General features: G+C 31.8%; 18 protein-coding genes across 25 annotated transcripts in view; 9 read left to right on the top strand and 9 right to left on the bottom strand.

Moving 5' to 3' along the window:
* The window catches only part of LOC109803662 (small ribosomal subunit protein uS19x), a 1,390-nt gene extending 1,363 nt beyond the window's left edge, over positions 1-27 (bottom strand). The window contains exon 1 of the mRNA XM_020365337.3: positions 1-27. This exon is cut by the window's left edge and continues 114 nt beyond it. The gene's annotated coding sequence lies outside the window, so the exon portion shown is untranslated.
* Positions 28-362: 335 nt separating this feature from the next.
* On the top strand, positions 363-4,104 carry XCT (XAP5 family protein). The gene is made up of 12 exons (XM_020365248.3): positions 363-597; positions 685-750; positions 847-911; positions 986-1,101; positions 1,269-1,347; positions 1,445-1,521; positions 1,724-1,785; positions 1,885-2,016; positions 2,141-2,194; positions 3,205-3,270; positions 3,438-3,512; positions 3,763-4,104. The coding sequence occupies exons 1-12, from the start codon at positions 427-429 to the stop codon at positions 3,811-3,813; spliced, it is 1,014 nt and encodes a 337-aa protein (XP_020220837.1). The 5' UTR covers positions 363-426; the 3' UTR covers positions 3,814-4,104.
* Positions 4,105-18,404: 14,300 nt separating this feature from the next.
* LOC109804208 (nudix hydrolase 17, mitochondrial) lies at positions 18,405-19,860 on the bottom strand. The gene is made up of 5 exons (XM_020366000.3): positions 19,620-19,860; positions 19,321-19,426; positions 19,128-19,211; positions 18,893-19,021; positions 18,405-18,786 (listed from the first exon to the last, which is right to left on the bottom strand). The coding sequence occupies exons 1-5, from the start codon at positions 19,691-19,693 to the stop codon at positions 18,661-18,663; spliced, it is 519 nt and encodes a 172-aa protein (XP_020221589.1). The 5' UTR covers positions 19,694-19,860; the 3' UTR covers positions 18,405-18,660.
* Positions 19,861-34,175: 14,315 nt separating this feature from the next.
* On the bottom strand, positions 34,176-37,582 carry LOC109803631 (Rubisco methyltransferase family protein). The gene is made up of 5 exons (XM_020365299.3): positions 37,174-37,582; positions 36,875-37,041; positions 35,663-35,962; positions 35,278-35,541; positions 34,176-34,826 (listed from the first exon to the last, which is right to left on the bottom strand). Exons 1-5 carry the CDS (start codon positions 37,487-37,489, stop codon positions 34,449-34,451), a joined length of 1,425 nt encoding a protein of 474 aa, XP_020220888.1. The 5' UTR covers positions 37,490-37,582; the 3' UTR covers positions 34,176-34,448.
* Positions 37,583-39,786: 2,204 nt separating this feature from the next.
* LOC109803340 (EF hand calcium-binding protein family) lies at positions 39,787-40,661 on the bottom strand. The gene has a single exon (XM_020364865.3). The coding sequence runs from the start codon at positions 40,544-40,546 to the stop codon at positions 39,977-39,979; it is 570 nt and encodes a 189-aa protein (XP_020220454.1). The 5' UTR covers positions 40,547-40,661; the 3' UTR covers positions 39,787-39,976.
* Positions 40,662-44,084: 3,423 nt separating this feature from the next.
* Positions 44,085-50,100, top strand: UFD1 (ubiquitin fusion degradation 1). Of its 3 annotated transcripts, none has more exons than XM_020365720.3 (10): positions 44,085-44,228; positions 44,714-44,762; positions 45,152-45,229; positions 46,500-46,524; positions 46,620-46,652; positions 46,757-46,878; positions 46,980-47,110; positions 48,800-49,023; positions 49,477-49,727; positions 49,813-50,100. In XM_020365720.3, the coding sequence occupies exons 2-10, from the start codon at positions 44,760-44,762 to the stop codon at positions 49,900-49,902; spliced, it is 957 nt and encodes a 318-aa protein (XP_020221309.1). In that variant the 5' UTR covers positions 44,085-44,228; positions 44,714-44,759; the 3' UTR covers positions 49,903-50,100. The 3 variants fall into 3 exon arrangements, with proteins under 3 accessions (XP_020221309.1, XP_020221311.1, XP_020221310.1); XM_020365722.3 differs by lacking the exon at positions 44,085-44,228 and adding an exon at positions 44,255-44,375; XM_020365721.3 differs by lacking the exon at positions 44,085-44,228 and adding an exon at positions 44,277-44,440.
* Positions 50,101-52,820: 2,720 nt separating this feature from the next.
* LOC109804379 (Ankyrin repeat family protein) lies at positions 52,821-56,439 on the top strand. The gene is made up of 3 exons (XM_020366193.3): positions 52,821-53,403; positions 54,144-54,553; positions 55,292-56,439. Exons 1-3 carry the CDS (start codon positions 53,100-53,102, stop codon positions 56,168-56,170), a joined length of 1,593 nt encoding a protein of 530 aa, XP_020221782.1. The 5' UTR covers positions 52,821-53,099; the 3' UTR covers positions 56,171-56,439.
* A 445-nt stretch (positions 56,440-56,884) lies between these two features.
* Positions 56,885-66,492, bottom strand: LOC109803457 (protein VAC14 homolog). 2 transcript variants are annotated; one of them, XM_020365040.3, is made up of 20 exons: positions 66,007-66,492; positions 65,810-65,923; positions 65,632-65,697; positions 65,096-65,185; positions 64,889-65,008; positions 64,704-64,732; positions 64,289-64,431; positions 64,103-64,197; positions 63,615-63,701; positions 63,326-63,433; positions 63,084-63,193; positions 62,881-62,962; positions 62,737-62,802; positions 61,789-61,904; positions 61,549-61,669; positions 59,749-59,910; positions 59,471-59,599; positions 58,302-58,370; positions 57,708-58,001; positions 56,885-57,332 (listed from the first exon to the last, which is right to left on the bottom strand). In XM_020365040.3, the coding sequence occupies exons 1-20, from the start codon at positions 66,094-66,096 to the stop codon at positions 57,237-57,239; spliced, it is 2,187 nt and encodes a 728-aa protein (XP_020220629.1). In that variant the 5' UTR covers positions 66,097-66,492; the 3' UTR covers positions 56,885-57,236. The 2 variants fall into 2 exon arrangements, with proteins under 2 accessions (XP_020220629.1, XP_020220630.1); XM_020365041.3 differs by having other exon boundaries at positions 63,102-63,193; positions 66,007-66,490.
* A 4,742-nt stretch (positions 66,493-71,234) lies between these two features.
* Positions 71,235-80,628, bottom strand: NUP155 (nucleoporin 155). 2 transcript variants are annotated; one of them, XM_020364756.3, is made up of 13 exons: positions 80,241-80,628; positions 79,364-79,533; positions 78,567-78,693; positions 76,648-76,910; positions 74,850-76,497; positions 74,547-74,759; positions 74,158-74,405; positions 73,633-74,047; positions 73,259-73,449; positions 72,647-73,004; positions 72,251-72,469; positions 71,753-72,078; positions 71,235-71,517 (listed from the first exon to the last, which is right to left on the bottom strand). In XM_020364756.3, the coding sequence occupies exons 1-13, from the start codon at positions 80,397-80,399 to the stop codon at positions 71,400-71,402; spliced, it is 4,455 nt and encodes a 1,484-aa protein (XP_020220345.2). In that variant the 5' UTR covers positions 80,400-80,628; the 3' UTR covers positions 71,235-71,399. The 2 variants fall into 2 exon arrangements, with proteins under 2 accessions (XP_020220345.2, XP_082925108.1); XM_083068982.1 differs by lacking the exons at positions 78,567-78,693; positions 79,364-79,533; positions 80,241-80,628 and adding an exon at positions 77,412-78,546.
* Positions 80,629-85,156: 4,528 nt separating this feature from the next.
* On the top strand, positions 85,157-88,611 carry LOC109804391 (E3 ubiquitin protein ligase RIE1). Its single transcript, XM_020366208.3, has 5 exons — positions 85,157-85,818; positions 86,746-86,865; positions 87,459-87,591; positions 87,679-87,837; positions 88,074-88,611. The coding sequence occupies exons 1-5, from the start codon at positions 85,358-85,360 to the stop codon at positions 88,233-88,235; spliced, it is 1,035 nt and encodes a 344-aa protein (XP_020221797.1). The 5' UTR covers positions 85,157-85,357; the 3' UTR covers positions 88,236-88,611.
* A 1,862-nt stretch (positions 88,612-90,473) lies between these two features.
* On the top strand, positions 90,474-92,333 carry LOC109803614 (uncharacterized). The gene is made up of 2 exons (XM_020365261.3): positions 90,474-91,211; positions 91,926-92,333. Exons 1-2 carry the CDS (start codon positions 90,558-90,560, stop codon positions 92,082-92,084), a joined length of 813 nt encoding a protein of 270 aa, XP_020220850.1. The 5' UTR covers positions 90,474-90,557; the 3' UTR covers positions 92,085-92,333.
* A 3,969-nt stretch (positions 92,334-96,302) lies between these two features.
* LOC109803465 (microtubule-associated protein 70-2) lies at positions 96,303-101,280 on the top strand. Its single transcript, XM_020365054.3, has 11 exons — positions 96,303-96,906; positions 96,988-97,073; positions 97,669-97,734; positions 97,820-97,990; positions 98,108-98,278; positions 98,368-98,523; positions 98,632-98,778; positions 98,913-98,984; positions 99,069-99,599; positions 99,690-99,883; positions 100,741-101,280. Exons 1-11 carry the CDS (start codon positions 96,690-96,692, stop codon positions 100,778-100,780), a joined length of 1,851 nt encoding a protein of 616 aa, XP_020220643.1. The 5' UTR covers positions 96,303-96,689; the 3' UTR covers positions 100,781-101,280.
* Positions 101,281-105,026: 3,746 nt separating this feature from the next.
* On the bottom strand, positions 105,027-106,857 carry LOC109803571 (Mitochondrial transcription termination factor family protein). The gene has a single exon (XM_020365202.3). The coding sequence runs from the start codon at positions 106,755-106,757 to the stop codon at positions 105,276-105,278; it is 1,482 nt and encodes a 493-aa protein (XP_020220791.1). The 5' UTR covers positions 106,758-106,857; the 3' UTR covers positions 105,027-105,275.
* Positions 106,858-107,045: 188 nt separating this feature from the next.
* LOC109803952 (phragmoplastin DRP1C) lies at positions 107,046-113,931 on the top strand. Its single transcript, XM_020365657.3, has 16 exons — positions 107,046-107,436; positions 107,521-107,584; positions 107,963-108,070; positions 108,376-108,477; positions 108,925-108,975; positions 109,073-109,134; positions 109,667-109,757; positions 109,869-109,933; positions 110,081-110,275; positions 110,420-110,539; positions 110,626-110,696; positions 110,889-111,114; positions 111,665-111,715; positions 112,046-112,301; positions 112,852-112,991; positions 113,533-113,931. The coding sequence occupies exons 1-16, from the start codon at positions 107,305-107,307 to the stop codon at positions 113,656-113,658; spliced, it is 1,860 nt and encodes a 619-aa protein (XP_020221246.1). The 5' UTR covers positions 107,046-107,304; the 3' UTR covers positions 113,659-113,931.
* A 1,113-nt stretch (positions 113,932-115,044) lies between these two features.
* On the bottom strand, positions 115,045-117,786 carry FKF1 (flavin-binding, kelch repeat, f box 1). Its single transcript, XM_020366249.3, has 2 exons — positions 117,395-117,786; positions 115,045-116,933 (listed from the first exon to the last, which is right to left on the bottom strand). The coding sequence occupies exons 1-2, from the start codon at positions 117,658-117,660 to the stop codon at positions 115,328-115,330; spliced, it is 1,872 nt and encodes a 623-aa protein (XP_020221838.1). The 5' UTR covers positions 117,661-117,786; the 3' UTR covers positions 115,045-115,327.
* Positions 117,787-120,261: 2,475 nt separating this feature from the next.
* PFD6 (prefoldin 6) lies at positions 120,262-124,075 on the top strand. Its single transcript, XM_020365573.3, has 5 exons — positions 120,262-120,417; positions 120,509-120,579; positions 120,703-120,827; positions 122,552-122,612; positions 123,615-124,075. Exons 1-5 carry the CDS (start codon positions 120,342-120,344, stop codon positions 123,669-123,671), a joined length of 390 nt encoding a protein of 129 aa, XP_020221162.1. The 5' UTR covers positions 120,262-120,341; the 3' UTR covers positions 123,672-124,075.
* Positions 124,076-130,710: 6,635 nt separating this feature from the next.
* Positions 130,711-132,500, bottom strand: LOC109804162 (Nucleotide excision repair, TFIIH, subunit TTDA). 4 transcript variants are annotated; one of them, XM_020365949.3, is made up of 3 exons: positions 132,371-132,500; positions 131,375-131,423; positions 130,711-131,002 (listed from the first exon to the last, which is right to left on the bottom strand). In XM_020365949.3, exons 1-3 carry the CDS (start codon positions 132,465-132,467, stop codon positions 130,825-130,827), a joined length of 324 nt encoding a protein of 107 aa, XP_020221538.2. In that variant the 5' UTR covers positions 132,468-132,500; the 3' UTR covers positions 130,711-130,824. The 4 variants fall into 4 exon arrangements, with proteins under 4 accessions (XP_020221538.2, XP_020221537.1, XP_020221539.1 ...); XM_020365948.3 differs by lacking the exon at positions 132,371-132,500 and adding an exon at positions 132,203-132,357; XM_020365950.3 differs by lacking the exon at positions 132,371-132,500 and adding an exon at positions 131,938-132,041.
* Positions 132,501-136,478: 3,978 nt separating this feature from the next.
* LOC109803337 (two-component response regulator ORR21) lies at positions 136,479-139,775 on the top strand. Its single transcript, XM_020364860.2, has 6 exons — positions 136,479-136,922; positions 137,017-137,163; positions 137,244-137,621; positions 137,732-137,808; positions 138,191-139,003; positions 139,189-139,775. Exons 1-5 carry the CDS (start codon positions 136,802-136,804, stop codon positions 138,962-138,964), a joined length of 1,497 nt encoding a protein of 498 aa, XP_020220449.1. The 5' UTR covers positions 136,479-136,801; the 3' UTR covers positions 138,965-139,003; positions 139,189-139,775.
* Positions 139,776-141,473: the final 1,698 nt, after the last annotated feature.

The following is a 141,473-nucleotide window of genomic DNA, read 5'->3' as shown; positions in this document are numbered from 1 at the left end:
AGTTCCTGGACTGGGCTTCAATATTACTTACTATCTTCCGCCAAAAGCCCATTAAATTATACTTTTTAACAAAACAATAAATATAAATGTTTAAATAATTTTTTAATGCAGAAAATGTATTGTTATGTCCTTTTATTTTGGTCATTGTAAATATTTGGTTTATTTTTAGTCCATCAAATTATAAATTATTCCGAAAACACACACATTAAGATAGTTGCAACCACTTTACCAAAGAAATAAGTTAAAACTTTTAATAAAATATTTTGAAATTGTGTGTTGGGCTTTGGGTTTTATATTGGGCCGAATGTTAAATGGAAGCCCATACGAAGAGTGAACGAGCCATACATACATACGAACATGAAACGATCATCACCATTCGCCACAAAACTCTGTTTTTTGCCTCATTTGTTTTGCGGAGAGGAAAAGATGTCGGGCATGGGAGACGGGTACGTGGGCACCGCCCAAGACGCCGTTCGTATACGGCGGTTGGAGAAGCAGAGAGAGGCGGAGCGCCGCAAAATCCAAGAGCTCAAAACCAAGTCCGCCTCCGCCAAGGGCCAACCCGGCCTCCTCCAATTCGGTTCCAGCACTTCCGAGGTTTTCTAACTTCTCTTCTATCCAATTCTAGGGTTTGTTCCTCCTTTTCAATTTTCCATTCAACTAATCTATCTATCCACGTTTCAGATTCTAGAGACCGCCTTTAAGAAGGAAACTGTGGGATTGGTCACTAGAGAGCAGTATGTTGAGAAGGTACGGTATAGTTGCTACCCTCTAATCTCTTCTCTCACTAATCCCTAACCACACTATTGTAACATGATATGGCTTCTTTGTATGTGTTGATTGCAGAGGGTTAACATTCAGAGCAAAATAGAGGAGGAAGAGAAAGAGAAACTTCAGAAGCAACAGCAAGAGTACCTCTCCTATCCTGTTACCTTTCTCTTTGTTTTTCTTCATAATCTATTACTTATTCTCCCTATCCAAACAGGGAGGAGGAGCTTCAGTTAGAAAAGCGTAAAAAGAGGAAGATCAAGGGCAATTCTCGATTGTCCTTCGCTGAGGATATTGACAATGATGAACCCCAAGAGGAGGAACCATATCATAGTAAGTCACTTCACTTTCCTTCTCTTATTGCTGTTTCAAATTACACTTTTTCTCCACTTATCAATGTGTGGCATGACATGTTGCTAAACTGTTTTACCAGAGAAATGCGAATTTTTGTTGATCGATGATTTATCAAAGAACATTAAACTTTGCTATGCTTCTTGTAGATATTCTGGAAGCAAATAGACTACGGCGTGGCAAGCTTGGTAAAGATCCTACGGTTGAAACTAGCTTTCTACCTGACAGGTGTGTGTGACACCTCTCCTTTTTTCTTTTCTCTTATTCTTTATATTGGTTGTTGCCCTAACGTTCGGGCATAGGAGTGCTGAGGATTCCTGTTCAGTGAGCGAGAGGCTGAGGAGCAAGCTGAGCGTGAAAGGCTGCGGAAACAATGGCTTCGTGAGCAGGAGCAAATTCGAAGTGAGAATGCTTTCCATTGTCTTTTAAACACCCTTTCAAAGAACGATAATAAAGGGTTAAGAAGTATAGCTAATGCAATATGATTACATTGGTGGGGAAATTTGTGCGTATTTGTCTCTTGGGCATATAGCTTAGCTGATGCAGAAAACAGTTATAGACGTATAAAAGTTTATGCTTAATTAAGTTGTGTTTTTGGCATCAGATGAGCCTCTTGAAATCACATACAGCTACTGGGATGGAACTGGCCACAGGCGTGTGATCCAGGCAAGTAAAGGCTAAGTTACTGAGAATACATTTACAGATTTACTATATGATATTATGTCTTGGTGTCTGAACTCTGAACCAGTTTATAACATGATTCAGGTACGCAAAGGTGACAGTATTGGAGAGTTTCTCCGAGCAGTTCAGCAGCAACTTGCGCCTGAATTCCGAGAGATTCGAACAACTTCAGTAGAAAATTTGTTATATGTGAAAGAAGATCTTATCATTCCTCATGTATGAACTTTTAATTTGTTTTAATTTCTATCTTGTTTGTGTGTGTAAGCTATGTTAACATTATTTTAACCAAAGGATATATGCTAACTAACTTTTTTTACCTGTTTCTATTTTTGTATTACAGCAACATAGCTTCTATGAGCTAATCGTGAACAAAGCTAGAGGCAAAAGTGGACCAGTATGTTTCTTTTATGAATTTTTCATTGTTAAATAATATAATCAGTTTCTTAGTGGTCAGGGGCAGGGCATAGCTAGGATTTAGATCCCTCCATAATTTTCTGCAAATGATACACACATGTACTTTATTTTTCAAAAAAAAAAAAAAATGTTACCGCTGTCCGAATTAACGGTTTTTTTTTTTTTTTTGGCTCGTGTAAGAAAATTCCCCAGTTTTTCTTGTGTAAATGGTTTCTTTGATTGACAAAAAAGGACAGTAGTATTATAGTTTTAACATTCTGCTTATAGAATATTAGAACAAGGAAGAATGCATTCAAAACTATGTGGATAGTTGGAAAAAGGATATGAGAAAATAAGCCAAAATGATAAAAGAGTGAAAAAATAATGTAATAAGATGGAGAATATACAACTTCTGAGCCAAGATTCTCAATTGCTTACTTAAATAATAAACTAAGTAGTTTTGTTTTCTTAGTGATTTTAGTTCCAATTTTTAAATTGTGTTGTTCTCTGTGTTGCCTTGTTATTCTTACCGATGGCTAATTAAATATGCTAGGTTTAAGTTGTCTCTTTTTTCCCTGGCACAAATTTATTTCCCTTTTTTCAAACATTATAGAGATACTAAGAAAAAAAAATTTGAATAAAAATTCTTCATTTTGGATCATTTGTGAAGAACTCATATGTGATTGTTTAGATAATTAGATAAGATTAAGAACATTCAGTTTTTATGACTCGTTGGAATTCCTCCTCGTTGAGGAAAATCCCTAATAGAAGGAAAAAGTGAATTTGAGAATTTTAGTTTTTTTCTTGTGATAACTGCGGGTTTTGGCTAATAACTTATAATGCTTCAATGTTGCTAGTGTTCATATGGTTGCTGCTTCAGAATTGCGTATCATCCGAAGTATCTATGTCCTAAATAACATTTGCATGCCGTCATAAACTTGAAAGTGTTTCATTGATTATCTTGTGACTATTTCGGTGCTAATGTTACTTATTGTTTTTCTATATGAACAGCTTTTTCATTTTGATGTGCATGAGGATGTACGAACAATTGCTGATGCTACTATAGAGAAGGATGAGGTAGATTTTCTTCCTATTTATTACTCTGCTAGTCTGCTACTGTTATTAAATTTAAATTTACAAGATAATGTAAACAAGTATGTGCATGTTTGTCTTTTGGTGTTCTAGTAAACTTGTCTTCTCTTTGGTTAATTATCTTACTTTGGTGATATTGTCTCAACCAACAGTCTCATGCTGGGAAGGTTGTAGAAAGGCACTGGTATGAAAAGAACAAGCATATATTTCCTGCTTCAAGATGGGAGGTACTCTCTCTCTCTCTCTCTCTCTCTCTCATCTCATGTGTGCAAAGTGCATGAGTTGGTCTTGCTTCCTCCTCAAACCTCTTGGCTGAGTATTTGCCGCGAAATTTAATAAATCTCTATTAAGATAGGATATTCTGTACTGATCATTTATTATATAATAGTCTTTCAGATTAGAGTGTATATGATGTGAATTGCTGTTTTTTGCCTAGCTTCTGATTCTAGTTGCCATTTTTTTCACCATCTGTTACAGATATATGATCCAACGAAGAAATGGGAACGTTATACTATCCACGGGGATTGATTTGAGGCTGCCAAGTAATATGCATTTCGTTCGCTGCCTTGATCATCAGCTGAGCCTTCACGTACCATTTTGTTGATTAATGCTATAATTAGTCATTTCAGTGTTGGGATTGACTAGGTTTTGTTTCTGATTTATTGTAGAAAACTTGGATAATTAGTCATATATCTGTATCACAGAGGACAATTAGGCACAGCTGTCTTGTCAAATAAGTCAACTTTTAACTTATTTGACCAGCTTATAAATTTGTTTAAGCAAATTAATAGGTTTGGTAAAAAAGTTTGTTTTATTATATTTGATTAAACTATTAATTATTAATATGCTAACTTGAAATTTATACTAGCTGAATGAGGAGCTGAAAATGTTTAATAAAATTAGTTGTTGAAATAGTTGATAAATATAAAACAAATATATTTATAATTTTTTAGATTTAGGATAAATTTGTTTTAAGTCTCTTAAATTTAAAATTGTGGTTAAATTTTGTTTTAATTCTTCAAATCACCAATAATATGTAAAAGTGACAAATTAAAATAATTATGTACTATCAGTTGAATTTAATATGATGTTTTCAGTAGGGTATTTTATTTGATAATATTTGATAAATTTTTTAACAAAATTTTAGTATTAGAATTAAAATTAGATTTTTTTTAATTATAGGGATTAAAAAAGTTAAATTTAAATTTGAGGACTAAAAATAAATTTACTGTAAATCTAAGAGCACTTCCAATGGAGGGTGCTTATGGTGTTGCTTAAGAATAAGCAACGGAACTTCCAAGAAACTCCCATTGGAATAGTCCTACGTGGCAACTCAGTTGCTTAAATTTTTTTCACAGTCGCTTCTACTAGCAACGGTGCTTAGCACTGAAAAACTTGAAAGAGAGAAATTTGATTGGTCCTCTTGTATCTAGGTGGAATATGAACAGAAATTTTGAAAATAAAAAAATAATAAAACATCCTTCACCTCTTCGACCTCCGTCCGGGGAGGGTTGTTGACGTCGGCCGCCTCAGCACGGCTGGGCCCCTCCGCGTGCGACCAACTCTGCCTAGCCGTCCCCTCCGCACGCGACCCCTCCTCACGGCCTACCCCTCCGCGCGCGACCAGACCACTCCGTCCCGCACGCGGCTCCTCTCAACCAGACCCGTTGGCCTGCGAGCAAACCCCTCCGCCCGCGAATCCCCTCTGCCCGCGCGCGTGCGAACCCCTCAAGCCGCGAAACTCGCCGGCGCGCGAACCCCTCCGCCCGCGAAACCCCTCCGGCCGCGAACCCTCAGGCCGCGAACCACTATGGTCGCAACCCCTCCGCCCACTAGTGAAGAGAGTGAGTAAAGAGTGAGAGGATCGTGAGTGGATCGTAAGTGATAAGTGAGACAGTGGAGCGTGAGTGAAGAGTGAATTGAGAGATGTTGAGAGTGCATCAGAAAAAAAATAAATAAATAAAAAAGGATGTGGTATCAAAAATTTATAATAAAATATAGTGTAAGATGTTAAAAAATGTAGTATGAGTTGTAAAAAAGTAGAGTTGCTTATAAGCAATTCTCATTGGGGCAAAAATTGTAAAAATGTAGTATGAGTTGCTTATGAGTGACGTGGCACAGTGGGACCCATTTAAAGTGGTTGGGAGTTTTTTATAAGCAACTCCCATTGTAGAGTCTCTAAGAGACTAAAAACATATTTAACATTAAATATAATATTTTTAAACAACTTTTTATAAACTTTGCCTTTTGTTTAAGCTTAAATATAATGATAGTTTTTATTTTTTGTTGAATTTTAAATTGTTAACTGATTAAATATTTTATTAAGTTAAATAATAAGATTGTATTAAAATAGTAAGGGGGTTAACATAAAAATAAATATTAAAAGGGATAAAAAAAAGTGTATGAAAAAATATTTTATTCATTTCTTTTGTAGCCTTTTAAATTTGCTTTTCATAGACCGTGACATTTTGATGTTCTATAATTTATAGTGAATATATATGATTCATGGAACTGGTTGCATATGTTAAAAAGTGTTTTTTACTCGTGAACTCTATTGAACTTGTGGATTATCTAACACGTGGTTATTTTATATTAATAAGTAATTTTGAGTTTGAATTTTAAATATATAATTATGTAAATTATTTGAAATGAGAGCTTTATCACCTGCTACGGTTTTATAAGACCCAAACAAAATTGTTTCCTATAAAATTAGTTGTGATCACTTAAAAAAAAGTCTACGTTAGTGTGACCAAAAAGAAGAGGGAAATAGAATATATGAAATATATGAATTTAAAATTAATTGGAAGACTTTTAGAAGAAATTTTATCTTAGAAAAGAGAAACCACAAAAAATAGGGTTGAAATTTCTTTTCTAATATTAGGCTTTTGTTTTGGTGAACCGAAATTTCTGACTCTATTAAGGATTTTCTTTTGGAACAAAATTAGTACAACTTTTGTGCGATAAATCATTCTTGTTAGTAATTTCTACTCCATATTTCTCCAATATATATAAGTTTCGTAATCATGAAATTATTGGTTATATTTTCTGGTGATGACTGTTGGGTCACACGAGGTACTTTAATATTTAGAACACTATATAGTATATACAAAGAAAGATGTAAAGAAAACAAGATATTGATTCATGCAATAATAATTTTCCAATAGATCCATAACTCCACCGCACCCTATATTTAAAGTGTTTTCAAATACTATGCAACTTTTTGTGTACCAAATATTCGCAAAAGTCAACAACTTAATATAAAGTACTTCTCATACAATGAATTAAGTATTCACTTTGTTTGGCTTGAAAGAACAGTAAACGTAGTCAGTCACCTTTCTGCAACTAAAAAATTGACTTGACACATTTACACAATCAGCATCCCAAACATGTTGTTGCCTATTGGATTCATAAACCAACAGGCAACTGATCTCCATGAAAGCACTTTGACTCGTTCGGACAATGGGAGATGATTGAAAGATGCAGTTGTTCTGAGCAATCCATATCACAGAAAACCAAATGCATTGTCAACAAATTGTAAGCAGATTTAAAAGTGTATTGACCTGATGATGAAACCCATTTATCACTTCCATGATTTACAATTGAAACATTATGCAAAACATTCAATAAATCATCTTCTCCTTACTTGTACTTGTCCATATTGGAACGACACTTGTATTATTATTCGGTACATAGTTATAAAGAAAACTGGCAAATGAGGTTGTGGAGGAGGCTAAGAGGGGAAGAAAGGAATTGGTGTGTTTTAAAGTGGATTTTGAGAAAGCTTACAATTCAATTAGTTGGTAGTATTTATTTTATATTATGGAGAAGATGGGATTTGATCGAAAGTGGAGGAATTGGATTAAAGAATGTGTGTCTACGGTCAAGGTTTCTGTTTTAGTTAATGGAAGCCCAACATCTGAGATTGGTATGGCAAGAGGACTAAGACAGGGGATCCTTTATCTCCTTTTTTATTCCTCATTGTTGCTGAAGGATTAAGCTTAATGTTTCGAGAGGTTGTGAGTAGATGTTTGTTTAAAAGATAAACTGGTGCAGGTAAAAGACCAACCATTTCACATCTTTAGAATGTTGATGATACTTTGATAGTGAAGAGAAGGGTTGGAGGAATATACAGGCCATTACGTCGATTCCGCAGTTGTTTGAGTTTATCTTTGGACTGAAGGTAAACTTTCATAAAAGTGGGTGTAAATGTGGAAGACAAATGGTAGAGTGAGGCTGCAAATTTTTTAATTTGTAATATTGGGTCCTTTTCATTTAAATATCTTGGGATGCCGGTTGGGGAAACTTCAAAAAGGAAGGAGATGTGGAAGCTGTGATTGAAATGGTAAAAGATAGACTTTGTTCATGGGAAAGTAAGCATATTACATTAGCAGGAAGATTTGTTTTGATTAAATCAATGTTGTCATGCCTCCGATCTATTTTATTTCCTTCTTCAAGGCTCTAAAAGGTATAATTTCCACTCTTAAATCTTTTTTCTTTTTTTTTAATTATGGGGAGGGTGGGGTTGAGAATCATCAAATTCACTGGGTGTGTTGGGAGGTGTGTTGAAGGAAAGAGAAAAGAGGTTTGGGAATGAAGGATATATGGGCTTTTAATTATGCTTTGTTGGGAAAATGTAAGCGACAAATCTTGAGAGAAAATCACTCCATGTGGTATAAAGTTATCAAAGCCAAATATCAAAAAGAAGATGGAAGTTGGGAGTTAAGAGGGAGAAGGGTGTCTACATGGTGGACTGATATAAATTCATTACATGATGTTTCTCCTCTCAATCAAGATTGGTGGGTTGGTAATATTAAAAGAAATGTGGGTAATGGAAATAACCCAATGTTCTAGAAAGATCTTTGGACAGAGAATGTGACTTTGGGGAACATTTTCATAGATTATATATAGTTCCACTTGATAAATATGTGAAGGTGGCTGCCTTAAAAGTATGGAAGTCAATAGCGTAGTGGTGGGAATGGAAACAGAGGATAATTGAGTGTGGAAAGGGAAGAAGAATGATATATAATCAATGAGATCAGCATACCAAGCCATGATGTGGTTTCAGGGTAGTGAACCGAGGGAGCTTTTTAGAAAAATGTGGCTGAGACATATTTCCCGAAGGTATAATTGTTTGTTTGAAAATTGGCTCAAGACCGTGTGCCTTCTCTGCAGAATTTAATAAAGAGGGAGGTAGTTGTTCAATCAGATGACATATGTAAAAGGTGCAGTCTAGTGTGGAGGACACTCATCTATTTTTTGTCTGTGATTTCACTTCACAAATTTGGTCCTTGGTTTTGAGATGGTGGAGAATTCAATCAGTGAGGGTGAATTTTGTACAAGGACGCTTTTTCTAGTTCTCGGGGTTACTTGATTGTAGTGGATCTTCAAAACGGTGTTGGATGGTATTATGGTTTGCCACAATTTGGTCAATTTGGTTATCCCGCAATTTATTGATCATTGCAGTAATAATGAAGATGTGGAACAAGTAGATGAAGATATCAAGCTTAGATCTTGGCAATGGTGTGTGGCAAAGTAAAGTTTGTCATATTCACTCTGAGGGTGGTTTATGAATTCACGCTCTTGCATTGGTATATTGTTGTTCCGGCCACGGGGTGCACTAGGGTTTTTCCTAGGTCAAGCCGCAAAGCCAGAGCATTCAAAAAGTGTAATTTGTCTCCTCAACTCTAGGGTTTTGGGTTTTATGGTATCTCGTTCATGGGCCACTTGGGCCCCGAGGATCAAGGGATTTCCTTAGCTGTTAATATTTGGAGAATATCTTGTCATTAAAGATGGGATTTTATCCCTGATATTGGATCAGTGTCTATGTGGGAGAGTTAGATCGGATTTTGGCCGAGTTACCCCTGCAGAGCAGACAAGTCGGATTCTGACCGAGTGCACCCAAGTAAATGGATTGGATCGGATTCTGACCGGGACGGTACACTTGCCTTCCAGCCCTGAGCCTGAAAGGCGAAAGGGCTTAAGTAACCACTCCTACGAATCGTATCGGAGATAGGCCGAGACCGTACACGTGCCACGTGGCGGTGCCTGTTACTAAAGTTAATAATGGGGAATTGGTGGATCCTCCCGAGGACGATTAAAATTGTTGGCTGTTTGTAGTATTTTTTCTTTCTTGAACTATGTAGTATTGGCCACTTTTTGTTGTTACGAGCTATGCAAATTCGAGTTTCCAACTAATGATCATGCTCCTCCTTTTTTAGCGGTTTGGGCTTGTGTAAAAATCTTCCAAGTTAAATTATTCGTCCTAATGCCGAGTAAGAAAAATATTCTAAGTTTGAAATGACATGTGAATCATGTCTTGCCCAAATTTCGAGTACCTAGAAGTGAATAAATAATTTTGTTGTTAAAAAGTCTTGAATTAAGTGGTCAGCTAAATAACGACTAAAACATTGAGTCGAAACTTCTAAGTCATTGAATGAGATTTTAACAAAGTGAAATGCCCAACTTCCAATTCGAAACAGTGCGGGAAATCTCTCTGAATTTAGACAACCCTTAAACTAACGATCGACCAAATGTCGACCCAAGCCTTGAGTAACAAAAATTTTAAGTTAAAATTGAAATATTTGGAATCCAACCGGTAAAATTCCGATCCATATGAGGAACCAGAAGTTTTAGGTATCAAACATTGGGGATCTAAGCGGTAAAAATCCGATCCGTAAGAGAAACTAGAAGTTTCTAATTTAAAATTAAATCATTTGAAACCAATCGGCACAATTCCGTCATCAGGGACATGGAAACAATTCCCAAAAGTTAGAATGAAATCGTGTAGAGGAGGCGTTCATGACATTCATAAAGAAAATGTGTTCGTAGAGTAATTGGTGACTTTTTGGTCGCCAGAATTCCGATCAATCAAGAGCTTGTCTTTGAGTTATTTATACTCGCCTAGTCGGAATTTTACCGATCAGTGACAAGTTCTTCGATTTAGTTATACTTGCGCCAGTCGAATTTTTACCGACCAGTGACAAGTTCTTCGATTTTTTATACTTGCGCCAGTCAGATTTTTACCGATCAGTGACAAGTTCTTCGATTTTTTATACTTGCGCCAGTCGGATTTTTACCGATCAGTGACAAGTTCTTCGATTTTTTATACTTGCGCCAGTCGGATTTTTACCGATCAGTGACAAGTTCTTCGATTTTTTATACTTGCGCCAGTCGAATTTTTACCGAGCAGTGACAAGTTCTTCGATTTTTTATACTTGCGCCGTCGGATTTTTACCGATCAGTGACAAGTTCTTCGATTTTTTATACTTGCGCCCGTCGGATTTTTCCCGATCAGTGACAAGTTCTTCGATTTTTTATACTTGCGCCCGTCGGATTTTTACCGATCAATGACAAGTTCTTCGATTTTTTATACTTGCGCCAATCGGATTTTTACCGATCAGTGACAAGTTCTTCGATTTTTTATACTTGCGCCAGTCGGATTTTTACCGATCAGTGACAAGTTCTTCGATTTTTTATACTTGCGCCAGTCGGATTTTTACCGATCAGTGACAAGTTCTTCGATTTTTTATACTTGCGCCCGTCGGCTTTTTACCGATCAGTGACGAGTTTGTCTGCGAGTCAAAATCAATTCTAAAATAATCATTTTTATTATTTGATGGTACCTCATTAAAAAACCTTTGTAGCATAAAACCCTCGCAGCAGACTCCCATGCTTCCTCCACGAATTAACATCTGGGCACGAAAGTCCATTAGATGTTGACTAGGATCCTGTTTCCCGTCAAACGGTTCCACCTGCTGATACGAAGCTGTTCTTTGACAAACCGGACCTTAGATTGACGATCCGAACGGTCAGAATGAAGAACCTCACTTCCCGAACCTATAGTCCAAAAATCAGCCCGATCCAACGGTGAATGACTTCACACCGATTAAAACACAGTACCAGTCCTGTTTTGCGCTAGAACACTTTCACCTACTGATACGAAGTTTTTTTCTCCCAAACCAGGCCTCCGGTTAATAATCCGAACGGTCATAATGAAGAACCACACTTCTGGAACCTACAGTCCAAAAATCAGCGCGATCCAACGGTGAACGACTTCACACCGATTAAAACACAGTACCAGTCCTGTTTTGCGCTAGAACACTTTCACCTACTGATACGAAGCTTTTTTCTCCCAAACCAGGCCTCCGGTTAATAATCCGAACGGTCAGAATGAAGAACCACACTTCTGGAACCTACAGTCCAAAAATCAGCGCGATCCAACGGTGAACGACTTCACACCGATTAAAATACAGTACCAGTCCTGTTTTTGTGCGGGAAACTTCCTCTCCTTCTCTCTCTCAGGGTCGCTCTCCTCTCTCAAGCCATTGATCAACGCCATCATCTCCTCCATGGTAGGGTGTTGTGGGTCGTGGCTGGATGTGCCGCCTCTCGCCATAGTAGAGTGTAGGTTTTTTCTTGTGACTTGGGGCGTAGGAAGAGTTTTACCGTAGCCCCACGGTGGGCGCCAAAATGTTCCGGCCACGGGGTGCGCTAGGGTTTTTCCTAGGTCAAGCCGCAAAGCCAGAGCATTCAAAAAGTGTAATCTGCCTCCTCAACTCTAGGGTCTTGGGTTTTATGGTACCTCGTTCATGGGCCACTTGGGCCCCGAGGATCAAGGGATTTCCTTAGCTGTTAATATTTGGAGAATATCTTGTCATTAAAGATGGGATTTTATCCCTGATATTGGATCAGTGTCTATGTGGGAGAGTTAGATCGGATTTTGGCCGAGTTATCCCTGCAGAGCAGACAAGCCGGATTCTGACCGAGTGCACCCAAGTAAATGGATTGGATCGGATTCTGACCGGGACGGTACAATTGTAAATAAGGTGTGGTGGTTGAGGTTTGGGAAGAGTTACAGATGAAAATGAAAGGAACAGAGCACAAAAGGTTTGTGGACTCCGACTACATACTATTGAAACGAATTTTGCATTTTATCAAGTATGTGGTGGGCAGTTTAATTACAAGCAAGTTGTGTAGCAGTGGAGAATTTTTTTCAAGCACAAGAAAGCAATAAGATAAAGCAATGTTTTTTTTTTTTTCATGAATATTAAACAGTGGTAACAATCAACACATTGTTGGATCTTGATCACATGTATTTGTTGTCTTGGGTGAGTATTGAGTGGATTTGATCATTAGGTGGGGTACTCTCTCTGAAACTTTCGGTGGGTACCCAAATGGATTTTCATCAATATTACCGAATAAAAGAAAATAAATAATTTTTTTTGTGGACGCAGATAATTATAATATCTAGATGTAATTCAATCCAAACAAACACACACCCATAAAATCAATAGTTGAGTTGTAATTTGACCCCGTTCACTTCTTAACACCGTCCTCCCTATTGACGTCAATATTCGACAATGAAGAATGAACGTCACGTAGAACGATGCAATTACTTATCATCTAGAAATAAAATAATAATAATAATATCACGTTTGTTAAAGAAAAAAATAAAAGAGTTGGACTTTGTATTTGGGCATTGACCTGGTAGCTAGGCCAGAAACAATGTTTGTTTGACTTTGTTTATGAAATTGAGATTGCTACGGAAATCCCTTGTATTGCCTTTGCCTCAGCTGCTTCCAATGGGTTCCACTCACTCTTCCAATGGGCAACCTTTAATATTCTTTCTATCTTTGAATTTGGACTCAATTAATATATATATATATATATATATATATATATATATATATATATATAATTTTATTAAATGCTTATATTGTGAATCATTTTTTTATTTAATTTACTTTCATGCTATTGTCAAATCATAAATAAATAAAAAGTCATTGTTTCGTATTAACTTTTACGTGTATTTTTTCTTTTCATTAAAATACTAACTTTTAATTTTAAATAATATTTTAGCTTCCATTACACAAGATAAAAATTATTTTTATATAATTAAAATTTATAATAAATAAATATTTTTAAAAATATAAATTATATTTTGGATTTATGGTATAAATTGATATATAAGATTATTTTTAAATCAAAACGAATAAACAGGTTAAAAACATCACGCATGTACATAATGAAAAAATGTATGATATTTGTAATGATTGAAAAAAAAATAAAGGTGTGTCAAATGGTTGTCCAAATTGTGGTCCGAATCGTTAAAATATTAATATTTTTTAATAAATTTATTATAAAATAATATTTTAATTTAAATTATTATTTTAATCGTTCGGAAAGAATTTCGGGATGCTGAATCACATTCCACGGCTAATTTATCTCAAAGATGATATGGTTCCGAAAATTCCAAATCCACCACAATCCAATTGCCAAACTTGTTGCATTTGGATGATTAACCAAGTTTTTGAGCCACAATAGACAACTCATAACAGAAAAAAAAGATGATGAAATATTAGTTATTTGCATGCAAATTTATTTTGAATAAGGACAACCACACAACATATAATATAGATTTTATCCATGTGAACATTTCATGCAAGCTCCACTTAAAACTAAATTACTTCATAGTTAAATCTCATTAACTGAAAGGGCATTATGCAGACATTGGCAAAGAAAGAATTTCGTCTTCTCCAGTATAGACAAACCTCCAAAGACGTTTCCATTATGAAGTTTTTGCAACCTATCATTCCACACATAATGATTTGAATCTTATTGTTGCAGTATAATTATACAATATATGGATCACTCATCCAGTTAAATGTGTCAATTCCTGTCGGATTCATAAGTATATGCATTTGTAAAATGCAACCCACTAGCTCATAAGGAAGTAATGTGTATAAATTATTCAAGTTCCAAGAATCCTTATGCCAGCATTTAACAACTTTGATCTCAAAATCTTTAATGTATACATAAAGAACCAACTCACATAACGGCCTACTCCCAACCAATTTTCATACCAAAAAGAGGAACTTCTTGAATCATGACAATGAACAATCATTGCTCACACATAGGATTATCCATGTTGTTCTATCCCAACTAGCACCATGTTATATAAAATATTAACTATTAAAAAATTGTTAAAATAAAACTTATTCAAAAAAAATCTCATACTTTTAAAGTGAATATATGACACAACATGCATCAGGCCTTATTATAAAATGCAATTATCCAAACTAGTCTATCAATCTCAAGCAAGGTTATGCACTAGTAAAATATATTGGGTCATGTCACCCTTAAAAGCTATCAACCAAGATATATGGTAATACTTTATAATATACATGTCATGTTTTAATTTAGATATAGAAAAGGAGAGAAGAAGAAATAGTAATTTCAATTTATTTATAAAAACAACATGCATAGAACAATGTATAAAATATTTTAACGTACAAATTCCAGTCCTTTATCTAGGCCTAGGCCCGCCCAGGTCGACCCTGTTACCACTTGCATGCATGACGAGAGAATTTTTCATCAGTTACCCTTGTGTGTATTTGGATTTATAAAGTTTGATTAGATACCACAATATATCTGAATATATACCATGTTTGGAAACACTATAGCAACGAAAAAGAAAGAAGAAAATCGCGTCTACTTTTTGATAGACAAGAAGCTACCCTTAAGAGTGCGTAGCTTCCATGTGAACGTAGGAATCCATGCACGTTGCTAACCTGTAAACAAACATGCAATAATTTACTTGTTGAGTTAATTAATTTAAGGATTTTGACGTGAATATATACCCAAATTGTGAATCATGGATTAGTTTCTTTAGTTCCAAGTCCACAAACAAAGACTGGCATGCAATGCATGCACAACCTAAAGCTAATAATATTAGTTTTTACGTCAAATTCAAAATACATGTCAGGATGAGACCAAGTAAACCTCCTGGTTTTTACGTAATTCGTAATGCAAAAGAAGCTTATTTTTCAAATTACGAGGCCAAGTAAATTACGTATGTATTAGAAAGATAACTAGGCTCGAATTCAAGAGATTAAAACGATATTTAAAACAAAATACATTTAAGTTTAAAACAATATTAATTAGGCCAAGTAATAAGTAATAACGTATTAGCTCCCTGTATTATTATTATTATTATTTTTAATCAGCTCTGTATTATTATTTTTATTTAATCTTGTAAGAGGTTTTTCTTTATATCACTTACATAATCCCTCGACTTTGAATAATTTGAAAATTTTAGAATCGGTCTGGTTTTACCTTTTTTCTATTTTTATTTTCAAATAAAATAGAAAATGAGTACAAAAATGTGTTTTCTTTTAATTTTTTAAAATATTTTCTTTAAAAATATTTTCAAAAGAAGTCAAAATTTGAAAATGAAAAAATGTCATTTTTACTATTTTTTGTACCTTTGAAAACACGGTGGCATGTGATAATAATTATTAAAAAATTTACAAACTTACTTCTAAGCTTTTATTCTTGCACACATAATTTAATAGACTTTATTTTTTTATACATATAATTCAATAGATTTGTCTTATATTTTCTTTTGTGTGTATAAAAGTTTTATTTGGTGTTTGCATATATATTATATATATTAATATATTGATATTATAAGATTTATTAGATATGATTATTCTATATAATTTTAATTACATGTGTTTTTTATATTATTTATTTATTTTAATTAAATATTATTATTAAATATGATTAATATTGAGTGTGATTAAGTTTTGGGTTGCTATATTTGAAGATAAGTATTATCATATATATATATATATATATATATATATATATATATATATATATATATATATATATATATATGTCATATTTTATTTTGATGTACAATTATTATTTATTAGATAATAAATTATTCATTTAATACAAAAAAAAATAAGGAATATTTGTACATGTTTAGAGTGAAATTCACCTATTATGAAATAAGAGTATTTAAATGAGAATAGAGTGAAATTCACCTATTATGAAATAAGAGTATTTAAATGAGAATAAATATAAGATAGAGTGGAAAGAATGAAATAATTACAAAATAAAATATTATTCTAATTTATATATAGAGAAAAAAATTTATGGTAAATCTTATACCAAAAATATTTTATGAATTTTTATTGAAAATAGTCAAACTAAACATGTTTTCTAAATTTTAGAATTATAAAATAAAAATTATTTTCTAAAATAAAAAATATTTACTGAAACCAAATACACCCTTAGTTTCTTTGTGTTTTTACTTAATTAATTTGAAAGTATTAACTTTTCCTTAAATTTAGTGGCCGGATAAAATTTAATTGATGAACTTTAAAATATAAAAAACAAAAGTACTGTAGAAAAGCAATATGTATTTCAAAAGAAAGAAAAAGTTAAAGCAGATGAAGCGTCTGAAAGTATGTTTGGATTAATGATAAATTTACCGTAATTCTTTTTCCACTAAATGAATTGAAATTTGAAAAAGATGTGCGCAGCAAGTTTCGTGTTTCATCACAAAGCAATGGACGGGATTTCAAATAGTTAATTTACGTCACTATATATTAATTCACCTAGACATTACATAGAATCGATGAAAAGTTTCCCAAAATAAAGACATTGCATATAAAGTGAACAAGCAGATAGAGTGGAATAATTAGTTGCACTTATTATTATTTTGTAATTTTTTTAATAAAGATGTTTAATTCTTTTTCATCGGATTAATTACTCTTATAAAAGTAAAGTATTGAATGAATTTGTTGATGATTTTTGGTTTAGTATTATCTATATCTATTTTATTATAAAGAAGATAAATTTTGGTAACTATTCTTTTAATTTTTACTTTTTTATTGAAAATTAAATTATACTTCTGATTTCCTATTTTTGTACATCTATGATTGTTCCTCCTTATTTTAAAATAATAAAATAAATACATTTAATTTAAATGACGTGATATTTATTAACATATTATTTAAATTTAAAAAAATACAAATTATGTTTAATAAGAAATTGAATATTAATAACCTGTTAAAATAAATGTTAAATCATGCTTAAATGGTGATAGACTAACATTAAAATTTAACTATAAAAGAATGCATGTTAAATTGATAGTAACTAACAAGATCAAAATTCTATATATTTTTTAAATAAGTATAATTACTCAACAAATAAATATAAGATTGTAAAAGATAATTAAAAATAACATATATCAAAGAATTCTTAATATATAAAAAAATATTATTAGTAAAATTAATATTTATATATTACTTTTGGTATTTTTAATTTTAAAATATTGAAAATAATGAGTTATATAATTTTTATGATTTTAAAGTTTTATTTAAACTATTAAATATATATTTTTAATTTGGTGTAGTGATCTATAAATGAGAGTATCCATACCGTACAATTCACTTTCCTAGTAAAGTAGTCATTAGGCAATGCTTTGTTAATATTCGTCTTTCCTAGAGTGGGCGCTAGCTGAATCTTTATTTTATTTTATTTTATTTTCACGTGTATGTGAAATTATTTTCACGTTCATCTTAATCCATGCCCGACAATTTAAGAGCCAAAAAAGGCATCACGCACGTGTGCTGAACTTGACCAGTTGCCTATTCCAGAATTTCTACATATTTCTTGTATGGTTATTCAAATGCCCATTATATTTATTTGGAAATCTTGTGCAAATTAAGAAATACAAGTACACTTTTCTTATCACCATTCAACACTCACTTTCTTGTGTAATTTCCAGGATTGATTTGGTTGTTATAGCGCTCAAATTTCTTGCAATATTAGATCCATGTAACTAGAAAGAACAAAAAAAAAAAAAGGAAGGTTCATGATCTCTTTCTTGCACCTCGTCCATCACTATCTTATACAAGTGATTGTCATCATATAATATAATTGGAATTGTGGCAACCGAGAATTCGCCACATTGTTTGGATTGGTGAAGCCTTTAAATACATTGTCATTTTCCCTCTACAAAACCAACTGCCAACTGCGTGTATGCTATTACATTATCAAGTTGTATTTCGAACGAAGAAGAACCCAAGGTTTTGTCAAAGATATTGAGAACAAAATAAGATCCGACAACAAAAGAGATGATGAACAACTCAAGACAAAGATGTAAAAAACAAAAGGACGAAATTACACTTTTGATTACAAATAACGTGACGTTGATATGATAAAAAAAATGATTTAAAATGATAAAACTGAATTCATGAGAATTACACTTAAACTACTACTACTAAATTCAGTACTTAAATGAATGATGTGCTAAAAAGAGATAAATACAAATAATGATATTGTATAAAATTGTTGAATGAATTATTGTACGTATATCTCATTTGAAACAAAATTATTTCACTTATTAGAAGTCTAGCCGTATGTTCTATAAGTGTGTAAAATTTAAGTTGCATAAAATTTGCAACTCCATCTTTCTCTACAATTATGTTCCTCACCCTAAATCAATTAACAAATCTCAACTAACAAAGATAAAAGAATATTGACATTCCAGCCACCCTAGATTAAATTGTTTAAAAACTAAGAATTAGCCATTGCTATATCGTTTTTTCGTAGTTGTGAAGACATGATTCTTTGAACCAATATATCTAATGCTTCCTTCATCCACCAATGCTGACAAACTTCTCTAGCTTCAGCAACAGTCATCTACAAAAATTGATCACAAAGAAAATTAGAAAAATAAATTGAAAATACTTATTTTTAAATGAATTAACGCGTGCAAAATATATATATGAGTAGAGCAAAAACATACCCATATTCTTTTCCTATGATTTTTCTCGGGCCACATATCAAGTTGTTCCTTGACCAACATGGGGAACATGTGTCCTTCATAGTATATGCCATATCTTTTGCTTATGAAATTCCATTGCCCCAATTCACGCTGCAAATGAATAACAAAATTATATTTAAGTTTCTATATAATTACCAAATGGAAAACATTAGAGTGAAGTACGTAATATAATTCAGAATTTAGACAAAATATATACCTCAATGATTCCCAATACTCCTGCTTCTTCAAGAGACTCCCTGCATGCTGCTTCTTCCACAGATTCATCAAGTTCCCATCCACCCTGGGTCCAGATAAATTGAATGTTAATTAATGTTGTACGAAATTAAAGGAGCTAGGTATACTAATGAACATTGAGCATATAGTAAAATTAATTCATAAGAAAAGTATACCTTAGGGAACATCAATCCTTGACCTTTCTGTGAACTAACCACTAGTACTTCCAATTCGTCGCTTGTATTACCATCTTTATCTTCTTTATATCTATAAGGTATGCACCTGCGCAATAGACATTATAATTAATATCCGAAACAAACAAAATGAATGATAGGGTAAAGAAACAAAAAGCGAGAGACATTAAAAAGGGACCTACCAAATATTCCTATTGAAAAATAATTAAGCCACGTGAAACATAAAATGAAGATTTGGCAGACACAATAGAAATTAAGAAAACGACGAAACGTTAACTCACCCAACAACTTGGCGGCCACCCATGTTGTTGTATCTTTGGAACTCCCTTCCTGAGCGAGACACCAAGCAAGCCATGTCTTTCAAATTAAGATTAAGAATGAATTGAAGGAATTGAGAACTGAATGAACAAATAATCAAGAATGAAAAGAGGGTTTTAGAGAGGGAATTGAAATTAATTAAGTTAATTGGGTGGATATTATGAGTATGATTGATCTGTATGATTGGTTGGGTGGGAGAGAGAGTGAGAAGAGGAAGCTATATATAGAAGAACGTTGAGAATTTTGTGTGTTGTGAGCAAACATATGAAACGCGTAATTGTCTCCTTCCTCGAGCCAGACGTATAGGATGCATAATAATATAATAATGAGAAGGTGTTAATGGACTAAATATATAGCATAAAATATAAAAATGAAAAGTGGTTAAAGACTGAGGATTGGCCAACAAATTGTTTACATTTGGCGTGGCATTGAGTCAACATTTATGACTGGGCGTTGCTATGGTGAGTTAGCACTTAGCAAGCAAAAAAGAATATAAGTTTTATTTTCTATTATTACAAAAGAAACACTGTCTCTACATTATAGTCGACACGGCCTGATAGAAACATGATCTACAAGTTGACTTTGGAAAAACACGTTTCTCCCATCGCATATGTTGTTGTATGTTTGCCTTCTGACTTTACTTTCACGATTGCTTGCACCCGCCACCCAGGTAGATACGATCATAAGATAGATGTAATCATCATCTTCATGGAGCCACTCACTGCGTTCTTTTTTTTTTTTTTAATATAATATTCTTTTTTTACATAAATGGGCTTCGAAAACAGAAAAGGAAGTCCAAAACAAAAACAACTGCCCTCTCGAAAAATTTTAATTATGTCCGTCCAATAATATTGTAATTTCTTAATACACCAGTGAAAGAAAAAAATTAATGACGAAGATTTTATTTCAGGTGTAATTGACATGATATAGAAAGTTTGCAATGAAAAAGTTGTAAATATGACAATTTTTTAATGATTAGTGTTAACTCATGTCATAAATTAATGTATTAGAGACTAACATTGTGTTAATCATCTCAATCTTTATATGGTGAATGTAATAATACCTTACATAAAAAGAATTTTATCAGGCATATGAAACAATACTTTACATAAAAAAAAATGTTTTCAAATTTTAAAAAATGCAATTCGTGTTTCTCAACCCTAAACTTTTTTCTAGTTTCTCATTTCCCTTTTTTTCATTTTCGTCATTCTTTTCCTTGTACATTTAGGTAAATTATTTATCTCTTTTGCTTTCATTTCTTTTACATTTTGTTTTTGTTGCTATTGATAAAGTTTTGATAGTGTAATGATTTGAAAGCAAACAATGTGATGGAAATAACAAACGTGATAGTGACAAACATGATAGTAGAAAATAATGCAAAAATGTTGTTATGGAAATAAAAAATGCGAGGAAAAGATGATGCCGATAAAATACAAAGTGAAAGAGTGCAATAAAAGAAAAATTGTTAACCTTATAAAATAATAAAACTTCTTATGTAGATTATTTTTATAACAAATATTAAAAAAAATTAAGTTTTTTTATGTCAATTATTTTTATAATCGACATAAAATATCAATATTTTCTATGCATGGTAACTTATATGAATAAAGATTATCATAAATTTAGCCTTTGTATTTTATATAAGCCATGGTAGCTCATGAATAAAAAAAATGCTACACCATCAAATTGATATAAGAAAATGGGGTGGGGGGACTAGTAAATTATATATAAATAAATAAATAAATAGTAAGGATTGCTTAAAATTTTACCAATGGAATAGAAGTGTATTGAGTTATTTATGAGTTACTTGATTGTAACATGATAATGTGGATCCAATAAAATAAAATAAGATATAAATTTTTTTTACAGGAAATAAGGTACATGATTAACCAACTTATAATGTGAAAAAATTTTCATACTTAAGAATTATGATTCAATATTGAATCTTGAAAATTGTGATTTCTAATAATGATTTTAAGTGGTTTGGTTGACCATAAGAAAATGTTTAGTATGCATAACATTTTTCTATTCCTAGGAATTTGAAACTATAAATATTAGTTTCTTAAGTTTGTTTTATCATTTAAAAAATAACATTTCCAAAAAAAAAACACGATTTCTTATAAAATATTTATTTTATACCGGATTCTCAACAAATTGTTTTCATGAGGGAGGTGAGAATTAAATATGCCCGAGTTAAAAGGAATATTTATTACTCCCAAGAAACATTCTATAAAAAAAATTTAATACAATAAAAAAAATTACTCCCAATAAACATTATAAATATTCTAAAAAATATTTATTATCAATCAAACAAATTTAATCATGTATAAGTATTCTAAACCCTAGACCCTACACTTATAATTTTCAAAAATCATGATTCCTTCCTAACACATGAAAATTTTCCTTCCACAAACACTCCTTAAATAAAAAATATATTATTCTTAAGTAATATTTATAAAAATTTTCAAAAATATTTATAATCAAACAAACAAATTTTCATAATTTATAGGATTCATGATTTATAGCATAAAAAAATTGTACCAGATGTCTTTTAAATGTTTTTGGCAATATTATAGATGTTACATGGTAAACAATTATTTTAAAATAAATAAAGGCAATGTGAACAATTTTTTTAATTTGAAAATGTTAGTTTTTCATCTCTTCATAAGAACAATTTTGTGAAAAACCACTCTTGTAAATATTTTCGAGAAGTAATGTTTTTTAATAATATTATTTTTAAATAATAAACCAAATATAAAAAATTAACATTATTAATTTTAAATTCTTGGAAAAGTAAAAAAATTCCGTTTACTAAATATCCCCCAAGAGACATTTTTTCTTTGGTGATTTTTAGTTGGTTTAGTCTTTTCATGTAACATGCTCATCATTATGTTTATATAAAATGATTAATTCGTTTATATTTTTTCTTATCTAGATTGTAAATATTATCTATTAAAGATAATCTTATTATAGTTAAGTAAGACTACTATAAATAATAAAAATCACCAATTAAATATTTAACTCGATTATATACACAAAATTTGAATTCAAAATTACTAGTCTAGCTAAAACAAACTCTTACCAACCAATTTACATCCTCACTGACTATAAGTCTAGCGTTTTGACTATAACTTGTTTATTCAAGCACAATCATTAGGATTTAAACATATAAGTTGTTTAAATCTCAATCATATGCATAAAAAAATGAAACTCGATAGACATACACTATTATTATAGAACACAATTTACAATTAACATTTTTTTAAAATCATATTAGTAATTTTTTATAACTAAAAATTAAATAATACATCATTAAAAAATTTGAATAAAAAAAATAGTTTGTCTAAAATATACCACTTTATCAATTTGAGTAAGTAGTAAGCATCGGTATATCGACAAATACATTTTAAACATATATGCAGATAAGATTCGCTTAATCATGGACTTAATTTTTTTTTTTTAATACTTGTAGTCTGTTTCTACTTTTAATAGATATGTTAGAAATTTTATTTTTAATAATTATTGTGAGATACATATATTATTTGTAGTATTTATATTAGTTATTTACATTTATTTGAGTTCAATAAAAGTGATCTAATTTTAGTGAGTCTTTAGACTGTCAACAAGAAAAAAAATTGATATGTGTCCAAATAAGTAGAAACTAGATTTGGCCCGTTAGGGGTTAATGAGAACTTTAATAGGTTTAAAATCGTAAAAATAGTCATGGTCTTTAATATGCCAAATCAGAAATACACGTCTTTTTATCTCTCTATCAGACGAGTAACATCAAGTCCTATTAAAGAATCTAGTGATTTGGCTGAGAAAGATCATCAGACCAAAAGACTACTCTGTTGTAACTTTTGATCAATATCAATGGATACAGATATGTGTTACTATCCTTAACTTGGTAAATTCTTAATATTGATTAATGAAAAAATTTTATTTGCCTTAAGAAATTTATCCCAACAATATAACATTAAATTAAAGTTCCAAACACATCTTAAGTATAATTTTTTGTTTTTTCATTTCATGTTCAATTTGATTAAACCAAAAATAAAATAAAATAATGCCCGCGCATATATGTATTGATTCAATTCAAACTAAAATGGAGGTCAATAGAATCAAATATTTAATTTCATCTTCAGCTTGATTGGATTCAACATGCACATTCACATTCACACACATGCTGACGCCTGACATGCCATTCATACACATGCATAAAACAAGGGAATCAGCAGAGTTGGAAAACCATTTAAAAAAGAAGAAAAAGAAGAAGAAGAGATGATTTCTTTCACAAATTCTCCAGGCATACATAATAAGGGGGAAAGCTATGACGTAAAAGAGGAACTAGAGTTTGAATAGTGCTTGATGTGACGTTCAATTTTTTTATTTTCAGAAATTTAAAATTTCAATAATTTAAATTTAAAAAAAATTGATTCCTTTCAAAATTTAATTTTAAGAATTTGAATTTTCCGTTATAGTAAAATTTTAGAAGAAAAAAAATTAAGTATACAAACTTATAACTCATCAAGATTAAAGTACGAAATTTATTTGTTAAAAAAAAATAATTTCAAAAAAATCAGACATCACATATTTTTTATGCTGTGTTGAAATAAAAAAAAATATTTTTTTTTCAACAAGGAGTATCTCCAAGTTAGAATTTAAAAATTAATCACTCGAAATACTAAAATTTATTTAATAACACGGATTCATAATTAATCGAACTTCTAAATTCTAATTATATATTCGAGAAAAAAAATAAGATTATATATATCAACCATGTCACACCATATTAATAATTTAGTTTATTTCTACAGGATTATCGCGATCATATCCAATATATTATTGTATTTATGTTACTTAATTGTACTCGTACGAGATTAATATGCTATATTTTCTATTTTCTGATATGATATTATGGATGATTAATAATTATTAATGAACAGATCTTAGCAACTGTAGTTGTTAAATTCATGATATCCACCTAATGTGCCATAGATCTCAACCAGCCTACAATTATTGTATGAGGATTCTTATTTATATTTCTTTTTTATTATTATTTTAATTAATATTTTATTCTATGTAATATATATATATATATTATATTTAATTTAAATTTATAATAAATTATGTAAATAAATACTATATTTGAATATGTAAATTATATTTAAATTTAATATTTTTAAATACATAAATTATATTTATATTTATAATAAATAATCTAGATTGTAAAAAAATATTTTTATTTATTGATAATTTATTTTAAAATATTAATATTTATCTCATAAATAATTATGATAAATACAAATCAAATTAAATAAGAAGTTAAAAAAAATCTGCAAACCTCACATTTCAAAAAATGTCTCTTAAAATATTATTATACAAGATAAATGTTCGTATCTTGTGTTGTAATGAATAAAAAAATTATTTATTGATAAAAATTGAATTAGATAAAAATTTTACAAATTCTCTTGTTAAAAAAATTCTTAAAAACATTTTTATGTAAAATAAAAATTTATATTTAATACATAAAAATTAATTTTGTCGATTAAATTATAATGACTTTATTTTTTATACTTAAATTACTCTTATCTTATATTCATGATCTTGCCTACACACTCTTCCTGCATCCTTTTTCTTCTTTCTCTTCAAAGTCATTTTGTAACGTAAAATTTATATCAAAGAAATATTTTTGAATTGTAAATTTTTATTCTAGCAAAAAATAAATAAATAAATATATATATATATATATATATATATATAAATAAATAGATAGATAGATAGATAGATAGAGAGGAAGAAAGAAAGAGAGTAATGTTGATTTTTGTTATGGGTATTTTTGTCCAAAAAAAAATTAATTTTTCCTTGATGAATAATTGTACTAACTTTAAATTTATTATTGTTATTATTATTAGATAAATTGAGTCATGTTTTGTGTGTCAGAAGTTGGCACTCTTAAAGCAAAATCTACGATAAATTCATAAAATATGTGGTTCATCCTTGAAGTACTTTTAAATGTTGGTGAAATCATATGGTCCATGAGTGGCGAATTATTTATCCACCATTAGATTTAATAATATTTTAATTAGTGGTTCGGATCATGTACTAGCTAACTTTTGTTGATTATAAAATTATTAGATAAGAAATATGAACTTTTTTGGAAATGTCTTTTTTAATCCCAATAAATATAACTTTTTTAGGTAATTGTAAAAAAGAAAAATATGATTTTTATCCTACATCTATAACTTTTATGTATTTTTGAAAATTTGCCTTGACCTATTCTTATTTGAGGGAATAATATAATTTGTGTTGAAAGTTTAAGATGAAGAAGATTTTCAGCATTTGATGAACAAGATGTGTAATACAAGCAACAAAAGAGCGTGAAGAAGACATCATAGATAATGTATCAATTATGTAATTTTCTTTGATATGGGATGTGTGAAATTTCATCGTATATGAATATTAGTGTGTAGGTTTCATTTTGAGGGATTAATCATAAAAGGGTTGATTAGTAATTTAAAATATTTTAAATAAAAATAAATAACAAAAAAATAGTATATTTTCTTCTCCAAGATGCACCATTTGTAAAATTTCTCCACCTTAGCAACCGTCCACTCTTAATTATTGTTGTTACCTTTTCCTCATTGTGCTTTCCTTTCATATTCTTCGCCAGCACTCTTAATTTTTCTTTTCTTTTCCTTTCGTCATTTGATTCTTCGGCATCACACTCTTCCTGCATTATTTTTTTTAAGGATTGGTCGCAAAAAAAAAAAAAAAAAAAACTGTAATCTCGTTATCGTTCAGACAATAACAATTTGGCCGATGATAAACACATCTCCACTCCCATATAAACACACCCCCTTTTTTTAAAAAAATATATAAAATGTCTAAATTACCCTTTAAAAAAAATGAAATTCCTAAATTTACACCTCTCTTCCCCACACTCCATTTTCCTGCACCCCATACTCCACACCCCTCTTCTTCCCAAAGCCTATTTCCGCTCAATGTCATTAAGCAATATACTTTTACAGTCATTCTGAATAGAAAAAAAGGACTAGCCCCACCATAACCAGCATAAGAAAGGTTCTTTTACGGTCATTAGCATTCCGGAAAGTACTTTCCGGAATAGTAAAATTATTGTTCATATAATTCCGGAAAGAACTTTCCGTAATAGTAACTTTAATATTATGGAAAGTACTTTCCGGAATTATGTAACAAAACATTTCCGGAAAACACTTTACGGAATAAGAATTTAATATTATGGAAAATATTTTCCGGAACATTTTTATATAATTCCAGAAAGAACTTTCCATAACAGTAAGAAGAAGAAGAAGAGGAGTGCCAGAAAGAGAAAGAAGAGGGGTGTGCGAGGTGCGGAAAAAAAAAAAAGAAGAGCAGGAGTGCCAAAAAGAGAAAGAAGAGGGGTGTGCGAGGTGCGGGAAAAAAAAAAGAAGAAGAGGAGTGCCAGAAAGAGAAAGAAGAGGGGTGCGCAATGTCAGCAGGTGGTCTTATAAGAGAAAGACTCTTACTTGTTCTATGGAAAGACACACTAGTACAAAAATGACTTTTAAAATTGGAGTTTTAAAATCAGTCATAAGGTAACCATTTTAAAACTGACGCGGTGGCCTGAACTGCAAGCAGCACGGCCCTAGAACGACCCGTTCTGCGAGCAGAACGGCTTAGAACGGCCTGTTCTGCAAGCAGAACGGCCTGTACTGCTTTCAGTACGGCCCGTACTACAAGCAGCACGACCTGTACTGCTTGCAGAACGGGTCGTTCTGCAAGCAGAACGGGCGTTCTGCAATCAGAACGGGCCGTTCTTCTTGCAGAACGGCCCGTTCTGGTGCCGGTGCGGGAAAGGGAGGTGTAAATTTAGGAATTTCATTTCTTTTTGAAAGAATAATTTAGACATTATATATATTTTTTTTTAAAAAGGAGGTGTGTTTATACGAGAGTGGAGGTGTGTTTATCATCTCCCTAACAATTTTGAGCCAACCCAACCAAAATAAAATAGGCCGCGAAGATTGATCCATATTCAACCCATTATGGGCAAATGAACAAGCCCAACATTTACCAAAAAGAAGTACGAGCCTCTACAAACAACAAAAAAAAACCAAAAATGCTAATAAATGCATAGACCAAAAGTGAGAAAACCAAAAATGCTATGGAACAAAAACAATATACTATCATTTGTGTACACAGAGGCCCGCTAAGTTTGGCACCGCCCATGTTTAACAAATGAATTTTGTTCGGCTGGTCAACTTAATCACAGTCAGAGACAATGTCACAACTTAAACCCTGATTGTTGACCAAAAAAAACACCCACACACACATTGATGTACTTTTTTACATGAATATATAAATTTCTCTTAAAATAACTTTATCTTTCAAATACGTAAAACTAACTATGTTTTTTTTTTAAGAATTAAAACCATCTATTCTTAAAATTTGAGAATCAGTTTAAAACTATCTCATTAGATATATTTTTCTTATATAAATTATATCAATCTTTATTTTGATCTGTTAGGCAAAACCATTTGCTTATGAATAATTTTTGGTCTAGGTTAAATTAATTTTTTGTAACACCAAGTTTTATGCTAGTCCAACCGGACAAAATATACTGTTAAAAAGTTTATCAATTTCATAAAATATAAATAAAATAATAATAATTTCTATGTATATTAAGAGTACAAAATGTTTACCAATCAGAAATTATATTAAGATAACTTTTAACATAATTATGTCAACAAAATCATCATACAAGACCATTTCTTATATTTTGTCAAAGTTCAGTAGCAAGTGTAGGTGATTAGATTATGCAGGTCAACTGCTTTTATATTTTACCCTTTTGTTTATATTTTCTTCAAAGTTCTTTCAGTTGACTGGTCTCCCAAATGAACCTATTACACGTTTATGAATCGTTGACAAATGCGATTGCAATTAAAATAATGACAACATAAATCACAAAGAAATTTGGGAATCATACCGGTGCTAATTTGGCAGCCTAAGATTTACTAGTTGCTTGCACCAAGGAACAGAAAATAGGACCAACTGTTTGAAAAATCTTTAAAAGATTTGACCCAAAATTGGATGTGGAAAATAGAAAAGAAATGGCAAAGTGGGCGTGAATAGACCATAAAATATAGTTGATTGAGTGGAGGTGGTTAGTTTCTATTGGTTTGGGTGTCTTCCCTTAGTTGTCGTTTTAGGCGATGATGGCCACGGGTGGAGGGTGGTAGAAGTTTGATTTTGGAGCATTTTTGTGTCGTGGAAACCATTTCTGTTTTTAGAGTAGAGACAACGTGTAAATAGGAAACACATATGTGAAATTTTATGACTTTTCATTGTCACATAAATATTATATGGATTCATGCATATCATTTCCTTTCTAAACTTGACGTGTTTCCTCCACGTGTTTCATCAACTTCCCATCTCAATCTTCATCATTCATGTTTTATTTTATTTAACTACCAAAACCTAATATAGAACCAGGACCATGATCAATTATATTCTCATTACTAAATACACGGACCTTGAAAGTTACTAGAAACTATTATTTTAAAATTATTTAAGAAAATTACTATTCTAAAGAAAAAAAAAAGTGTACCGATTATTTTTTTTAATTTTTTGACCAGGAGTGTACCAATTAATTGATACTGATAATTTTATATAAAAAAAATCAACAATTATATATATATATATATATAAAATAAAAAAAAATCGACATGTGGGTTTTTATTTTTCTTAACACTTAAATGTGCCATCACAGATTTTTTAACGAGTCTTGTAATTTGGCATTTGGAGTTGAAATAATATTGTATTGATCAACATAAATTTATTTATCATGGTTGTCATATCTTATTTTTGCTGTTTTTTTTTTCATAAATAGGAATGAACAAAATTTAACTTGTTCACGAATCCGATTTCTTATTAATTTAGTCGAATTCAAGTCTTAAAATTAAATTCAATATAAGTTTTAGGATGAAATTGAGTTATGTTTCGAATGTTCTTAACCAATTATTCTTTACTTTATAATATATAAACTCTTAAAATAACTGTATATTAATAATAATATAAATTAATAGATAATATTTTGTAGATTTGTATATCATTATATTGTATTTATAAGAATATTATTTATTTTAAGTATATATTATAAAAAAATATCTTAATTAAATTTTTTTATATTTTTATTTCATTATTTAACAATAAAAATGTTAATATTAATATATTGAGTTAAACATCGAATTAATCTGATCTTATCCCACATGATTTGGATTTTGATCCGATTGAATTTAAATCCACCATTTTCTTAAGTCGGGTAAGTACAAGAATAAACTAATTTATTGCATTTTCATTCCTTACTCATCTCTATTTATTGGTAGTTAATAGGAAAGAAAACAATAAAAAAGCCAATGCGTCAGATTAATTAGTAATTTAAACTAATTAATAGCCGGTGTAATAATGGACGGATATTTTTGTGTATTTATTATTCCACTATAAACCTTTTAAATATGTTTAATGATAAAAATACATTTGTGTGTAAAAAAGTTTGTAATAAATTAAGTCAATTTTTATTTTAAAATAATCATCCAATTAGTTTAAGTAATAATATTACTTAAGTATAATATTTATTTATAAGTGATCATTCAAATATATTTTAACCAATATTTGTTAGTGACTTACATTCTTTAATATAGATGTCCAATATTAAAATCTTCATTTTAATTATAAAATAAATTATATTAAAAAAAATACTTATCTTAAATATAATGTTAAATAAATCAATATCATGATTATAAAAAAAAATCAAATATATTTTATTAGTTAATATATCTAATCTTACTCATTAATTCATATAATAATCATGAATTAAATATGCTGATATGATTTGTAGACTCAACAAAAATGTTAAATATTAAAAAAATTGAATTAAATATGATTAACAATGCATCACTTTTTTAAGATAGTATCAAATATATTTTATATACTTAAATTTTGTTGAGAGAAAAGAAATTTCATAAAAAGAAAATACATAACTTTCTATTTGAGAGAGTGAAATTATTGGCTACTAAGTATTTCATTTTCAAGAGTGAAAATTCAAAAGATTGAATATTTGAGAACTTGAAAGGTACTTATTTTAAAAAAAAATGGAGAAAAAAATAACAACCCTTCTTTTATATCACGTTAATTTTGCACAAATTCTACTATTTAAAAGGGTGAACACACCGATTGATTGGAATTTGGATTGTCCTCTAAAGTGTCACTTGCAATTTTGAGGATAAAGTATACATACTTTAACCATTTTTAGCAAAAAGCAATTTTCAGAATAAAGTATACATACTTTAACCATTTATAACAAAAAAAATATCCAATAGTTAAAACTAGTTTAACTTTTTAAAATTATATCTGTCCAATAAAAATATACCACATATTAACATCATTATTGTTACTCTTATCATTTTCATATGATAATATTGAAAATGATAATGTTGTAACAAAAATATTATGTATTATCATAATTATTTATTTCAATTATTATTATTATTGTTGTTATTATGTAATAAAAATAATAGTAATGATAATATTTTTTTATAATAATAATAATAATGATGATAATAATAAGAAGAAGGAAAAATAATAATTGTAAAAATAATATATTTTTATTTATTAAAATAATAAATTTAAAGTGACAAGTTGAATTAGGAATAATTAGAATAAGTATTCCTATTCCTTTGAAGTACTATTTGCACATGAGGAACCGTATTCAATCAATTGATGCTCAACAACAAAGTTTTTGTAAATTTTAATAATCTTAAAAAATTGAAATATTTATTTTTAATTTGTTTATGTAGCATTACCATAAAATAAGATTCGCTAATAAATACCGTAAATTGGACATTTGGCGTTGAATCATTTGCATAGTTAAAAAGGAATTTATTAGTCACAATTGCCTGTTTGATTTGTTTTTCGGTTCTTAATAGCAAAGATAGCAACAAATCAATGGGTCAAAATTGCAATTTATTGATATTAATTAATATATATATGGGTAGGAAATCATATAATAATATATTTATAGGGGCGTGGATTGAATGTCTGCTTCAAATCCTTCCAAATGGAGAAGGTGGGAGCCCTGTAATAAATAAAAAAAAGATTTTTTTGTTTCCTTATTTCATTAAATTATGATATTTGTTTCGTGGTTGCAGGGTATATATATCCTTGAACAGCCAAAATTTGATTAGAGTGATAGAAGGGTGTGTTTGGTTTGAGAATTGAGAGTTTGCAGAAGAAGATGGAGAACAGCCCCACCCCTCCCACCAGCACCTACATGGGTTTTGCAGTTCACAACCAAGTGATAAAAATAAAGCAAGAAATGGAGAAAACAAAGCACCCTTCACTCAACCTTCACATGAGGCGTGTCCTTCTCAGAGATGTCAACCGTCTTCGCTCTCGCTCGCCCCTTGGATCCGCAGAGAGAGCTATCCTTAGATGCTAGATATATAGCACACAGTCATGTACATACATCATAAATAGGAACTATACTATCTTTCTTTTCAATTTTCTGTTTCTACTTTCTACCTCTGTATGTTTGTGGACTTTCTTGTACATGTTTTTGAGCCTAAAGTTTAGAACCTCGTTTATCTGAAGTCTATTTCCTCCTTTTTATAGTAACTCTTAATTTATCCTTGTGCATGTTTTGTTTGTTGGTCCAGAGGAGGACATATAGCACGAGATTGTCCTAAAACGAATCCTGCGACTTCACAAATATCTTTTATTTCGGGGGATTCGTTGTCCCCTGTTATAAAACAGAATTTTAAGCCTCTGCCTGAGTTTTGGATTCTGTAAGTTGTGTGCATCTTAATGCCACGGTTGTGCTGAAAAAATATGGACGGGGCTTGACGTATTTTCTTTCCAAACGCTTCCTTAAGACAAAGATTAAAATCTAACACGGAACGTCACGCCACTTCAGCTAACCCATTCTTATGCCACGTCAAATACATGATGAGACTCTTTTGCACCACATCTTATTCGAGCTCTGTCCGGTTATTATTAGTCACTAGTTGGGTCTCTTAATTATTTTTAAAAATAATAAATAATAAAGTGGGTAATGAATAATTATGAAAGAGTGTAAGAAGATTATTGATTTGTTAGAATTTTTTAAAAATAAAGTAAATAGTTATAAAAAAAAAAAAAGTTTGAGAAGATTATCAGTTGTGTAAGAAAAAATATCAAAAATCCTTAATTTTTAAATTTTTTTAAATTTTTTTTAAAGTAATTAAAAAAGTTTAATGATCCAACTGAAAGTTAAAAAAATTATAAAAAAAAAATATCACCTTGATAAATTATATATATGCAAAACTGTGAAAGTGAGCGGTAAGTTTTCTATTTGCTTCTGACTTTCTGTCCTATTCAAGTTTACCCGATAAATATAAATCTGAACGCAATGGGCCCATGGGGGCGGGTAATAGTAAATCCGTTTTCGTCCCGCTGAATAAAAATTGGCCTCATATCCACCCCATATCCGTGCGGGTATCCATTAAGCGGGTATCCATGAATTTCTTGAATATCCACGGATATCCATGGATATTTATAAAATTTTTAAGAAATTAAAAAAATTATATTAAAAATAATTTTAAGTTTATATTTTAATGTCATTGAAATATTAAAAATAAAAATTTAATGTTAATTTTGAACTTTTATTTAATGTTAATTTTGTTGAAATAATAATAAAAATTCAAGATAATCAATAATTTAAAATCCATCAATCTCACAAGTAAGTTAAAGTCTCATCCCAAAACTACAATAATTAAATCTCATAATTCCTAATGAAAGTAAATAACTTAAAATACATAAATCTTATTGGTCCAATCAAAGCTAGAAAATTAATCAAATTACTTCTAACATAATTTTATAACATGCTTAACATATGTCGTTAACTTCATCAACCTCACTTTTGTAAGAAAAAAAGATGAGAAAGTGTAGTTTTAGGGTTATGTCGTACAAGGATAATTAGGATATTTAAGAAATAATATTAAACGGGTACTCGCGGGTATGAATATCATCATACCCGCCCCCGCCCCATTTATAAACGGGTAAAAATTTATCCGTCCCTATTATCCGCGGGTACCCAATTAGCCTACCCATTTATTATCCGTAGCGGATTTTATCCACAGATACCCGCGGGTGCGGGTATTTTTGCCATCCCTAATCTGAACCACAGAATATCCGAGTTTGTATATAATATATAGAGAGTATATTATAAATAATATTCAATGATTAAAAAATACGACATGTAGAAGTTAAAATTATGAAGTATTTCATCGATTGTTACTAGTTAGAATATTCAATGATTATTAAACATATTACAGTATCATACCAATATCACGTGTTTCTTATTTACACTTCTTAGAACAGAGAAGATTGTCAAGCCACACAATGCGAAGGTTATTCATCTACCTTTTTAGTCTTCATTTAACTAGTGGGAAACTAACTAGTCACACCAAATATCAATACCTGAGTGCAATAGAAACAAAAGAGTAAAATATAATGACCATTTGAACAAAAAAAAAATACTAGTTCAATAAAAGATGGCCAAAACGACGGAAACAAAGAGGTAAATTCAACAAAAATTACAATCAGTAAAGGATGATAAATAAAGAAAAAGGAGAATAAAATAGGCGAGGGAATAATGAGAAGGGAAAAGAAATTCAATTTTAGAAAGAAAGGGGAAGGCAACAAGATACTCAGTGACAATTTGTTGTCGAAGCAAATAAATAATTGTTCACCATAACTTAGCCTTCGGCAGTTGCTGTTTCCTTTGACGACAGAAGCTTTACCCTCCTTGAAAGATTTTTCATTACGTCTATTATCACAGATTTCTTTTGGATTCTGTACTGAATGGCTAACTCGGTTGAACCTGATGCACCCTGCTTCAACAATGACTCATCATCCATTATTTTGGTGGGAAAGTGGCCCAGTGCAATGACACACAAAGCAATTAGGGTGCGGAATACAGCTATGTCATTTGCAACACCAAGAGGAGCCTCAGCATCTAAAGACTGGAGTGTGTTGAGGTCATACTTCTGCACAGTTTCCATATTACTTGAGAGGAGTACTCTCAATGCAGCCAACAAGCGGCCTTCTACTATTTCTTGACCACCTAAGCTCACCTGTTACCAGAAAACAAACAAATGAAGTAATGAACTTGTGCTATAGGGGGGATGACTAATAATAGCATGTCTGAGTTACCGTTCCATTCTCCTTAACGTACTTTTATCTAAGTAAGCTCTTTGAATCTTTTGCTATAATACAAAGTATGATAATTGATCTTTTGCTGTTTGAACCCAAACGTACTTTTGAAAGCTCTCTGACAGTAACCCAAACAAGCTATAATACCATAAGGTTCTTGTGCTAAAATCTTTCAATTACCATGCAAATTATTAATTATTCCGGATGATCTTATGCTTTGGCCAGTTATATTACTCGATGGCATTTATTAACAGGGGGAAAACCGGAAGACAAAAAATAATGGATGTGATGTTGATAAATCAACAGTGAAAACATTAAAACTGCCTATACGAGATAGAAATGCACAAAACTAACATGCAATAGTAGTTTTACCTTTAGATCTGGAGTTTCTCCAGCTAGATTCAGCTGAGATAAGATCAGTTCCTGCCATGGAGCAGGTGTCGAGAAGTTTGGTGAAGAAACTCCAGCTGCCATGCTTGCAGCATCCAAAAGAGCACCATCATATTTGAGCTCAACACAATCATAAGGATTTGAGTGCATCACAAATCCATAATCAAGAAGAAAAAGATCATTGCTTAAACAGCCATAGCAAAGTAACAAAGGATCATCTTCTTTGATTGATGTCTCAGCCACAACCTGAGGCAAAGAAAAAATAACAACAGCAACAATAAATTCAGATTTAATATGTTTCTTAAAAGCAGGAAATGAAGGATTTGGTGGGGGTTGGGGGTATATACGAAAGAGTATGAATACATGCCTTCACTTGCATCTTCATGCTACTGGTATCTTGTTCCTGAACAATTCTAGCATTTGGATTGAAACTATGATTGCACATATCAATTAGAGGGAGCATCATGGGTATGTCAATGCGTATCCCATTGGGATCCTTTTCACCATACAACCGGAATGCTCTAGATGAGACCGCTGACATTGCCCATCCAAGAGAAGATGCATCTACTTCTTGACCACCAAAAGGATGCTTATCTGGTGAAAGACTTACTAAGGCACGCTTAACTTCTTGCTCAAAATCAAGAAGAAACCGACATCTTTTGTTAACCTGCCTCATGAAATTGACTTAAATTAACTGTCATACTGCAGGTATGCACAAGGAACTCGAAATGTTTTACAAACGACAGACAATTTCAGCTTCTACAGTTGGTTACCGATGGTCTTCAAGTATTAGCTACAGGACTCAAATCAAAGCACATATCTCTCATGCCCCCAACAGCAAAATGAAAGTACAAGCATTGGCACAGCAGTAAAACAAATGCATATCAAAATTTATCAGTACGAACTATACAATGTTGAGACAATTTTTTAACTTTGGTCATTGGAGATCAAGTAGGTATACTAAAAAATCTACAAAATCAATTCCGGACTAGTTGCGTGTAGTAACATATATTCAGACTCTAGATGAATAAACTTTTCCATAAACAAGTACAAGAGAATAAAAAAAATATAAATGAATTAAGTTTCTCACTTAAGCCGAAATCAACTTTTGCACTTAATTTTTCTAAAAGCTTTTTTTTTCTTCATTTTACTACTTCAAAAGCTAAGGTACCTGTTTGGATAAACTTCTCCAAAACACTTCCGGGAGAAAAAAAATAGAAATTAAAAATGAAATATGCTTCTTCACAAGCTAAAATTTTTAGAAGTTCTCTCATGTAGTGTCTCCAAAAGCATTTATAGGAAGAAAAAATATCAAATAAAAATGAAATAAACTTCTCCATCGGTTAAAATTAGCTTATGCATAAGCTAGTTATATGAGAGAGCTTCTACAAATTAACTATGCATAAGCTAATTTTAGCTTGTCAAGAAGCATATGTCATTTTTCCTTGTTATTTTTTTCCTCCTAGAAATACTTTGGGAGAAATTTATTCAAATAGCCCATAATTCGATTTTAGCTTAAGAAGAAAGTCAATATATTTGACCTTCTTAAACGAATTTTGGCAATCGTAGAGTATAGTACCTGATGAAGAAGAGGAGCATAGTGCAAGTTCTTAATATCCTCCCCTGGAAAGAAAATAGGCAGAGTATATGTTTGTGGAAGATTGCTGATATATGGCCACCAAAAGGATCCAACTTTGGCTCTCTCTTGCAGAAGCTTCAAACCCAATTTCATTGCCCATAGTTCCTCTGCCAAATGCTACCATAGTGTCCAATTCATTTACATAGAAAAACTCAGTAGAGGCTAATTGCCAAAACATAGGTCACATGCGATATTGTTAAAGAGTTAAACGAAAAGATTGACGCATAGGGCATGTATACCAGGGACTTGGCGCGCCAAGTGATGGAGCAGAGGATCGTGTTGGAGAGAGGTGGAGCGCAGGGGAAGGTGGTGCGGGAGCACAATAAGGTCAGTGCCACGTGGAATTTCTTCCTTGGCCACTAGGCCCAGTCCGTTGGAGGAGTCCAGTTGTGATATCCTCACCGCGCGGTGCACCAAGCCTCCTTCTCTCGTTACCCACTTTACGAGGTCCGGTGGGTGGGGTACAATTCGTGACGCCGATGCCGATGCCGATGCGGCGCATGTTAGCGGACGCAACTGGGTGAAGGAACACATTAGCGTCTTGGAAGTGGCCATGGCCCAATCCCGTTCCTCTTTCTCTTGACGGCGCCAACGCCACCACAAGGTTAACAAGTCAAGTGTCAAGTAAAACCAATTTTCTGTATAATTATTTTTGTCATAAATAAATGGTAATTGGTAAGTGATAAGATATTAAGATGGAGAGCCTGAATTCTTTCAGCTCCACTAATATGAGAACATGTGTACCTTTTATTATATTTTAGATTAACGCTAAATATATATATGTAAAAAAAACAGTTTCAAAAAAAAATCTTATTTAGAGGAGTGAAATCTGTCATAAACAAATAAATACAACTATGAAAAGTATTACAAAAAACTATATAAATAATAATACAACTCTTACCATGACATGTGTCTCTATATTTGATTTGAAAGAAATAGAAAAGAAAAATAAATGAAGTTTAGGTGTTGTCATAACATAATTGGTTGAATGTTGATCCTAATAGATTGTTTTTGCACTTGAAAATCGATTTTTAGGTGTTTGATAATCAATTGGTGTCTAAGAAAGTTGATCCACAATTTTTTTTATTATAAGATAATTATATCATTTCTTTAATCATAATAGGAATGATATAATTACATGCATGACTAGAAGTAAGTAAACTATATTATAAAATCTAAACGTTTTAGTCGTTTTACTAAAGTATATATAATTTAATTGACTTATTTATAGACAAGATTCAATGAAGAGTTGTAAATGAAACTATTTTTTTTTTACAGAGTTGATACAATATAAAATAATAAAACACAATAGTTTTTATATATTTATTGTTTGAATTAGAAAAATGAAAATGGAATACAGTAAAATTTAGCGTAGCTTATTTTTATCACATCTTTTGTTTTTCTAATTTAAGGAATAAAATAAAATAAAAAAATTTGTTGTATTGTATTATCTTTAATAAACAAAATAAAGAATCAATTTAATTTTATAAAAGAAATATTTATTTTATCATGTCAAAGGATATTTTTAGAATGAAATAACATTGTTTATAGAAATGAACAATTTTAACTATTTTTATTAGTTTTGATAAATAAATTATTTGTTGATGTAAAATATTAAGAGGGAGTACATAGTATATAGATAGATATGATTGCGATATTTTATAAAATTTGTGTCATAATTTCTATTGTTTTTCTTTCTTTCTATGAATTACTTGGTCACGAACCCATTTATAAACACTTGGTTTGGATATAAAAATACACATACAAAAATCTAATTCAATCCGGCCTTTTTACACTTTAGATCAATTTGGAAGTAAATTGTTTTTTCAGAATTTGATTTAACTTTACTTGTATATGATCTTAAATATTACAAAAACAACTAATTACAATAAAAGTATGTTTGGATGAAGAATTTTATAAATTTAAGAAATTTTAAATTCTTGATATTTGAATTACTTTGATTTTAATTTCTATCATTCTTAGAATATTTTGTTTGGATAAATCAATTCAAATTTCTTAAATTTTAAAGTGTTAGGTTAGATATGATAATTAGATTTTATCATGGTAAACTTGATTTTTAAAATATATTTATATATAGAAATTTTTAAATTAAACTAGATAAAAATATTAGATAATTTTTAAATATTTAATTATTTTAAAAATTAATAAGATAATATTTAATATTTTTAAAAATATTTTTGAATATTCAATAATTTAAAATATGAAGAGATAAGAGATAAGATAAAATATATAAGTAAAATAAGAAAAAAAATATGAGGAAATTTTAAATTCTTACTTTTTTTTTTAAGAATTTGAAATTCTACTATTTAAAAAAATTTCACAAATACTTGAATTTCAAATTCTTTATAAATTTTTCATCTAAATAAGACATTTCATCTCAAAGAATTTAAAATTCTTCAAATAAATAAATTACTTTATTTAATTTCTCTATGCAAACAAACTATAAAAGTTATGATGAATTAAATAAATAATATATTAAAGTGTATGAAAAGAATGTGGATAAAAGAAGAAACTTCATTAAAAATGATCAATTAGTTTCTTTGATGAAAATTAATGATTGAAGTTAATAAATATTTTATATAATAACATAGTTAAAAAAATTATGAACGATAAAGGTGATAAACCTTATTTCTCTCAATTGCTACTGCTATATTGCATTTGCTTTTGAATCTTGATTTTATTAAGGTCTCGCTTGATTACAATTTTTAAGAGAAGACTTTAAATATATTTCTATCTAAACACAAGTTATATCATGCAGGTGAGTGGTATGAATATGAAATTATCTATAATAGTATATCATACACAATATTGTAATGACTATACGCTTGTGATTCTCTATATACACACATTTATTATTAACAATGAAATTGAATATGTAACGTGACAAAGGATAGAGGAAGGATGTGTTTAAAAGAAACGTAGAAGATTAAAATATAAATACATGTCTTGTTGAAGTAATTGGGAAGACAATAGAGGAAAGAGAAAAAATAAGAAGGAATAATGCATGAAGATGTTGTCAAATTAAATAGCTTGATCAGTGGGTTTAACCCTATCGGAGGTGTCATGGCGAGAGCCCATCATCATCATCATTCTGAACTCCTCGAAGTCGATGGTGCCGTCGCCGTCGCTGTCGACTCCACCAATCATGCGACGGCACTCGGCCAGGGAGCACTCCTCGCCCAGGCTGCGCATGACGGTGTTCAGCTCCTCAGCGCTGATGGAGCCGTTGCCGTCCATGTCGAAGACGGCGAAGGCGTCCTTCAGGTTCTCCAGGACCTCGTCGGAGTCCACGCCCTTGGTGTTGAGCTCGATGAACTCCTGGAGGTTGATGCAGCCGTCGCCGTCGCCGTCCACCTCGCGGATCATATTTTCCAGCTCCTGCTCCGTGCCCGGCTGCCCCAGGCTCCCCATTATGGACCCCAGCTCCGACGCCGAGATCTTTCCGTCGCCGTTCACGTCGAACTTCTTGAACACCTCCTCCAGCTCCCCCGCCAGGCGCGTCCGCGACCGCACCGAGAGCGACGTCGACCGGGAGGGCGCGGCGGAGAGGTTCGCCTCATTGTTGCGGTTGAAGAGGGATCTCAAACCCATTGTTGTTGAATATCGGAGCGTTTCTTTGTTCTTGATAGTTGAATTGCATTAATGGGAATGGGATCGTTATTCGTTAACGTTGCTCTCTGTCATCTCCGATATGTGGGTTTCTTCATTTCTATATTCGGGAATTTTGTTTGTCTTCTTGCACCATCGGAATCGGACGTTGTCCAGATTCACTACTTTCTTTTTATTTTTTTATTTACAAAACACATGCATGTAAACATTTTCTTAATTTATCATGTGTCTCATTTAATTCCATTCATTTTCTTAATTTATCATCCCATCTATTTGCATGTGAAAATGTAAATTTGATTTACTCTGATCCAACTTAATGATCAATATTCCAATACCAGGTGACAAGTGTCTCTATTAGCTTCATAAGAAATTTGTACACCAAAACAACATTATAATATTTTTTTAGAAGATAAGCAATAAAAACACAATTAAAATAAGTTCAAATTCTAACAATAATAGGTGTGACAAACTTCAAAAAATTTCAAGAATATAGACAAGTAAAAAATTAAGACATAATTAGGAAGTTAGAACATCACAAAAATAGTTCCAAGATTAGTTTTAGAATTTGATTACACAAGCAAGCAAGAAAAACTCAAATCCACTTCCAAATTAATTTTTTTTTTAATTTCTTTTCTCCTTTTTACCTTTTATTTTTCTGGCTTTTAGAGCTATTTTGTGACTATTCTTCTTTTGTTCTAGTGGCTATAATATTGTAACAAAATGTTCCAAAGTGAGAACACAAAATTGCAAAGAATTTAGAAGTAGAAAAATTCAAAAGGGCTCAAAAAAAATAGTGAAAATGTTGTCATTACTCATGTTTTCACTTAGACCTTTGATTTTCAAACTTTTTGAACTTCCAAGAGAAAGTTCAAATATGATGTTATTGTAGCCTTAATAGTTTTAAATGCTTCGTCAAAATTAAAAATTAATTTGAATCACAAAAAAGCATAGGAAACAAAAACTAGTAAACACTATAAGTCATATGGAAACCTAACTCTACTAAAAGTATGTTAATGATCTAATAGTAAACACAAACTCAAAGATCATAGACAAAAAATATGAATAGATTCGGCCAACATAATATATCTAGCATTTTGCAAGATTAAAAAACAAAGAGCACTACTAGAAGTGATGACAAAATAAGGACTAAACAAGACATTTAAGACATAAATATTTGCATAGATTTCAAAATAAAAATCACACATACACCACACGAACTGTATATCATGCTTCATACACCAAATTAGACATCAAAAAATTAAGAAAAACTCATAAAACAAAAATCATAAGGTGATACACATAAATTTGGTTCATAGAAACTAATAATAATAAAAAAAAACTGAACCAGATTTTTTCAAAACATTTTAGATCTATCATATACCATTCAAAAATTTAGATATAAATAACAAATATAATTCAAGACATATAAGGAATACCAAACAATACGAAAAGTGCAAAAAAGACCTCAATGAAAGAACCAAAGCGTTGATGCCGGATATGATGAAATTAGTGGAGAGATGGTTGATGTTAATCTTCAACTAGCTTCTATTTTAATCCTTATCTTCTTCCATGGAACTCCAAAACTCAAAGAAGTTAAAAAATGGTGGAGAAGAGAAATGGTGTGCATCACTTTAAGAATGATAAGCAAAAATGATTAAAAACTTGTGAGGATGAAGAATTCTTTGATAAAAATTTATAAGGAGAGATTAAAAATGATAAATGTGCTACTTTATATAGGTGAAAGAGTTGTTTATATTTGTGAATATCTTTTAAACAAAATATCCCTTTATATTAAACACAAATTGAAATTTTGCTCAATAATATTTTTAAAGACTTTTCTTTAATGAAATGATTTTTAAGGATTTATTTAAATTTTATTATTTAATTTTATTTTTATTTATTATAATTATTTATGAATTAAATCAACTCCTAAAATACTGATTATCTTTAAGTTAAATGGATCTTTTTGTGACAATTAAGTAATCAATAAAACAAATGACTAGTTAATAGTTGTTCACTGCACAAAACAATTAGAATAGTGTAAATCCAAAAATAATAAGAAATTATCATGATAATTAATGATTCTTTTATAATATCCAAACTACATGAGAATTGTTTTATGAGTTTAATCATCTTCGTTTATCTATATTATTTAAACTTAAGTTGATTACAATAATACATATTTTTTTTCTTTTGTATTGTATACTTTATATGTATGTTTTTTATTATAATATCATTAGTTTTTTCTTCTTCTAAATACTATAATATCATTTTTTTAATTATATATGCGTTCGTTCCCACTTAAGGTAATAAAGCCTTTAATTTAATTGAATCATATAAAAAAAGAAAGGCTCATGATAAACACACCTCCACTCTCCTATAAACACACCCCCTTTTACAAAAATATATATAAAATGTCTAAATTACCCTTAAAAAAAAAAATTTCTAAATTTACACCCCTTCCTCGCACCCCCTTCCTCGGACCCCCTTCCCCTCACCTCACACCCCCCTTCCCCTCACCTCACACCCCCCTTCCCCGCAAGCAGAACGGGTCGTACTGCAAGCAGAACGGCCCGTTCTGTTTGCAGTGCGAGCCGTTTTGCAAGCAGTACGGCCCGTTCTGGGGCTGTTCTGTTGCAGTACAAGCCACCGCGTCACTTTTAAAATGGCTACCTTATGACTGATTTTAAAACCCCGATTTTAAAAGTTATTTTTGTACTAATATTTCTTTCCATAGAACAAGTAAGAGTCTTTCTCTTACAAGACCACCTGCTGACATTGCGCACCCCTCTTCTTTCTCTTTCTGGCACTCCTCTTCTTTTTTTTTCCCGCACCTCGCACACCCCTCTTCTTTCTCTTTCTGACACTCCTCTTCTTCTTCTTCTTACTGTTACGGAAAGTTCTTTCCAGAATTATATAAAAATGTTCCGGAAAATACTTTCCATAATATTAAATTCTTATTTCGGAAAGTATTTTCCGGAAATGTTTTGTTACATAATTCCGGAAAGTACTTTCCATAATATTAAAGTTACTATTACGGAAAGTTCTTTCCGGAATTATATGAACAATAATTTTACTATTCCGGAAAGTACTTTCCGGAATGCTAATGACTGTAAAAGTACTTTTCGAAATGCTAATGACTGTAAAAGAGTATTTCTTATGCTGGTTATGGTGGGGTTAGTCCTTTTTTTCTATTCAGAATGACTGTAAAAGTATATTGCTTAATAACATTGAGCGGAAATACACTTTGGGAAGAAGATGAGTGTGGAGTGTGGGGTGCGGGGAAGGAGGGTAGGAAAAGGGAGATATAAATTTAAGAATTTCATTTTTTTTAAAGGGTAATTTAGACATTTTATATATATATTTTTTAAAAAGGGGGTGTGTTTATATGAGAGTGGAGGTGTGTTTATCACCAACAAAAAACAAAAGCATTTAATTGTTTGGGCCAGTTTAGGGCCGAATGAATAGCCAGCCCAAATCTTGGGCGACGTAGCGTGGTCGTTACACAGCGGAGCACAACCCTCTCGGTTGGGTTACCCCTAGAGCAATCTATTCTATGTATATCACCATTCACCTGCTACCTACTGCTCCAGTTCCAACTCTTCACAAAATATTTTATACTCCATTCGCCTAACTCGCTCTCTCTCATCAGATCAAGCATCAGGTTCTTTTTTTCTCTTCGTTTTCTTTCTCTTTTCCTAAACTATCGTCGTTCGATTATCGATCCTACCAAATCCTTCTATTGCTTCAACTTTTGCGCCGCTTTCTCCAATTTTTCTTGTATTTGCTTCAACTGCCACTTCTTTTCGCTGTAATTCACTCTTTCCAAACAATTGAAGGATGGTAGCCACGTCTGTTACGGTTCCCTGGGTCTTAGTTAGGGTTTCCCCAATTGCTTGTCCTTTTCTTCTAATTTTGATTCCGCTGATCGTGTTTCACAAGTTTTGTGGATAATGCTTGTTCAGTTTAGGATTCCATTTTTAATTAATTAATTAATTGTTTCGTATTATATTCTTTTCGCTTCGTAAAAGTTTTTTATGTGCACGCCATTATAATTGTTTTTTGTCTGTACTCCGAATTCTGTGCCACTGGCTCGCACGCCAATTTTTTGTGATTGTGTTGGTTACATCGTGTTGTTTGCTCTTACAGGGAGCTTTGAGGGTTGATCCTGGTGTAGCAATCAGCACAGTAAAAAATGGTACGTTTTGCTGTTAATTTTCCTGTTTCCAACTTCCAAATATTGGTTTTATCATTTCTTCTGCAAATCATTTGCGAACATAATATAAATTGAAAACAAGATCAGATTTTTGTAATTACTAGTGAAAGTGTAAAATAGTAATGCCAAACATTTCCATAAACTCAATATCCCCCAACTCTTTTGTTGTTCTAGTTTCGATGAATAATTTATATTTCAGCTCCTTTGTCATTCCCAGTATCATTTTTTTCTTATATCATCTCTATTTAATATACTGTTCCGTTTTCTAACATGTTAATCAATTAATTTATTATGCGATGTTGATGCACTGATGATGCTGATATTTGTCACTTTTTTATAATTTTATCTACTTTCTGTACACTTCTCAACAGTTTTTTGACGGATATGGATACCATGGGACATCATTTGAGCAGATATATCGATGCTACCCAGCTTCTTTTATTGAAAAGGTTGGCATTTCTTTCAGGCATTCATTTTTAATCTTGCATAGCCACATGGAATGATATAAAGTTCATTTATTGTTAATTTCCATTTTGTGCTTATAACTAACTGTTAAGTGTATTGGTTCCAACAAACTAAAATTAATCACAACTTATATAGTTATCTATATAATGTGCTATAGATGGTATTGTATGTTAGTTTCCTCATCCAGTAGTTTGGTTCATCATAAATTCAAAAACAAGAAAAAAATGTTGTCCCTTTGACTGGGCAGGTTCCCGCAATTCACTCTATCCCTTGCAAACCCTACTGTGAACTTCCCTTTACACCAAAAACTGTTGAAATCTGAAAATTTAAAATATATTGGATACATCCAAATGTTGTTAAAATTGAGATTCTATGTAGGGATTAGAGATGGACTGATGAAAGATCGTGGATTATAAGATCTTACTAAAGATACAAAATTATACTTGAAATATTTACAAAATACATAAAATTAGAAAAGAACATTATTAATGGAAATAACCTCTAAATCACACCATTAAACTAAAGTTACATCCAAATTCCAATATAACCCATATGTTATAGTCACAAATTTTTTTTCATAAGAGACACACAAATGGAATTAGGGTGTGTTTTGAATATCCTGTTCAGGTTCAGAAATTCAAAAAGATTGGTGGCTGGTGGGAAGTCATTTGAGTCAAAAAAACCCTGAAATACCCATGTCTGAAGGAATCATGCAAGTTATCCATCTCAACTGATTCCACTATGCTTTCATTCATTCCCACGATTCTGCTTGCAACAGTAGGCAGCAGAAAAATCATGTAACCATGTGATTTCATGATTAAATCTGCGATTTTAACTAGATATATAAATAAATAATTGAATGAAATTGTAGTACCTCATATTTCTGATGAAAAAGAATTTGTATAGACCCAAAGTCTTGTCTTGTCCAGGTAAACTGGTTTGTATTAAATATAGGAAAATGTCAACTTTGCTAATGCAGATTGAAATCCATTTTGGTTGAAAGTTAAAAAATATTACACCTCCTTCATATTTCCTTGAATATCAGAGGGTATAGTTTAAGACAAAGATTTAGACGCTGGTTGGAGATGTATAAAATTGTCAAAACTAAAGAAAGAAACTAAAGATATTCAATTAAAGTGACCTTAAGCTGTTGTGTTTAATCTGCGAGTTATGAAATTCTTAAATTGAAACAAATATTTCTTACAATAATCTAACTTTTTCTGTCTTTCTATTTCCCCCCACTTATTTTCACAGCCCCAAATTGAAAGCGGTGACAAAAGTAAGTTTCAATGTCCTTAGTAGTTTCTTTTTTTTAGAATATATTTTCTATTACCTCCTGTCTGATGTCAAAATTAAATTCTTGCTATGCTTCAGTTATAATGCCTCCATCAGCCCTTGATCGTCTAGGTCAGTTGTTGCTGTTGAACTTTTTTATTTTTTCTGCATTGTTTTTTTCCATGTGAATATATAACTATGAAATTTCATGTTTTAATACCAAGTTTAATTTGCAGCATCTCTGCATATTGATTATCCAATGTTGTTTGAACTCCGTAATGATGCTGCTGAGCGCGTTTCTCATTGTGGGGTTCTGGAGTTCATTGCAGAGGAAGGCATGATATATATGCCATATTGGGTAGGCATTCAAAAGTAATTGTTTGTATGGCTGTAAGCTTGTTTCACTGGTATGGTTCTGCTTAGTTGAGTTTTTTAAATTGTTCTTGTTTTCATATGCAGATGATGGAGAACATGCTTTTACAAGAGGGGGACATTGTTAAAGTAAAAAATGTGACACTTCCAAAGGGGACATATGTTAAGTTACAGCCACACACAAAAGACTTCTTGGATATTTCCAATCCAAAAGCTATGTGAGTTGATGCTTCTTTAGTTTGATGAAGCTATGAAATTTCCCTACCAATGAGTTTCTCTTGAATTTTGTATATGTATCCTCTCATACCATCTTTCCGCGATATCCTCACTATTCAATGTTATGTATATTTATTTAGTGTGATTATGACTGTTCTCACCCTAAACAAACTGATTGCACCCAGAACCCTGATTTAAGTGGGATGGATAGGTTTTTATTTCCAAGTAACCATCAGATAATTTAGGTTTTAGTAGGAATTGTTTTAACTGGTTCAGGGCTAGAATCATATATAAAATTGGTTATGGTTAACCCCAGCCAAAGTTTGTGTAGTGGTACAGTTTTGATAGTTATATTCATGAAGATAAATTAATTATTTTGGCCATTTTTGAAATTTTGTGATTGACTTGCATCTACCCAAGACCAATGAATTCACCTACTATGCATGTGCTACTTTGTTTGCATGATATGGAAACACAATTTTAATGGGTAGCCTAAAGCTTTTTTGTCCTTGTTCTAGTGTCATTTTGAGGGTTTGATTGGGTAAAATGAGATTCCCCCCTTTTAGAGAACCCTATTTTACATCACATCATTGTGATCTTTCTAAACTCTGAAGCACCTCCACCCGTTATTGTTGTAACCCCTCTTGTCTAGCATTTTCCTGGCGATTTGTGGGGAACAGTGACCTTCTCTTCTGTTGCTGGCTACTTTCTGTTTCTATTTCCAGCCTCATTGTTTTTGTTTTCAGCCACATACAGCATTTTCAGCCAATTTCTATATGTTTTTCTCAAGACCTATGACTTTCTATTATTAATTATGAATGTCATGAGTTTTGAGTATATTTTTTTAACTTCTGAGCATTTATTTGTATACTTATAAATTATTTAATCTGTAAAAAATTTAGAATAATGGTCATCCCACTATGTACTATCCTACTATATTGTTTTTGGGATCAGATGCTATCCAACTATCCAAGTTTGATTACCATGTCTCCAATGAAAGGAAAACTTTGTTTTGTATTTCCTACTTCATTTGTGGTTGGCCACAATCAGCTTACTGTTTAGAGATGGCCAGATTGAAGTTGAATACCTGTAATTGCTATTGTGGAAAGATCTAACCTTTTTTTGTTGTTGTTAATCACTGTAACACTGCAAACTACATTGGTTCATGGTATTTGATGCATGTTGGTTTTTGGACTTTTTTTTTGTTCTTAATGCGTGGTAATGTAGTATCAAAGAGCAATGGTCTATAGATGGCCCAGATTAAAGTTGAATAGCGGTAATTTTTACCAAGAAAAGATTTGACCTTGTTTTCATTGATAAGCACTGTAGCACGCACACACGGGCACACTGCAACTACAATTGTTTATGGTATTTGATGCATACTGGTTTTGGATTATTTTTTATCTGATCCTTAATACTTGGTATGGTGGTATGTGATCTTCAAATAGTGTAAAAACTAATTATTCCATATAACAATACTTAACATGGTTTAAAGCTAAATTCAGCATGTGAATTCCTTGTCCAAATGTGGTCAGGGGATGTGGGGTTTCTTATTTGTCATTGCTTTATGGTTTGTGTCGTTTTAGTTTTATCTTCACATCCTCTGTTAGCTCAGTTCTGTATTTACTTATACACACTGACTTGAAGTAGATATTCATTTTGATATTTTGATTGTACTTTTTTTTATGCAGCTTAGAAACTACATTGAGGAATTTTTCCTGCTTGACTACTGGGGATAGCATTATGGTGGCTTACAACAACAAGAAATATTACATAGATATTATAGAAACTAAGCCTGATAATGCCATAAGCATTATTGAGACTGACTGTGAGGTGGACTTTGCTCCTCCCTTGGATTACAAGGAACCTGAAAAGCCCATTGCACCAATTTCTGCTGGAAAGGCACCAGTGGCTGGTATGCACTTGACTGACTAGTGTTTGTCATATATGTCTCTTTTCTGTTTGGATGGATGGAATACGTGTGACATTTTTCTGTATATGGTATTGGAAGCTTCTCTTTGTTATTTTTAATTAATACTGTATGACACCATACACACGTTTCTGTTTAGTTGACAATGATTGGTTCATTGTTTAGTTCACTATCTATTTATTTTAACTTGGATATGTACAATCTTCAATCAATAAGAGGGTTATGTTTGTTTCTATAAATAGGAGTCGATTCTGATAGAGCTAGTTGTTCATGGTATTTTAGCTAAAGGAACATCCAATTTTTTAAACTTTGGTAAATGGAAAATATAATTATCAAAAAGTTTCATTTGGTTATTGAACTTTTACTGTGATTTAGAAATTCTGATATTATTAGCGCTTTTTTGCTATGAAGACTAACAACTGTTGTTCCTTTTCACAGCTGAGGAAACCCCTGCTGAAACTGAGCCCAAGTTCAACCCATTTTCTGGAACTGGGAGACGCTTGGATGGAAAACCTTTGAAGTATGAGCCCCCTCCAGTTTCTTCTTCAGGGTCCAAGGACAAGAAACCTGATGTTCCAAATGTCAATTCGCAGTCTTCCACAGCTTCTAGTTCACAAAGTGATGCTCGTCAATCTCAGGGCAAGCTTGTGTTTGGGTCAAATGCAAACCGTACTAAAGAGACAGGAAAGGTAATTCTACTACTCTTACTGCTGCTTGCTAGTATTTGAATGGTAATTGATGGACTGCTAAGTTCTACATCTTCCGTCTCTGCAGGCAAAAGAGTCAAAACCAGAGCCACCTAAAGAGAAAGAAGAGGCTAAATTCCAGCCTTTTACAGGGAAGAAGTATTCTTTACGGGGTTAATTTATATCTCAATTAAAATGCCTTTTTAACTTTTATAAGTTGTTACATTGTTCATCTCTGCATGGATCCAAGTCTATTGCAAAAACTTGTATTTTTTTATTGTATTATATGCAGTAGATAGACCAGTAGACGCCACAGAAAATACTTAGATTACCTTAATTACTTGTGAATGAAGTTCTTGACGAGGTTCAACTTCCACTTTAGTCTGGATCGTTAAACTTTATCAGATTCTTCTGTTGCCTTTTAGGTAAAACTTTCTGGGATAACTGACTTTATTATGAATCCAAATCTTTCTAGTATGATTAGTGTATTGTAACGTCATTTTGCTTAAAATAAAATGAGTTTATTTGTGAAAAATAAAACCGTATACTGATGTGATTAGTGTCGTTTTGATACAAAATTGATAAATTTGAAATCTAAAGCTAGGCTGAGTTCCTTAGAAGCCAAACTAGAAAAATGGTCTTTGGCAATAGTAATAGTAATTAATAAAAACAATTCAAGCTCTCTAGCTAGCTGTTGAATAGAATCATCCTCCAGCTTCGGCGTTGCATAATCTTTTTAGCTATATTAGATTCGTGTGGGTCCTTGTCATCATAAATCTAATGACACAACTCTCTTTTTCTCTCCACCTGTATGTAAAATTTTTAAAACGGCACAAGGCTTTGAACGTAGCGACAAGGAAATGAGTTGGAATCCAATGCTTGGATACATAAATTAACACAAATTTATCTATTTAATAAACAATGATGTGTCGCTTGTGTTTTCTTCAGCGTTAAGAATGTGTTCAGTAAAGTAAATAAACTAATTTTTATTTATTGGATTTCTTCAGTAGATAAAAATGTCCTTTATAGAAGTGTACAGTTAATTAATTTATAACATTTCTTGAATATCACTTATGTAGCTTTTAAGAGTAACTCATGTCTCCGACTGTATCCTTAGCTCATGCACAAGATAAACTAATTTGCTCATGTAAATTAGCTCTCTTAATTATTTTTAACTACTATTTTAGCGTTTGTAATACACAATAAATATTTATTTTATATAGTTATAATTTATAATAAATAAAACCTAAATATTAAAAATATATTATAACTAAAATTCATAAATGAATATTTTTGAAGATATAAAATATAGTTTAAACTTACAATAGACAATTTATAGTTATACAAAATTATTTTTAGTTATTAATATTTTTAAAAGTGGACAGATATGTTGACAGCAACTGTAAGTAGATAAGCCTTGTACTAAATCTAGACTGTTAAAATAAAATAATCCAATGACTTAATTTATATCAATTAAATTTTTTTAAAAAAAAACAAATAAGTGAGTCACGTAACTCCTTTCTTTCTATAGTCATATAACTTAATCATCCCAACATTCGAACCAATTTCTGAATCACGTTATTATCAATTTTTGTTAATCTTTGAAGACCCAATCTTGATTTTTTAAGAAGCGCCTCTTCAGCCTCATCGCAATGAAGACCCAGTTTGCAAAACGCGCAACCTTGATGCTGAAAGAGATGAGAGGTTGACAAATATCTTAAAAACACTCTTCACAAGGAAAATCAATTAAAAATGTTTTCGTTGAAATATAATTTTTAAAAATATTATCATTAAAAATAACTGTTATAATTTATATATATATATAGATTATTTAATTAGTTAAGAAATAAAAAAATGTTTCTACGTATATTAATGAATTTAATAATTGATCTAAAGATGTGAATTCACTAATTAATTTCACCCTTACTAATAATTCAATTAGCTAACTTGGTTATCACTTTTGTTGTAATCAATGTTATTATTATAATTATTATCATGTGATTATTATTATATTACTATTATTGTGTAGTATTAGAAATGAGTTGAGTTTGATTTAATAGTATTCGATTTATTTTATAATTTGATATGATTTTTTTTTCTAGATTGAAGTTGACTTGATTTAAGTTATTTGATTTAGTTTATTAACTCTTTAATTCGCATTACATAAGTTTAAGTAAATTTTTTTAATCTTATACATTTAAAATATTTAATTTAATATATATTTTAAATAAGATAATTTTTTTAAAGATATAATATAATTTCTATTAGCTTTACAAGATTACAAGGTGAGACTAAAAAACATAATTATAACTAAAATTTGTATAAATAAAAATTACTTTAACTTGCATAAAGTAATAAAAAAAACGTAATCCATAACCATAAAATTTGAAAATGTTATTATTATTATTACTAGTTATTATTATTATTACTACTACTACTATTATTATTATATATAATTAAGTTCTCAAAATTTTTTCAAATTTTAATAAATCAAAATTAAATAAAAAATCAATTATATAAATTCTCGATTCACCAATTGACTTATACACAATTTAAATTTGACTCATTTATTGATTGAATTTAATCTTTAATTCAAGTTTAACTTATTTGATTTATAAATCAAATTCAACAAATTAATTATCGAATTAAGTCAATAAATTAATTATAAAATTGAGTTTTATATTATTTTTGAGTTAATTAATTTATTATCTCCCTTATTATTATTATTATTATTATCAATATTATTTTCATTATCATTAAATTTATTGAGATAACTAATATTTTTTTTATAAAAAAGTAATATAGTAGTAAATTCAACATGAATTATTTAAAAAAGTAAAAATTGTTGAATAATTGAGTTTGAGAGTAGTAGTATTTGAGATTAATGGCGCGTTACTCCTTATAATTAATGTGTCGTAACCACCTTACCAAGGGAACTGTGCTTGTTTGTGACATATCAACACGAACACATACACACAAGTCTAGTCGCCTTGTCGCATTGTGAAAGTCAATGGCATCACCCCACTTGGATTTTCTGTGCAAATGCAAAGATCTCTCCATCAATCTTCTCAACTCAACACTAATTAATTAATTAATTAAAGATAAATAATTGAGTGCAAAGGAGAATCGCATTCACAAATCACAATCACCCTCTCTTGTGCTGTGCGCATCCATCCATTCATAATTCATCCACATCCCTTCCACTACCATCTCTCTATCTCTTCCTTCATACACACCAAAATAATAAAGTTTCACACTTTCACCGTTTCCACAACTGGGTTTCTGATATGGAAGGGACCTGAACTCAAAACAAAACAAAAAAACCGTTTTGGTAAATTTGTTGTTGAATTCAGAATTGTGAGAGAGCGAAAGTGAATGATGGAGTCGAAGGGTCTGCGGTTCATAGCGTACCAATCAATATTCTCGAGAGTTGGATCTGGGGACTTTGATGGTGTTAAGAGAGTGGTGGAGCAAGTGAAGAAGGAAGATGCTTCATTGCTCTCTGATGTCATGTCTCTTCAGAACGATGCTGGAGAAACCGCGCTTTACATCGCTGCAGAGAATAATCTGTTAGAGATTTTCAGGTTCTTGCTCAGCTTGTGTGACTTTGACGTCGTCAAGATTCGCTCCAAGTCTGACATGAACGCTTTTCATGTTGCTGCCAAACGTGGCCATCGAGGTTGGTTTTCTTTTTTCTTTTTTTTTCCCCCTTTTTTCATTTGAATGGAATAATTTCTTGTTATGGAGGTGCTGGATGTTGTTTAATTTGGTTAAACCACAATTTTTTAACGGAAGGTTTATGATTCTCTTGATGGTATACAAAATAATATTGGTGTAGCACCGATAGAAGAGAAGAGACACAAAATCAGTTCAGGTGTACAAAAGAGGCACAAGTGAGGAAACTAGATTGCATGGTTTTTAGTATGATAAAAAAGGGGAGAGGGAAACCAAGAAGGATAACAAAAGAAATTGTTAAGAGGAATCTCATGGTAAATAATATCTATAAGTTTGGTCTTTAAGACTTTAACTAAGCCGAATGGTGTCGTGTGATCTGTGTAGCCAACCTCACCTAGTTAGATAAGGAACTATCAAATACAAATGCACCAAACTCGTGTGAATTAGTAAGGCTGTGTCATCGGTGTTTTTTTTCTTTCCTCTTTCTGACTTGCATTCTGTATACTCAAGTCTGTTTTGATTGCCATGAATCTGATTATGACACATGTGTAAGCTTTTAGGATAGTAGATAGCTGGTGAGTGACTCTAGTCATCCTTGGAACTCTTGGATGCAATTTTTATTAAGATATTTATGGGTACAACAATATTAGAAATCAGGGACAAGGTGAATGCAGTATTATCACGTTTCAATATTTGATTCTACATAAGGATTTCAATTCTGACTCATTTTTTATCTCTTTCCAGATATTGTGAGGGAGCTTTTGAATACTTGGCCTGAGGTCTGTAAATTATGCGACTCGTCAAACACCAGTCCTCTGTATTCTGCTGCAGTTCAAGACCACTTGGATGTGGTGAATGCTATCTTGGATGTCGATGTCAGTACCATGTTCATAGTCAGGAAAAATGGCAAAACTTCATTGCACAATGCTGCTAGATATGGCGTTGTTCAAATTGTAAAAACGCTTATTGCTCGGGATCCAGGAATAGTATGCATCAAAGATAAAAAAGGTCAAACTGCACTGCATATGGCTGTCAAAGGACAGTGTACTGCAGTGGTGGAGGAGATATTACTAGCTGATCCTTCTATATTGAATGAGCGAGATAAGAAGGGTAATACAGCTCTTCATATGGCTACAAGGAAAGGCCGTTCACAGGTTAAATTCACATTTTATTGAATTATAGTTGTAGGACTTTGTTTTTCTGTTACTGTATTTTCTTTGGTTTTAGCATAAACGTATCTATAAGATCTTAGTTTTCTGTAACATAAACAAGTTGCTAACTTTGGTAGTGGGAAAATCCAAGATGGCATGAGATGATTTCAAGACAATCCATCTGTTGTAAAATTGTTATGAGAATACAAAAGATGCATGAACATCCTCCTGTGCCCCAGGTGGCCTTCCCTTAGTTAAGTGAGAGGGGTTATTATACATGTTAATTGTGAAGTTATTGTCGTTATCTATGACAGGTGCATTTTTCAAGTCAGTAGTCATGTAACTCTTGTAGTAAGAACATGCTATACACTCTGAAGATCTTATTGGTTGCATGCATGTAACTCTTGTAGTAAGAAGTATGCAGTGAAGTCTTTTGAGAAGCAATTCAACATTTCTTAATCAATTGTGATTCTAGATAACTAGGAACTTTAGGTTTTTGACCCTGTGACTTTTTATGTTTGTAAATAGTAACAGTATAAAGCACCACCTGGGATTTTAGAAACGGGTTATTTAAATATAACCTATGATTTCATGCATATGAGAATTTTATTATATGCATAATTTGAACAAATTGAAAGCACTCATTTGCTTTAATAATTGTTGCTTGACTTTAGTTGCAATGAATTTTTTACTAGTCACTTTATCTTGGCTGCCTTTACCAACGCATAGTTCTTTTTTCAGATAGTGAACCTTTTGCTGAGCTATTCGGCTGTGGATGTTAATGCCATCAATAAGCAGCAGGAAACGGCCTTGGATTTGGCTGATAAACTGCCATATGGAGATTCAGCTTTGGAAATCAAGGAAGCCCTTGCAGAATATGGTGCTAAGTATGCCAGGTATGTTGGTAAAGTAGATGAAGCAATGGAACTTAAAAGAACTGTGAGTGATATAAAGCATGAGGTGCAGTCACAGCTTATACAGAATGAGAAGACTCGCCGACGCGTATCTGGTATTGCCAAGGAGTTGAAGAAACTTCATAGAGAAGCGGTTCAAAACACCATTAATTCTGTGACAGTGGTTGCTGTCCTTTTTGCCTCAATAGCATTCTTGGCCATCTTCAATTTGCCGGGTCAATATATAACGGAAGGACCAGAGGCTGGAGAAGCTAATATAGCCTCTCATCATCATGTTGGTTTCCAAGTTTTCTGCTTTCTGAATTCTACATCTCTTTTCATTTCTCTTTCAGTTGTTGTAGTACAAATCACTTTGGTAGCCTGGGACACAAGGGCTCAAAAGCAGCTTGTGTCTGTGGTTAACAAGTTGATGTGGGCTGCATGTGCATGCACATGTGGTGCTTTTCTAGCAATAGCTTTTGAGGTTGTTGGAAAGAAAAAATGGATGGCTATCACCATCACCCTTCTGGGAGCACCAATTCTTGTTGGCACTCTAGCAAGCATGTGCTACTTTGTTTTTCGACAACATTTCGGTATTTTCCGCAGCGATTCCCAGAGACGCATCAAGAGAGCAAGTGGAAGCAAATCTTTCTCATGGTCTTACTCAGCAAATATATCAGATTTGGATGAATATAATTCTGACATTGAGAAGATATATGCCTTGTGAGTCAAGGATCACGTTATCACATAAAAGAAGAGCAATGTTTCAACCTTTTAACTGAAACTGTTATACCACTGCTAAGTGATCATGTTTGCTCGCTGGGATTTCATTATTCATCTCAAGTTTGCAGTTTTTGGTTTCAGGCTGTACTACTAGGCAAATCAGTTGGGTTTGCATATGCTAATGCGATTATTATTAATAATAATCAACACTTGTAGATTTATGTACATGTAATAAAAAAATATGAAAAGGAGGTCCACTACTCAAGTTTGATATTGGAACGAGCATTTTCATTATAATACAAAAATGAACTTCCCAATCCTCTAAATTTTCATCTGCATTACATTGCACCATGCAGGAGACTAGTGTTTCAGTCTCTAATTACAATTACAACTAACATAGACTTGCCGGTTAGTTCAGCTTTATTAATACAAGATAAAACCATAGCTTATGAAAATAACCTTGCTGAAAAGTAAAAGGTGTTCACATTTATTATTCGAAGTCCGTATATTCTTGTCGAATAGATTATATTTATTTTTTACTACACTTTAAATAATAAAAGTTGAAAGGCAAATTCAACACTTTTCGAATAATATTTTATTCCTTGACCTATATTTACAAATGTACTTTTCAAACAAACTTCTAAACAGGCAATCACATTGCCTTCTGAAATGAAATCAAACAAAATAAAAAAGAATGTGGTAAGCCAACTCAAACAAGTCGCAGCTAATTACTGGTTATTATATATATGGCAGCACATGACAAGATAAACAAAAAGCAATTTTTCTAAATAAAATATCCCTCTAGCCCACATGGTTTTCAACAAAAACAACAGAACCACGTGGGTATGTATCTCGTTTACAAGGTCAAAAGAATAGCCCAGCAAAGCCCAAGCTTTATATTCATGATTCCAAAACCCATCTTTCACCACCCCAACCTTCTATGATAAGTACAATAAAAGGAGCTATTATGATTTACAATTTTACAAATCAATACCCGATCCCATTCAAAGTTCACATACATTGGGATCGGTGCACAATAAGATTGACTCAATATGGCAATATGCAACATTCTAGCTACCCTGGACTCTTTTAGATGATCTTGAAGGAGCAACAACATTAAGCTCACTCAACTGAGGCCGCCTTGGTTCTTCCTGTCTCTGCACCTCCTGCATATTAAAGAAAACACAATTCATCACTTCGAATATATGGTTTGTTAAGTAATCATGAAACTGACACCATGGCCTAATCACTCAAGACCATGTTTGGGTAAATGTCTTCACAAATACTTATGAGAAAAGAAAATAAGGAGAAATGAATTGAACTTCTCTCATAAATAAAAATCAATTCATATACCTAATCTTCTAAACAAGTTAATGAAAGAGCTTCTACAAATGTTATAGATAAAAGTTTATTTTAATTTGAGAAAAAACTTCGGTTTCATTTTACCGTCTTATTTTTTCTCCTGTAAATACTTGCAAAGAAATTTATCCTAACACCGTATCGAAGTAATAATGTGCAGAACGAATAAGGAAGCAAGCAACCTTTGATGACGAGGAGGAACTTTTACGCGACAGTGGCTGTGTTTTAAAATGTACACGATGCTGGTGCTGCATTTGTTGAAACTGTTGTAGCCTAGCAACAAAATTTATCCCATTGTGTGAGTTCCCACCATCCATAGCTATGTCACCATCCTCACTGATTTGAGATCCACCAGACATGTGATGGAGAAATTGATAGGGATTCCCTGAGGATGTCTTCTTCAATTGCTCCCCATTGAAGGAATAAGATGGCACGGCTTTTAAACGAGTTTTGAGAATCTTGAAGGCAGCACTTTGCTGCATAATGGTACAAAATAAAGTGTCAATATAAACAGTAAACCATATGTATGTACCATCAAGACTTACTTTCTTTTGGCACAAAAGTAAATAGCTAGATTATGTGGATAGAAATATGAATTGCATGATAAATAGTTTTCTAGAAATGCATTGAAGCACACCAGTACACATCGTGATACAGTGAAAAATACTCCTAAATACTTGAAAAAATAAGAGTTAAAATAATGTTAACAGTCTGGTATTTTGCCTCCTATTAGATGTTTGAACACATCAAAAAGGAAGTGTTTAAGTTGCACAGACCTGAGGAAGCAACATCAAAAGACCATACAATGCTTTAAACAACCATGTATATCTTCCAGGTTCGAGAAGCTGCAAAATTAAATAATCATTCAGGTACATAAGAGAAAGAGTTACAAATTATAACTATCCTTCACAAAATTGATACAAAGAAATTTATCTCATACTCAGGAAAGATTTGCATATTATACGCAAGAAAGTTAGGATAAAAACTATTATGAGGATCAAGCATATGCATGGTAGTTAGGACCTGAGAACAACAAAATAAGGGGGTAAATTATTCTTTTGATCTCTTTTTATTTAATTGGTTCAATTTGGTCCCTTTATTATTAAATAGTTCAATTTTTAAAATGATGCAATATTGTACTTTTTGTTCAATTTAAACTGTACACATGACACAATAATAAAAAATATATATTAAAAAAAACGTTACTATGCTTGCAAGAAAATAACGTTCGACAAAACTGGATAGAAAGGACAACATTACATCTTTTTTGAAAACTGAGACTAAATTGAACTTTTTAATTATAAATGGACCAAATTAAAATTTTTAATAATAAAGGAACTAAATTGAACCAAGTAAATAAAAAAGGACTAAAACAGTAATTTAGCCCAAAATAGTGTTTCATTATGAAGGAATTTGAAAGCCAAATTGTAACATAATAATAAATTTCCCCATTAATCTTTTTCTTTTAATAAAAAAGAAACACCAGTCAAAGGATGCCATGTGACGGGTCCACCATTTACTTTAAAAGGAATCCTCTCCCAGGATACCATACTGGACTACATAATGCAAAAATGAATGATTCAAGTCATACCTAGGATCAAAAAATTATTTTATTAGAATAAATTCTAGCAGCGGGGAAAATAAAGGACTGCATCTAAAATGTTTTATCATGAGATTAAATTTCATTACTCGAGGTAACATCCAAACAGGAAGTCAGAAACCATTAATTTTGGGATGAGGCAAGATATTGCAACAAGACATACAAATTAAAATGGCATTTTAGCAAGGAAAAAGAATCGAAAAGTAAGATTGCCAACCTTTGGCCATCATCATCAGAAACATAAAACCAACAGCTCCATGTTAATCATATTTTTTATCAGACTAATTACAAAAAATATATTCTATTACAAGATCGTAGGTATGTGTAGAGGATTCAATTAAGCACCTGCAATCTTAGATAAGCAAATATTGGAGTTTCCAGCAAGCGAATCAATTTATCCAGCTGGACTAAGAATTTGACATTAATATCCTCCTCGACCAGAGATTGAATCACAGCACTCGCATGTTGGTAAGTCTGTCGACGAAGATAATTCATATTACAAAAAAGGGGCAAATGATCCAAATAAAGCTAAGCCACTATCCATAATACACATTGTTTAAAAATGTCAGTGATTGAGTGCACAAATGTGACAGTTAATATAAAACCAATTTATAGATACCTACCTGGGCTAATAAGCAGAGACTTATAATTGCCATTGGAGAATGGCACCACGAGGCATACAAAGAAACATACAAATCCTTCCCAGCGGGATTTACCAGTGATTGCTTCAAAAGATCTCGAATCTCGGATAGTTCCGATGATGTAAGTAAGATCAAATTTAAAGCCTGTAAAATTTAAAAAAGAATAGTAAATGTATAGTAAATGAACTCACTGCCACATCAACATCAATCTAATAGTAAATGAATATTGCTAACTTCCCTTGGATATTACACAAATGGACACTAATGAATTTTAAGGAACAAGAAATTATTAAAAACACAACAGATAAAAATTGATGCCATGCGTGGGTAAAATTTCAAGATCTGTGCCAGTAACAAAAACTGTAACAGACAGATCCTGTGATTCTTGTGATTATTCTCATTAAATTTTAAACATATTGTGATATCATTGAAAATCAAATATCTTTGACAATCCTATCTAAAGAGGTGTCATTAATATGATTGTACCTGAAAGAAAATTAAGGGGATGTTTGGTTTATCCGTTTTCTATCTTCATTTTCAAAGAAAACAGAAAATAGTATTGAAAATATGTGTGGATAAATTGTTGAAACCATTTTTTGTGAAAATATTTTCTAAAATAAGTGAAAAACTGAATAAAAATTTATTGTTTTCAACATATAAATCGGGTTGATAGTAATATTACTTTATATATATATAATCTTTTGACAAGAATTGGACATATTTCTTATTTATAGTATTTTTTTTATCTTGGGTATCTTTTTAGTCCTAATATAACCATTTCAAAGATAAAAATTCATTAAACTAGACTTTGATGTGTACAAAAATTGTATTTGTATGTTAATTGCTTAAAATTATCTTGCATTTTCTCCTAACTTGTAGAAATATTAAAAATGCAATACTTTTTGTGTAATTTCAATGAATCACTTTTTCCATCGATTCAGGAATTTATTTTTTATGAAATGTAGAAGCATGTTGATTAATAAAAATTAAAATATACACTTTTTATCAAAATTGGTTAAACCAAACATATTTTCAATGTTTTCATTTTCAGAAAATAGAAAATGAGAAATTAAAACAAACATATTTTCTAAATTCTTGAAATTTGAAAATGAAAACAGAAAACATTTTCTTAAACCAAACAGACCCTAAGCTTCTGTCACTTTTCCTTTCCAGATTTCAAATATTGAATCTCTCACAAATGGATTTAATGCAGAATCAAAATATTCAAAAATATCTAAAGGGATAATAACTAGTTAAAATGTGACCAAACCATAAATTTCCTTTTAATTGAGAAAGTAGAGCACACTAATTAAACTTATTAGCAAACATTTATGCAAAACAATTTCACTTAATACTGTCAAAGAATCGGACAGTTCTATAATGTAGTACGACAATATTAATTTCCCAACAATATTATCTGAAGGGATATACACCTATGAAGTATTGAGCATCAAATATCATTTGAGATTTTAGTACAGTATTAAATATTAAAAATCAATGTGAAAAACAGGTATACTCATTATCCAACAGCAAGATTTTTATAGGGCTGCCCAAAAAGTTTAAGTACAAAACACAGATAGCTTGCTAGCAATGGAATAACAGTTCACATAAAATCTAGTTAATCCTGCCCATAAATACAAGCAAATAAAATCTATAAAGTACAAGCTTCATGCATTTGTTTCACTAGAATTACTATTTTTTTTTTTGGGGGGGTGAAGTGGGGCACAGATCAGAAGTATAAAGAAGCTTTTTATTTAAGCTCTCAGAAAAATCACAACAAACCTGCACCATAATTGAAGCAAAATCCAAGTCAGATTCCCCTTCTAGTATTGTAGAAAGTTCACGGTAGACTCTCTCAGCATTCAAAAGCACACAAAGTCGACGAATTATCAAAGCACCACGTCTGGAATGTTAAAAGTTAAAAATAATAATTTAAAAACTGGAAACTTAATAGTAAAAAACATATATTGGCAAAACCATATAACTTAGGAATATATTGGACAGAGGAAAACAGCTGCTTACTTCTCCAAAAGAGAATTGTCTACCCGGAAATTGTGCACAAGGAAAACGACAAGTTGTCGAAAGTGCTGAGGATCTTTTGCAATGCATGCATGCACATCAAGAACAAGAAGAACAACCTATTCAAGAAAAAAACTGTAACAAATCACTGACAATTCAAGCAATTTTTTGATTTGCACAAAGTAAACAATATTGCAAATAAGGATAGACAAAACTTCTAAAAATCATTTTTTTTAATTCTGTAGTCAAGAATCAGGAGTAAAAAGGGTATATACGAGAAGTCCATCAGGGGGTGGAATTGCAGGTATGCTTTCAACAAAACCACAACAAATACACCATTTTTTCCCCAGAGAAAATAAAACATTTCTATAACAATGACAAGGTACATCAGGGAAAGAGTAAGAAATCATCGTAAAAAGGTAAATTAAATAAGAAATTTGAGCCAGAGTGGGGGAAAAAGTCCTATCTTTTGCATAGCATCTGATATTACCAAATATTTTGTCGTGTGTTGACCAGTAAATATATTCAAACTTCGATGGTCACTCACCCAGTACCAAATATTCTAGTGAATGCCACAAGTAAATATGATGCATGAAACACCTACATAGACAAGAGCTTATGAGACTGTAATGCTTCGGCCTGGGGCCACTAAAAATCCTTGCCAAACACTTGAGGATGGTGATTAGCATTTCAACAACTGGTCACTTATTTTTTAAAAACAATTTCTATTACTTAAGGAAAAAAGGGTAGAGGGAGAGGTCAATGTGAACATCCTAAGTTGAAAATGATGAAAACAGCAAGCAACTTATCCATATGGTTTGATCAAATAACTGTATAAGTTATCCATAAGACAAGTGAAAAAATAACACCACATTTGCACAAAGATTTTGAGAAATGGATGGTTTGATGAATAGAGATAAAAAAAAAATTATATCTGGATAACAACACTACCTCATCAGATGGATCTGAAAGTGCCTTGAGCAGGGTGTCAAATATGTCATTCAGATATTGCAAAACCTGTTTCAGACATGATGGAGATCACACAAAAGCCTTCACAGAGCATCTCAGGTAAAACAAAAATAGCAATCTAGTCACCTCGGTACGATATTTGTTTAAAAGGGTTGACATCCAGTGCAAAGCTTCTATTCGAGTAGCCTCCCATTCACTAGATAATTGCCTGATAAGTCAAACCATCCCAAAAATCATTCTACAGAATAATCAGTGCTAAATAGAGTAGTAGGCCAAATAGAAAGGACCCTCAAAATCATTTCTCAATAGCTTCTACAGTGGTAAACTACCCATGTAAAAAACTACACCTCCTGGCAATGGAAAGGATTGCTCCTACATCAAATGCTTCAGCTGGATCTGCCTTGAGAGCACGTAGCTCTTCATTGGTTTCACGAGCAACCTTACAAATGCCATAGATAATATCAAATTTTTTGTTTTACATGGAAGGAAGCAATGTCATTAAAAAAGGTGGAAAACAGAAAGCAAAACAATAGATGAGGAAAGAAAAAAATAAAAGCTCAAGAGAACCTACAACTCTAATTTTCTCTTCTTTATCTGATATACAAGGCAAAATGGCTCCAAGAATGTCAGCATAATATGGAACAAGCTGGTCTCCACCAAGCTTGACAAACTCATTTATCTGTTAAATAAAGAATAGTTTTAATTTAAATTAAATTACAAATGAAACACAAAAACAGTAATCAATAATTTTTCCTTTGATATTAAAAGAAATATAAGCTTTGAGGTGATGCCATTCCTGAGCATAAAGTATTGTAAGAGTAAATTATTTACTATCAAGTCAGAATTGCAGTACCACTTACCCATGTGATAGCTGTTAGCCTAGTAAATTCATCCGGAGAACCCGCCCTCTGTACCAGGATTTCAGCCATTCTACCATAATCTACAGACTTCAAGAGTAGCACTGCTCGAGTCAGAAAATGACAAATGAACAAAAAACTTTGCTTGTGTCAAAGTAGTAGTTGAAAATGTAGCACAGCTCAGTTAATCAACACAAGTGCTTGCTAACAGGTATATCAACCCCAAAAGATGGAATAGGGTTAAGATATAAAAGTGGACAAGAGCTGCAATGAACCTCACTCATACAGATAACAAGGTGGAATTCAATGATATAAAAGCAGAATTGGGGAAAATCATAAAAAGGGGGATAACAGCTTCCAAAATTCCTCACACGGATAACAATGGGGAAAAGGAAATGGCATAAATGCTTAGAAGAATTAGACTTTCAGAAGTGCTAGAAGCCTTGCAACTCAAAAAAAGGAGGAAAAAAATACATAAGCATGAGCCTTACTGGGGAGTTTTTAATCTCTTGAAGAAACTCCGAAAGAGCTGAATCAGCTTGTTGGCGTATTTCATGACTCGAATCACTCAACATATTAAACAAGCCTGAGAAGTTTACAGATGATTAGGTGGTAGACTTTCATTTTGTATAAAATGTTGAGAAAGAAAATGACCATTGTTCATACAATATGCTTACCATCAAGAAAATCAGGAAGAAAACCCAACATATCAATATCTGGGACACTGTCCAATACAGTAATCCATCCTACCAAAAACTGGCGGACATATGGATTCAACACATTCATGCGCTCCCTCAACAGTGGTATAAATTCTTCGATACTAAAGATCAAAAGAGAAAATGAAAGTTAATGAAGCAGGGTAAGTTAAGTGAGGAGGGATAGGTTGACTTTCACTATTTCATTTTGGTTGTGATAAGTGAAAGTTGCTTCATTTAATACGAGAATGCTTCACACCTTGTGGTGTTTACACCTCTCGCCTATTGAAGCTCTGTTCAAAAATTACATTCAGAGATCTCTTTACCTACAAGTCTTTCGAAAATTTAAAACACTATATACAGAAACAAATAATCTAGACTTGAAAGAATGGTGCACCTGAACTGATCACTTTCAGTCACAATATCCTGTTCCAATAAAGCAATGTTTAATCATTAGTTGAGCCAAAGGGAACAACTACTCAAATCATTGTTAGAACAATCCATATTCCGCATATGTTTGCTATGTGCATACAAGTAAAGTTACAAAAAGGCTTTATCAGAATTAAAAAAAAAAACATATACCTTCACAAGCCTATCTAAAAGGTGAGCAGCACTTTGTACATTAGCATCTGAATCTGCAGAAAGCTTGCATAAGGCATCAAAGATCTGGTTGAAGAAAATAATAAAATCCCCTCTTACAACCTGACATAAAATTAAAAAGATGTGCATTAGAAGATAGAAGATGATCAGACTGAAGTTGTACACATGTCAGCACAATCAAGTCCTCACCTTGGCTATGTTATATAATGCTTCACAAGCATAATAACGAACTCTGCTATCTTGGTCAGAGAAAGAATTTAACACGGGGGGCACAATTTGCTGTCAATGCAATAATTATTTGTAGGTAAGAAGCATATAATAATAAGAAGACATGCTTATTCATGTGAAAATAAACCCAGCAACAAAGTGAAGGATAACATTAATGCAATAATACATCTCTACATTTTTGTTTCTAATTCAACCTTTATCGGTTATAACCCTTAAGATGAAGAAAACATCTTTGTTTCTGATGTTCGTTGATCAGAAAGTTGACAAGTCAGAGTCCATGACAAAGGACAAGAATCTTGCACCTATTATCATTTCATTCGCAACAAGCATGCATTATTGAAGGGGGTGGAGGTACTGTCGGAGGCATGGATCACAGATATAAGCTTCTTACGTACTACTGAAATGAACTTGGCATAACTTCTCAAAAGTTAAGATTTCAACTTGTAGGCCATGACAAACAAACCAGGATGAAGAAAAAAAAATTCAAAAATTAGTACCTCAAGATGCTGAGCCGCTTCAGAAGTCAACCCCACAGTTGCAGCCGCTAATCCTATCAATCCTCCCTTCATTGAAATTTTTTTAAAAAAAATAAATCCAACCAGCTCACAACATGACCAATATTGAAGCCAAATTAAATAATATCTACAAATTTTTCCAAAATAAAAATAAAAATACCTTCCGGTGATTGGCTTGTGGTGAGTAAGTAAATTCCGTAGTCAACAAATTGATCACAGCCGTTATTTTATCATGATCCCCAGCAGTAGCCAGCTGCTTCACTATCCCCTCAATCTACACACACACAACACCCAAAACCCTAAAACCCCAAATTGAGCAAATTGCAAAAAGAAAATTAAAAGGGACAGAGGACAAACATCAAGAGCAGCATTTTTGCGCTTCTCATAGAGCTTGTCAGCAAGGTTGCGAAGCACGGCTGCCGGAATCAACGAGGAAGCGTCGGCCATGGCAACACCCACCAAGCTGGGAACACTTTGATTGTGGAAAAGAAAACAACTTTACAAATCAAATTCGTTTTCGGATCTTTTCCTGCTCGAAACGAAACATTTTGGTGTTTTCTTCTTGCAGGTTTCCCCCTCTCTTCTTTTCCTTTTGGGGATCACAAACCAAATCGGAAATTCAATTTTCTTTTTTTCGGGATAAAGAGTGACGTGTAAAGCGACTTGAATTGAAAAATTGGAATTCAGATGAATCAGATCTGATAAAATTCGCGAATTGAAAGGAGAAAGCGAAGTTGAAATTGAAAATGAAACCTAATTTTATTTTCCCCCAATTTTAACCGGAAGGAAATGGAGAGTTTTGTCGAGTTTTTAAGATCCTTGTCATAATTAATGAAAATAATAATAAATTAAAAGCGGTATTTTCTTAGAGAGTGACTGCATTTGATTTTACGAGTAGCAGTTGAAGCTGAGGTTGAGAGTTGAAAAGAGAGTGCCAAGGCAAATTACATAAACCTCCTCAATCATGTTTATTACGTCTGCCATCATCAACGGTATTTTAGGAAATAAATCCAACTTTATTGTAATTAATGTTCTGCTATTTGCTGTTACAAACTTTTCTGTCCATTCATTTCGGTAATATTTTTCTTTTTCATTTTCATGTGTCCTCATTTATCTTTCTTTAACATATATTCTTTTTGTGGACAAACCTAGGAATAAAATTATAATTTCATAATATTTTTTTAGATATTTATTAGACATAATTTTTACACAATTTTTATTATTTTATATTTTTTATAAATTTAAATTTTAATTGATTTTTATAATTTTTGACATTTAAATTTTTTTATTTATTTTTATACAATTTTTTTAATATTTTTTTAATATTTTTTTAATATTTTTTTATTTGAACTTTAATTATGTTCAATATTTTTTTTATATAAATGAATTTAATGAGATAAATTTTAAGTATTAAATCAGTTAAAAAAATCTAAAATCATGTCTAAAAATTGAAGACAATCATTATTTCAAAAAAAATCAAATTTTATAAATAAATAATCATAATGAACATTTTAAAGGATAAAAGATCAAAATAAATCTAACAAATACGACAAAAGATCAAAAGTATAATTTAACTTAAATAACGAGTTTGAGTAAAAATTTAATTCTGTAAATTAAATTTTAATTTATCTAAATTTTATAATTTTTTACTTAATACAAATCGAATTAATTTTGTGATGATTGAGTTTATTTAGTTTGGATAATCCGATATTCAATGAATTTTAAAAATAAGTAAATATTTTTTTCTAAATACATAATTTTTTAAATATTAATTTAGTTAATATATTATTAAAAATTAACTAAATTATAATATAGTTCTCATTTCCTTCTTTAATTTATTTAAAAGTTTCAAATACATTAAAATATGTGTAAATGACATTCAATATATTATAATATAGTTCCTCTTAGATTTTTTTATGTATTTAAAAAATAAAATGAAAAAAACTAACCTATTATAATACAGAATAATCAAAATTATATAAACATATTAATTGTTAATTAAATAAAATTTAAAAATAATAATATATAAATTAATTAATTTAGTTTAAATTTAAATATTTAAATTTAATATTCAAATCAATCAATATTTTGTTTAATTATTTTGGTTTAGGGTTGGACCTAAAAAAAATTAATTGATTTAGTTTGGATTATCAAATTCGTCAAATTGATCTCATCCTATATATATATAAATATAGATAAATAGATATGTGTGTAAGGTATAATATTAAGTCATTATTGTAATTTTATAAATAAAAAAATTATAATTTTTTTATCCTTCAAAATAATATTTTTTTATCAAATCATAAACTTTAATATTTAGTTAGCAAAAATTATATTTTATCAAATAAATTAGTTTTTAATTGTTAATTTTAATATTTCATACCATAACTTCATAATCAACAGTGTTGTTGAAAGGGTCAATTGGATAGAAAATAAAGTGAAAATCAATTCAAAACTGGAAAGTCATTTAAAAACTAATAAAATTGATTAAAAAAATGGCTCATAACAAGACAATGAAATATTTTTAAAAAATTATTTAAAAAATTTAAACAAAACATAAAATCTATCTAAAATTTATCAATTTTTTTAATATAAATATGTTTCTGTTGATAAATCTTGACATATATTATTGAAACTTAAAGTTAAACTATTATAATCAGGGGTAGGCACTAACATGATGATTCAATGAATTCGAACAACTAAAAGAAAAAAAATTGTATCGGTTCATATATTATATTAGTTCATATTTAAAAATTTCTCAATTCAATTAATTTGATTCGAATATTGATTTTATAAAATTAAACTAAAATTGTAACTAAATTAATATATTTTATATTATTATTAATAGTAGTAATAGGTTGGTTTGGGATGTAAAATTTGGAACTTTAGTAAAAATAAACTTTATTTCAAATATTTTTTAAGTGGGATATTTTATAATGTCTTATAATATTGAATGTTTTAAGTTGAACTTAATGAAATGAGAATATGTTTAGTAGTTCTTAATATAATTTTTTATTATTATTTTTAATAATATATTTAATGATTCAATCCAAACAAAATCGAATATGTTTGTATAGAATTGGTTCGGAATGGAAAAAAAAAGGAAAGTAAAAAAATAAAAGAATTTGCAATCAATTGAAGTTCACTGGATGACATTAAAATAAGCCTCAAATTCAATCTAATCTAAGCCAATCATCCTAAATTGTAATATAGTTTTGCAAATATTTTTAAAATTAAAACATATTTTTTGTCTATGTAAAATGAACAAGATTTTGTTTTAATTCATGTAAAAATATGTATTTATTTTTCATCTCTGGAATTTTTTGAATAATTTTGTTATCCTGTGAACTGAACAGCCGTTTATTTACTAAAAAGGAAAGAGCAGTAATATTAGAGTTTAAAATTTTGAATGGAAAGATGGGCAAACGGATAATCTTAGTTTGTATGATGTTGACTGAGACAAATACACAAGTTCATTCAATTAATAGTGCCAAACATGCCATCTTCATCTTATTCTTATACATCCAATCAATTTTCCATTTTATTTTTTTTAAAGAAGACCGCCAAAGGCGGAAAAAGATGTTGTGCCCTTCACGTCTACCCATTTCATTTCATGCTGCCCACCGATCATATGTTTTTTCAAGCCTTCTTTTTGTCATTTTTGTCTTCATCTCTTCAACTTTATTTGCAAAGACCAAATTCTTAAGTTTTCCGAATTGTATGGTTTAGACATTTTGGTTTTTAACATCTTTTATCAGTCTTTAATTAATTAATTATATATAACATTCACTGTTTTTACTGTGTTTTTACAATTTATGCTGTATATATAATAATTGCATTAATGAGATTTAAACTTTATAATATCGTGAATATTGCACACGTCTCTTGTTATTATGTCAAACTTACACTATGTTTGATGTGGAGAATGTTGACAGTAGAGGAGGAAAGAGGATAGAAGTAAGTGAAAGATTATTGTACACAAATGCTTGGTAGAGCAAAAATAGCATGAAAGTGTGAGGATTTTCAGTGGGACTCGAACCCAAAAAACTCCCATGTAAGTGTGGCAAGTTACTAAGCTGCCCCCATCGGCAGTCTTCATAAGACATAATTGGTTATGCTCTCCCTATACATTTATATCAAATATATTTTATATAAATGTATATAATGTATGACCAAAAAAAATTGATAGCAAAATAATAATTATATATACATATATAGAAAACATATTCGGTGAGAACATATCTTTATTTTGAAAAATTAGATGACTTAGTAATAGCCTTTAGATTATTAATAAAAAATAATAAATGATTAAAATTAAACTCAATTACAAATAAATGAAAGAGAAACCTCAAAAAATTGTATAGAAACTGATAAACTAGAACCATGTTTTGCTAGCAAATTTCAACTTGGTTAGCTTCTATATGAAAGACATTTATATATAAAAGATATTTCAATATTTATGCACTTGTAATTTATTTTACATGTTTAGTAATAAAAGAAAACTGTAATAAAGTAACTAGCATAAATAAAAAAGACAACGTGAAGATAGGATTTGAAAAGCAGAAAAGGAAATAAATTTATTATAACCACGGTTTATTTATGTCATCACATTTTCATTTTGCTTGAAAATATTGAAAATGTTTTTAACCTTCATTTAAAAATATTTCCACAGAATTTGTTTTCTAAAACCTAAACAAGTTTGATTTTATATTGAAAATAAACATGCGAAATATTTTTCGTGTTTTAAATTAAATTTACATAACTCAGAATTTCTAATTTTGAAGGAAACATTTATAGAATGCACTGTTTATATCAATAAGTTGGGATTCAAAATAAGTTGATTAAATCACTAAAGTCACAAATGGTAGGAGAGTTGGGATAATATATTCAAGAACATACGTTTAAATCTTAATGTTGTCATCGTAATTCCAATCGATAAAAAAAATAAGTTGATTACAAATATGTAAGCTTAAACACAAGCATATCAAAGATGCCTAGATTTAGATAAGATTATGCAAGGTTCTAGACCGATTAAATCAACACATGCCTAATAATAACTATAGTTGATTGAATTAAGCTTAAAACCAATTGCACATGATAGCTAAAGATAAATGACCAAAATAATAACACAGTTTTATCATTAATTTTATAGACTTCCAATTGTAAATAACTTTATGGGTTTTTGCCTTGTTATGTTCACAAATAATTGGACTAAAAATGATTGATATGATGCATTCATCTCATAGGAACTTACGAATGTTCCAATCCGAGAAGTAGTAGATTTGCAGATCATTTACAGCATGAAGGCCTTCTTTTTCTTTCTTTTTTTTTTATCAGGGGAGAGGGGATCATAATTCTTAGAAAGAATATTTTGGATTATATAATTTTTTAAATCTTAAATATGAATTAAACTAAACCATTAAATAATTAAATAGTAAATATAGGTTCGTTTTACTCTATAAAGTGACATAATGCTCCTGAGACTGGATTAAGAAGTCAATCCAGACGCCAGTGGAGAACTAACTGACCAAATTAGGCTGACATTACAAGATGGAAAATTCATGCAAATGAGCAGGCCTCGAGACTCACAAAATTAGGCTCTATAGATCAGGATGTATGATATTTCTAATTGATACACGAGATTATATTAAAAAAATCACATGAGCACATCCATTATGGAAAATTAAAAACTTATTTGAAAATAATTATTTAACAGGAACAATTGATACAACACTATATTGCAACAAACATCAAAATCGATCAAATGAATGTTGGCTTATAAACGATTCTTCAAGTTCCTTAAAACCTCGGTAGACGTGTTCTGTTTGGTTCTGTGGAAGAGCTAACCTTCGCACTTCAGTCATATACCTGTATGTAAAAGTCAATCAGATCAAAACTTTACCGGGACATAATGAATGCACCTATAAATGGAAAACGAGAACAGGTGCAAGGGATAAATAATGCAAGATTCCAAAAATCAGCTAATAAAACATGATGCATAGGGATCAAGAAACAAAAACAAAAAATTAATACCTTTTTTTCTGTTTTTAAAAATTATGCCCACAAGAATTGTCTAAAGAATAGATAAATGTAATAAGTTAACCTGTTTGCCAAACTTGTGATCTTGTCCCGAGCTCGTTGGCTAGCAACAGCACGTTCCGATGAGAATCCTCCACCTAGTATCAGGGAATGCCCAGCAGCACTGGTACCCATCCTTTGGGAATTTACAGACATTGCCCACTCTCGAAGTACCACTAAAACCGATCTAAGCATACGTAATCTAACACTTGGGGATGGCAAAATAGCCCCATTTGATAACAATTGGTCATATGCGTTCAATACAGGTTCAGCTGCACCCTTACAAGCAGAAACAAGGGCTCTTGCAACATCTTCATCTCCAACGGATTCCACCCCTGAATTCAACCTCTCCTACAAAATTACATAAATTCATATATATGATAAAAGAGCAATAATTCCACCAAATCCAACCTGCCTGAACTGAAAGGCTTTCTAGACAGTACATTGGGTAGAAATAATAATACTCAAGTAGCATTCACAGTAAAAATCAATCAGTAAGACAACAAATATGGGAAAGTTGTACCAGTCCAGCCTTCTCTAGGTGAAGACAAATAATGTCGAGGGGTAAAACAGCTCCATCACCAGGATAAATGCGGGGCCCGACCCTCTTTAGTACTGAGCAAGCTTCAGCGATGCCTCCTCTTGAGATAGCTTGATCTATAAGTCTAACCCATGTCTCTCTGACAATGCTGCTGTCAGTATCACCAGAATAATTGGCAAAGTACAGCATCTCCAGGCATATCTATAGGAAAAGTAGGAAATGGATAACTGTTAACAAGAGTTATGAACTAGAGCAAAACTAACAAATAATGTGAACAGGCACAAGAGAAAAATCTTAAGTTGCATCAGCACAAATCTAACCCCCCCCCCCCCAAAGGAAAAAAAAACAAATGAACATCCAAAAAGAGAACCAAAATACCTCCCAGAGCCCAAAGGGAACAGCATATTCATTATATAACTGGGTTATGCTCTTTACATCTGAAGCTAGCTCTTTGGCCTTCTCTCGAGTTGCATTGGCAAAATTAGTATCAACAGTTGAACTGCCCTCAAGGACCATACCATTTTGGGCAGAATCTGACGTGCTAGGTAAAGCATCAGACCTAGATGCCATAGACTCTAGTTCTTCTTTGATTTTTATCTGGAAACGAAGAACAGCAAGCTTCCCTTCAAGCAAATCTAGGAATCCACTGTCAATGGAGCTTCGTGCAGAACCTACTAACCCATCACCATTAGATGCATTTTTTGCCTGTAGAACTGCATTACTCAGGTATTGACACCTGAATTTTACAAAACATAAAAACTATTAGATGATATCAGTGCAAGCATATAAAAACAAATTTAGAAATCCTAGTAGACATGTTAGTGAATTTTAGTCATCACAAGCAAGGTTATCAAACACTCGAGTTAACTAGTAAACTTTTACAAGTTTGATCATAAATAGAGAAAACAAATTAACTATATATCAATCTCTTTTTTGGATAAACTCGTCCAAACTGTTTAAACATGTGTAAAAAGTGAGCTATCGATTAACCTCTGTTCAAGAGTAGGAACTCCCTCGGTAGAACGCCTTTCAGCTAGTCTTAGCAAAGCATGAGCTGCAAGCATATGTTGGCGCTTCAAAACATAATACCGTGCCAAAAGTTCATAGTATTTGACTTGATTAGAAGACATAGGTGCTCCTGATTGCCCCACTGGAGAAGTTGTGGCTGTCACAGCACGAACCTAGCAGATACAGAAGAACAAGACTAAATTTTCTAAGAAATATTATCATAAGTATGACATGGGTAAAGCTTCTGCATGCAAAACAAATACAATCAAAATTCTAATACACAATATTTGGGCCTTTTGACCAAGTGAACAGTAATCCATTAATTAGTTATTGGGGAGAAAGAGATAATAGACAACCTCCTGTATGGGTTTGCGACCGGCACTTTGCAAAAATGGCAACAGGTCAGGACCCCCATACTCTAGCAATTCATTCTCAAGACCTAAATCAATCATAGCCTGGTAAAGATACTCGTGAAAGATTCTGTCAGGTGATTGAACACCCAGCTGAACAATTTGACATATATATTTTTTCCGAGAGGCTGGATCAAGAGCAGATTGTGAAACACTTGATCTAATGGGAGAGCCAAATTCCTTCTGCAAGGTGTCACCTTTCAGAGACCGCAAAGCACTGATAATTATCTCATAACACTGCTCACGCTGAGCAAGTGCTTGTTCTCTGACAGTTTCATCAATCTCATCATTATAAGCATCGCCTGCAGGGTCAAGAGCCTGTGCCTTTTGAAGAGGTAAGCGCACTACAGCTTCATAAAATCTGCAGCGAGCAACAGTACAGTATTTGACTTTCAGATTAAAGGCTTAAAATCATAGGCCATGAAAATAAATGATGCTCAACATGAAAAAGGAGAAGAAAAAAAGGCATACCTTAAATCCTCAAAACGTTTACAAACTGTTCGTAAGTCAACAGACTCTGGAACTTTACTTAAGGAATTAAATGCTTCCCTTGCAAGATTCTCCTTGTCCTCAGCATCTATGGTCATAGCAGCTCTCTCCAGGGCTTCCACGGCTAAGAAGAATTTGTAATCAGACTCCTTGTAGTAGCTTGGACAACCATCTCTCAGTCTCCTACTAATGTCATCTACAGTCCCCCTGCCATCAGGACCAGTATAATACTGGAGCAGAATATGTTGTTTAGGAAACTAATTATTATAGAAGATACAAAACTTTATTTAAGAAAAAGAAAGAAATCTCCGTTAATGAGTAAACTTTTTGTAGATGAAATCTCCTTCATGACTTCCTAAACAGGCTTTTACCTCCATGAGGGCAGATATAAGTCTTGTCGCAAGATGGTCACCCTCCTCAGAACAAACTAGTTGATGAAATGTCAACTGAACTAATGCTTGTTGAAGGTTAGAATCAAATCCCTGAATCAATCGAGTCACATGATGCTGTGAAAGAAGTTGAAGCAAAAATAGGGCTTCACCAGATCTAAGTAGCAACTGCCTAATGCACTCCATTGCCCTCACCTGTACAACAACAAACCAAAGTGAGAAGGAACTAAACTAACAACTTATGTAACATACCAGATATGCAAACATTTAACAATGCAGACCCACCTCCATGGCAGCTAATTCAGCAGGACTATATGGCAACCTTTGCCTTTTATTAGTTGTTATGCTACCATTGGACTCCATATGTCTAGAATATGCACCAAATAAGTTTCTGACCATATTTCGATCTCCAGCACCTAATGCCGAACCATTACCATACAGAATGGAACCACTCACGTCTCCTAAACCTGCTACACATCCATAAAGTCCCCTCCTCTGGTTTCTTCTAGATCTTAAGAATTTTTCCAAAGATCGGAGTTTCTGTTCAAGGACTTGCATAGCCCCAACAGAGAGTCTGCACACAACTACCCCATTTTCAGATAAAGTGCCTGAAGGACCTAAATTGCCTTTTACAACCATAACAGGAAGTTCCCATAAAGGAAAAAGCAATCTAGAAGAACATAAACAGAGCCCTTCATGTGCCCCTGAAAAAACAGGCTCAGCCTCCTGAACAACCTGGCCCATGCTAAATCCACCAGCAGCACTTCTTGTGTTTGATAATGCACTACTACCTTCAAGTTGTGGCATTCCAACAACTCTTGGGTCCTCAAAAGCTTCAGCTGCCTTCTCAGCAATAACATTGCTGATAATATTCTCAGAATGCACTATTCTTGCAGCTAGCATTAGACACATTGCAGCTGCCTCACCTGCACCAAAACGATTGAAGAAATCTTCTAAAACTGATCTCGGAGAGGTCGATTCCAATAGCCGTCTTAAAATGTCCAGTGGTCTGTTAAAAACAATTTCCATCATGCCCATGGTGCTGAAGACAACAATCCTCCTCCTTGGCAGTATATGTTGGGTTGAGAGATCTCCCCTTGCCCAGAGTTTGCCAGACACCCTTTCACATGATTCCATAGAGCTCTCATAACCACCAAACTCAATTTCAGAATATAGAGAATGCACAGTAGATGCAGTATCTGGAAAAGGTAAAACATCTGCCACAGAAAGCATTCGTCCTTCAACTGGTAAAGAAGATACAGACTCCTGTAAGGCTCGGGAACTCCTTGTACTAGTTCCTAGGTTACCTGATGGTGACTGTGTGCTTGAATCCCTGTTCAAAACAAGGAGTGAAGGCATGGTTGAAGGTGATGCATCAGAAAGGATAAGAGTTCCAGCAGAATAATAAGCTGCCTCGACTTTCAGGGAGAGATCCTCATTCTGAGGTCTCCCAGCAAGAGCCATGGTTCCAAAGGTAAGACCACCACTAACACCCCAAGGGGGAGCAGGCCTTGAAGTGACAACCTTTAAACAGCTAGGCTTGTGATGGTTGGTGTTAAACCCAGTCAAGCTTCCACTAGAAGGAGACGTAGATAGGTACATCCTTCTGCCATCTGATAAAACAGCAACAAGATGTAGCCACTTGGATTCAAGTGTAGATAAAGGTGAGATGCAAACGATAGATGGCTTTGGAGACCGACTTGAGACTCTTGATCCTGTTGATTGTCTAGCTCCATAATGTGCATCCTTCAGATTGACAAGATTCTTTTCTTCAGCCACTTTCTTTAATGGGCCATCACCATTTGGTCCAAGAACATAAACCTGGAGTTTCATCTCCTCAGTTCGTGCATACAATATTTGTCTCTCATTGTCGAAAACCAATTCAACAATGGGGTCAACAGCTCCAAAATTGAATACATTTGGTATAACCCATCTACAATAACAGCTAATATTAAATTACTAAGGAATTAACAAAGAAATGTTAAGCAGTAAAAATCAATTCACTTTATATAAATAACACTTCCAAAATGCACATGCGATTCTACAGTCCAAAAAAATTTTAACACACACACGCACAAAGTACCTAGAAATCACACTTCCTAAACCAGCAGTAATGCAGATTTTTCTGCAGCGTTTTTGCCATCCAGAACCAGTTGAATAGAGAACCTCATATATGTGGCCATCCCGACCAGCAAGGAAAATGCGACCCTTATCAGTACATGCTACACAAGTCATTGTAACCCCGTCAGATGGTATTGTATGCTCTGGCAATGGCTGCAACGTAACTTCTGAGAATGGATCTGAACCATCTGCTCCTCCAGAGCAGCATACTCCTACTAAAATTAACTGATAAAAAGAGCAAGGTAAGAAACAATACTGCTCCCAAAAGCAGTTCTGAAAAGCACATACTGCAAATTATTCATAGGAAAAAATAGCTAATAGCATGTCACAGATAACTTAGTAGCATATATTGAATAACTAACTACCAAAACCACCACATTGAAGTACATGGACATTTTCCAAAAAAAAAAAACTGACATAAAAAAGGAATAAGACAGATAATGAAAAGATCACATTTGATTTGATATTTTAATTAGACAAATTCAGAACTTACTCTTTATATATACACACACACACACACATGTTATTCTGCTTTCAGAGATTTTTTGAGAGAATTATCTCATGGATTTAAAAAAGCATATTTATTAAGTACAAATAACAGTGTGCATCAGTCCCAACTCTAAATCTGTTATAGCAAGTTGGCAGATGGAGAGATGGCTACAATATTGAAGATTTTAGATATAAAAAACTTATACCATATGCAAAGAATGCAGTATAAAATAATACTTGACCAAAAGAAGCCATGTTCTGCGAGCGCGGATTAATCCTTGGTAGTTGCTTGTCAACTTTGGAACACTGAAAACCGTGTCTATGGACAAAAAAAGAATATGCACAGAGATGCTTAAAAATAAAATAAAATTAGTGACAGGATTCAAAGAAAAACACCCACCCTTTGAGAAATAGTGAAAGATAGCAAAGTAATTACTTTATGAAGCTCATTTTGTTGCAATGAGCAAACAATGCATGTTTCAACTTATTAAATGACCACTTTTGCTATCAACAACCCGAACCAAGGGCACACATCTCACAACATTCTAAACTGCAAAACCTTTTGACAAAAATTTCCTTAAGGTCAGTAAGTTACAATTATCCCAAAGGAACATCTAGGTTGATAAACGCTAAATCAAAATTCCACTGACCAAACCAGAAGAAGAAGAGCATTTGACCACCAAATCACTTTAACATGAGAAAGTGTTTGGTTTGATGCTATGTGCATCTCTTCTTAAAAAAATAAAAACTCCTGTCCTTAGACTTATTTCATTATTTAACTTCCCAAAGCAAAAATTTAGAGAAAGGCAAATTTGCTTTTAAATGCAACCCAGAAAACATAGAGAAATTTCAAATAAATGGATCTTTTACATTTCCTTTCAGGAGGCTAATCATCTCTTTTTTCTCAAATGAACTAAAGAATAGTATATAAGAAACCCAGTTGACTGAGCCAAAATAACAAATTCTCCAACTGCTTAGTAAAATGAACTGGAATAGAAATGAAGGCATAAATAATTATGAAAGCTAACCAAACTACTTGAGATCTTTATCAATGCTACTGGAAAACTTCAGGGAAAAACTTCTTTTTGCCCAATTAGCAGGCTACCAGAAAGCCAAAAGGATACTATTCAGCCATATCCAGAGAGAGAACCACATAAAACCAAGTTGAACATTTTGATCAACAATTAAGAAATGTTCAACTTGAAGATTCAAGAAAGGAAAAAAAGATACTGTACCAGTGCTACAGGCAGAAAAAATGACAGAAAAGTATTTGAATGGAAAACCAACCCACACAATAAGCAATTTACCACGTAACAAAAAGAATTGGTTCTTAAGTACAATATTCATGTACACAAGTCCTTGAAAAATCACTAAAATTAAAATGTTTAATACCTCAACAGGTGTCGCTAAAACTAAAAGATATTGGATAGCTTCAACAAAAACGCCAGGTTTTGATTTTGCAAGACCAACAGCACAAATAGCTTGCTCCTCCCCGCTATATTCAGGACATTGGCCATCCCTATGGAAGCAACAATGTCAAGTTAGAAGTAATGCAGTGAATATAAATAGGAGTTCCACTAAATAGTCTAGAGGTTTTTAATTAACACAGTAACAATTAAAACAACATTTTATCTCCCTAAGATCATCCCTTACAAATTTTTTGTACATTAAAAGTTAAACAGCCAAAATAATTATAGAACATATATAGTAGCTCAAAAAAACTACGAGTTCAAACAGAAACTAAATGCATAGGAAGTTTGACTTCAAACATTTAGTACCCCTAAACCTTATCAAACAGCTTCGCCAAAGTTATCTCCGTAACATTCATAAAATAATTATTGAAACTAAAAGCAGAGACTATTGCGAAGAAACTGTGAAGAACACCTAACAAGAATTCATGCAATAGTCTATGAGGACTCATGCCACAAATGTAAAGCATTGAAAAGGTGAAAGAAAATAAATGGGGGAAATAATATATTTTTTAATATGATCAGAGAGAGAGAGAGAAGATCACTAATAAATATGAAGTCCTTCCATTGCTTGAATGTCAGCAAAATCAAAATTGGAGTAGGCAACTCTATACAACTAAAATAATCCACAAAGACAGCTTTCATTCAAAAATGAGCAAGGGAAATGTCTAATCGTGTATCTAAACTTAAAGTTTTCTTACTTGTCATGATTGTACCTACCACTTATCAAAACGCCAAAGAAACAATGAATTGTCGACAGACGCCCACGCCCTTCTTATCTCAGGAAATATTCCACAAAAAGCAGTTCCTTCCCCACCAGCTGCATTATATCTTTCAATGAGCACAGGAGGCAACTCCCAGGTATTCACCACCTCAACTGAAGGGGGCCACTGAAACAACAATAAATAACGTACTTAGACGGAGAGCAAAACTGAACCACAATCTCATTGAATATTCTCACAGACACGCACGCACACACTACAATATCTAGAATCCATATGGTCATTATGATATTCCTCCTCCTCTATAATATCCCCAAATAACAATTAGCCAACTTTTCAAAAAACGATACACAACTGATATTTTAGCTTCAACGTCAAGGTTTTTGGAGTGTCCGTGACCGCAATTGTAACTATATCAGCATTATTTTCTGCACTGCAATATGAATAAACGCAGCGAAACCATAACAGACACCCCAATTTAAAGCCTTGAATTACCCATTCCATTTCAAAATCAATTATCCAAATCTTTTTTCCGCTTATTTCCCACGTAGGAGGCAACGGGCACTAAATGTGGTTGTCTCTCCCTCCTAGGGCATCTGATAAAACTAGTTCAAGCTTGAACTTTTCACCAGAAGTGAAAATAAAACAACTCACAAAAGAAGCGATTGTTTACTTCACAAGCTCACACTAATAAATGTTGAATTTAGTTTCCCCATCCCGAACATTCATTCGCGGTAAACAAACACACCGAAGGAATCCCTATGCCGGCGAATAACTCAAATTAAGGGAGAAAAAACTAAAATTACATTACAGAGCGTACACAGTTGAACACAATAACAAAAATGAGTAGAAACCCTTAGATTTGGGGGAGATACCTCTCGGGGGTGAGTGGAGTAAGGGTGGCTAGCGTATCTGGAAGCTTCTAGAGCTTCTTCGAGGTCGAGCTGAGACGAAACTTCGCGACCAATGCGATCGCTGACAACAAGGCCCGCATTGGTAACATCGCGCATCACAATCTCGTCTTCCCACGACATCCCTGCGGTTAGAAGCTTGAGCTGGATTGGGGAGTGAAATTGAAACCCTCTTTGGTTCGTGGCTTTGCCGAGAAACAAACGGAGAATGCAAATTGAAATTGGCGGAAGAGAGGGGAGAAAGAAGCGTTGGGGAGTGGAACTGAGAAGATGGCGATGTAGGGTTTTGGGGAGTCTTTCGTAAATTGATAGTGGCGGGCAAAACACTTTCGTTCTCCCACCAATGCAAATAAATATATTATTTTAATGGTATGATTTTCAATATAATTACTCCTATTATAAAGCTCAATAAGATTGTCAATTTAATTGATTCTCAATGTAAAATTTTATTTATTTAAACTATTCTTATAACATTCAATTTTTATCATATTATATACTTTTTTAATAAGTAATACTACACATAATAAAATTGTACAACAAAACTGATATCATCTAACATTATTTTCTTTATTAGACAGTTGTTAGGGTGGAGAAAAACCACATAATCATGAGTAATGAAAGTTGTACTACAGTAACTATCTTTTTTAATATTGTTTTATTTTAAAATTATAAAATTACACTTACGTCCTCTCTTTTATTTATGTTAGATAGGAATGATCGTGAAACATAAGATCTTCTTTCACCGTGAGAACTCAATCCACGGCCGTCCCTCGTCTCTGTCCTCAAGTGCCACCGGTCGTGCGCAAAAAAATAATAATAATGAACATTGGTAGTATACGAAATGTCATTGTTTGCAGAACACCAACATGCTTTATTTCTTAGGTGCACGAGTTCAACCACATCTTCACGTAAATCCTAAAAATGTAAACCAGATATTGGGAAAAAAACATTGGTGGTATATGAAATGTCAATTGTAATATTGAGATGCAAAAGATGTTTAATTTGTCTTGTATGTAAACATATTTTATATTATATATTTTTAAATTATATCGAATAAATGCATTATTATGAATACTTGGTATGGAATTGATAATTATATACTTATTGGATAAACTTTTTTTTATTGCTGATTGATAGCAGCTCAATTACTACACAGGCCCCATTCACAACAAATGTCCAACCACCGGAAATTAAGAAAAGAAGCACCCAATGGTCCATAAGGATGATAATAAGATAACTATATTCTTTTTATCTAATTATAAATCACCAAACAAACTCCAAGCCTCTAAGAGTTTTTATAATTATTAGAATCACTTTTGTGTCTCTCGAATATTTAAGGATTTGGTGTAAGAAAAATCAATAACTTATTTGATATTACAAAAAAAAATTAAAAGACCAAGTTAATAACTTAATATTGATTGAAAAGGGAATGATCATAAGATAGCATAATTATTATTCTTTATCTTTTATGATTGATGAGGGATCTATTTATTCTAAAAACAAGTTTTAGTAATCTTATTCTAATTAATAATTCATGCTTTACATCAAAATTTAATGATTTAATTGTTAATTTAAAAGTTTTTAATACATTAATAAAATTTATAAATTTATACATTGATTTAAATTTATATAACAAAGTAGCATGTGATTCTTTTTGAATACTTAATATATGTATTAAAAACTTTTAATTTAATGATTAGATTGTTAAGCTTGATGTTTCATTAAGTTAAATAAGTCTATCAATACTTATTCGTTGAATAAATAAACTTGTCCTTTTATGTTATTGTATTTTAACTACTGATGACCATACGAGATATAAGTCTATAGAAGTTTTAAACGATTAACAAAATCACCTTTAGGTCTCTTATATATTTAAAGGCTTGCTTGATATTATAAAAAATAAAAAAAACTACATTAATATTAATTAAAAAGTTAATGGTCATTTTGGTCACTAAATTTGAGAGATGTATTCATATTAGTTTATGAAACAAAGAAAATAACAAGAAAAACTCTAAAAATACAAATTGACAATCAAATTAGTTCAAAATAAATAAAATGTCTAGATGAAACAATAATATTAATAGAAAAATAATACTTCTACAACAAATTTATATAACACTTTGTATAACATGATTTTTTTGTGTGTCTCTATCTATCACATAATTATTGTATTTATTAATGATGAAAAGAGATAGACATACAAAATGATGTTGTGAATGACTCATTAATATTTATATATATTAAATAGTCAAAATGATAATAAGTAATGAAGTTTAATGACTTATTGACACCTTTTTAATTTAAAAGACTAAGGTAATAATGAATGTAAAACAAAAAAATATCTCAAAATTATTGTTTGAATGGTAATAAATATAAATGTTTTTATAACATAAAAAGAAAAAAAAATATATATATATACATATAAGACAAATGTATGTTATCTCACAAGGTTCATAAAAAATAAGCTTTTTGAACATAACATGTTCAAACATGATGTATCATTTGTCTACAAACACATGTATTTAATATGTATGATATTTCAATAATTTGTTTTTAATACTATTGTTTGGAAAATTAATATTATTTCGTATAGAAAAAAAAATGTTGTTTTTTATAGTATGTATGTTGGGGGATGTTGGAGTAGTGAACATGTGTCTTATTGGCCTTCATTTGGCAGTTGACACCAATGTTTTAAATATCGAATTGATCAAAATATTGAGTTAGTGTTTCAGAGGTTGAATTGGTAAATGGAAATTACAAGAAACCAATGCATAATACTTGAATCAGCTTTGACTTTGATGAAAATATATAGATTGATTAGGTATGGGTACGAGTACAAGTAATACTCAATTTATTAAATAAAGTACGGGGTCAGAGATGAGTATATGTTTATCTGTTCCTATTCGCTTTAATTTTCTAAAAGTTTATTTTATCTTAAAAAAATTACTTGACATTTATGTAATTACTACCATATTCTAATTTCATGTAAATGAAACTTAATTAATACAATTTTATAATTATTACTCTATGTTTATTTTTTTATTTTTTTATAAGTTTTAATTAATTTTTAAGTGCGTATGGGTATACCCGGTACTCAACGAGAACAAAGATATGGATGTGGACACAAATTTCATACCAATCGAATACGAGAACAAACATGAATATATATCTCGAGAATGATGACGGAACAAGGATAATTAAACTTATACATGTTTTATCATGTTGTCATCCTTATCAATAAGTCGCTCATTTAGCCATACGATGCAATATTTATTGATTAAAAAAATAATAATTATATCATATATATTTTATAGATATAAATTTTAATAAAATTATACCACAAATTAAAGAATAACTCATAAAAATTATAATCAATATGATACAAGCAAAGTAACCTAATTATAAACTAATTGAACTATATAAATCAACAGTATATTAATTTATCTATAGATTACTTGGAATATAGGTTTCTATAAGGTTTTGGTGGAGAGTGATTCCAAAATCATGATAGACTATGCTAATAAAGACGTGGATAGTTATTATTCTTTTATGATCATAATATATAGTATTCATAGATGGACGAAAGGAGAATGTGGTTACTAATTACTTAATTAACATATCTCACTTGTATTTTATCTTATACTTCACAAAGTTATTGTGTGTTTTTTCTTAGGCATTAATCATCTTTAATAAAAATAATATAAATTATATATATATATTATATATATATATATATATATATATATATATATATATACGAGGAGGGTTCAAACGACACTTGTGTAACTTTTACTAAGTGTTACACTGCTTAATAACTTTATATTAAATGTGAATTTTGAAAATTCAACCGTTAGATTGAAAGTTTATATTTCTTAGATCATATATATCAAATTTTATATTAATTTAAAATAATTTGATACTTCATTCTCATAAAACAAAATTGACGTAATATATACATTTCAAAATATACTAAAATATGAACACTTTGATTACCTTCAAGTTGTTGTTCAATTTTAACAAAATTTGACATATATGATCTAAAAGATATGAACTTTCAATCTAACGGCTGAATTTTCCGAATTCACATTTAATATAAAGTTATTAAACGGTATAACACTTTGTAAAAGTTACACCGGTATCGTTTGAACCATCATCCTCTATATATATATATATATATTAAATATTTTTGTTGGTTCAATGGTAAAGTCCTTTTTAACAATGGAGAGCGACTAAGCTTAAATCCCACCTAATGCAATTTTATTGTTTGAGTTTTTGGAGTTTTTTTTTTTCACTTGCTTACTATTTTTGTTTTTATATAAGATGTTTTCACTTTTTTTTCCTTATTTTTTATTATAAAATAATTTTTAAATTGCTAGATGGATTAATTATATATATTTAAAAATATTTATTTTTAATTAACTATTATTTTAGATAAAAAATTATAAAACATTTAAAATTAATTGAATATTTTTTTTATTAAAATTAGAGAAAATAAATAGACACATAAATATGTCTCTTTCAATGAAAATAATAAAAAAAAAGACAAAATATTAATTTAAAATCTGTTAAGAGTAAATTTTTAAAAATAATTTAAATGATTGATAAATTTAATATTATTAATTAAATAACTAATTTTTAAAAATAATATAATTGAGTTAAAAAAGTCTTCTAATTATAAACAGAGGAAGTAAGTAATATTTAATAAATGTCACAATTTAATGTGAGAGTGAAATCCATCAAGATTTACCATTATAATTTTTAATAAATTTCATCTTACAATTTTAAAAAGTTTGTCCCAACAATAATAATAGTGTTGTGATTGATATCAAGAAAGAGTCAACATAACCGGGGGTGTAACCGTCCTTTTGAAGGCAAATATTGCAACTGTGTTCTGAAGTGTTCCTCTGATGTCTGATCCTCTCCCTCGGTCTTAACTTTGCATTTTCATTTTCAACACCAATACACCACTCTAAAATTCAACGTCAACACATATACTTGAAGAAAACGCTTCCCCTTTTAGCTTTTGCGTTTCAACTTGAGTTATGCGTTTAAGCCTTCGCGCGCTCTCTCTCTAGCCAGCCATGTCATCGCCAAACTCCGCTCCCCAGCCCCACGCGCCGCTCCTCCGCACGCGCCCCGATGCCTCCGCCCGCCTCCCCGTCCTCGCGCTCCTCCTCGGCCGCCGCGGCCACTCCGCCATGGTCCGGGAAACGGCGGCGCGTGAGCTCGAGGAGCGCCGCGCCGACTGGACCTACTCCAAGCCGGTGGTGGCGCTCGACATGACGTGGAACATGGCCTTCGTCGTCGTCTCCGCGGTCATGCTCGCTTGCACCGTCACCGAGAAGCCGAACACGCCGATCCGCTGGTGGATCTGCGGCTACGCGCTCCAGTGCCTCGTCCACGTCGCGCTCGTGTGGCTCGAGTACAGGAGGAGGAACCACGCTCCGAGGGACGAGGAATCTGGTGCCATCCTCGAATTTGACGACGCCAACGACAGCGACGATGACGACGCTGGAACCTCCGGGAGTTCCTCTCCTACTGCGTGCGTTTAATTTCATTTCAATTTAATTGCTGAGTTTCATTTCAATTCAATTACTGAATCTCATTACAAATTCAATTTCGACTAGTGCTGAGTGCCTTGAGTAGTTTACGTATGATAATTTAGGTTTTCATGTATGAATAGTTTTGCAAGACTTCAATTCATAGTACTATACAAATACAAATATACTCAATTATGCATATTAGTTTCTGCATCTTACATGCACTTCACCGAAGGATCCAGAATCTGAGTAATGTATATAGCCGTATAGGGACTGTCTCCTTATGTTGTAAAATCTTTGTTCTGCTTTTTGTCTGCTTCTTGCAAATTCCCTTTATGAAACCATAAATCCGGATTAAAACTCAATTGTACTAGTTTAGGGCCTTCATATGGATAGCATTACTAAAGAGGCATACTAAGACATGTTGCTAATTTTAATACCAATGAAGCCTTCTAATCTTCTATTGATGTACCCTGGTATGTGAACCAAGCTCTTGCTAGATTTAGTTGATTGGGAGGTGACTGAGATGGTAATAGAATGTTGCAGTTATAGATAATGTACGGGTGAAAGCATCATGGTATTTTTAGCTTTTCTGGGGGATATATATGTTTAGTAAATTTTTTTGATTCCTTTTATTAAAAGGACTCTGAGTTTCAGTAAGATTTTAGTCAATGGAATTGGAATCCTTCCACTGCTTTTTGGTATATAAACTGTACTTCAGTCTGTGTAATGTGAGGACTAACTGTTGGATTATCCATTCACTGTGAGAGAAGAGAATTAAATGTCTGTTACTGTATGTAGGAGTGCCTTGCTGCTGAAGCGGGTTAATCTAATATGGAATTGCATGTTGTTTGCTTTATTATTATATATATGTACTTTTTTAGACTGTACTTGACTAGGTATACCAATTTTGATTACCTATAACTCAGGTTCACAAAACGATGTGCATCATTGAATACCATGGTTTCGTTACTTTGGTGGATGGTTGGCTTTTACTGGGTTGTCTCTGGTGGCGATATTCTTTTGCAAGATGCTCCAAGTTTATACTGGTAAACCTTTATTTAAACTTAATTTCAAGAATAATGTTTGTAAGCCCTTTAAATGCACTTGTACACATGTGCACACAAACACTATTTGCTCTTGCATGAATAATGTATATACATGTATAAGAATATTTTACATTCATACAGAGGTATATCTTGATTTTCCATTCAAATGTTTACAAAAGATATGCTCTTATTTATTTTGATTAATAACGATGTCTTTTATGCTTGCATGTCATTTATGAAAACCACTTACCTCCATGCTTATTACATTTGTGCTAATTCTTATGAAGTTATGGCCTTCTCTTTTCAGATTGCAATGGCATAATCCATCCTAATATATGAGATATCAATTGAATAACTCTTTGGATTTGTCAAATTAGACCACAGAGCTTAAGAATATGCACCAATGCAAATGCTAAATAGTCTTTCTTTAAATTGAAAATTTAATTACAAATCAGAGTTCTTATTTTAAACACGTTTTGTTTTTTAGATTACTTTTATGTTTTGATAGAAAACTGGTTGATTGCATGATGAATTATGCAAATTTTGTAGATATTAAAGAAAGGGTTTCTCTGTTTTTCTTTGGATTTGTACAGGTTGGCTGTGGTCTTTCTGGCATTTGATGTCTTCTTTGCTATCTTCTGTGTTGTTTTGGCATGTTTGATTGGAATTGCCCTCTGTTGTTGTTTGCCCTGTATTATTGCTATTCTCTATGCAGTTGCAGGACAGGTATGCCTTCCTTTTAATTATAAATCAGGAGAGAAGAATTTCAAATATTTGTGGGCTTTCTAATTGCCTCATTTCATGAGACTGTAGGAGGGTGCATCAGAATCGGATCTCAGTATACTTCCAAAATACAAATTTCAAATGTTAAGCAATGAGGAAACACCTAACGAGGGAGGTGGATCAATGATTCCCATGGAGACCAACAATGGTCACTGGGCGAATGAACGGATGCTTTCACCTGAGGATGCAGTATGTTTTACTGAACACATGATTAATTTCTTTTAGCCTAATGTAGTTAATCACTCCTGCAAGATGGTTCCTTGATTTTCTATTTTGACCACTGCATATAGTACAGTAGCTCCATAAGTTCTTTGTGTGAATTTATGGCTGTCCCAAACGAAAAGAAAATCTAATTTCTGTGTTGGGATACTAAAGTTCAAAAGATTTATGAAAGTAATAAATCTAATTTCTTTTTCCTTTTTCAGGAATGCTGTATATGCATCTCCTCCTATGAAGATGGAGCTGAACTTCATGTTCTTCCTTGTAATCATCATTTCCATTCTACATGCATAGTGAAATGGTTAAAGATGAATGCAACTTGTCCTCTTTGCAAGTACAATATTCTTAAAGGAAATGAACAGGTGTGACAGAATAATAAAGACGATCAAAGATAAAAATAATATCAAGCTGAGCTTAATTATATAACAGCGCAGGGTTTTCTACCGCTGATGTGTGTGTATATGTAGATAATATCAAAACATGAAACAATAGAACTTCTCCCGATTTGCTCGGTTTAGCTGTAATTGTTTTGCTTGATTGCTTCTGTAGAGAAAAGATAGAGGTAAGAAGGAAAACTTCATATAGAGATTAGTATTTATTTTGAATAAGTTAACGATTTCATTTGACCCTTATTTGTCCTTTATGTCATTTGAAAGTTGTCCTATTTCTTGTATTAAATTTGTTCATACGGGAGAAAACAATGGAATATGTTGCAATATATGTAGCAGTCTAACTTTCAGCTTATTTTATGAGTGTATTTTGAAAAACAAAGATAAATGCTTTATTTTTGCTTGGTGTTCAACGGTCACTCACATGAGAACCTTTCCCGGCCCTTGGGCCGAGCTCTGCTATGATGTTGCTTCTCGGATCTCGACCTTCGAAAAACTTCTTGTTAAGCTTGGGCACAAATGATTTGGTACTAGTAGTGAGTTTTGGTCTGCCCTTCTTTGAAGATGTGAGATTTTATTGTTTTAATGAAATTCATTAAGGTGCAAAACAAAGTAAACAACATAAGGTATTTGACAATTTTTTGTTATATACATTGTTCGGTGAATAATGTATGATACAAATAAATAATGTTAAATTTGTTATAATATTTTTTAATATTAATTATCATAATGGATTATTGTTATTATCTCGCTTTGGGGTGGGGGAGGGTGATGAAACCAGTGAGAAACCTTTAGGGGCAATATGTCATTAGGGATTGATGGTGACGAGAATCGTGATAATTATCATATTGATGATGTTGATGGTGATAACAATGATAATGATAGGGACAAGGTGGTGGTGGTAGTGATAGTGAGTTGTGATAATAATGGTAGGAGACGACAGTGTGGTAAATAGTGATAATAATGGTATTAGACGACAATAAATAAGGGTTTAAATAGTATTGTTACATTAATATGGTAGGGAATATTTTTATATTTAAGACGATTTTTTAAGTAGCAAAAAGTAAGAGTTTTATCTTGTCTTGTTTTTTTTTTTTTTTTGTCATCTTATATATATATATATACATATATTATAAATTAAGCATAGAATAATTATTTTTTTTCTTATCTAATATCATGAATTTTAGTGAATCAAATGTAGAGTAATTCTAGAGAGTTTGAAAGTTTGAAACTCTTATAGGCTAGTATATAACTTAATTGCCATATGAGTCACACATTGTATGGGATTTTTTTATTTTAATAATAGTGAGATATAACTCTTTGTGGGATAGTGTGCGCAAATTTTTTATTATTAATTTTTTATACTTTCTATTATAAAAATGTTATATTGTATTTATTTCATTTTCTGCTTTAAAAATTTTATATGAGAAATGGTGAAAACAATTATTACTTTTACTGATTTTATATAAATATTTGCAAATATAAAATATAAAATATTTTAAAATTTGTATAATTAAAGGTAAAAACAAAAAATTAAGAACGGAACATTTTCTCATATCAATTGATTGTTTTTTATAAATAACATTAATTGTTTCATAGTATATAAGTCCGCTAATGAAAGCTTGGGAAATATAATCTACAGACTGTGGCTTACAGACTTAGGGAGTTTAGTTAGAATTAAAATAAGTTTCTTCTATTATGCCATCTATAATTGTAGTATGGCGTGCTTAATTGATACTCTTTATCAGTCATATGATTTTGATAACCAAATTGATACCGAATATTTGTGAATGATCAAGGTTATAAAGTTATATAACCTCTATGCCTGTCTTACATTTAAACTTTTTTTAACTCATGACAGCCCTTTTCCAGTAGTTTTTATACCACTTTTATTAATAAAAAAAATGTCTTATAAAGAATTAATATGTAGAAAATTTTTATTGAAAATTTAAATAAATTTATTCAGACAATGTGTAGAAGCATTTTTCAATAAAAAAATTATATTTTTTATTCTTTAATTAGTGCAGTAAATTGGTTAGCATTTTCCTTAAAAATAAATCTCACAAAATTGACGATTTAGAATAACAAAATCACAAATGAAAAAAAAATAGTTGGGCCAAAAATGGTTGGATTAGCCTGCAAACCCTATTTGGGCTTGACTAAAGCCGCAAAACGAAAACCCTACCCCTTCACTAGACGTGAATAAATTACACCCCAACACCACAAACCCTACTCAGAGCAGCGCAACCTTCCATTTCTCTCCAGCGCAGTCACTCCATTCCCTTAATCACCCCCAACAACATGGCAGAACGTGGAGGCGGAGACCGCGGCGGCTTCGGTCGCGGCTTCGGTGGGCGCGGGCGCGGCGACAGAGGGCGCGGGCGTCGCAGGGCGGGTCGGCGCGATGAGGAGGAGAAGTGGGTCCCAGTGACGAAGCTAGGGCGTCTGGTGAAGGATGGGAAAATCCGCAGCCTGGAGCAGATCTATCTCCACTCTCTCCCAATCAAGGAGCACCAAATCATCGACACACTCGTTGGCCCCTCCCTCAAGGACGAGGTCATGAAGATCATGCCCGTTCAGAAGCAAACCCGCGCCGGTCAACGCACCCGCTTCAAGGCCTTCGTTGTCGTCGGCGACAGCAACGGCCACGTCGGCCTCGGCGTCAAGTGCAGCAAGGAGGTCGCCACCGCCATCCGCGGCGCCATCATCCTCGCTAAGCTCTCCGTCATCCCCGTTAGGAGAGGCTACTGGGGTAACAAGATCGGCAGGCCCCACACCGTTCCCAGCAAGGTCACCGGTAAGTGCGGCTCCGTCACCGTCCGCATGGTCCCCGCCCCCCGTGGTTCCGGAATCGTCGCCGCCAGGGTTCCCAAGAAGGTCTTGCAGTTCGCTGGTATCGACGATGTCTTCACTTCCTCCAGGGGTTCCACCAAGACTCTCGGAAATTTCGTCAAGGTATTCTTCTCTTATTCCTATAACTATTTTATTTGTTCTCATTCATTACAACGTATTGCTTGATTAGTGACATGTATCATAAGGTTTTAAATGAATTCTCTCAAGTACTTGCGATAGCGTGCCTACTAGTTTTTATAATGGTTAGTACCCCTCCATTGTTCTTTGCACCGAAACTTGCACCTTTTAGGGTCTGTTCGGCTAGTCTTCACTTCTTTTTTGGTTTTAAAAAAAATGTTTTGTAATTCAATTTCATGGTACTCAGCAATTTCATCCAAAATTTAGCTATTTATCTATAATTATATTGGGTTGGATGCTTATTATTTTAATTTGATTGTGCTAGCCGTTGGAATCATGTACTATTTTCCTTATTAATTTTGATTATATGGCAATTCAAATATATCTTCTACTGTAAGATGGTTTTTGATCCGATGATTTATGATGCCGATTCGGCAGGTTAATGTGCTTTGAAGTAACATAAGCCCTGTGCCTGTCTAGCACTGTTTCTCAGATTCTAATTTTTTAATCTATGGCCTTGGCTGTATTAGTCAATTGAGTTAATTAATTGATTATTGATTAATTAATACATTGGATTGTATGTAACGAATACATTTCGAAATAATTAATCATAGGTGAGGAGACGTCGATATTATGTAACTATTTAGCTATGTATGATTTATTTATGTCTATAATGTTTTTTTGTCTTTTTAATTACAGGCTACTTTTGATTGTCTGATGAAAACCTACGGTTTTCTAACACCTGACTTCTGGAGGGAGACTCGCTTCTCCAAGTCACCATTCCAAGAGTACACAGATCTATTGGCAAAGCCAACAGGAAAGGCCTTGATCCTCGAGGAAGAAAGGGTGGAGGCTTGAGCTAGCAGTTTTGATGCTATTGGTTGATTGTGTTTCTTAAAGCATGCTAGGAACCAGAAAATTTTGTTATTTCCTTTTCTATCGAGGGACGTATATCTACATGCATTTTCTTGTTCTTTTCCCCCCCAAATTTAGTTGAATGGATATTTACGGAGTTTCAAACACCAAATTTTTATATCTTGTGAACTTGGCTGTCGAAACTAAATGACAGGTTTAATAATTCGGTGAAAACCAAGTATGTTTTGATTATATCATATTTTTTTGAGACTAGAATATCTTCGTTGTATTCGGTTGTCATTTTTAACGCTAAGCATAGCCATATGACAAGTCTCGTGCTGAAGATGCTCACGGCCCATGTGATGAGATATGGTTAATTGGTTGTAAATTATTAGCATATTTTGGTTTAATACTCAATAATACGTATGCATTCAATACTAAATACCCTTCACTGTATTCAGATGAACAAATGAATGTTTATGAGCTGAGACGCAAAATACATTTATGGGTTGAGTAATGGTTATGTGATTTGCCAGAGATAGTAATTGAGTGAGGCGAATTAAACTTGTTGCACAATTGTGTTGTGTGAGGTAAGGAGTCACATTACGGGCATAAATATAGGAAGGTAACTTGTTTATACCCCACAAGCGACCACGACCTCTCCTCCAAGGATAATCAAGCTAATTCAATTGATAACGGTACATGTCACCGCTCTAGGTTGTTGTGCAAACCAAATTACGATGTTCTTGCAATCTAAAGTAGTGGCCCCTTTCTATTTGTGGCGCCACTTACAAACATGGTGCAAAGGACCCTCCATGTGAATAAGTCTGGGAGCACATCACTTATGAATAAAGTGGTCTCTCCGATACTTCCTATACTCCTCACAAATGACCATTGTAAAGTTTTTGAAGCATGATCATAATGCTGTTGAAAGATTAATTTCACATGGTGTTGCTACATGGGATATTGTGGACCAATTTTATAAACCGCACATTTTCAGATAGAATGGCTATTTTATAATTTAGTTTCTACGGTGTTATAAGAGTTAATCACTTATACACTGTTAGTAGTGTTATGTCAGTTGCTTATTTAATGAAATAAAAATAAAAAAATAATTTAAAAAATTTGATTAGTTGGTATTATAATGGAAGGACGAATTAAGCTAGTCAATGAGAATATAACATGATTACATGCCTTATACTTTGTGAATGGGCAGAATGAAATAGAAACTTAATTCGTATTAAATAGAGTTTGAAATCCATCACAGAAGGCATCCCAACACCACGATAACATATCAAAGTGAAAACATTTTAGTTTCATTGTATCTGTCCAACATTTGCATCATAGAATGAATAATAATCATCTTTCCAACATTTGCAACAATGCCCATTATCCCATTCCCTATGGCTTTTTGACCAAAGTGGAGTTGTTTTAAAAGTTTATTACGTAAATGGGGTTGTTTTGAAACTATTTACGCCTTTGGAGCTGTTTATAACGGTGTCGCTATGGGCCATAGCGACACTGGTGACACGTGGCATTTTTTTCACTTCAGGGAAGCCATGAAAGCCATATAGATAAAGTCGCTACAACCCATAGCGTCACTAAACGGCTTAAATAAAGTCGCTATAGCCCATAGCGCCACCAAACGGCTTAAAAAAAAATAAATTCAAATGTAAAAAAAAATTAAGTTAATAATTTAAATAAATAAAAAAATAGTGGCGCTATGCCTATAGCGACACAGTGTCGCTATAGGCCAAAGCGCTACTGTGATAAATAATAAAGTACATATTTAATTCGTGATAAAATAATCTAAAGGAAAAAAATATATATAAAGAAAAGAAATTACACAAAAAATAAGTTTATAAATAGAAATTAATATTTAATTTGTAATATAAAATAAATAAATTTTAAAAATAATTAAGTAAATAATTCAAATAAAAAAAAATAGTGGCGCTATAGATATGTATAAAATAAACAAATTATAGAAATAATAAATTTATAAATATATATTTATATGAAATTGATAATATAATTTACTAGAATGTTGAGTATATAATAATTTTTAACAGATATATTTTATTTAAAAAAACTGGGCAAAAAATAAGTGAAGGAAAAAAATGTAGAAAAACAAAAATGAAAAAGAAAAACTGGTAGAATAAATCTGGAGAAAAAAAGAGACCCAATAACCCAAAAAAATGAAAAAAAAAAAAAAAAGCTAGTGTCGCTATGGGCCACAGCGACACAGTGTCGCTGTGGCCCATAGCGACACCAGCCTTTTTTTTATTTTTTTTTTAAATTTTCGTTTTTTTTTTCTATTTAAAGTCGCTATGGGCTATAGCGACAGAAAGTCGCTGTAGCCCATAGCGACTCCAGCCTTTTATTTAATTTTTTTTTAGTTTTTCATTTTTTTTACCTCAGTTTTTTTTTTAAATTTTTTTTTGTGTTTTTCGGTTATTGGGTCATTTTTTTCTCCAGATTTATTCTACCAGTTTTTTTTTAAAAAAAATTTGTAATTCATTTTCTTTTGTTTTTCTACAGTTTTTTTCCTTCACTTATTTTTTGCCCAGTTTTTTTTAAATTTACATATAAAAAATTATTAATAAACTTAAATAATAAATTTTCTTTAAACTACACAATTAATTATTTTTAATTAAATTTATTAACAAATTAATGATATTATATTAATTTTCTTTATTTACTTATTTTTGCCACAATTTTTTTAAAATTTAACATATTATAATATAATTTTATTTTAATTATTTAGTTTCTGTACTTTTAATTTTAAATATAAAAACGCAAAATTAAAAATAAAATCTCATTATTGCACAGTGTCGCTATAGGCCATAGCGCCACTTAAAAAAAAACATTAAATAATAAAGGAAAAAAATATATATACACAAACCTAATTATAGAAAAATTAAGTTTACAATTATAATATTATTTAACTGCTAATATAAAAATAAACAAATGGTAAAATAAAATAAGTAAATAATTAAAAAAAAAAAAATTAAATAGTGTCGCTGTGGCCTATAGCGACATTGTGTCGCTATAGGCCATAGCGCCACTTAAAAAAATAAATAAATGCATTATTTAATTTGTCATAAAATAATAAACGAAAAAAATATATATACATAAAACTAATAAGAGAAAAATTAACTTTATAATTACAAATTAACATTTTTAACTGGTATTATAAAAATAATTTTAAAATAAAAGAAAATAATAACTAAAAAAAAAAAACAAATTAGTAGTGTCGCTATAGGCCATAGCGCCACTTGTAGAATAATTATATATATTTTTTATGATTACGTTTTTAAATAAATATTTTTATTTTTATAAATATATAAGTTCACTTCATTATTTTTAAATTTAGAAATTATTTTACTTTTTTTTGTTTTTTTTCTTAAATGGTGTCGCTATGAGCTACACCATTTTTAATGGCGCACAAACTGTGTCGCCTCAGCCCATAGCGACACTGTTTTGGCTCATTCGAGCCCACCCCACACAAAAAAAAAAAAAAACCACGTGGCATTGGTGTCGCTATGGCCCATAGCGACACCGTTGTAAACAGCCCTAAAGGCGTAAATAGTTTTCAAACAGCACCATTTACGTAAATAACTTCCCATTCAACCCTACTTTGGTAAAAAGCCCATTTCCTATAGAAAAAAAGGATGTAAATGCATAATTAGCAATATTCTAAGCCAAATGTAATATTTTGTTATTCATACAAAATTTAGAAGTTTTCTATTCTCCGGTATTTGACAGTTTGGTATTTTTGTAACATTATCTTATCTACACTGAAATGTTATTGAAGATTCTGTAGCTCATCTAGCATTTATTAGCAATTTAAGATCCCGTAATAGCATAAAGAAAATTAATTAGAACAAGTTTTTGCAGACGTGGAATTGTAGTTTGGCAGCCACAGAAGAGATTTTGTAATTCTGAATCGGGGATTACCCATTTTTCATGGGTTTATTATTATTAATCCCAGATGTATGTTGAGTGGAAACGTTAAACGTGATATATATGGAAATGGTAGTGAGTAGTGAGTGAGTCTGTATACCAGCTAAGCCGGTTGTGGGCCCGAGTGGCTATCGTACGCCTAGCCGCGTAAGGCACACCCATATCCAGGATGTTGCATGGAGTGCGCATTACGCCAGCGGTGTATGTTGAAGGGTTTATTAGATTTGATTAAGATGATGAGAAAGAGTTTACTGTGTTTCCCTGTCACTCACTCAGTATTGGTCTGCTTAACAGCCAGCTATACACTGATTACTCAGATTTATTTAATCTCACTATCACTCTCAGGCAACACAGCAACAATTAAAAATAAATAAATCAAAAACAAAAACAAAAACAAAAACAAAAAAGTGGAAAAGAAAGAAAGCCCAGATTTAAAATCACAATCTAGAGAGAGAAACAAGCACAGACTATGAAACTGAAGCCATCCATCTCCGAATTTCTCTCTCTAAAACCACCGTCTCCTTCTCACACCTGCATTTTCCCCGCCACTCTCGCTCTTCGTCTCCGTGCGCGCCTCGGGATCCGCGGAGGACCAACCACGTGGATGTGACTGCTTTCGCCGCTTCGGCATCGCTTAGATCGGCCATGGCGGAGGTTTCCGGCGACGGCGGAGCGGAGGCGACGCTCGCCACTCCGGTGCCGCCGCTGGCGGTGTCCGGATCCTTCAAGGAAGGGAAGACCTCGTCGCGGAGGCGCGGACATTCGATGAGGCCGAGCCTCGACGCGGACGAGTTCATGAACCTGTTGCACGGTTCGGATCCGGTGAAGGTGGAGCTCAATCGGTTGGAGAATGAAGTTAGAGGTGCCAAAATGCGACTCGATCTGGCGAGTTCTTAACCTGATTTTGCTTCGTGTTGTGACTCACCGTGTTGCGTGTTTGCAGATAAGGACAGAGAATTATCGGAAGCGCAGGCGGAGATCAAAGCCTTGAGGCTCTCCGAACGACTCAAGGAAAAGGCCGTTGAAGAGGTCATCCTCTAATTTTCACCTTCCTTTTATTATTCAACTTAAATTAAATTAATTACGAATTTCCATTATAGTCATTGCTGTTACTGTTAGTGTCTGGATTATGGAAAAACCTTCATTGCTAATTTCTTTAGATTTTTTTACTTTTACACTGGACAATGCTTCTTTGCTGATTGATGTTATTACTTACCAAAGAAAGATTTGTTTTATTTTATTTTATTTTATTCATTACAAACTACTGTGTATATGTCCGTGTTTGATTCTTGGTGATATTGATTCGAGTTTGCTTTTGGTGTTTGTTGTGTAAATATTTTTTTGTTCTAGAGTTATTGCCTGTTTTTCCGTGTCTTATATTTATGCAGGTAATTATGTTTTGACTGACTTACGGTGTGGGGCTACTTTGTCCGTTTTGTATTTTAACCTTATTGATGTTGTCATAATGATATCAATTATTTCTGATGCATGGTTACTGGAAAACTTGTCCCTGTGCCATAATTTCACTTATTCATGGCACTGCTGTTTCTTAATGTATACTCTCATCGCTTTGTGTCAACTTGATATGTAACTTTGTTTCCTGTTTTATTTCCTTGCACTGTAGCTTACTGAAGAATTGTCAAAGGTGGAGGGGAAGCTGAAATTAACTGAATCACTTCTAGAAAGCAAAGTAAAGCTTGAAGCCTCTGTCAACCTTATGATGAGTAAATTTTGAGGTTACAGGAAATGTGTACTAAAGTGGATATTTCTTGCAGAATCTTGAAATAAAGAAAATCAATGATGAAAAGAAAGCATCGATGGCTGCTCAGTTTGCAGCCGAAGCCACTCTTCGGAGGGTCCATGCTGCTCAGAAGGATGATGACATGCCTCCTATAGAGGCCATTCTTGCTCCTCTGGAGGCTGAACTTAAGCTTGCACGGCAAGAGGTATTATGATGGTTTTCCTTCTATTTGGAATGGTGATTCCCATGAGAAGAAAATGATGAGAAGCTGACTTATCATTGGCGATTTATGTCATTATTTTCTTCAATTTGTATCTTGTAGATTGCTAAACTTCAGGATGATAACAAAGCTTTAGATCGTCTTACCAAATCTAAAGAAGCAGCACTTCTTGAAGCTGAGAAGACTGTACAAATTGCCTTGGCTAAGGCCTCCATGGTGGATGATCTCCAAAATAAAAATCAAGAACTAATTAAGCAGATTGAGATTTGTCAGGTATTTGCAATTTTGTAAGGTGTTCCCTCTCCAAGTACGTCAGCCATAATTATGTAATTTCTTACATGTATCATCATCACCTCCCCCAGGAAGAAAATAAAATTTTGGACAAAATGCATAGACTGAAGGTGGCAGAGGTTGAAAAACTTACCCAGACTGTGAGAGAACTAGAAGAGGCTGTCCTTGCAGGTGGTGCAGCTGCTAATGCTGTGAGAGATTATCAGCGGAAAGTTCAAGAAATGAATGTAATGTGTTTAAATCATGAACTTTACTCCTCTAGTTTGTTTACTCAATTGTTGACTCCGGTTAAAAAGCATATTAATTGTTGCATGGTTTATTTCGACACTTTATAGGAAGAAAGAAAAACACTTGACCGGGAGTTAGCTCGTGCAAAGGTAACAGCAAACAGAGTAGCTGTAGTGGTTGCAAATGAATGGAAAGATGCTAATGACAAAGTGATGCCAGTGAAACAATGGCTTGAAGAACGACGATTCTTGCAGGTGAATATTATTTCTGACTAAATTTGATTTGATTTTGTGGCTATTTTTAGAAAGAAAAAAATAGTACAAATCTTCCTGCATTTGATTTTCCTTTGATGTGGTTTCTGTTATTTTACCAAACTACATTCTTATAGGGAGAGATGCAGCAACTTCGGGACAAGCTTGCTATAACTGAGCGCACTGCAAAGTCTGAAGCACAGTTAAAAGTAATAATCTGGTTTTACAGCCCCCATGTATTAGCTTAGGAGATTACTTCTGCCGTTACTCAAGGTAAACCTTTTACATTTCAGGAAAAATATCAATCAAGGCTTAAAGTGCTACAGGAGAGTTTGAGAGAAACTTCTAACAGTATTAATCGCGGCACCTCAGAGGGAAGATGTATTAGCAATGGGCCTTCTCGACGTCAATCCCTAGGTGGAGCTGATAACATCTCAAAGCTAACCTCTAATGGGTTTCTAAAGAGATCACCATCAACTCAACTTAGGTCTTCTGTGTCTTCAAGCACAGTTTTGAAGCATGCTAAAGGCACATCTAAATCCTTTGATGGTGGCACAAGGTCATTAGAAAGGAGCAAAATTCTTCTAAATGGAAAACCTCCAAGTTACTCATTCAACCAGTCTTCTGAAGGAACCAAGGACAGGGAGGAAAACGATAATTGGAAAGGAAATTCAGATGATAAGCCAAATGACTTCCCAACAGTGGATACAGAGGATAGTGTTCCAGGAGTTTTATATGATTTGCTGCAGAAAGAGGTCTTAGCCTTGAGGAAAGCTGGCCATGAGAAAGATCAAAGCCTAAAAGATAAAGATGATGCCATTGAAGTTAGTATTTATTTGCTCATGGATATTAATCATAGATTTCTAATTGATAATTGTAATCTTAGCTAATTTGTAATGGTCGGTATCTGTTAGATGCTAGCAAAGAAAGTGGATACATTAACCAAAGCCATGGAAGTTGAGGCAAAGAAAATGAGAAGAGAAGTAGCTGCCATGGAGAAGGAGGTAGCTGCAATGCGTGTGGAGAAAGAACAAGATAGCAGAGCAAAGCGTTTCAGCAATGTAAAGGGCCCTATGAACAGTGCTCAACATCAGCTTGTTTCTGGAAGGTAGCTTTGTCTTTTTCTTTGTTTTTCAGTTTAATTGTTGTGAATTTTATTCAATGGAATACTATGGCTTGCTGTTTTCTATAAATGATTTTTAGACTTGGAGCTTTGCCTATCTTTTATGAATTTATTCTCTTCTTTATTTCACTCTTACTTTCCAGGTTTGTTTCATTAGGTGTTTCTGTTCAAGGTTATAAATTATTTAAATTTGATGGATTTTAGGTTACGGGATGTGCTTTTGTTTGTAGCTATCTTTGCAGTTGCACTGAATATCACCCCTACTCCACTACGTGATAGATAATTTTGTTTTCACCCCAGGCCTCTTGTTTTGGTATCTGAAGTTCAGATTCTGTACAATGTCTTGGCTCTTTAACAAATGCAACCTAGTGACGTGCATTGTGAAGCTTTACATCAATTTTTAGAAAAAGCTAGAACATCGTTATTTCTTTGCATACAAGTTGTATCTTTAACATCATCTTGCGTTTCTTACAAATTATCTGTCAGATGTTATGATTTTGTTTCAGGTCTTCCGTAAATACACACCATTTCTAGAATATTTCTCTTTATATTGTCTTGCGTGAAGATATTTTCCTTCAAATGACACTTTATTTTGGTTTGCTCTAGTTTTTTTTTTTTCTTCTTTAAACATGTTATTTCTACCAAACTTGAGCTAACTTAGCATTTAATTATTAAAATCCCCATGCTCCACAAGGCATAGGATTTATCTTGATGCTTTGTCAACAATTATTCAACTTACAAAACTCCTGAATTATTGACTACATTCTCTTATTGTACGTTTTTGACATTCTGATTTCCCCGTTAACTTGGGTGACTGATGGGGAATCTTTACATTTGTGCAGAAATGTGGCACGGGGAGGATTAACGCGCAGCACCCAATGACAATGTTTCTTGAAGAGGCACTCAGGAGTGAACTTTCATAGCATCGTTCTTCTGCCCTTCTCTGTTTACTTTATTTTTAATTTGTCTTTTTTTTCCCCCAATTGATTATAAGATTGTAACTGGCATTCCGACGACCATTGTTTATGATATTGGCCATGGATTGATGGTGAGAAGAGAGTTTGAGGAATCGGTATGCGTCTGACATAGACTCTTGTATTTCCTGCTTAGAGAGAGATCGGCTAAGAAGCCAGGCAAAGGAAGAAAATTAACTTGGAGCTAACCTTCAGCTTTTCTTTGAGTGGCTGTGTGGTTGTATAGGTAGCTTTATATCCCCCCCTTTCTCCTTTTTGCAGTTGATATTTGTAATACGCAGATAGTGTGATTGTGTCCTCTCATCTCAGGTTTGTTAATATCTTTGTAATCAGATCAAGATCTAAGCTTATTTGGTTGTGTTATACATTAATAGTTTCAAGTTGATTATAAGTTCATGTTTGTGTGAAGCACCAAGTGCCTTTCCATTTATTTCTCCGCTGTTAAAGCTAGGTAATATTATCCGTATAAGTACGATATTCTGTTTTCGCTATTAGATAATTTACCCCAAGGTTTGATGTTAAATCCTTGTAGATATTAAGGGCAAAATAAATAATATGCACGTCAAATGATTAGCAAACCATGTTTTGATACAAGTCTATATAGGAAATTTGCTTGTAATATTTTAGAGTTAAATTTTCAGTCCATAAAATTACATTGCACTGGTAATTCTTTTTTATTTTGAAAATTAATGTGAACAACACTGTTACTGGCGGTGAACAATTATCGATTAACTTTTCAAGAGTGTTTTTCTTTTCTTTTTGACTTCTAAGCTGTTCTACAACTAATTTTGAAAGTCTTGCCATTGTTTTTGACTTAAGTAAATAAAATAATGTTTTGAATACTTGTATTATTGGCTGTGAAGTTTTACTTGATTTTTGTTTTACTTTTTGAAGTCATAAAGTTTATAACATTAATTTCAAACTAGTTCTGCTAATTAATGAAAGTCAAAAAGAAAAATAAAGTTCTAAGAGATCTTTCTGAATTAAAGTGGATTAAATTATAGGCGCTTTTTATAGAGAAGAAGTGATGTTAGTGACGCACATGGATCAGAGCTAAGAGAAGTAACAACCAACTTTTAAAGTGGTAAAATCGGATATAGTGGGTAAATATCTTTTTAGAAGGTTAATTGAATTTTTATTGAAAGGTTATAGAATGATAATAAGCCCCCTTTTAAAATATCTGACCAATAAGCCCCCATTAGTGACAGTTATACTTTGCAATGATTTCACCAACTGTAGCACAAACAAAAAAAATTGAGCTAAAGAGAAACAATTCCTCCGAAAAAAGATGCCAAATACATTCCGAATGTTTAAAATATTCATATTTTTTTAATAAATTTATTATAAAATAATTATTTAATTTAATATTTTACAGTTTAAATTAATTTTTTAAGTATTCGGAACAAATTTCGTACTACCATTTCGGAGGATGTAGAATTTTTCTTCCTCCATATATTCTTAAGCGTATCGCAAACCTTATTGATAAAGGAGTTTACATTTGGTCTGTAACAAGGAACATAATATAATCTTATAGAAAAAAGGAACATAATATAACAAACATAACGATGAACGAAAAACCTTACAGATCCGTTAAAACAGTTTCGAAGCAAAATCCCAACCAAGTGGGATTGTGCCGTTAAAATTTAAACCCTCCTCTAAAAGGAGATGCGCAAAGATAGAATTTCAATGTATTTGACCGTATTTAATAATACCAGAAACTTAAACAAAATACGAGGGAAAAGAGTTGTACACATTTTACCCAAAACCCTCTCTGTCTCTCTTCTCTCTTTTATTTATTTATTTTTAATATTTTAGTGCCAATGGACTTATGAAAAAGATCATTATTAAACAATCGACTTCTTTTAATTGAAAACGACATATGCTGGCTAAACATTAGACAAAAAAAGCTCTCATATTGCCTGCAAACATAAAATAACTTCTACTTTTAATAAAAGACGAGGGTTATATACTTAAATAAAAGGGCACTGTTTGTACCCAAAAAAAAGATTGTACCACAAAAAGACAGTGTTGCTCATCGAAACCAGTCTTGAAGTCGTAGAATAATAATAAATTATAAACTTATAATTTACAATATTATACTTAATTGTAGCGAAATGGCTCAAAGAAAAATATGTACCAAATTTGCGCAGGTGATTGTCAGTATAACTGTTAATAATGGGGGGACCATTCCGATTTGGATTTGGTGGTCCATTTGGATTCTTTTATGTTTCAAAATGAATCAACCAACCGTAAAACTGCCTTCCTGCTTTCTCAAGAGTTTTTCCAGAGCTTCATTAGAAGCTGTTGCTATATCATTTGAAAGTGGTGGTAATCTTTCTAGTTCCTGCATGTCATCTAGTAGGACAAACTGTAGGAGTTAATTCTGTCCCACTTAGTGTTTTTTCCCCATCCAAATTCACCTTAACTCCCTTCAAATCCTTAAGTTAATGTTCGGAAGTATTAGGCTAGGAATGGCACCTTACAACAACTACGTCCGTTTAGTAGGAAAGAAAAAAATAAGTAAAAAATATGGTGAATGAAAATATGAGTACATAAGAAATAAAGTAAAATTTATTGTATTTGATTTAAAAGAAATATGAAAGAAATAAATAGGTGGATGAAAATGGTAAGAAATAGAATAAAATTAATTAGTTGGTTCCATGTCTTTTAATTTCTTTCCTCTTTACTAAACACATTCACTTTTTATTTTCCATCTATTTCTTTTCCCTCCACCTTGTTTCTCCTTCACCGAACAAATTAGTGCTGAGATATACGACTAATATCCTGCATTATTAGTCCTTGAAAGGTGATAAAGCATCATTTAAAAAAAAAGGCAATAGAATATCTGTGAAGGACATCTCATGTCTAAACAATCAAGTATTTCATATTAATTTCATCAGAACAAGGGAAAGGATAACAGACTAAAACAAAATATAATAATATAACAAAATAAAAGAGATGACAGCACCCACAAAGGCTTCAACTGGGCCTTTGAGATAGCTGATAGACCCTTAAATAAGTCTTCCATAACCCTGCTCTGGAGGAATTAGATGGGGTCAATACTCATCAGCTTCAGTGACAATTCTCCGGGCATTTTTTAAGGAAAGATGGTGATCGAAAGGGAGTTTTTTCATAGCAGCCGGTAAAAGGTGATAAAAAAACTCCATATATCCGGTCCCCACCAGGATGTCTGAAATTGAAGTTAGTTGCTTAATCAAATAGATTAACTTTCTAAAAGGTTGACACCATAACGAAGAAAAAAAGAGTTGCATAAAATTCCTTTGTAATGAAACGAAAATGTGAGTATACAAGAAGCTAATTCTAGAGCTCATCGACAGCACTTACCCTTCATCCAGGTGTTCTTTAAATACTTTGTCAAATGCACAACACATCTCTAAAATAGTGTATAGTTGGGCATACATAAACAAGTAGCACCACTTTAAACACAGAAATCAACTATTTTCAAATCTTTGATTATGATAGGCCAGGGAGAATACACTTACATAACCTAATTAGTACCAACAATAGAATAATGACCTGCAAGTGTCATCTGGCTTTAGGGAATAAAAGGAAAATACAATAACAAGTTAACAACCAAATTTCATATGATTAAAATAATCTAATACGTCTAATAAAATTTTTCAACAACTTAATTTTATCTTTTTCGGGCCTGTAGGTCCATCCTATCATCTTCTAATCTCAGACACAACAAAAGGATCCACCAAAGGATGCCACCTCTGAGTTCGAGGATCTATATACTGAAAGAACCAACTAAAGCAAAATAAATTTGAAAGCAATTATTGGGACTTTTTTCCCCCTAAAAATGAGCCAAATCAGTATATATAAAAGAAACAATCAGTGGCAATTACAAGAAAACAAACTCTCATTTCTTAAGTAGAAAGCTTCCCTATTACATGCTGTTGCTTAATCCATGGTTTGGCGCTTTTCAAACAAATCAACTCTTCCAACTTGGTGTGTTTGGTTCAGCGGTGATTCAAGGAAACCACGGTGTCACACTACATCTTTCCACCATGCTAGAGAGTAGCTTCGAGGCTACCATGGTTTTCTCAACGTGATCCACCATGTTTCCAAAGATACCATTAACAGACTTCAAAATCCTGTCTTTGTGGCACTATTAGTTTATCACTACATAATGAAGGAAACAAGCAACATAATTTGCATAGATGTTCCGGGGAAAAATATCATTGTTTCAGACTTTACTCCGTCTCCAAAGATATTATACATAACAAATTTATTGAAAAGTTGACATGTCATCTATTGGCAATACAAATGCAATAATAGTACAACTGGGGACAAAATAGACAAAATTAATCCTCCAATTGATGGCAGTTTTGCAATGGTTTCACTTTCACTAACTGTCGCAAAAATAAAAAATTATTGAGCTAAAGAGAAACAGTTCGTCTGTATAACACTTCATCATCACTGTCATCTTCCTCATCTGACACTATGTCATTCCCCGGTAGCTCTAGTTTTCCTCCCATACAGAACCTCGGACCTACACTTTCAGTTTCAATGTAGTGACCCTGCAACCTCTCTTCAAACCTCTGATCGCTACAATTCAGCATCCAATTCAACGAACACCTTATCCCTTTACTCTTCAGCCTCTGGTATCTAGGTTTGATCCTGGACTCTAAACTATAAGTAAAGTACTCTGGAAATTCCACAAGCTCTTTCAAGGGCCTCCCCATCTCACTCTTGAAGAAGTAACAGCTGTTCTTCATGAGCTCAACTCTCAGTGCCATCAACTGAGGACACTTGATCACCATACTTGCCACGTCCTGCGCTGGTATCGTCCTTCCAATGAGGAACTCAACCGGCTTCATAATCACGTGTTGGTGAAGGCTAACCACCTGTGGCATCTTCTCCACCACACGCGCAAACCCTTCAGGCTCAACCTTAAGTTTCAAACTGAAAAAGTACTGCTGTGATGACAACTTAGCCTTAAGAGGCAGCCCGAGAATCTGCGGATATTGGGCGATAACCGAAGCCAAACACTCCCTCCTCACACCAAAACTAATCAAACACTCCACATTTGGCTTCACAGTTTCCTCAAGATCATAGCCAAGAATATAAGCTCTCTTCTCCAACATCCTAGCCAAAACCTTCTTTGGCAGCCCCAAATTAACCAAGTAATCAATCATCGGCTTTATGACAGTCCCAACTCTCATCCCTAATAAATAAGGATACTGAGTGACCATTGGACCAATATCTCTAGGGTTCACACCAATACTAACAAGATAAGCCACTGAAGTGCTCATAGTACCCTCAAGCTTGAACCCTAGAAGTTCAGGGTATTTCTGCAACACATACCCAATATCATCTTTCTCTACATCAAGCCCCCTGAGGAACTTAACAACCGGAGCAAGCTCAACAATGACACTAGCATGCAACACCTGCGGGTAATTCTTAACAAACTCCCCAAGCTTGGGCCTTGCGATCCCAATTTTTTCCAAGTACCCCAAAACAGGAATCATGTTTTTTCTGACACTACACCCTAACATTAGAGGGTAATTGTTAATGTCGTCGACGGTTAGACCTAATTTCTGGAGAAACTCGACGCGCTCGCGCATGACATCGACGGTGGAGGGAAGTTCGAGGTCGTGCAACTCGTCGGGGATGATTCCCAAACCCTTGAGGTAATCGAAGATGATTACACGCGAAACGAGCTTCTCCTTGCGGCCTTGGATCACGCCCCACGTCACCGACGGCATCTCGTATTCCGGAAGCTTCGATGCTTCGGTTCCGTAAACCCTAAGGGTTTTGGCAAAGTGCTGAAATGCATCGGCGCGCTGCGGAAGAAGTGGCTGAGATGCGTTTAGGGTTAGTGTTGATAACAAATTTAGGAGCTTTCTTCTTGTGACCATTGATTGAGGTGAAGTGAAGCTCAAACAAAGGCTACAACGGTGGTTACGTTCGTTTCAACAGTCTCGTACATGCTACAAGATGAACGAGAGCATAAGGACGGACGAAACAGAGCATGGAAAATGGGCTTCAAGCCCATTTCTCCTTTGTTGGGCCTGATCAAACCACAGCGGGCCAGCCCGTTTTGCTTTCACCACTTAAATTTTAAGACTAAATAAGTAATTTTGTTATGACAAGAAAACACAGCTTATTTATTGGGAGGGTGTCAATGTCGCGTCACAGTAGTAGTCTTCAAAAAAAGACTTTAGAACTAACTTGTTCGAACGTGTGAAGTGACCATTTGCCCCATCACATGAAATAAAGAACCGTTTGGTTGTTTCATCTCTGTTGATGTTGGTTTTCCCGTTCGCACTCCCGTCTCTTTGGATGCACGTTGATTCTGCATCCTCGGAAGCGCGTTTGATCTAAAACCATAAACCTGTCATTAGATTAGATCTCCTTCCCTTCATCTAACCTCTCCTCCCATCCGATCTAGTTTCCGAATCCAAAATGGCGACGATGACGAGCTTGATCGGTCTCATCAATAAGATCCAGCGAGCCTGCACCGTCTTGGGCGATCACGGCGGCGAAGGTTTGTCGCTTTGGGAGGCTCTTCCCTCCGTCGCCGTCGTCGGTGGACAGGTAACCAACGCCACCTCCATTTAAACTACAATGCTTTTTAACTCTTTCTTTTTTTCTTTTTAAATTTGTTTTGTGGAATATCAGAGTTCAGGGAAATCGTCGGTGCTAGAAAGTGTGGTCGGAAGAGATTTTCTGCCTCGTGGATCTGGTGATTGTCAATCTCTATCTTACCGCGTTCTGCTTTATTCGTTATTTTACGAGATCTCTTTAGTAATGCAGTTCATAAAGACTATTCCCGTTAGTAGTAAATATAGATGTAGTGTACAACAAATGATACCATGCTGAGTAGTGGTTACTAAGTCTAAGTGTGAAATAAGACACCAGCCAGCTTGATGCAAAAGAGTTTTAAAAGATTTTGAGAGGTTTTGGCGCGATATTTTTATTTTTATTTTATTTTTTTAAAATGTTCTGTTTGTACTCCAGGAAGTCCGCATACGTTTATTATTTTTCATGGCTGTGGAGGATGGTTATTTTTGTTCTTATAAATGGTTTTTTGACTTTTTTTTATTTTTTATTTTTTTGTAAGGTATTGTTACACGGAGGCCACTAGTGCTGCAACTTCACAAGACGGAAGATGGGACACACGAGTATGCTGAGTTTCTTCACTTACCGAGAAGGAGATTCAGTGACTTTGGTAAATGAATTTTCTATCGAAAATTTCCTATTTTTCTGTTTAAGCCAGATGTGCAATAATGAGTGAATAAAAGTGTAAACAATTTTGATAGTACTATGGCTTTGAAACGAAAATAGAGGCTATGGTTGTGGATGAGATGTATGCTATGCAGTATGTATAGTTTGAAATGAAAGGCTATTATTGTAATGTTTGTCTCTGTGTCCATTGTTCAGTGTGGGGCTAACAAGTAACAGTTAGTTAGAGTTTATACAATGTAATGTCTCAATTAATGGGTTCTCTCTAACGTTCCTTTGATGCTCATGCAGCTGCTGTGAGGAAGGAAATAGCAGATGAAACAGATCGTATAACTGGGAAGACAAAACAAATTTCTAACATTCCAATTCACCTAAGCATTTATTCTCCAAATGGTTTGTATTTGTATTATTTATCCATTGATAACATGACATGAATCTTGATAGCATTTTTTATTGAGAACTTACAAGAAATTTTAAAGATGTCCAACATGGCAGTATGTCTTTCTTAGCATTTCCACACAAGTGAACATTTGATTGCGGTGACTAATGATGGCTTTTAATTTAAAGTAAGGCTAATTTTTGTAAAGTAGTTGAACGAATCTTGTCTTCCAGAACTTGGAGGACTTAATCTTCTGCTTTATTTCTTCAAGTTACCTGCCTTACACAATTCATAAAATTTTGGAAATCATAATTAATTTCTTTTGGTTGAAGAACATTGGCTCTCTTACCTGCCTTGTTGGGAAATGGGAATACGAAAGACTTAGTTAATGCCCTCATTCTATATGACATTTTGGTTTGACATGTCAGATATATGATGATTTTATGTGGCTTTTTCTGCAGTTGTAAACTTAACCCTCATAGATCTTCCTGGGTTAACAAAGGTTGCAGTAGGTAAACCTCAACACATTTCTCAGTATCTTTATACAAATTGAGAGGTATTCTAAGAAGACTCATCATAATCTGAACAAAATTTTGGCTTCTTTTGCAGAGGGACAACAGGAGAGTATTGTTCAAGATATTGAAAACATGGTCCGGTCTTATGTTGAAAAGGTAATTATACTTTTGATATTAAGAGAAAAATGCAGTAGTTGGATATGATTTTAATTTTATTAAACAAGCATGATATAAAGAACTTGTCTAAATCACTGTTATTTAAAGAAGAAATATAATTCATAGTATTTTGAATTTGAACCCCTTCAAATAACACACCACCTTCAGCTAATCAATAATATATCTTTTATTAGGGTATTATTACACCAGAAACTTGTGTTGTTTGTTCCTTCTCATTTCTCAGTTAATGTAGAAAGCAAGGATTCATTCTCCCCGAGAATATTTTCCTTCCAGACATTGCTTTTATCCATTTTTATAAGAATATTTTGCTTTTGGATTAGTTGTCATCACCATTTGCTTGTAATCAACCAAACGTCCACTGTTAACCTTGTGATTCATATATTCCATTTTAAGCAAACTGAGCTACCTTTCTAATTCTAATATACTTCAGCCAAATTTGTGGTTTATGTGTGTTCTTAAATTACCTTGATGTTTATCGTAAATGATCTAATCGAGTTCTTTGATTGTGAAGCCAAACTGCATTATCTTAGCTATCTCTCCTGCAAATCAAGATATTGCCACGTCAGATGCCATAAAAATGGCAAGAGAAGTTGACCCATCAGGTATGGCTGTTTATGTGAAGGGTAGTTGTTGTTTCTTCCAATTCTCTTTTTTCTCATACTTTCTTGGCCAGCATTCATTTAGAAAAAAACTTCTCTTTTATATTTTTTCAGGTGAAAGAACATTTGGTGTTGTTACCAAACTTGACCTTATGGATAAAGGAACCAATGCAGTTGATGTACGATTTCTTAAAAACTGCAACCATCTTCTGTTTTGGTGTTCTGTTACTTAAATTGATTTCCATTCATTTAAATGTGATTATATATAGTTTATTGTTGTGTGCAAGTTACAAAATGACGGAAGTTATTTTATGTGAATCCTGAAGGTTCTTGAGGGAAGGCAATACAGGCTGCAGCATCCATGGGTTGGAATTGTGAACCGTTCACAAGCTGATATTAATAGAAATGTTGACATGATGGCTGCTCGTAGGAAGGAACGTGAATATTTTGAGACAAGTCCTGAATATGGACATTTGGCACATAAAATGGGCTCAGAATATCTTGCCAAGCTTCTATCTCAGGTATTCCCATTCCCAATTTCTATTTAATTCAAATATCGTTTTTCAGTTACATTTTTTATATATTTCTAAACTTGTTACAACGGATTTCTGATTCTTCCTATGAGTGAGTGATTTTCTTTCTTTCACTGGTCTTTATGACTACAGCATTTGGAGCAAGTTATCAGGCAGAAGATACCTAGTATTATTGCCTTAATCAATAAGACTATTGACGAGCTTAATGCTGAGTTGGACCGTATTGGCAGGCCAATTGCTGTGGACTCAGGGGTCAGAACTGAAACCTTGCTGAAATTAATCTTTGATTTGAAAAAACTATTTCTGAGTGTTTTTAGTGGTGCTACTTGTTAATGTAGGCCCAACTATACACTATTTTAGAGATGTGTCGTGCATTTGACAAAGTATTTAAAGAACACTTGGATGGAGGGTAAGTGCTGTTGTTGAGCTCTAGAATTAGCTTCTCTTGTGTGTGTGTGTATATATATATTTTAAATTAATTAATTTATTTATTTTTCATAACATGAAATTTATTCAACTCTTTTTTTATTTTTTATTTTGTATGTTGTCAACCTTTTTAGAAAGTTAATCTATTTGATTAACCAAATAACTTCTATTTCAGACGTGCTGGTGGTGACCGGATATATGGAGTTTTTGATCACCAATTACCGGCTGCTTTAAAAAAGCTCCCTTTTGATCGCCATCTTTCCTTAAAAAATGTCCAAAGAGTTGTCACAGAAGCTGATGGGTATCAGCCCCATCTAATTGCTCCAGAGCAGGGTTATAGAAGACTCATTGAAGGGTCTATTGGATATTTCAAAGGCCCAGCTGAAGCCTCTGTGGATGCTGTAATCTTCTTGACTTTATTATATTTTGTTTTAGTCTGTCAATCCTGTTCTTGGTCTTATGGAAGTACCAGATATTAATATGAAATACTTGATTGTTTAATGTTTAGATGCAAGAAGCCCTTCATAGATACAGATACTGTATTTCTTTCTATTTTTTTTATTAAGCATGCTATGGTGAATGGATCTATAGTTTCCTTTTTTTTCTCCCTCATCAACCCTAACCTAGACTCTTGTTAAAACTGAAATTGCATGACTTCGGAATTCTTTTTGCTTTCTGAATCTTTTTCTAATCATAGATCATTTTCCATGCTGAAATCCTGATGGCTTCAGTCTTAGTCTATTACACAATGGGTGTTTAACTTGTGTGTTTCCTTTTCTTTTTCTTATTGAAATAAAATAAAGAGAATTTATTCCACAAGGAATGGTTTTCCTAATTTACATTTCTGTAATAAGTGTTTGTTGTTCTTCTTTTTTTTGTATTAAAATCACTCCACAAGGAATGGTTTTGTTCTTTCCATTTATAAATTACATGCTTTCTTCTATTCCACAGGTCCACTTTGTTTTAAAGGAACTTGTGCGGAAGTCAATTGCAGAAACTGAGGTAAATCAATGTTTAATTTGATTCAACTCTTTTTAGACAAGTCATTATATCAAAATAAACAACATGCTAGTTGGATGTGCCTGTTCTTATTTCACATCTAGGGTTTCGGCTGTGAAAAAAATAGTGTTTGTTCAAAGGCTAATAATGCAGGATATTAGTACTACATCTCAGCGCTAAATTACTGATGTAAGGTGCTGTTCCTGGCCTGTGAAATGTGAATAGTACCTTCCGAACATTAACTTTAGGATTTGGAGTTTAGGTGAATTTGCATGGGGAAAAAACCCTCGGGAGGAGAATTAAATCTTACAGTTGGTACTTCGTGACATGTAGGAACTAAAAAGATTTCCAACACTTTCAAGTGATATAGCAACTGCTGCAAATGAGGCTCTGGAAAAGTTCCGAGATGAAAGCAGGAAGACAGTTCTACGGTTGGTTGATATGGAGTCTAGCTATCTAACAGTGGAATTTTTCAGGAAGATTCATTTTGAACCAGAAAAGAATCCAAATGGACCACCAAATCGGAATGGTCCTCCGGGACCTCCCCCCAATATGGACAGTTATACTGACAATCACCTGCGCAAAATTGGTACATATTTTTCTTTGAGCCCTTTCGCAACAAGTATAAATAACATTGTAACTTTTACAAGTATATTATTTTTTATTCTACGACTTCAATACTGGTTTCGACGAGCTTCTAGAAACCGTCATTTTATTGAAGTATTTAAAACCTTGTCTTTTATTGAAAGTAAAGGTTATTTTGTTTGTGAGCAATATGTGGGAACTTTTTTTTTTTTCTCTAATCTTTGGCCAGCATGTCTCGTTTTCAATTAAAAAAATAAATCATCTAAAATATATATATATATAACCTCATTTACATTAAAATATTAAAAATTGTGTTTGAAAAAGTTAAAACTTTTGGGGGAAATGTGTACATTCCTGTTCTTTCACATCTTGTGTAAATTTTTTTTGTTCGTATAAAATAAAGAGTGAGATGCATTTAAGTTCTATTCTTATGCATCTCTTTTTAAATGAGGGTTTATATTTAAATGTCATAATCTCACTTAATTTAGATTTTGCTTCGACACTGTTTTTACAAATCTGTATAGTTAAACATTATATAATGTTCCTTGTTACAGGATCAAATGTAAGTTCCTATATCAATATGGTTTGCGATACCCTTAAGAATACTATACCAAAGGCCGTGGTTTATTGTCAAGTTAGAGAGGCGAAGAGATCATTGTTAAACCACTTTTACGTTCAAGTTGGGAGGAAGGAGGTATGGTTTTTTATAATTACGTTGTGCTTGTGTGAATTTACGTATATTTAAATTATGTCCATGGAAAACTTTATAATCTTGGTCCGAGTATCATAGTAAGCTTACGAAATGATTATTTATTTTGGTCAATATCATAAAGTACGTGTAACAAATGCTGGATATGGTGAATATAACTAATAAGTAATAACTATACTGTTGGATTATGTTTCTGAAATTATTGATAAAAATACAAACGTGAAAAGATATTGGCTTTGAATTTGGGGACAGTCTGTTTGTTAGGCTCCCTGTGGCTGTGTTTTTTTACTATACATATGCAGGAAGTCTGGTGGAAGTTACTATGAATAAGCAAATTAACAAAGGTTTTATGGAAAACACAATAGAAAGCCTGTACTTCCCTTGTAAAGAGTGTTTAAGCAAGATTGTGAGACACAATATTAGGGATTTGTTTCGCTTGTTGGTTTATAGAATTTGAATGAAGCACATGTATATTGCAATTTTATGTGGTAATTATAACTGATTGCGGGAGCTATTAATTATGCAGAAGGAGAAATTGGGTGCTATGTTAGATGAAGACCCAGCCCTTATGGAAAGGAGAAATCAAATAGCTAAAAGGCTTGAATTATACAAGCAAGCTAGGGATGATATTGACTCCGTGGCATGGAAATAATGACATCCCAGAGTTTGCAACAGACGTTGCATGGAAGATTTGTTATAGATTTTATATTTTTTCTTCTATTTTTTAAGCAAACACGAACAGAAAAGTCTACGATTATGGCAAGAAGTTGAATTCGCACTTGCGTGTAATTCTTTTGGCCCAGTATATAAAGCATCCGAGGTCTATGTTGTGATTTTATGTAACTTACTAGTTGTTGGTTAAAAATGTTTGGTTTATTCGACCATATTGATTATTTTTGAATGACTCATTTTGTTAGTCACTTAATTTTGTGTCTCTGCTATATGTCAACAAGCTTGGATTAGAGGCATCGAAGTTTAACAATCTTTGCCACAACTATAATCGAGGTGACCATTTGCATAGCATAGCGATAATTTAGCAGATAGTAGGATAAAAATGGATAGCATATATGTCTTCATAGTTTTATTAAATGTTTTAATAAATGCTTTTACTGAGTGACCCTTTGCAATTGAAATAAAAATTAAAGGACAAAATACGATTTTAACCCTCAAATTTGCTGTTAATTTTAGACCTTATATAAATTTAATATATTTTTAGTTCATACATTTATCTTAGAGTACATATTTCTAGTTCTTATTAAAGGACTAAATTACATCACTTTTAATACATACAAGATCTACAAACATTAAGATTTTATACGGATTAAAATCAGCATTTTAAAATATTTTGAAGGACTAAAAATATATTTAAGTAAATGGTTAAACTAATCTCTTAAATTATATGATACTTTTCAATTTAGTCTTGATTTTAATAAAATTCATAAGAAATATTTAAAATACCAATCCATTACTTATTTGAGAAATTAATTTGACCATTTACTCAAATATATTTTATCCAAAGTTAAATTACACACTTTTGAATAATGGCCATGTAAACTGTATTGTAAATGTTTTTTACACGTGTAAACTATATTATATTAATAAATATATATAATCATTTGCATTCTAAGTGTTGTGAAGTCGTTATATATTTTCAGACTTGGTTACAAAATTTTATAATTAAATAGGACCTAATTGAAAAATAGAATAAATTTTTAGATTTATTCAATAACGTAACAGAAATGTATACATCTATAAAGGCAAGTAATTTAATTGCTGAAAAATTACCCGAAATCAGCCGCATTGAAACTATACGTCTCTAAAGATATTAATTCACTTCTGTATTCGACACCGTACACTAATAAATGGAAACTCATATTTGTAAATTAAGTACCATATATAAATTCCGATACTTTACTGTATAGGCTTTGAGCGTTTATTAACTTTTATTCCACATAATTATATTTCCTTGAATTTCTTTTCGCATCTACCCGCTGTTTTTGTCATGATTATTAACCTTTTGTTTGAATCAGAGTTGATATAAAAACATAATAATAAAAGAATTAATTATTGACAAAACTAATTGTAAAAGAAAATGAGGGATGATACAACAGCCTAACTCTTTGATGTACAGAGATTTGTTTCCTAGTGTCATAGACGGTAGATAAGCCAGATGACATCACATTCAAAAACATTGGTAAAACACACGTCATGTCATATAACAATCATATAATAGTTCATATACAAAACCAAACTGCGAAAGAAAACCCACCCAAAACCTTTGTTTTTTGCAACCAAAATCTTGTCTCGAGAGAAGATGCCCTTCACAGGTCAGAGTCTTGTCGACTTGCCAAGCACAACTCATGCAACTCATTGAGTATCCATTCCTCCCCAGTGTGTCCACCCAACACCAACACCCTCGTCCCTCCAACCACACAAGTGCTATGACCCCAAGCAAATTTTGGTGGTTGCCCTGGAACATTGAGGATCCTCCACGATGGTTTCTCTTCAGAAGGGTCCAACAGAAATAGCTGAGATGGTGAGTGAAGACCAGCAATTGAACCTCCAAATATAATGATCCTCCCACAAGGCATGCTCACAGCAACATGGTCCAGCCTAGGAGGAGGAACTACAGCACTTTGACTAGCCAACCCTGTGAATGCACTATACTCTAGTTGCCTCCATTGTGGTTGTTCATCTTCCAAGTCAATTGTATAAGCCTCACCTGATCTTAGCCTCAAGTGTCCACTCTTTGCAAGTCCACCAAACATGAGAATCTTAGTCCTCCCATAGACTGAGAGAGAGTGTCCCAACCTAGAAGGAGGTGCCCAGGAAGTTGGAATTTCCCTCCATGTTGGATTATCTGTGGTGAGGTCCAGCAAATATGTGTCGCTAAGAAGCACACCTGCATCGGTGCACCCGCCGGAGACAACCAATTTGGACCCTTCAATTGTGCAAGAGCTGTGCCATGATCTAGGAAGTGGCGGCGTTCCGCCACAGACTTCCCTCCATGTTGGCTGTTGAGCATCCAAATCAAGCACAAACACATCATTGAGCAGTCCTTGCCTGCCACATCCACCAAAAACCACCAACCAAGAACCATTCAAGCATGAGAGCGTGTGGCCCCACCGCCCCGGTGGGGATGATTTCACGCTAACCCTGCGCCATTCTGGATTCTTAGCATCAAGATTTAGAACAAAAGTGTCATCCATTGGCTGCATATCCACTCCTTCACCTCCAAACAATACAAGCCTGTTACCGGCAGCACAAGCACTGAAATTGCAGCGCGAAGGCTCCACTGCGCCTCCAACTGTCAGTTTCCTCCAACAAACAGCCTCGAGAGTAGTAAGCTCCCGAGTCAGACGGCCCCATCCTAACTTCTTGGTCATCAGTTCCAATGTGCCGGTCACTTCTTTGCCCCAAGCATTTTGACATACCATCTTCCTCACATGCTCATTCTTCGTTAATTGACGAATCCTCCTGCACACAGAGCCAATGGATGCGACATCCCTTGGTGTCAAGCGTGACAAAATGTTGTGAGCCAAGACCTCATCAGAAAGCTGAAGAATGCCACACATCTCTTGGTGCTGACTGTACAATGATTGTCCACTCTTGGTAGAATATTTACCGCTCTTATCAAACTCTTGATTGCAAGTCTCTTTGAAAACTGGATACGAGACACGGTTAAGATCTATGTTTGCCTCAGAAAAGAGTTGGATACCTATTACGTGTGTCACAGTTCCATCATCATCATGAATTGGTGCAAGCCTCAGTCTGTTCACCAAAGGAGTACCATCCTTTCGGAAATTCAGAAGCTCGCCTTGGAACTCAACACCTTCCTCAAGACATCTTCTAATCTCAGACACAACAACAGGATCCACCAAAGGGTGCCGCCTCTGAGCTCGTGGATCTCTATACTGTAAGAACCGACTGGAACAAGATAAATTCCAAGCAATTATTAGTACTTTTTACTAAAAATGACTCAAATCAGTATATATAAAGGAAATCAATCTGGGGAATTTACAGAAATAAGAAATGAACTGGAATAAAGATTTACATAAAAACAAAAGCCACATCTTGAATTAAGATCCTCCGATCAAAACCTTATTCAGAGGCAATTGAAGGACTAGCCGAAGAGATGATAATCCATATAAAGTTCTATTTTTCATTTTTTTTTAAATAAAACCAAAAATTGAGAAACAAGAAGAATGCGGTAGTGGAATAAAATTTCATAATTCAGGTAAAATGTAGTTTTGCACTGGACACCTTTCCTACATCAGACAACTAAACGACACAATGAAAAACATCCAAAATCTGAACTTGAGCACAGATCTGAAGGAACAGCGAAACCCCAGATTGGGAAGAGAGAAAAGGAGAAAATTTTTACTAACCAGTTGCGACCAAGGGCCTCGTCAGCACGATATCCGGTGGAGATTTCGAAGACCTTGTTAACATATATGATCGGAAAATCGGGTTCAAGAGCATCAGAAACAACAAAGGAAGTGGGGGTTGTGGGGTAGAAGAACAATCCTGGTTTGAGAGGAAGCTCAGTGTCTTCCTCTTCAACAACTTCATCTTCTTGTTGCTGTTGATTCCTCATGCATTTCAACCGCTTGCCAGTGTTGTGAACCTCGTCTTTCTCTTTAGCCATGGCCATGTCTCTCTCTTTCTCTCTCTCTTGTGTGCACAAACACAAACACAAACACAAACATAAACACAAACTCAAACTAAAACTAGTTCGGTTCTCTGACAATATTAAAGATGTGGGAGTGTTATGACAGAAATGCCCTGGTGAGAGGCAAATATTAGGGCAACGAGAGAGGTGGCAGAATGGTAGTTTGAGAGGAAAAGGAGGGGCGAAAGGGAAGGGGAATGGAGTCAACGTGGGGAACACTGAGATGATATTTTGAAGAAGAAAAAATATCTGGAAGTGAATTCCGACCACGTCATAGTAGGAAGAAGATATTTATTTTAATTTTTATGACTTGGCGGAGAATGCATATCTGGAAATAAATTCCATTTGGTATCAGCGCATGACAAACAAACAGCCAAACAACATCATCTCATCATGCCACCGTCAAATCAAATCATCCCTACACAAATATCATCCCACATTTCCCTACCATCAAGAGGACTCCACTGCTGCTCAAAAAATATTCATCTTAGTTATTCTGTGTATTATTTTTGTTTTATACAATATTATTGTTTGTATATATTTTAAAGAGAGATTAATATTTATTTTATTAATAGATTATATTTACATGATTTTTTTATTTTTAAATGTCATATTATGTATAAAAGTTAAAACTTAATCATTAATATAATATTTCATCGATGAAAGTTAAATTTTATTAGCACATATTAATTCTTAATTATCGATTTTAGAATATTATGTTAAAAATAAAGAAAAAAGACAAATCTTAACTAAAGGTTAATTGCAAAACAAATTTATGTGTGTGGTTGAAATAACAGTTTGGTTCATTCAAATCAAATAGTATTGTACATTGGATCTACAATATCTCTGTATGTGTTTTGCGCACTACATAATTTTATACTATTGTCGTATAGGTTTGATAAACTTAAATTTTTTTGTGGCTAAAAAATGTAAGACGGGGATTACAATGAACAATTAATTAAAAAAAATGTAAGAGAGAGAAGATAAGCATTTGCTAATTTTCTGGTTACTTGTGCTTACTACTTCTTAAGATACCATTATGTTTCTTATATTATATGCTTTTGACTGCCATGCTCTATATTTATATACCGCACACAGTAATATATACGATTCAGGTTCTCAATGTCTTCCTTCTTAAGATTCTGTGGGAAAACAGAATGCAGTTTTTGAAAGAAAAATATATATTAAACATTATTTCTATTCTCACAGTATATTAAAATAATTATGTTAAAAAAAATTTAGTCATTTTTTTAATTAATTTTTAATGTTTTATCTTTTAAATATATTATTTTATTTTTAAATTTATTTTTAATTTTAAAATATTAAGAAAAAAAATAATCTTGTATTGTAATGTAAATTATATATCATAAATTTAAAATATTATTTATATAATAAAAATATTGAGTAGTTATAATATAATATAGTTTATATATTCAAAATTAGATATTTATTATAATTTTTTGTTATATAAAAAAATTATATTGTGAATTGCACGACTCAAAATTATAAATAAAAATAAAAATGACAAACTAATAGAGATAAAATGTTAAGATTTTTTTTTTATAAAATCTGTTGTTAAAAAATAGTTTAAAACCTTACTGCTAAATAATAATCTATAAAATAATATTGTTAAATATTAATATTCTAATTTATATATATAATTTTTTTTTCAGAAGAAGAAAAACAAAAAAGACAAGGCTATTTCAACCCATTCTTGAAAAAGATAGTTAGTAACTTAGTATGTAAAAAGTTTTTACTTCTTAAAAAAGTTGATATTAAAAATGTTGATTTCTCTATTTTAGTTTGTCATTTTGAAAATAAGATTCTTGTAAAACGTGATTTTCCAAAAATTGTATAACCAAACGTCCTCTAAGTTCAGTGAAACATTACACCAAGAAAGTAAAGGTTGATATTGACTAATACCAGCAGCTACCATGCACCTAGGAAATGGTGTTTTGATATTTATTACGAGTATTTTTTCTTAATTATATTTGTCATCTACAAAATTTAAAACCAAAACTTTTCTTAAAGACTCAGGTTTCATTCAAAACAAAAATTTGTGCTTTTTTCATATGATAAATATAGTGCGTGTTTGCTTTCACGTTTTACGTTTAATATAAAAGTCATAATGTGTAACTTCACGTTAAATATAATTTTTTAGATTTAATTTTTTTATATCAAATTTACTTGACTTAATTACATTGCACGAGAATCTTTCATTGAATTTAATTTTGTTAATAATATTTTTTATAACAAAAAATAAATCATTTCATTAAATAGTATAAAGAAGTGTTATATTAATCTGTCATATATTTACTTTAATTTTAAGATATTAACAATTTTTTAATACAATCATAAATTTTACCTATTGAATTTTGTTCGTATAAAATACTAGCATTTTTCTTTAAAAATAAAATCTTAGATTGAAAGAAATAAATATATTATATGTATAAAAACAAAGTCTTAGATTGAAAGAAAAAAGTATATTACTAATATATGAATTATTATATGTATATGAGGTTTTTAATTTACGAGAGAATCAAGTGGGTTGATTGGGCTGGTCTGGATATAGGTTTGGGCCGACCCAACAAAAAGAAGAAGAAAAGCAGTAGCAATGGGTGATTTGGTGTGCACAAGTGCGAGCGAAGAAGGTGAGAAACACGATGAGTTCTTCGAACCTCAAAGATCTTCAACGCGAATTGGAGAACAAAGCCAATGATCTCAGCAAGCTTCAAAAGGGTTGCCTTACTATTCCCCCCTTTCTATTATTATTCTATTTATTCGCACCTTTCTAATCCCTGCAACTAATTTCCCTTTTTTCTTCTTGCAGAAATTGCGAAGAACCATCAAATGAGAAAGAAGTACACGGTCCAGCTTGGCGAGAACGAGCTCGTCCTTAAGGTACCTTTTTCTTCTTGTGGAAATAAAGTCGTTTTTTTTTTAATTTTATTTATTACTTGTTGTTTATAATTCATGTTCTATGCCTATGTTCACTGATTGTGTGGGCGTGCTTGTTTTAATAAGGAACTGGATTTATTGAAAGAAGACGCGAACGTTTATAAGTTGATTGGGCCAGTACTTGTTAAGCAAGATTTGGCTGAGGCCAATGCAAATGTCCGCAAGAGAATTGAATACATCTCTGCAGAATTGTAAGCTCTCTCTCTCTCTCTTAATTCATCTAATTGGTGATTAGCTTATCATGGATGTGTTTAATCATTAAGTTATAATATGTTGCTATCATGCACCACTGTCTGTCTTGCTCATTCTCCCTTGGCTTGTCATATTTTCTTTCGAGGGAGAATTTTGAGATTAAAAATGACCTAGTTATATATACACACTTTTTTGGATATTAGTTAACGCTTTGCCTTTTACTCACAAGTACCCAACGCATACAAGGTATGAATATGTACCTGTTACGTGTACGGCATGACTGTAGGAGAACCCATACAACATAGCCATCAACTGAGACTCCACTTTTCCTTCCCACTTCTACCTGTTTCTAGGAGTATTTTTCAACATTTTACCACTGCCAAAAAACCCACTAGCATTGTCACTTGCCATTTTCCTTAAGAAAATAGCACGCACCATTGGCACCAGCCCAACAACAGGGAACTGGGGTAACAGTGCACCAACAACAAACAAAGAGGGAAGAAAGGGCCAGTCAGTTAGGGACTTAGGGTAAAGAGGGAGAACCAGAGGCAGAGAGAGTAGACCAAGTTTTTTAGGAAAGGTTCATGCAGCATTAGGGCACGCAACAGTTGCACCTGTGGCTTGTTTTTGGAGTGCTGCTCTGATAATTCAGCACCTTGGAGTGAAGATCTGGAGTGGTCCATTCATGGAAGCAATTTGGCTGGGCACTACTCGCAGGAGAGAAAAAGAATTGTTAGATCGTACAATCCAACAAGTTGATGTGTGATTTCAACAATGTTGGACAAGAGTACAAGACTACCACCATTATGATATGAGGCCTAGGAAGAGTCAAATGTACTCAGTGTTACCTTTGTGGAGAGGTTGTTTGACTAGAAGCTATGACAAACTAGTCTCAAGGCAGCAACCTTAATGTTATGCCAGAGCTAACCTTCATCCTTCTTTGTAGTATTCCAAATAGAGTTTGACTTCTTCATGTTGTTCCTTAATAATGCATATTGACTTGATATTGATTTTGTCACCTTTGACAATAAACTGCTTTGTATTGCTTGATGTAGTTATATCCATTTGGGTTTAGAATTCCTTTTTTACTACCCATAGGTAATAATTCTCATAGGATATTTTGGATGTAAAGTCATTGTTGCCTGCCAGTGAATCTGCAAACTTAATCTGCTTTGACATGAAGTTTCCATCCCAACACTTATAGATTAGTTTCCCTCTGAAACTTTCCTGAGTTGTTATTTTACTATTGCCTTCCAAATGTATATATTGGTTACTTCATGCTTTGATTAGAACTGTCTGGGCATGTTTCAATATCTAAATTCAATGCTATACTGAAAAAATTCTGCATGAAATACCATTAGTGGATTGTGCTTGGAGTATCTAGGTACCAATGGTATATTTTGAACATTCTACGTATTTCCTGCTTTATTCCAACTCTTTACTTAGCTGGTCCCAAGCCCAAATAATAGAGTAGGTTGTGTTACGCTATGGAGAACATCCACAAAATTTTACGAAGTGTTTATGACATGGACAGGCACATTACATCTACCTACATCTTGTATCTGTCTCCTCTCTTCCCTTGATTTCTGATACTGTTTTGTTGTTGCCACTTGGTTTACTTTTTTCTTGTCCTTTTTTCATTTTATGGTTGTGTTGGTTTTGGCATCTTTTGAATTTTATAATTTTTTTGTCATCACAAATGTAAGTGGTCTCTGTGTATCAGGAAGCGTCTTGATGCCACGGTTCAAGATTTGGAAGAGAAACAGAATAGCAAGAAAGATACGGTTTGTAACTTCTCCTTGCTTACTTTTTTAGCTTTGTTTTCAACTTTTACATGGATTTTGTCATTGAATATGATATTTGATGAAGATAAGTTGCATGCCTTTTCAATATCCAAATTTCAAATTTTGATTTATTTTAAAAATGTATTTATTACTAGGGAAGGGATCAACTTACTGCAGAAATAAGTTTTCGACATTTACTCCTCTTAGTAACTTTAAAAAAAAAATACAGAATTCATAAATTCAGTTGTTAAATTATGTGATGTGATCTCTTGATGATTATGCATATCAAATTTAGAAAAATTGATCATTCATTGTTATGTAGTCTTATAGCTAACATTTACTTATTACTATATGGTTTTAAGTAATTAAGAAAATTTGATCAATAATATCATATGTTAATGTTGCTATTCTCCGAAACAAACATTTATGATTAATATTTAAATCAGTTACAAGACTAGATACAATTCTTCCTATGTAAAAGATATCCTGGAAAAGATTTACATAATAATATTTGCTGGATCCTAGAGATCAATAGGCCTCTAGTACCATTGAGCAAGTGGATCAATTCGCATGTGATTGTTTTAACTTTATCAATGGTCTTGAGTTTGAGTTCTGTGTTAATACTTCACAAAAGAGTTTTTTTGTTCATAGTTGTCATACCTGACTCAAGCAGAATTGCTCTTTTGTGGAAGATACATGGAGTTTATTCCCAAAAATAGGCCTCCATGACCCTCTGTCTTACCTAGGGGAGTCTTAATTCCAACCCCATTACTTGTAGACCGTGCACGATAACTTAAAATTAAATAAGTATGCATGTAATTATTTTAATAGATAAAATCTTTGCTTGTGAAGAGAGCAGAAAACACGTTATGTTGTATATTTTCGCTTTTGTATGTGTCCCTCGCTTGAATGGATATGTTAAGGTCTACGTGGTAAAGGATTCCTTTAGCGATGAAGGCTATCAATAACTGATGTCGTATATTTGTTTTGTCATCCTTGCAGATATTAAAATTGCAACAAAGGATTCAATCTCTTCAGACTGGGAAAGGCAAGGCATAGTTTTCCCTCGCATATAGTTTCAGTATTGTATTTTGAGTGTGCTAATGTTGGATGAGCTTTTTGTGCCTCTTTGTTTTGGACTCTTAGAGATGTGTTCCCGGAAAGAGTTTGGAGATTAGACTGATATTATAGTTGGTGTTGGTGCTATTGGCTCATTTTCTGTGTGTAGTTGGAAGGAAATGAAAGAGATGGGGAGGGAAAGTAATTTATAATTCTTGAATTATGCCAACTGAATTGCATTGAAGTTTATCCCTTCTCTTGCTAACCAAAAAATGGTCTTCCTTTTTTCTTCCCCTCCCCTCTGTAAATCAAATACATCGTAACTCTCCTTCTCTGAGCCTAGTTGAAGTCGAAACAATTTCCCTCCTAGAAAGTTATCGATCAACAAAAACCATATTAATTCAGATTGCGTTTATCATTATTATTTTTATTTTTATTATGATTGTAAGTTATTATTTAGAGATTATATACTTTTTTAATGAGCGCAAAACTTAATTTACATGTATGTATGTTACAAATTAAACTATTTGGTTTACTTGCTTATATTTAAAAATTGTGGTAAAATTAAATTTTATGCATTATGTATATAAAATATACTAAATCTCATGTACTTTAAATAAATAAGTAATATACGATTATAATCAGCATTAAAGTTTCATCTATTTTTAATAAATAAATAAGTAAGTTTTATCTCTCTATATATATATATATAGTGAAAGGAAAATATCAAAATACATACACAATATAACACAATTCGAAAGTCATATCAAAATATTGTGAGAATATGGTTAGGAAAAACATAGTCTTAAATGTTTTAAAATATATATTTTCCTGTAGACCCAATGCAACTCGTTATTAATCATGAAGGTTTGGTTTGATATTAATAAGAAAAAATTACACTAATTTAATCCAGCTATTTTTATCAGTTTGGGTAAGTAAGAGGTTAATCTAAACCAACACCTGATCACCCCTACCAAAATAATTATTTCATGTCAAATTATTGTTCAATTAACTTATAGGGAAAAAATATCCAGTCGTCTTAAACTTTATTTATTTATTTATAAATAGACCCTATAAACTTTAATTTTATCTTGATCGATCTTTAAATTTTATCTTACTTGTAAATAAACATTAAATTTTAATTTTATTTTAATTAGTCTTTAAGCTATATTTCTTTTATAAATAAGTATCCTCAACTTTAATTCTATTTTAATTGATATTGACACTTGTAATTTATTATTTTTACAAATATTTTTTTTATTATCAATTTCAAATTAAATTATTTATCTTAAATATCAATAATTTTTTTTTATTTTTTTACAACTATTTTTTGAATATAATAAAAATATAAGTTTATAAAGACAAAAAAAAAAAAGAATGATAAAAACAATAAAATGGTCTTTATTTAATTTTTTAATTCTAAATTATATGATATTTTAATGTGTGTGTGAAAATAAAATTATTATATATGCCAAAAAAATTATCCAATAAATGTGATTTAAAATAAATAAATAATTGATATTTCTTTTATCTTACTAACTAGTATTAGACACATATAAATGTTTATTATTTATAACTAAAATTTATTATAAATTATATATACAAATAAATACTATGTTTGAATATATAAATTATATTTAGATTTGTATAAATAAATATTTTAAAGTATATAAGTTATATTTTAGATCTATGATAGATAATTTATATTATATCATAATATTATTTTTATTTATTAATAATTTATTTTAAAAATATTAAAATTTAATTCATAAATAACTATGATAAATAAAAATTAAAGTAGATAAAAAGTTAAAAATTTCTCTTACAAACTCTTTCATAAAAAAGAAAAACTCACAAAATTGCTTTCGTGCAAGAAAGAAACTTGTGTTTAATATATATGAGTTGATTTAATCCTAATATAATATAAGCGACTATTTATAAAAATAGAATTAATTGACATAAAATTGAAATCAAATTATTTATTTGTAAAAATAATAAAGTTTATAGATCAATTATAACAAAATTATGGTTCTCAATGTCTATTTATTAATAAGGCTAAGTTTAAAAATTAATTAAGATAAATTAAAATTTGTGGTGTCTATTTACAAAATAGATAAAATTATGAGAGCTAAAATACTTTTTTTTTTCTTCGTATTTTATATTGTTAGATATTTCGTATTCGTCTTTTGAGATTATGCTTGTTGGACCTTGCAAATATAACTTCATTTGAGTTTTACATGTGGGCATTTTACTTACTATCATAAGAAAAATAAAATTACAATACTATATTGCAAATCATTTTGACTAATGCTTAAAAATAACACGACTCCTACGACTTCACGATCAATTAACTAATTTCTATATAAAAGTGTGGTTCAATAATTTCTTGAATACTCTTTTACTTATATTGAGAGAAAAAAAAATTGTTTTATAAGATCACAAAGAAAAATAATTCCAACAATCTAATCGAATATGATTAATAAATAATTAATTCCTTTTAATTATATTTATAAAATTCAATTTCTATCCATATATATAAAAGAAAGAACTTTATTAAGAAACTTGAAACATATTTATACATTAAAAGAATAGTTTTTGAATATTATTTGGATAATATTTTTAGTGGTCACGAATATGATACGAGTGTATTATATCAAAAGTTGAATTTTAAAATTTAAATAATTCTAAAAAAACACTATATGTATAATAATTATTTATGTTTAATATGTCAATTAATAATATATTTTAAATTTACTTGTCAAAATTATTATAATTATATTTAAGATAAAATATTAAATTTGTTTTATAATAATGGATTTAAATGTAGAAGAAAAATGTCTTAGTAAAATTATTATAAGTAATTATTCATGGAAGAGTTAGATGTGGTAAATCATGTCATATAAAATGATAGTTTGACTTAATAAAATTATGACCCTTTTAATATACCTTACAATATTTTATATACCTTGACAATACTCTCGTATGAACACATTGACATAAGTGTTGTTTTCATCTTTGTAACTTTTTGTTTTAAACTTTTCTTATAATGCAGTGTTATTTTAAAGTCAAAGTTATCATTTTATATTAGAATATTGTTTGATTAATTAAATTAAAGTTTAGTTGAAGTTATTGATTCCACTAGATTTATCTAATAAAAGTAGGATATTTCTAACTGTGAGAGTACATATGAAATGGATGAATTGTCTAAATGATACATATCATATGATTTTATTTTGTGATTGAATTGTGGCAACTCAATGCTTAGACTTTTAAACAACTAGTGTAATAATTAATTATCCTTTTTTTAGTGTATAGATCTTGTATATCTCACATTAATTAAAGAATACAAGTTGCATGCTTAATATATATTGAAGTACTTAATCATTAGTTTCACATTTATGAAAATGAGTACCGTTTACATAAGTTTTAAGTGCATATATTTCTACACTTAAAAAATGTATCGGATCGTATGAATGTGCTTTATAAAAAAAGGGTACTGTTCATATTAGTATTTTGATGAACAATTGACGACAAGGCACAATTTGCCAAAATTTAAAAGTTTGGAGTGTAAACCATAAGAAAAATTATTAGGGGGCAACATTCCTCAGAAAAATGAAAGTTCAAGGATACAAAGTGCAACTAAGCCTCCGTCATATATGTTCCTTCATTAAATGTATCCACGTTAGACATGTCACGTCAATATTCTATTAATATTTTGATGAGCAACTGATAGAAAGACACAAATGGTCAAAATCTAAAAATTTAAGGACATAATTCTTGAGAGAAAAAAAACTTGAAGAAAAAATTCTTAAAAAGTTAGACTTTGGGAGCATAAAGTGTAATTAATTAAGCCTTTAAAAAACTACATGTATAAATGATAAATATAAATTAGAATGAAATTAAAGTTGAAGGTATTTATTTACAAAAGAAGTAAAGTTTTAATGATTAATTGAAATAAATTTAAAGTTTATAGTGCCTATTTACAAATAAAATAAAGTTTAAGGATTAATTATGATAAAATTAAAGTTTAGAATGTCTATTTGTAAAATGAATTATGTCACATCAACATTCCATATTTTGACAGACAATTGATGAGAGAATAAAATTACTAAAATTTAAAAATTTGGGGACATGATTCTTGAGGAAAAAAAAACTTGGGACAAAATTAGGCAAAAAGTTGAACTTTGGGAATACAAAGAACAATTAAGCCTTAAAAAAATTGTGTAAAAACGTTAAATGATAAGTATAAATTAGAATGAAATTAAAGTTAAAAATATTTATTTACAAAATAAATAAATTTAATGTATAATTAAAACAAAATTAAAGTTTATAATGTCTATTTACAAATAAGACAAAAATTAAAAATTAATTAAGATAAAATTAAAGTTTAGAATGTCTATTTATAAAATAAGTAAAATTTAGGATAGATAAATACTCTTTTTTCCGATAATAACAACAACAACAATAATAATAATAATAATAATAATAATAATAATAATAATAATAATAATAATAATAATAATAATTAACCACCAATATATAATGAACCACATTCTCCCATTTCTTTCACTTGCTTTCTTCAACTTGTTTCACAAGAATTTACGGAACAAGCTTAGTCACAAGAAGTTTCAAATGGAATTTGTACCTGTCTGAGGGCACACTCCTGTTCTTCCTGGTGAAAGGGGACCGAATAAGAGCTCCAACGATGTCTTCAAAAGGGGGGGGAGGTACCTGCAAAAGGTACTCCGACGCTCAAGTCAGTATATGCGTGAGTATCTAGGTTAAAAATGAACAGTGACATACCTTGTTACGTGTGACCTATTTATAGCATCTGACATGGGCCTGAGCGTGATGGGCCCTATCAGATGTTTACCAAATTAGGTAATACGGTACTAATTGGTCGTTTAGGCTTTAATCATGTACTTACCTTTCTTGACTGTGATTACTTGTTATGACTCGCCTAACCCTTCGGCAAGAGGCCGAGCCGTCTAATCAATACTAGTCGGAGCGGCAAATGACCGAACCGTCCAGTCCGTACACGGCAGCCTGTATACTTCCGGTATGTTCTATGTCGGCACGGCACCTGACCGAGCCGACTCGATGAATGATGATGGTCCATATTTGCATTAACCAGACTGATGTCGGTTCTCGGCCTCATGCCGAGCCGATGTTGATGATGATGCTTGTACGTGGCTATGCATGGGTGTCTGACGAAATGGCACGTGTTGGTCAACGTGACCGATAGGGACCTTCCGGTACAGAATTTTGTCCCTTGTTCACTAGTGTCACTCATACCGATACTAATGAGTAATGGCCAAATTCTCTCTGAGGCTTCTCAATTCTCAGGTCTTAGGGTTCTTGCAATTGGTCATGACCCCACGGTTATTGAATTCATTAAGCAAATATGTAGTCCACTCCAATATCAAGGTTACATACATCATATTTAATTGTTCACTATTTCTTGGACAAAGATTTAATCTTTTTTTTTTTTTTTGTTAATGATATAGTTTCAATGTTGTGTGCAGTTGTCACATGCACTAAATCTCCATTTGCTTTGAATCTTGCGATGGAAAGAAAAGGTTGCACTGATGTGATACTCATGGAGCTTCACATGCTAAATATGGATGGCCATGAATTCCTTCAGCATGTCAAGAAGGAAATTTCTGTTATTAGTGTGTAATTAAACTTGTTCTGTAATCTTTAGTGTATAAGTTTTGAACTTGATTTACTTATCAAGTGCAATGTGATTATTGGATTAAGACTTTGCATGTGATTCAGTTAAAAAACATGCGAACACATGCTGCTAGGAACGCCTTTAGTGCATGCAAGAATCTTGGCAGATTGAAAGATACTGATAGGAAAAAGGAAAAAAAAAAAAAAAAAAGGAGAATGATAATTCTGAATTTGGTTCTTCTACTTTTACCATTCTCCCTATTTTCATTTCCAAGCACTATCTTCCAATCTGTCGAGATTCTTGTTGGTGAATCGGAGCATTCTTATCATCCCTGCAACACGTGAAATACAAATTCCTTGGTGGTTTTCTGATTCTTGTACAAGGCATAATCTGATTCTTTTAATCATTTTTGGCTGTGGCAAAGAAAATTCTTGAAGTGATGGATATCCCTATTTGACATGAGAGAATATTGCTTGTCATTTGAAGGTTAGTTCTTGTTTCTGTGTGCATTTGATTTTCCATAATTGGAATTGGTTATGAGGCAGATACATATTTTTACAACTTAACCCAATGAAAAATTAATTAACATTATTTCCATTTGTGACTGCAATATTGATTGGCAGAAATATAGGCATTATATGAAAAGTACATCAAATGAAGTAACAGAGCAACAAAGCAACCCTTAACCCTGCTCTACCATGAGAGGAACATTCTACCCCAAGTATACTATCCAAGAGTGATTTGTAATGCTCTGCACGATCCATAGATTGGTTTGTGTATTTCAAATATACGAGTAGATTTGGTTTGGTTAAGAAAACCTTCTGTTAATGCATAATAAAAGTTTGCTATTAGTATCTAAATAATGTCTCTATTTTGTTCCCCGTATATGAAAATGTGCAAGTATCATCCTTATTTCGATAAACAAGAATTTGTTTTTAGATTAAAAGTAAATTATTTATAAGAACAAGCATCACATAAACTCCTTAAAGTAAACTAATTATAAAAACTAGCATCACATAAAACTCTTTAAGATGTGTTTGAGTAAACAAAATAATTAATACTTGTTAATAAATTTTAAGAAAATATTCTGATAAAAAATTTTATGACGAGGGATGAGTGAGTTCCATTTGAAATTAGAATTATGTTTATTTTGAGTATTTTAGAGTAAGCTGTCTGGTCTTATGTTGATCTTACGGTGCTTGGATGTATTGTCCTTTTGCGTTTTGAGACCCTCTGTAACTGCCGCTAGGCTATCCTTTGGCTTGGACTTTAATCAAAATGTATTGAGACACGAAAATAAATTGGGCAATATTAAATCTAATGTAGTTGAGAACAAAGAGAGTTGGGAGGGAGAACAACTGAGCATTATTTTCAGAGAGGGGAACCAATTAATAACTAATAATATTTCATTTGTTCCTGCCAACTGGGAGAACTTTGGATACAAAAAAGGATCTTAAAGAAAGAAGCCACTAATCAACATCAATTAGGCTTGACATATGTGTTGTCTTCTCTAAACTTGGCGATTTGACTTCGTATCATTTGCTCAACATGAGGTTGGACAAACATGTGGGTATTATCCAAGATATGTATTATGAACTTATCAGATGCAGGCATTGAAGCATTCATATTGATGATATATTGTGCCATAGGTATGTCACTGCACAAGGAAATATTGCTAGTTATTCTTTTATGCATATAACAGAAGGAATACAGATCCGAAAGTAAAAACTAATTTAAAGTAAATCAAGACTACTGCTTGAAGTTTGATGCCATTAGTGACTGTTTGTGTGTCGAAAAGAGAAATATAGACAACTGTGAAACAAAACATAGGACAAAAAGTTTTCTAGGCCTAACAGTTACTTTAGAGGTTCCAACAATTGCAGATAAAATTGCTAGCTTTAAAGCTTTGTAAAAAGAGAAATTGAATATTTGGCTTATTGCAGTCTTCAATTATGCCATTTTCAAACAATATAGTACATGGGGAAAAATTTCAAATAGGAATGCAGGAAGAAAGAAAATTGCAAGTTACCAGGAAATAAAAACTCCTTTCGTGGCATTGACCATGATGTATAACCTTCCTGAAATGAAAGCAAGACAAGTTACAATAGACACCATACCATTTAATCATTCATTATCACAATAGATACTGAATACTAAGCCCGAAACATGGTTTAACGAAACTCAAATCCTTCCCTTATGATTCTCTCACAACACAATTCATGGTTATCAAATCAGAAGGTTTATTTTTCTTTCTTTTTGTCTTTCACAAGTTGATTCAACTACTGAGCTTATAAATTCCTTTAATCCAACTGACACTTCAAATCAAGTCAAAGAAGTTATATGAACTGTCTAACTTAACATATCAACTACGAAACAAGATGCACATGTCATGTGATCTTAAATGAAAAGAATGGAAAAAGGCTGATGCAAAAGCTTAGATATCATCACACAAACTTCATTACCTCACCAATTTCTCAGTATAAAAGATTTTGACAAGCATAAATACTAGTGATTCTACTAGATAGATGTATCAGACAATGAAGTTTACATCGCAGAAAAGCAAAAAGAAGCTTAAGGGTAACAGATCAGAACCCGATCAACAAAAGGTTCACTCGGTGAGTTAATGAAGTTTACATTGCAGAAGATCAAAAAGTAGCTTGCGTGGAATGAAAAATTGCCTTCTCAAAACACAAACCCTAAAACAGAAGAGTCATATCATGGTGGGGGAAGTGAACGAACTAAATTACATATAAATTCTCAAAAGCAACTGACATGAATTCAGTAAACATCAATGTACAAGCCGCATCGTGTATGGTCTGAGAATAAATAGAATGAAAAGAAATCGCACTGAATAAACCTTTATCACAACAATACATAGACCCATATGCAGTCAGTATAGATGATAAACGATGAAGAAAAGAAGATACAATATGAGCACAAGGGTTTCCACCCCTTTGCAAGGGAATATAAAAATACTATCGAAAGAGGAAAGAAGATCCATCGGAACAAAGAGTAAAGTGCTCACCACCACCGATGATTGATTTCGTCGTCGTGGAGAAGGACCAATACCACACCAAATGAGCCACACTATCACATTCAAAGTAATTATCATTTTTTCTCATTTTTTAACTTTTCAATTCCTTCAGATTTGGATATATTTTTTTTTAATTTTAAATTTTAGTTTTGAAATTTTTAAAAAATATTATTTTAATTCTTAAAATGTGTATTTTTAACTTTAAAATATATTTTTTTAATTATGATAGGGATTATATGAAGTATTTATTATCGAAAATTTTGATTTATACTAATTTTTGTTAGAGATCATCTATATATATATAAGATAATTTTTTTTTTCTTAAAAATATCAATAGTTATTGTTTTTTTTTTCAAATATTTTTAACTAATATGCCAAATAAAATTTGTTAATGAATTTATTGTACAAAATTATTCTACTAATGTTCTTATTAAAAAAATATTAAATTAATTAATATTACTGTTTCAATTTATCTTAAGTTATGTTATTAATGGTTTATGAGATTAAAATAACATTTTTTAATTATAGGATTAAAAATATAAATTTTTAATTTGAAAGAATGAAATGATAATTTTTATATTTTGGAATCTAAAAACACATACTTTAAATTTGAAAAATTAATATATATATATATATATATATATATATATATATATATTCCAAATATAGAGGTTTAAAAACATAATTGAATTTCTTTTATACAATCAAATGACTTGTACTTATAATCAATGTTATAAAAATTAAATCAGTCAAATTGATCTAAGAAATGACTTAATGGTTTAAAAGTTAATTTGAAAAGGTTATTTATGAAAATGGTTAAACCATCCTATATTAAAAGAAATTAAAAAATAATATAATTAACATAATTTAAAATATTTTATAAATTAAAAATATAACTATTGACCTATTAAATGATAAATATCATGTGTTCAAATTTAAAATTTTAAATCACAAATCATAATAATACAATTTTGCATTTTAAATTTAAAAATACTATCATTATATAGTACTCAATATCTAAAATAATAATTAAATTAAAATTCATAATCATAAAGTTCATTGATATCAAATGCATGCTAATAAAGTTTATAAACAATTAACTAAAGTCAACATCACAACAATATAAATAAATTCAAAAATTAAAATATAAAAAATATCAACATTTAAAATTTATGTCTAAGTTTCAACTTTTCAAAACACTAACTTTTCCAAAGTGTTTTAACTTTTAGAATTTGTTTGGATTTCTTTTATAAAAAAAGTTTTTTTATACCGGACTGCTACAACAATTAATATCATTGACAAAATTAATATAATTTTTCCTTCAAATGGTTCATTTTTCATTATATTAAAATAAAATTATTGAAATAAAGATGAATTTATTAAATGTTTTATTCTATCAATTCAATATAAATTATATAAAAAAAAGGTTTATAAATATAAATAATAGCAAAAAAATTTCTTATATAACATACAATATTTTTACAGCAAAATAATCAGATTCTCTCCATTAACAGATTTTGGAAAACCATGAATAAGCCACTGAGGATGTCATGCTTATGTTCATATGAAACAATATCATTACAATCCTCAATCACATGCCATGAAAGGTTTAGAGATAGACAAAGTGAGCGATGATTCATCTGACATGTGTATGCTTCGAGGTTTTATATTGTCCTTCTGCAAATCATATTCTCAAAAATATTTTAATTGGAATGTTATTTTTAGGTATGTTTAGTTATTTTTAATATTTTTGAAATATTTTTTAAAATTTAAGATAATCTAAATAAAAAATAATTAGAAGAAAAAATTACAAAAATGTGTTAAAATGTAACATTCAATATTTTAATGAAAATATAAAATTCTCATACTGAAAGACATATTTGAGAATGAATAATATTTAAAAAAAATTTAAAACTTATAATAAACATGATAATATTGGATGTGACGATACTTAACCCTTGTATTTGGGTTTATGCTTTAATAAGATATGTCATCAAAACTTAATTAAGATTTGTGACTCATTTAATTATGTTTGAAGATAGTTGTTATTTCTATGGTATTAGTTTCAATTGATTTTTAGTTGATTTTCTTTTATTTAAATGTGATACTTTATATGTTTGACATTTGGTATTTATTTATAATAAAATTTTATATTAAATTTTTTATTGTATATAATTACATGTAAGGTAGAAAATATCATAATTGTTACTTATATTATTTAACAATTTTAATTAAATATGATTAATATTTAGTGTGATTAATTTTTGATCGTTATATTTTAAAATAAGTAGTATCAATTATATATATATATATAATTTATAAATATAAAAAAAAATATTTTATTTTGATATAATCATTACTTATTAAATAATAAATTATTCATTTGATGAAAAAAATATAAGCAATATTTACGATTTTCATAATGAAATTCACATATTATGAGATAAGAGCATTTAAATGAGAATAAATATAAGATAAAATTAGTGAAATATTTAAAATAAAATATAATTTTAATTTATACATAAAAAATAATCTTGATTGTAAATTTAAAACCAAAAATATTTTATGATTTTTTTATTAAAAATAATTAAACCAAATATATATTTAAAATTTAAAAATAAAAAAATAAAAAAATAAAAAAATATTTTATTTTTTGAAACCAAACACATCCTTACATTTTCATCTTCATATGTGGAAGAATCAATTTTTTATCTGTGAAATAAAGTCTCCTATAAATTGGAGGAGTCCCTCCAACAAATGAGTTATCCTCCATCCACCCACCGTGCCTTATCAATGTATAAATTATTTGAGAATAAACTGATGTGAAGATTCCATCATAAACATGTAAAATGTATGTATTAAAAAATTAATTTATAAATTAAATTTTTATATTTTAAAATAAGTTATCCAATAATAAAAATTATCTAATATAACGATATAGATTATTTAACATAAATTTATAAATTTAAAATATAATTTATACATTAAAAATATTTATTTATATAAAATATAAATATAATTTATATATTTAAATACAATATTTTTTATATATAATTTATTACAATTGTTTAGATATCTTTAATAATCATTTAATCTGCACCTGCGTTTACTAAAATAATGATAAAAATACTAGTTGTATTATATTCCTAAGGTGACATTAAGTTACTTAAACGTTTCGTGTGATATTGATCCCAAGAAAAGTTACTTAGCGTTAAAAGGTTCTTGGAATTTCATTTTTTTTTACTTAAACCATACTTAACCTTTATAGTTTTCAATTCTAATATAAATAGTATTTTATCCTGTTAGGATATATTTTTATATTATATAACTAAAACTTAAAATAAATAAATATTTTGAATATATTAAAGTTTTTAATAATTAAACTAATAAATATTTAACTTAAATATGTTTTTAATCATCCTAAAATCAGTGAGTTTAAATTTTCATCTCTATAAAAAAAATATTTATTTTTCATCTTTTTATAATTTGTAAAATGATATTGATAATTGATAATTTAATTTTTAAATATTTAAAATTTCCAAAGAAATTTTTAAAAGTCCGAAGAAATATTTGTAAATTAAATTTTAAAAAACAACATTGGTAATTTATTTTTAAAATATTAAAATTTAATTATAAGTAAGTATGAAAAAGATAAATTAAAAAAATCCTAAAAACGTCCGAAGAAAATCTCTTAAAACAAAGCATTTCTGAAAAATATCTATTTTCATCCATATATAAAGAATGGTCGAGAAAATATGGTCATAATAATCTTAAATTGGTTTTTATACATTAATATCCGTACATTTTTCTTTAACTTTAATCCAAATTAAATCTAATTGTTGCTTGATTTTAGTATTCTATTCTTGATTGATTTGCCAATGAACTAGTATTTTATTTTATTTTATTTTATTTTAAGTGTCCTTGCATTTTCAACTAAAAAATTTATTGCCTAATTTCAGTATTTTGTAAATTAATTAAATCATTGATTTTATGAGAATACTTTTTCCCTTTAATTTCTCAAATTAACGAGCAGTTTTCTTTTCCCCCTCTATAAGCCATTATTTATTTTTGATCCATACCTTTCTTTTATCGATATATACAAGCCTTTATTATTATTTTTTTTGCTGGATGATATGAGCCTTTATCATGTAACTAATAGAAGGGTCAATGTGAAAAGATAGCGTCAATGAATTTCAGTTAAATTATTTCTGATTTCTGATTATCCTAAATCCTTATTTAAATTAAACACAGGTGCATTTGAATTTGAAATTATAACACAAATCCTATTAAGTACCAATAGATAACAAACCACAATCCTTATTTAAATTACACACAGGTGCATTTGAATTTGAAATTTTAACACAAATCCTAATTAACCACCAATACATAACAAGTTTAGTCACTCATTGACACTAGTGAGCCATGGCCGAAATTCCCAATGAGGCTTCTCAATTCTCAGCTGGTCTTAGGATCCTTGCAATTGATCATGACCCCACGGTTCTTGAATTCATTAAGCAAATCTGCGGTGGACTCCAATATCAAGGTTAGATACATACACCATATTTAATTGTTCACTATTTCTTGAACAAAGATATAATCTTTATTTGTTAATGATATAATTTCTATGTTGGTTGCAGTTGTCACATGCACTGAATCTCCTTCTGCTTTGAATCTTGCGAGGGAAAGAAGAGGCTACATTGATGTGATACTAATGGAGCTTCACATGCCAAACATGGATGGCCATGAATTCCTTCAGCATGTCAAGAAGGAAATTCCTGTTATTGGTGTGTAATTAAACTTGTTCTTTAAATTATGTGTATAGATAGGTTTGAAACTTGATTCACTTATCAAGTGCAATGTGCAGTGATGTCTGCTGATGATGCTAAGAGTTCCATAATGAAGGCCGTTGCAAATGGGGCTTGTGATTATTGGATTAAGCCTTTTCATAAGAACCAGTTCAAGAACATGTGGACACATGTAGCTAGGAAAGCCATGATTGAAAACAAGAATTTTGGTAGATTGGATGGTGCTCATTGCAGAAAACGGGAGAAAAATTATTCTGAATTTGGTTCTTCTACTGTTATTGATGCAACAGGAGGAGTGGTTTGCAGTTCAAGAGAACCTGATGAGGTTCATGAATCGAATGATTCTTATCAACCCCCAGCGAAAAAGCCACGTGTAATATGGACAGAAAATCTGCATAGTAAATTTCTCAAGGCAGTGAAGCAAATTGGGGATGATAGTATGATTCTTTATCAATTCTTTTTCTCTGTTCTTACAATGACTGAATTTCTTTGGTGGTTTTGTGATTCTTGTATAAGGCAAAATCTGATTCTTTTAATTGTTTTTCAGAGGCTGTGCCAAAGAAAATTCTTGAAGTGATGAATATCCCTCATTTGACAAGAGATAATGTTGCTAGTCATTTGCAGGTTAGTTTCTGTTTAGTCTGTATTGGATTTTCTATAATTGCACTTGGCTATGAAGGAGATACATTTTGTTACAACTTAATCCCACAAATTAGAGAATTTTTTGTTCTTCTGCTCTATATTTATCATACATGATTGAATTTCATTATTATCCCAGCCCTTGATCAAAAGGTTATCATTCTTTAACTTTTCTTATAAAGTGAACAACCAAAGCAGCTTGCTGCAATGTAGAAACTTAAATGAAATATAGGTGTTAAAAAGTGTCAACCTTTTTTAAGCCAACCAAATCAAGATACTATTTAAGAGTACATCATTGTTTTAAGTAATTAATATCATTGTTTTATCTAATTAACATTATTGTTGTGACTACAATATTGATTGGCAGAAATATAGGCAACTTACGAAGGCAACATCTAATGAAGCAACACAGCAACAGAATGAGATGCCATTGCCAAACATCATCAAAGAGACTACAGAATCCAGGGTAGCTGCACCTGTAAGAGTGGACTTCCAATCCTTGACTGCTCCTAGCCATGTTTCCAATAATACATTGGCAACCCTTAATCCTTCTCTTCCAAGTAATTTGATATCAAAAGAGGAACATTCTACCCCAAGTATACAATTGCTTAACCATTCCCATCCAGAACAAGGTGTGACACATGGTCATCCTTCTAACATTGCCATTGCCAATAATTTTCCTCAGCCAATCATTGATCCATCTATATATGGAGTGCTGATGGATATATTGCAGCAGCAGCAGCAGCAAAGGCAGCAGACAATAATGATGCATCATCAAATTAGTCCTCAGACATCTAGCATGATGATTTCTGGAAATCCATCTTTTCTCACTCAGAATATTAATTATGGTTTAGTATCACCTCAAACTATTACTCCACTCGGTGCTGCTCAAGTACATGATGCAAACAACTTCGGTTTTACAAGTGGTGATATGAGATTTTTTCCTTCACCAGCGTCAGATGAACTAGTTCCCGATGGTTCAATATCGGGTGACTTTACTTATCAGGAGTATACCAACATCCCACCTAGCTCACTTGAAGATACATTATTTGCAAGCGCTTCTATTAACCCAAATTTCTCCGAAGATATTGTTGATGGCAACACAACAAAGGAGGATGAGCCAAATCAAGAGGCTTTATAAGGATATCTTCGTCCTAATCTTCACTGGATTCAATAACAGGTAACTTCTTAACTCCTTTTAGCAGTATTGTGTTTTATGATTTTGTGTTTAGTTTGCTTAAACAGTTCACTGAATACGTTTTGGGGTTTATTGTAAAGAACTTTCTATATTGGTGTCCGTAGACATGAAAATAGATTACATAAATGATTGATCTAACTATAATTTTTTGGGACATGATTCTGCAGATTGAAATATTTTGTGAAAAGGTCTTTACTCGAATATTTCCCGATGCAGCTTTGGTGTCCATATTACTCGTGGATTTTTGCTGGGGGTTCATAATTAAGAATGCTCCGGCTCATCAACCTCATCGGATTCTCTTCGAACTACTATTGTTTTGGTCTCTAATTTAGTCTTACACTAGTACGAATTTTGAATTCCGGAACCATGTTATTTCTCCATGCCTCCATTTTCATGTACATTCTTTTTATACAATTTAATTATTATTAGAGAAATGCGACTCCATTTTTATTTACGCAACATCGATGAAGCAACAACATAATCACCATTACATCTTGTAGCTGTTGGAGTTGATATTTATTTTTTATTTTTATACATTTTGTGTATTTTTTTTTTGTTACAATTATTCTTCTGCATAAATTATTGTTACATTTGCTAATAATATATATAACCTTATAACAAAAATTAATCTATTAGAATTATAACAATTAAACTAATGGATGTATGGGCATACATATAATATAAATATAAAGTGTAACTATCATAATAGTATAACTCATATATTTGTATATATAATAATCTCCAAATAAATTATATAACTTAGTGCTGGTCAAACATGCCTATACAAATATATAGAAATACTATATCATATATAGAAGTATTATGTCACTCTTTTCTATCCCATTATCTAATTGTTTTAATTTTTTTACTTTTTACTAAATCATTATACTTCTTAATTGTTAAGAATAAAAAAAATTAGAAATTAAGATTTTATTTAAGTCCTTATAATCTTTCATTATGTGAGTAACTACTCACAACTCACAAGGTCACAACTATCACCTCAATTAACTCTTTATCATTTTATTTTTAATTTTAATAATTAAGAGACACTTGCCTCTTTCCCTTAATTATTAATTATTTAGGTCATGATGTGATTTAGTTTGAGTTTTAAATTGTTACAATATAGAATTAATTTTTAGTTTTAAATTTTAAACATAGTTTCGGTTTTTTTTTTTTTTTTTTTCTGTTCTAAAAAGTTACTATCAACTAACTTTTTTAAAGTTCTTAACAATAAATGAATATTAACATTGTCTACCCGGTTAATTCATGTACCAGTTACACAACAATACCTTTTTTGATCGTACACAGCAATACATTGAAAGAACATAGATTCATTTGCAGAATAGAATACACCGATGGATGGCGTGAGTTTGACTAGGGCAAGATGTAAAAAAATAAAAATAAAAAATTGAATCCAATCGAACCAACTGAATTAAATTATACAAATTAAACTATTTTGAAAAAAAAAAAAAACTGAAAAGGTCTGTTTTTAAAAGCAATTTAGTTAGCTGAATATTTCTTCTTGATAAAATATATCTGATTCTATTTTTTATAACTAAAATTTATCGAATCAATCTAATTTAAATATAAAAAAATCGATCCATTTTAAGGAAAAAAACAAAATAATTTATTTTATAAAAAACAATTTGATAATCAATTCGTTTTTTATAAAATGAATCCGTTGAAGTCGTTTCGAAAATTCCGAACGGTGAACAATCCTAGTTTTCTGGCAGGCTCGCAATAATGTGTTCTTTCACAATGCACTTTTAGTTTCAACTCAATTGTGAGTATGACTAGAAAATCGATGCATTTAACATTTGAAGAGTCTTAAAGTTCTTAGAATTTACTTTTTTTTTCCTCAAAAAATAAAATATTTTTTTTACTTAATCTTTTTAGTTTTTAATTACTTTATTTAACTATGTTGTCGCACGCCCTTTGTTATGCAACAATTTTTCAATAAGTTTATAAGATAGTAGGGTTTTTTTTTTTTTTTCCTGTGAATAAGATAGTAGATTTTATTCTATTACAATTAATATTCTAAATCTAGTAATTTTCTCTTATTTAATAAAAAAAATACTAGTATTTTAAGCCTGCACACAATTTTTTTTTGCTATATATACTAAAATTTATAATAAACTATTATATTTGAATATATGAATCATATTTAAAATTTGTATAAATAGATATTTTTAAATATATAGATTATGTTTTAGATTTATGATAAAAAAAATATATTATAGCATAATATTATTTTATTTATTGATAATTTATTTTAAATTATTAAAATTTAATTCTTGAATAATTATTATAAATAAAACCAAACTAGTTTTATGATAAATTTGTAATTTCGAAATTGTTTTAACTATTTATAATTTTAAATAAAAAATAATAATTAAAAATTGATAAAAGATATATATATTTTTTAAATCGTTTTCATTAAAGAAAAACTTTG

The sequence above is a fragment of the Cajanus cajan genome, chromosome 2 (assembly GCF_000230855.2).
Source record: "Cajanus cajan strain Asha chromosome 2, NIPB_CcT2T_4, whole genome shotgun sequence".
In the NCBI taxonomy this organism is placed as follows: domain Eukaryota; kingdom Viridiplantae; phylum Streptophyta; class Magnoliopsida; order Fabales; family Fabaceae; genus Cajanus; species Cajanus cajan.
The sequence above is the reverse complement of the archived record's forward strand: the minus strand, read 5'-3'. Positions and strand labels throughout refer to the sequence as shown.

Excerpts from the sequence above, each read along its gene's own strand:
- XCT (XM_020365248.3), top strand. The coding sequence starts at position 427 with ATGTCGGGCATGGGAGACGGGTACGTGGGCACCGCCCAAGACGCCGTT. Across the intron at positions 2,195-3,204 it reads CTAGAGGCAAAAGTGGACCA|CTTTTTCATTTTGATGTGCA; the intron begins GTATGTTTCTTT and ends CTATATGAACAG. Across the intron at positions 3,513-3,762 it reads TTCCTGCTTCAAGATGGGAG|ATATATGATCCAACGAAGAA; the intron begins GTACTCTCTCTC and ends CATCTGTTACAG.
- LOC109804208 (XM_020366000.3), bottom strand. The coding sequence starts at position 19,693 with ATGGCTTGCTTGGTGTCTCGCTCAGGAAGGGAGTTCCAAAGATACAAC. Across the intron at positions 19,022-19,127 it reads GAGTATTGGGAATCATTGAG|CGTGAATTGGGGCAATGGAA; the intron begins GTATATATTTTG and ends ATTCATTTGCAG. Across the intron at positions 18,787-18,892 it reads ATCATAGGAAAAGAATATGG|ATGACTGTTGCTGAAGCTAG; the intron begins GTATGTTTTTGC and ends CAATTTTTGTAG.
- LOC109803631 (XM_020365299.3), bottom strand. The coding sequence starts at position 37,489 with ATGGCCACTTCCAAGACGCTAATGTGTTCCTTCACCCAGTTGCGTCCG. Across the intron at positions 37,042-37,173 it reads CTTGGCGCGCCAAGTCCCTG|AGGAACTATGGGCAATGAAA; the intron begins GTATACATGCCC and ends AGCATTTGGCAG. Across the intron at positions 34,827-35,277 it reads GAGAAACTCCAGATCTAAAG|GTGAGCTTAGGTGGTCAAGA; the intron begins GTAAAACTACTA and ends TTCTGGTAACAG.
- LOC109803340 (XM_020364865.3), bottom strand. The coding sequence starts at position 40,546 with ATGGGTTTGAGATCCCTCTTCAACCGCAACAATGAGGCGAACCTCTCC.
- UFD1 (XM_020365720.3), top strand. Across the intron at positions 47,111-48,799 it reads ATTTCCAATCCAAAAGCTAT|CTTAGAAACTACATTGAGGA; the intron begins GTGAGTTGATGC and ends TTTTTTATGCAG. Across the intron at positions 49,728-49,812 it reads GTACTAAAGAGACAGGAAAG|GCAAAAGAGTCAAAACCAGA; the intron begins GTAATTCTACTA and ends CCGTCTCTGCAG.
- LOC109804379 (XM_020366193.3), top strand. The coding sequence starts at position 53,100 with ATGATGGAGTCGAAGGGTCTGCGGTTCATAGCGTACCAATCAATATTC. Across the intron at positions 53,404-54,143 it reads TGCCAAACGTGGCCATCGAG|ATATTGTGAGGGAGCTTTTG; the intron begins GTTGGTTTTCTT and ends ATCTCTTTCCAG. Across the intron at positions 54,554-55,291 it reads CAAGGAAAGGCCGTTCACAG|ATAGTGAACCTTTTGCTGAG; the intron begins GTTAAATTCACA and ends TTCTTTTTTCAG.
- LOC109803457 (XM_020365040.3), bottom strand. The coding sequence starts at position 66,096 with ATGGCCGACGCTTCCTCGTTGATTCCGGCAGCCGTGCTTCGCAACCTT. Across the intron at positions 65,186-65,631 it reads AAGCGGCTCAGCATCTTGAG|CAAATTGTGCCCCCCGTGTT; the intron begins GTACTAATTTTT and ends TTGCATTGACAG. Across the intron at positions 58,002-58,301 it reads TTTTGATGTTGCTTCCTCAG|CAAAGTGCTGCCTTCAAGAT; the intron begins GTCTGTGCAACT and ends ACCATTATGCAG.
- NUP155 (XM_020364756.3), bottom strand. The coding sequence starts at position 80,399 with ATGTCGTGGGAAGACGAGATTGTGATGCGCGATGTTACCAATGCGGGC. Across the intron at positions 73,450-73,632 it reads GTCGCAAACCCATACAGGAG|GTTCGTGCTGTGACAGCCAC; the intron begins GTTGTCTATTAT and ends TGTATCTGCTAG. Across the intron at positions 72,079-72,250 it reads ACCTAGAGAAGGCTGGACTG|GAGAGGTTGAATTCAGGGGT; the intron begins GTACAACTTTCC and ends GTAATTTTGTAG.
- LOC109804391 (XM_020366208.3), top strand. The coding sequence starts at position 85,358 with ATGTCATCGCCAAACTCCGCTCCCCAGCCCCACGCGCCGCTCCTCCGC. Across the intron at positions 86,866-87,458 it reads GATGCTCCAAGTTTATACTG|GTTGGCTGTGGTCTTTCTGG; the intron begins GTAAACCTTTAT and ends GGATTTGTACAG. Across the intron at positions 87,838-88,073 it reads TGCTTTCACCTGAGGATGCA|GAATGCTGTATATGCATCTC; the intron begins GTATGTTTTACT and ends TTCCTTTTTCAG.
- LOC109803614 (XM_020365261.3), top strand. The coding sequence starts at position 90,558 with ATGGCAGAACGTGGAGGCGGAGACCGCGGCGGCTTCGGTCGCGGCTTC. Across the intron at positions 91,212-91,925 it reads CTCTCGGAAATTTCGTCAAG|GCTACTTTTGATTGTCTGAT; the intron begins GTATTCTTCTCT and ends TTTTAATTACAG.
- LOC109803465 (XM_020365054.3), top strand. The coding sequence starts at position 96,690 with ATGGCGGAGGTTTCCGGCGACGGCGGAGCGGAGGCGACGCTCGCCACT. Across the intron at positions 98,524-98,631 it reads GGAAAGTTCAAGAAATGAAT|GAAGAAAGAAAAACACTTGA; the intron begins GTAATGTGTTTA and ends GACACTTTATAG. Across the intron at positions 99,600-99,689 it reads ATAAAGATGATGCCATTGAA|ATGCTAGCAAAGAAAGTGGA; the intron begins GTTAGTATTTAT and ends GGTATCTGTTAG.
- LOC109803571 (XM_020365202.3), bottom strand. The coding sequence starts at position 106,757 with ATGGTCACAAGAAGAAAGCTCCTAAATTTGTTATCAACACTAACCCTA.
- LOC109803952 (XM_020365657.3), top strand. The coding sequence starts at position 107,305 with ATGGCGACGATGACGAGCTTGATCGGTCTCATCAATAAGATCCAGCGA. Across the intron at positions 109,135-109,666 it reads TCCGGTCTTATGTTGAAAAG|CCAAACTGCATTATCTTAGC; the intron begins GTAATTATACTT and ends TTGATTGTGAAG. Across the intron at positions 110,540-110,625 it reads CAATTGCTGTGGACTCAGGG|GCCCAACTATACACTATTTT; the intron begins GTCAGAACTGAA and ends TTGTTAATGTAG.
- FKF1 (XM_020366249.3), bottom strand. The coding sequence starts at position 117,660 with ATGGCCATGGCTAAAGAGAAAGACGAGGTTCACAACACTGGCAAGCGG. Across the intron at positions 116,934-117,394 it reads GAGGCCCTTGGTCGCAACTG|TCGGTTCTTACAGTATAGAG; the intron begins GTTAGTAAAAAT and ends ATCTTGTTCCAG.
- PFD6 (XM_020365573.3), top strand. The coding sequence starts at position 120,342 with ATGAGTTCTTCGAACCTCAAAGATCTTCAACGCGAATTGGAGAACAAA. Across the intron at positions 120,418-120,508 it reads TCTCAGCAAGCTTCAAAAGG|AAATTGCGAAGAACCATCAA; the intron begins GTTGCCTTACTA and ends TTCTTCTTGCAG. Across the intron at positions 120,580-120,702 it reads AGAACGAGCTCGTCCTTAAG|GAACTGGATTTATTGAAAGA; the intron begins GTACCTTTTTCT and ends TGTTTTAATAAG.
- LOC109804162 (XM_020365949.3), bottom strand. The coding sequence starts at position 132,467 with ATGAGAAAAAATGATAATTACTTTGAATGTGATAGTGTGGCTCATTTG. Across the intron at positions 131,424-132,370 it reads GAAATCAATCATCGGTGGTG|GAAGGTTATACATCATGGTC; the intron begins GTGAGCACTTTA and ends CTTTCATTTCAG. Across the intron at positions 131,003-131,374 it reads AAAGGAGTTTTTATTTCCTG|TGACATACCTATGGCACAAT; the intron begins GTAACTTGCAAT and ends TTCCTTGTGCAG.
- LOC109803337 (XM_020364860.2), top strand. The coding sequence starts at position 136,802 with ATGGCCGAAATTCCCAATGAGGCTTCTCAATTCTCAGCTGGTCTTAGG. Across the intron at positions 137,164-137,243 it reads GAAGGAAATTCCTGTTATTG|TGATGTCTGCTGATGATGCT; the intron begins GTGTGTAATTAA and ends TGCAATGTGCAG. Across the intron at positions 137,622-137,731 it reads GAAGCAAATTGGGGATGATA|AGGCTGTGCCAAAGAAAATT; the intron begins GTATGATTCTTT and ends ATTGTTTTTCAG.